The sequence below is a fragment of the Hermetia illucens genome, chromosome 2, assembly GCF_905115235.1.
Source record: "Hermetia illucens chromosome 2, iHerIll2.2.curated.20191125, whole genome shotgun sequence".
In the NCBI taxonomy this organism is placed as follows: Eukaryota; Metazoa; Arthropoda; class Insecta; order Diptera; family Stratiomyidae; genus Hermetia; species Hermetia illucens.
The window spans coordinates 190,342,493-190,486,671 of NC_051850.1; the positions used below are offsets into that span (position 1 = coordinate 190,342,493).

Genomic DNA, 144,179 nt, shown 5'->3' on the forward strand with positions numbered 1-144,179 from the left:
CCCACATTTCCCACCTATCCAGCAAATTTCAAAACTAAAACTGAATTCGGAAAGTACTTATTGAGATCTTCCAATTGATGCTACGCATAACTATATTCAGTGAAAAATTTTACACCCCCACTTTGCATATATGAGGACTCCCACCCCCTAATAAGCTTAGCGTAGAAAGATGTAGCTTTCTACATGTGTAGGCGTTCATAGTTTTCATCTTCTTACCTAACTTCGTGTCAATCGGTATAGCTGTTTCTGAGAAAAGTACGTGTGAGAGACAGACAAGCAGACACACAGGAATGTACACGACGCCATCTAAAATCAGCTGCGAGCCATGCGAGCCTCTTATAACAAAACTGGTGAGGAACTCGGCAATTGTTGCCTAACACTGCCAAAGAAGACGACGGTAGAGAAAGCATCTCAAACATCCCCAACGACGCCGTTCCGCCAAAAGTATCTGCCCGAAATCTGGCTTCGGAAGATTGCTTGACACCCGAGGCACAAAACACAAAAACAGGGAACCCGTCGACGATCCACCCGTACACCAACAGGTACAAAAGAAAAAAAGGAAGGATCCCCCGCCTTTTAATGGAGTAAAAGGAGCCAACAGCTAAAGGGATCCGAACACAAGTTGGACTTTGGTTAAATCAAGGAAGAAGTAAGATGAAGTAGGCAGAATGATTACGTAACGAAACCGCCAAGAAGCGCCCGTAATAACAGCAAAAGAGGGTATGTCCCACGTTGATATTTTACGAAGCTTAGCGACAATATAACGCGAATTAGACGGACAGAAAAAGGAGGGTTACTGTTCGAACTATCGAAGGGAAAGAAAGATCACAATGACCTACAAGAAATATCCAGGCTTCGCTCGGCGAGCAAGCGACCGTCCGCTTAAATCGTAAGATCTTAACGAGGTCACTACCGAGGAAGAAATTTGTGCAGCGCTCAAATACCAATTGAAACTGGAAGACGTGCAGGAAACCGACATCAGTAGCCTGAGGAAAGCGTACAGTCGAATGCAGACAGCGACCCTAACTATATCTGTGCCTTCAACTACAAAGGCACTGTCTGCGGGTATAGTCCGCATCGGTGCAGCTTACGCGAGCAAATTCCACTATAAAACTGTTTCAAATGTCTCTAATTCGGTGGCATCACCGATAGATCCAAACTTTGACGAAGATGTGGAGGGGGAAATCATTTGGTGAAGGGCTGCACTAAGAACCCTCACTGTCTATGTAGGGAAATCAAAGATCGCGATCGCAATCACATAACGAGTAGAACCGGGTGTTCAACCTATAGAATCGCTTCGGAGCGGAGCGTAAATGAGAGACATCCAGCTGAATCTAAATCACTGCCCAGCCGCCCAGGACCTGCTAGCATAGAAAGTGTATGAAAAGGAAATCGATGTTGCTATTGTTTGCGAACAAACAGAAGAGTCATCAAGGTGTTAGGGAAGCATTTATAAGTGGAAAGGCTGCGGTGTGGGCTTCCGGTAATCGAGCCTTGCAGCAAACAATGGGGCATCGTGAACATGATTTTATGAGTATGACAAAATCAGAGTTGCATTACGCTAGAGAGACTAGCGAGAGACGCCGAAAATCGCAACCGCAAAATTATTGCTGGAGACTTCAACATTACTGGGTAATGGAGTGAGAAAACCGAGAAACAAATGAAAGGGGAAGAATCCTCCTCGAGATTTTCTCCTGCTTAAACGTCACCGAAACAGCTCTCTACTGCCTAAGGCTAGCAAATCTCCATGTGAGCCAACCTCCTATAGACCTATTTGTCTTTTGGACACTCTGGGAAAAATGCTAGAGCGAGTAATCTATAATAGATTACTCCCGGTTGGGAGGCCTCTCAGATCGACATTATGTGTTACATAAAGCCGGATCAACCATTGATACCATCGAAATGGTTACTGACTTAGCCGAAGATGCAATCCACGGAAAGAGCCGTACTAGCAAATATAGCGTGGTAGTGACTCTGGATGTGAGAGTATAGGCAAAAGTACCTCGAATATAAATAGGCACGCAAAAAATGCGGTGAAGCGTACAATTCGGTTATGTCGGCAGTAAAATGCGAAAGTTTCTCTCCTATTATGTGCCCTAGATTATTCTGGGTGATAATTTAGACATTGTTTCTCTAACATCCGGAAACTACTTCCCAATGATACCAATGAACGCCGAAGACATACTTCCAGTAACCACACAAGTCCTGAACGCAGTGAAAAGGGTTCGGGATACCGTAGCCCTCCGTATTGATCGAATTCCAAACAAGGCGCTGAAACTGGTAATTAGAGTGGCACCAAGCATGTTCGCACAGGTATTTACAGACTTCCTAAAAGAAGGGTCCTTCCCCGCAGAGTGGAAAATATAAAAGATTGTATTGATCCCGATGACTGGTAAGCCGATAGGTGAACCAACATCGTATAGACCTATCTGTCTTCTGAATACAACTGGCAAGATTTTCGAGCGGGTAACCTACAACCGGCTTTATTCAATATTTGATACTGGCGGATATTTATCAAACAGGCAGTTTGGCTTCCGGGGGGCTCGGTGATACTACCAAACTGTTTTTTGAGCTAACCAGAAAAGCCTACGATGAAGGGAAATGCTGCGCACTGCAGCATGGGACGCGGTAGTTTATTTACTGACTTCCTCACTTAAAAATTATTTTGAAAACCGAGCAGAAATGTGTCCAGTTGTAAATATCCTGAAGTCGGAAAGAAATGTAATAGTTATTAAGTTGTGAAAATTTCTTTGCGAATTTTTATTAGTGATCTGTTCAATCCAGAGGCAGATCCATGATAATAGTACTTGGTTTTCAAGCGGAGAACAAATACAGGCGTTTTGGAAAATGTTAATGGATAATTATGGAATTTTCGGGGTTTTTCGTAATGAGATACGTTGAGAGATCGTGGGAGAGTGGGAAGCTGAAATCTCGGTAACATCGGCGTATAACATTATAAAACAGCGAAAAATTGTCATGAAAAAGTCAGTTAAAGGAAGTGGAGTGAGTTACATCGTTCAATAAGTCCCGGGACTAGCGTAGAAATGGCGCTAATAATGCCATTTGTATACCAAGGTTCAGAAGTACCAACCTTCAGATAAGATGTGTCAAAATTTGATGTAATTCGAAACATAACCAAGAAAGCTATAGTGGTTAAACTGACGCTACTTTTGCAATCGTGAAAAAATGGACCAAAACGAGTTTCGTGTGTTGATAAAACATTGTTTTCTAATGGGGAAAAAACACTGGTCAAGCTCAGCAATGGCTTGAAAAACGTTATCTGGACTCTACTCCGTCGAAAACAACCATTAATAGCGACTACTACATGGTGTTATTGGTTCGTTTGAAGGCCGAAATGCCACACATGAAGAAGAAGAAAGTCATCTTTCATCAAGACAACGCCCCGTGCCACAAGTCAATCAAAACGATGACCAAATTCAACGAATTAGACTTCCAACTGCGTCCTCATCCTCCGTACTCGCCGGATCTGGCCCCCAGCGACTGCTGGCTCTTTGCGGATCTCAAAAAGATGCTCCAGGGAAAAAGATTTGGCTCAAATGAGGAGATGATCGCTGCTACTGAGGCTCATTTTGAGTCAAAAGACCAATCGTTCTACAAACATGGCATTGAAAAGTTAGAGAAGCGTTGGAATGATTGTATAACCCTTGAAGGAGATTATGTTGATGAATAATAAAGAATTTTGCCGATAAAATGTTCTTTTCATAGTTAGTCCCGGGACTTATTGAACGATGTGTTAAAAAATTGTTTTTTTCATGCTCTTAACACACTTGGATCGAAGGAAATTCAGGTTTCCATCGAAATTGTGGATTCTAGCGAAGGGACTCACTTTACTTGTATGATGTATAAAGCTCGACATAACATTGTATCTTCTCATATATTTGCTTTCTGTTAATATAGAATTAGGCTCCAAATCTCCATGTGTTTACACCAAATTATATTTGGAATGTTTATGCACCACCCAACGGCTGTTATATAATGTTAATTTGACTGTTTAGTGAATCGAAAACCAACAACAAATCAAAGAGCTTTGACGAGACTAGACTAATCCAATCACTCTCCCGCAATTGATTGCCTAATACTTGTAAATTTAATCGGTTTAACAAAGTTTGTAGTCTGCATCACTATCATCGCGACATCGATTTGTGCGACAATTTCTTTGGTCATGACTCAAGCGTAGGTAAACAAATATAAACCCGAAGAATTTAGTTAAAATGCAGTAGGTGTTTTCCATTTCTTTTCCATTTCGCCGGTATATGTATGTTGGCCTGTGCGCATTTGACTTTAAACACATATTATCAACGACTTGTTAATTGATTGCACATATTTGAAATAGTTGAAGTTACAGCGGAGATTTCCCTTTAATGGATTTCACTCGAAACGACCATGCATTGCCATAGAAAGAAAAGATGATATCAGTTAAGCATGGCCGTTGAAGAACTGAAGAAATTTCAATATAGTACTTCTCGTGTTGATGCACCTGTGTTTATTTACTCAAATTGATCAATAACGTCTCATTATCAAACTCTTGGAGTTTCATACAACCAGGCCTTTAGCTATTCATGAAATCGCTGCAAACTTCCTTCTTTTGGAATTTTTGTCCTTCCCAAAGTTTATGCGATGTGTGTGGAGTTTAAGAATACAAGACCGAAATTTATGCGCAAGCAACCTAGAGATTCTCAAGCTCTACTGCTTCAGAAACGTCAACAATTGAGCCGTTTCTGACAGGATCTTGGCTGTAAAATTCCGTTCTAGGTTAAGGAGGATCACAATCTTCGGGCCCCGGCGGCATCTCTAACTTTGTCCTGTAGAAGTGTGCGCCTACCATCAGTGAACGTCCCGCCATCCTCTTCAACAACTGCCTGAACAACAGACACTTCCCGGTAAGAAGGGGTGCTCGGGCGATCTCAAAGATATGAGGCCTATCTCTCTTCTTTGCGATATTGAAAAAATCTTTGAACGTATCCTACTAAGTCACCTCAATAGACACTACTCCCCTATCATTCCACTTAATCAATTCGGCTTCGAAAACCTCAGATCCACTGAGCAGGCAATCCAGTGTCTTCAAGACCAAATCCTCAATCAGCTGAGAAATAGACATTGCACCGTAGCCTGCGCCTTAGACATAGAAAAGGCATTTGATTAAGTTTGAAAGGAGTGCTTGCTCTACAAGCTAATTCAGTCCAATTGCCCCCTCCATTTATTCAGAATCCTCGGAGACTTCATCTCCAACAGAACTTGCCACATGCGCTTCGATGGACTTCACTCCATCGACTTTCCGGGAATCTTAGGAGTTCCTCAGGGATTTATTCTAGGCCCCCAAACATTTTAACATCTTCGTCCACTATATACCCCTCCCTCTCGTAAATTTATCCGCCGTGCCAACTGGCGCACAGTGCCAGAAAGTAAAAACCTACATTTACGCATTGCCAATTATACGCTCAAGCTGAAACCAAACATTAAATACCTGGGAATCTCTCTCAACAACAAACTTAAATCCAACCCTCACGTCAGATCTGCTATTGCCAATGCTTCTAAGGCCTCGACTGCCTTAAAAACTTCCTCTCATGCTACCAAAACCCTTTTTTACAAAACTCTTATTCGTCCAATTATGACCTATGGTTTCCCAGCATGAGCTACCATATCACCGTATGTAGCAGAAGTTCTCCAACGCTTCGAAAGGACGATACTCAGGAAATGCACGGCCAAATACAGAACGCCAAACCTAAAATTTCACAAAGACTCTCTCCTGTATGACCTCTCCAGGCTTTGCCCCATAATTCCGCATATGATCAAGCTGTCGCGTGTCAGACTGAAAAGGTGGCTGCCGCACCCTAACCCGCTGATAAAAAATCTCGCTAAGAGCAATGCATTGTTACGCGAGCAGAGGTACTACGTGTCAGGGCTGGCTTTCCTCTCGGGCAGTAATTCTCCTTTAAACCATCGCGCCTCCCCTCCCTCCTTCATCCCCTCGTTTTATCAAAGCTCCTCCGGCTTTCACAGAAGCTAGCCGCGTAGGGCCTATGTTCCGGCAGTCAATCTCCGCGCCGGTGTGGATCACTTTTCATTATTTTTCTTTTCCTAGTCTAGATTAAGATAATCAACATTAATTAGCCTCTACAATACGTTATATCTGTAATCATTAACTTCTCCCCTAAATTAAGGTTCTCTTCCTCCTTCTACCCATTAGGCTCCACAATACATGCCTTGCAATCCCACAGTCCTCTTCATTCCTCCCGCCTTTGGTCACTGTCCTTGCACAGGTCCAAATCGAGTAAAAAGTAGCCCTTTCTCAGTTTACTGTCACCATAGAGAAAGGACTGCGCTTTACTCCAAATTCGTCGATCAATCCTGTCCACCGGTGCCTAAAACTCCCATTTTCTTGTTTTCCAGTACGGAGTATTATTTTGTGTTGTTTTGTGTTATGTTTGTTTAGTTGTAAGGTATAAATTATCCTTAGGTTTAAGCACGTGTTATGTCAAAAGAGCATTGACATGCACCATTTTTTCACTTTATACCATTTAATGGGCTAGGCCGGATATTTTCGTAGGTTAGCGTTACATACTTAATTAGTCATGTGTCAAGTGTTCGGATAGCTGAGTGGTTAGAGCACAAAGCGGAAGCTCGCGGTTCAAATCTCACTGGTAGCAGTGGAATCTGTATCGTGATTTGACTTCGGATACCCGTCGACTCAGCTGTGAATGAGTACCTGAGTCAAATCAGGATAATAATCTCGGGCGAGCGCAATGCTGACGACATTGCCTCCTATAGGGTACTGTGATCCTGTAGTGTACCGTTACGGTCTTGAATGAAGTGTTCTAACACACTTCAAGGCCATGATCCAATTGGATTGCTGCGCCAACGATTATTATTATTATATAATTACACGCAAAGAGATTTCCTAAAGATGACATTGTGATCTTGATGGGTGATCTGAATGCCAAGGTGGGCTCTGAAAACATCTTGCTCGGATATTTGATCAGGAAACACCGTCTTGGCAACTGTATTGACAATAAGGGAAGGTTGGTGTATTTTTACAACTTCCACCGCCGGAATGGTGGTGGTGCCATTACGGCAATTTGGTTTCAACTGGTTGACACAGGTCCAGCAATCAGATTGAAATCAGATTGACAACTTGGCGTCAGCAATAGATAGTAGTATAGCTGTTTTCTAATATTGGTCTCTAAAGGGATAGCCATCTAATGGTCGCTTACCTTTGCTTGCGACTTGCGTATGCCGCTTTACGCAGGATTGGGGAGCTGCGGCTCCCCAAGTTTAATATTGATCGCTGAGAGAGAGCCATCTTGCTGATCGCAGAACTGTATACCGCATTACGAAGGAACTACACTTTCTGCCGATCTACTAATTATACGGAAATCCTATAAATTCGAGACTTAAAAGTTTCAAAAAAAGGGTACCCGCTTTGAGTACGGCAACCGGTGAAAAATAATCCTGAAACGGATCAAGGAAAATCTCGAGATCTTGATCGGCAGAGAACAGGTTGGCTTCCACTCTGCACCGAGGTAAAATCTCAGAGAAGTTTGTGGTGCAAAGTGGAGTCCGTCAGGGATGGATCTTGTCACAGATATTATTTCTTCTTGTTATCGGTGGCGTTCTTCATGCTGCATTGTCCGGGCGACGTGAAGTTCATTCGACGATAGCATCTTTCCTCAAACACCTCGACTACGTTGATGATAATAGAGGAGAAGTATAAGCTTCTCGGGAAGTCCTGAAAGGAGTTGAAGTGCATTTCAATGAACAACTATGGGGTGAATGCCGACCATCAAGTATGATACATATGCCTGTTTACTCCTTGCTTGCAGTGAATTTGTTTAGCAGAGTGATTTGTTAGACAAGGGGTAGCTTCCTGCAAACTACAATTTTCAGTTTTAAGGGGATCATCCCGTGTGTCGGATTCGCGGAATCGAATTTATTTTTTTGGCATCAATTGTATCTAGATATAGTGTAGAATATATGAGCAAAATGATTTTTTTGACATTCGGAGTCGTTCGGAAATATAGTGTTAAACACGTGATAAGTCACATGCCAAATTTATGTCGATCGCCGTAATAAAGCTCGTATTTATCGGTCCGAATGACGTTCGAATGACTTCGCTAAAAGGACAAGAATTGAAGCCAAGGCCGTACATGTTTTTCTTGAAGAAAACTAAGTTTTATGGACTAGGTATAGAAGATTAATGGTCAGTTAAGGTTTTATGGCTAAAAATCACATTCTACTTTTCAAATGTGTTTTTCTCGAAACTGCATGTTCAAAATCGGCTGCCACCATAGCCCAAAATCTATCCAACAAAATTCTTTGAAATTTTCACGACTTATTCAGAACATATTTCTACGGTCCGCAAACTAGGATAATCGCGATTCGTTCAGTAGTTTTTTTTTTATTCATTGAAGAAGCCTTAAAAAAAACACCAAAATTCGCAAAAAAAAAGTTTAACACGGCACCAAAAATTTAGCTTTTAATATTTTTTAATAATCCTCGTTTGCGGACTGTACTTAAGTTTGTACGTTAAAATGTCGTTTATTTTTTTTTTTCTTTCTCTAGCGTGGCAGCAGGAAAACACCTTTTCTTGGAGATGGGTGAATAAATTGCCTTGTATTTCAATAATGAACTATGCGATCGGGGTGAAAAAATTACCATGCACGCTCAAGATATTAATAAATCTATGGTGAAAAATTCGTATTTGTATCTTTATTCAGTTCTTCACAAAAAATTTCTAAAAAATGCCAAAAAAAACGGCCTTCACACTGGATGACTCCTTTAAATGTGAATATATATTTCGGGGCGACTTACCCCCTTCATGAATACAAAGTTGCTTCCAAACAGCTTACCGCTCTCTGTCGATCAAGATCTGGAGATACTTCCAAGTAGCTTTGTATTGAAATTGTTCTTTCCTGTGTGTGAATTTACTGCATTTTAAGATATCACTAAGATAAGCAGTGATAGAAGTGAACATGAAATACAAAAATTAATGGCTTACATATGAAACGAGAGTACTCCTGATAGCTATAAACTATTGGATAATCTAAATCTGGAAAATCTAAAAAGTGAAACTCATTTGTTATAATTGTTATAATTGAGGAAAAATATTGTTGAAAATTATTAACTAGAACTAGAACGAACTAGATAATATTATTTTCATTTTTTTACTCCTCTAGTTAATTGTATGCGACGGTACACGCAGCTAGTTACAGACGGTTCTGAGACTGGAGGGATAAAAGGATCTGAGGGAACAGATGAGTCTGGAGAAGGTTATCTTCAACGATCTCGATCTGCATGGCATTGGTGACAAGAGGATTGGGATGGGTTTGGCACTTGGCCAGGAAGTAGAGGGCAAGACGAGCAAGGAAGGCGTCGATGCGTGGGGTTTGGCAGGATTCATAGAGGATCTGGTTGGAAATGTACTTGGAGCGGTCCTCGTTCTTAAAGATGTTGGCGCAGTGGCGAAAGATCCTGCGCTCTCTGAGGCGGAGTCGCTCCATTTGGGATGGGGAGCAATCGGACCAGAAAATGAAGCTGAAGATGAGGAGTGGGCGGATAAGCTGTTTATAGCAAAACAGCTTAACCTTTCTTGGAGTCGGGATGTTGTATTTAAGGATAGGATACAAGGACCGGAAGGCACGAGTTGCACGGCCTAGTGCCTTCGTTATGTGAGGTACGTGGGAGAGGCAGGAGTTCATTGTCACCCCGAGGTAGGTGACTTCTTTAACAGTGGAAATGGGCTGGTCGTGGATTGTGAGTGATAGTGATCTAGTGTCACTCCACATCTTCGGAGTCATCCTCATGTCTCCATGGAAGACGATGGTCTCACACTTGTCGGGATTTAGGGAAAGTTTCCAACGGGTGAAATAGTGGTAAAGTTCGTCCAAATAAGCATTCAGACGCGCTTCACCACGGGAGATGTCTTTGGTGGCCGTGTAGATGATTAGGTCATCCGCGTATTGGAGGTTTTGGATGGGACACGGGTATGGAGGTGGTTTGGGGATGTCTGCGGTGAACAGCGAGAAAAGGGTTGCAGACAGGACTAAACCCTGGGGAATGCCGGCTGGACAAGTATAGGACGAGGAAAGGTGCTGCTGGATGCTCACTAGGGCTTTCCGCCCATCTAGAAAGCTAAGTATTAGCTTACAGAGGTGCGGATGGAAATTGAGGATTTCGGATAGCTTGTACGTGAGTCCGTATTGCCATACGGAGTTGAAAGCTTTCCTTAGGTCAAGGAGACAGGCTATGGTGGGTGTCCTCCGATTGATACCCACGAGGATATCAGTCTTGAGGACAAGTAGCGCGTGCTCAACCGAGTGTTTAGTTCTGTTGGCGAATTGGAATTCTGGTAATGTGTTGTTGGAGGTGCAATGGTCGTCTATGAGGGATTTGATAATCCGCTCGAAGATTTTGGTGGAGGAAGAAAGGATAGAGATAGGCCTGTAGCTATCGGGATTGAGCGGATTAAGGTTCTTTTTTGGGATGGGAACTATGCGAGCATTTTTCCATTCGGTGAGGAAGTGAGCGTTAAGGATACAGTGGTTGATGATCGAGGAGAGTGTAGTGGAAATGTTGGGGGCGCACTTTTTCAAAACTATGGAGGGGATTTTGTCGAGACCCACTGATTTTTTGTTCTTGGAGGCTGCAATTGCGGCTTCCACTGAACTTGGGCTGACAAAGTGGATGGGAGAAACATTATCATGTTCATCGGGATGGATAAGGGGTTGAGTGAATAGGGTTAGGTTGGGACTGGGTTGGTAAAAAGTTGTAGTGGATTGTAGTTTTTCTATGGATTCGCTCACAACACTTTCGAAGTGTTGATCGCGAATGTGGAGGGTGCAATGGTGCGCTTGAAGGAAGTGGTCGGCTAGGATGTTCACCTTTTCGGGAGTTGAAATATTCTGTGGGAGGATGGTGGTTTGCTGGGAGGGCTTGCCTAGACGAGGGCAAGTTTTTTTTGAGTTCCCTGAAGGTATCAGGGTTCAGTTCGATGTTGGAGAGGCGTTTGTGGAGGTGGTTGGTATAAAGTGTTAAAATGCTATTGCGGATTGACCTGTCAAGGGAAAGGATTTCGTTACGGAGAGGCGAGGATTGCGGAGAGTATCTATTTCTAAATAGCCTCCGCCTTAGGGTACGCTTGTACTTGATATCCTCGAGGATATCGTCAGGGAGAGAAATAAGGTTGCGGTAGTTAAGGGACCGAGAAGGTATCAGTTCGTCACATACTTGCTGAATTGCTTCAGTGTACTGACGAACTGTCCAATATAGTGTCGTTGGAAACTGTTTCGTTGGTAGGGAGGAGGAGAGGTTCAAGTCTGCATTTAAGGGTGCGGTTGATGAGTTTCCAGTTCGCCTTCTGGAAGTCAGGGACTAAAGTGGGTGAGGACCTGGTGGCTCTGTCGAGGAGTGAAACCTCTAAGACCACGGCATCATGGTCACTGATACCGGGGGCTGTTTCTAGGAAGGGATAAGTATTTGGATTGGGTTTGATGGTAAGGTTGCTGCTGATTAGGAAGTGGTCAAGGTAGGAATGGTAGTAAATTTAATTAAATGAAGGGAGGGCAGGGCTGAAGTGGGAGAGGTTAATATTGATATTGGAGGTGGTTAGGAAACGGTGGAGAGTTTCCCCGTTCCGATTCGACCGTACATCGAACCATGACGGATGCCTGGCGTTGAGGTCTCCCCCTATAATTATGTACCAGGACTTGTTTGCTCTCGGTTGAGCGGCACAGTAGGATAGGATCGAACGGATGTCATGGGTATCAAAGGATTGGTCGGGACAGTAGACAGCAGCTACGAAGACCAGAGATGATTGGGTTTCAAAGGAAATAAGGGTAACCTCAATCGATTTGAAGCTATTGGGCGGCGGGAACAGTTGTTTGGTAAGGAATTTATCGGAAATAAGGATGGCCGTTCCACCACAGGTGTCTCGGCCTAGTGGATTGGACTGTGGACGGTCGGTTCTGTACAGGTTGAAATTTGGGGAAAATGGGTCTATGTCTATAGTGCAGCCTGGTTTCACACAGGAGCACTATGTGGGGTTTATGCTCGCCAAGAAATAGCTCGAGTTCGTGCCTGCGGGCACGGCCGATGATCGAGTTAATGTTCAACTCGATGATCTTAACATCCATTATTGGACGTTAAAATACCGACCATCGCGTTGAACATTTGCAGGAATTCCTGCGATTTCCTGGCGAACTCGAGGAAATCGGGGTTGGAAATGTTCGCGGGCTTTGGGTGTTGGGATGCTGACGTGGACGGGTTTCTGCTCCGCACGGTGTCTGCGAAGGACACAGATGGCCGTGTGAAGGCAGGGTTTTCAATTTTCCTAGGAGTCGGAATGGGACGGGTAGGTGGTGCTCGTTTTTGAGCATTTCTCCTCGCCACAACTCGGACGAACATTGGGCAGTTTCTATAGTTTGCGGGGTGGTCATTGCCCCCGCAGTTCACACACTTTGGTGCCTGCTCAGGTGTTTTTGAGCACTCGACCGGACCATACGTCAACCAGTGCTCCCGCGGCAATGATTGGCGCGTCTATTAGTAACATTGATCGACGTGCAATGGTCAACCACTTCGAAGGGAACTCGATTTCGACCCAACACAAGGAAACCATCGTGACAATACACGTTCCCGAGACAGATATCTCGAAAACCGGCCAAACTTCCGTTCAACAACCATGTCCGCTTAGCAGTTAAGGAATGAAATTATCACAGAGTGTTTTCGGATCAGCCTAAGTCCTAAGTTTTCGATGAGCTGCGTTGTCCATCTACTTGTATTCCCAAGCGAGTTAAGACTCACTCAATGTATCTATGTCACCGTTCCAAACAAGCAACTACCTCTTGTGAGTCCTCTTCCTTCTGATTGTAGATGGCTGTAAATACAGTGTAGTTAGGCATTGGCATAATCCACTCCCTCCTGACGCATATACTACCAAAAGGTAATGTACTTACCATATCATTTCCGCTAAAAGCTAACCTATCGAGCGGAGAAGATCCAAACACCTTAACAGATATGAGTGAAATCCACAAATAAGGAACATGCAATATTTTAAACACATTGAATTTGTATTTCCTGCAATTTTCCACATAAAAAGATAGCAATGATTTGATAAAAACAGAATATTCCGTACAGATGACTTATTCATAAAATTTGAGCAGCTTTATTCCGTAAACATGTAACACATTTAGAGAACTTTTAAATATTTTGCTTCATGCGCGCATAGTGTAAATAAATATTTTTCCAACGTAAATGTCAGTACACCAACTAAAGTATGTTGTATTTAAGAGACTAGTAGACGCCCTTTGCGAATTATTTAAACATACTTATACATTAATAGGTAGAAGAGGGCTACCTAAAATTAACGTTGAACAGTAAATACATATCTTTATAGGGGACTGATTATCTGAAGTACCATATTATGTTCGGTCTGAGTATCACTCTGAAATAGACTTTTTGTTTGCTTTAAGTTTAGATATTTAAAAAGTTTACATTCTTTAGCGCGATTTTTTCAAGCGCGGTTCCACGGAGCTACTAGAGGCTGGTTACATGCTGAGGTTGAATTTTCTTCATAATAGTAGTAACCATAGTCAAATCGTTGGTCAACTCTTCTGGACATTGAGGATACTAACTAAGCTTTGGATAAATTTGGGAATACGTAAGGGTAGCAAAGTGAAAATACTGTGAACCGACGTTTTATGGTATACATCAGTTTTTCGTACTTAAGTTTTTTCTGTCTTCGTTTTTATCCACATCCCTTCGAAATAGGGTTCGGCTTTTTCAAAGTTCGTTTAATGCATGCAAATTAAGCAGATTAACACATATATGTATATAACGATAAAATAATAGCACTTGTTGAAATATTATTCCATTGTAAATACAGAAAATAAACTTTGCTTGATAATAACATTCACATGTTTAAATATTCTTCAATATCCTAACTAGTTAATACATGTGTATTCATAGTACGGAATTAAATGTATTTGCGGGTTGTATTTTGGTTAGTTTTCTTCTTAATTTAAATACTATAGTTGACTATCTTGTTTTGATTTGGTTGCGGTTTGGGCTTAATATTCATTTAAGCGTTTTCAAAATGGCAAAAAGTTGGTTTGTTTATCAACTTCTTGTTGAAATATGAGTAAAAAGAAGGACATGCTGCATTTTCTCCTTTCGCTTTAAATGTGACATGCTGGTTCAACTGGAAGGTGGGGAGGTCACATATTAATCATTGATAAGTTTTAGTTATTCAGGAGTCATGTGTAAAAGGGAAACATGTTGTCATCGTGAATGACACCGTAAAATAAGTTGTTGGCCTTGTAGAAAGTAGCAACAATGAATTTTGGTTTGTTCATAAATTGACAAAAAGGTCGCAGAGCTGTGTGGCTTAAAAATGAAGGAAATTTGTCAAATTCAATGGTCGTGAAGTATTTGTCCACATGTGATTGTTGTCTAAGGAAGATCTTTATCCGTTTGAGAAATACCAAGCCAGTTAACAAAAGTGGAAGACCTAGGTGGCAATAGAAGGTAAAGTGTCCAATATAAATAGAAAACCGTTTTGAAGGTGATGGATTTCGAGATCTCAATCTTCTAAATAGAGCCTAATTATGCTTCTTTCTGCATATTTCAAGCGAATTGAGAATAGTTCACCCTCCTCTTTACTCAAATTTCAGCAATCGGTAGTTTTATAGTACAATCCTAATCTGTAGAATTACATATGCATATACTCGGTCCAGGATGCTTCCTAAGGGTGTCTACTTTATATTTTACCGTAGCTTATTTAATGTTATAAAAATTATTTTTTATTCTCCCTCAATCATTAATTTGTTTAGAGTCTAATTTCACATTTCATTCAGTTATAATAAAATATATATGCTTTCTTGTTGACTACAATTATATTGCCTTACACTGTAAACTTATGTTTCTTTTTCCACTAAATTAATATGCAATATTCCATCGACTATTTTTGGTAAAGTGATCAATGCAAGAGTTTGCCAATATAATGAGCGATTCCTAGATAGCTATGTAAATATATAATGATATTCTTGTTCACTAATTAGACTATTTAATTGGTTTTATCGTTAGGTAGGATTTTGAGATGCTGACATTGAAGCATTTGAGTTGCAGCGGCAGCAAATATGCGGAAAAGGCTTCCTTGAGAATTATACATTATTTAAGAGAAAGTTCTTTTTCAACCATTCCATTTATATTATATTTTTATGGGGCTTTGCTATATTTTATGGATTGTGCATTCGAAATTATTGTATTTTGAAGATTTCGTTCTATTTTGTGCATCTATTGTAAATAAATTTAGGTGATATGTTTGCACTAACAAATAAGAGGAGGAATATTTGGTAGAATAAGTTACAATAGTTTACATTGTTTGGTATTTATCTGCTTCTGTTCGAAAATATGTAAAGCCGGTGGGTGAATACATACACAGTTTCATTTCATTTCAGTTATTCAAATATAATTTGTGCTAAATATGTATATAGTTCCTTCATGATAAGTAATAACAAAGAATATTCTACAAACTTTCTGCTGTCTTCATAAATAAATGCCTTCCGAAACGTTCCGCAATCAATATGATAATAATGCTTTACTTGATATTATATAATACTGATATAGCTTATAGTACTACAATAAATTGATTGAAAGTCATCAACGAATTCGTTTTCAAAATTCAACATGACAAAATTATGAATGTGGAATTTGTTTAAAAATTAATCTCTTTTCTTGTGGAAGGGTATACTCGAACTCGAAGCGTATTACTCCACTATTATTTTCTTAACTTTTCTGCCCGATAAGAATATGGTTGTCTGCCGCCTCAGGATATCAATCTTCCTGAACCATATACTATCTAAAATATGTATTGGAGACTGCAGAAGACTAACCAGTTTGTTTATTTCATTTTAAGGGAGTGATAACCCTACACCCTTAGACAGGCGCGCTTATCGCAGATAGTCCGGTTAAAACAATTGTATCAATATACGCTCTTCAGAGGCATATTCATTGGTTTCCAATGAAAAGTATTATTAACACGAGTAATTGACCTAGAAATCATTTAAGTCATTTTCTGGCCCCTTTGCAATATTGGATTTGAAAGCATTGTGAGTATATGTGAGATGAAGTAGTCAATGGTCAACCATCTGACTTGGAGCATGTTATTCGCCTTTCTGAATATTTCGCTACTGTATACGTCCATGATATTCATTTTAATTATAATTAAGAATATGAAATAGTAAAAAGTAACAATAAGAAAATATAGACTATGATAGTAAAGACTGAAGAGCAGACATAATATATATATATATATATATTGGAAGTAAGCAAATGCTCTGAGCATTCAGAAGACCCCCGATTCGAGCTTTGCGATGAGATATAAATGAAAAATTCCAGTGGATAACTAAACTATTTTCACCCCTACTGCTAGAAGAACGAAATGCTGGAAACTCCACAACCAATTCTGATAAAGTTTCTATTTGGCTTTATAATATTACGCACTTTTACCACCATGTAGGTTCATACTGCAGTTCCATGGGTCTTCAATTCTGAAAAGGACTCCCTAGATGAGTTCACAAGAAAATGATAAAGTATACCCTGACTTGGCTGATATGTTCTCCTCTAGTCAATCAGATCTAAATTAGTCGGTGAGAAGCTGTTAAAATCAAGCAGATCCGTTAGTATTTAATCGTAAAGAATAGATATCATTAAACGAAGAGATAAGAATATGTACGCTCCGTGATAGACAGTAATAGTGACTAAATTTATTCCGAAAGCAAAATCACCTTCACAAAAGTGGAGACTGTTGACATATTTCTTTAAAAGTAGCTTTGAAGCTCTACTACTTTACAATAATAAATTAAAATTCGTCCGTTTCCATTGCTTATACTGTCCACATGAAGAACTTTACGAAAGCACGAGGGGTTACTTAAAAAGAAACAGAGTACCAAATATTTGATGGCTAATTTCTGCAGATTTAAAAGATGTGGCGTTACTAAAGGATTTAAAGCAAGGACAAAGGAAATGTTTCTGCTGTGAGATTGTTATGTTGTTAGGAACAGAAGAAATCATTATTTAAAAATAAAATTGGCAAAGAACGATCTTGGATCTCAGTAATCTCAAACTTGTAGTTAAAAATAGCATTTATGAACCCCTCGTCAATTAAAAGAAATCCTATTGCCTCCCCTTCTTATTAAGTTAGGATTGGATTGGTTAGGATGAAGAAAGATGATAATGGTTGTGCTTATTTAAAATAAAAATTCCTAGGAGAAATCAGCTTTTATCATTTGCATAACATAATTTTTACAAACTATTGATAGATATTTATTAGTAGTTTTCAATTAACTATGGATGTCCACGGTGTTTCTAGAGGTTAAATCAAGTTGAAACAATAAAGTCAATTTTTCTATTCATTAGCGAAAATTCGATCGATATTTGTGTGCAAAGCAATTAAAAGTAAAAATAAATAAAATGTTGAAAACATTTTATTCAATAACTTTACGCCCTGAAAAACAAATGGTATACTCCTAATCTTAAATTCCTGTTTGAATGAATAAGGATGGTCATTGTTATAGTCAACATCATCATTTTTATTGGATTTTAGAATAAATCTGGCTCAAGGGTACACAGTGGGAAAAGCACCTGACCTAAGAACGAATCGCTACTATCCCATTGGTTACTTTCATTACCAACATTTTATTTCAAACTATCAACGCAAGCTGATAAAACTGTTTCAGTTTTCATTGAACTGACTCGCCTCCAAAGAAGGTAGTGTCACAAACGAGCAATCGCGACAACGATGGGTAGCAAAGGAGTCGAGTTCGAGACGCCGACCGATATGGACCACAATATGTTCCGTGTTTAAAAACGTGAAATAAACAATTCTTGTAAACAGTTAAAGTCTTTGATTTCTGTCTCGGCCCCTGCGACAGATCAGAAGTGGGATTTTCCTTTTTGGTTTCGGTGAATGCAAAATGCCGCGACAAAAATTCCCAATCGCAGATTTAACGTGCCCGGTATTACGGAAGTTGCTGCGCGACCGGGAGTTGAGATCGGCCGGGCGAAAACCGGATTTAGTGAAGCGGTTGATCGACAGTGAAGGTAGCGATGAAATCGAATTGTCCGACAACGAAATCGAAGACAATGACAACGACCTTCCACAGACGGTTTCCGCTTTGGTGGAAAATGTGGCGTCAATAATGGCGGCCATTAAAAATGGCCAAGTCGGTGTACCACCCGTACCACCTGTTCCACCCGTTCCATCAGCTGTCCTACCCCAGGACGACGATGCTATTGCCGAAGCTCATCATCAACGCACACCATTCAATATTACCGCACCGACTCATTCAACGGCTTTCGGCGATATCGAGCCGACACTACGACGGCGCAACGAGACGATGACGTCAACTCGTCAACCGACCGCGGAATACGTATTTCAACCACAAGATGTTATCGGGATTCTACCAACATTTGACCCGCTCGACGATGTGTCCCCATCAGCCGAACAATTCATCGACCGAATTGAAAAATTGGCTCAGGTATATCACTGGGAGGAATACCTCGTTCTGTTTGCCGCTCAGGCTAAGTTGAAAGGCCCGGCGAAACGATGGATTGACGGATTGCAAACGACGTTTGCAACGTGGGAAGAATTCTCCAAAGCGCTAATTGCAGATTTCCCCAGTCGATTTACGACAGAAGATATGCGACAGCGGCTCGATAGCAGCCGTCGCGCACACAACGAAACAACCGAAGAATATTTTTTCCGCGTCTGCGCAATGGGACGACGGGCGAAGCTTGACGACGAAACGATCGTGTATTACATACGACGAGGGCTTTGTATGAAACCATTACAAACTGCCATAGCCACGATGCATTTCAACACGCCGAGCGAAATGCTAGTGGCCATACGACGATTTGTAGCGAACGATCCGGGAATGAACGATAGTTCCAATAGCGTTCGGGGTGAACGAACGAATATACTCCGATCGCCGCCGCTGCTGAATGCTGCAAACCAAACTCGAGGCTATGTTACAATTGTTTCGAAAGAGGGCATTTGCCGTTGAACTGTCCGAAGCCGCAACGAAGACCACGATGCGTGAAATGCAATAGAACTGGCCATGCGCAGAATGACTGCCCGACAGCCGCGCGAACAGAAGCCAACCGCCGAGAGACAATAAATCGTATAGCACAACACACAGACAACAAATTGCTAACGAAGACAGTGGAAATAGGCGACGATGAATTTGAGTGTATTGTGGACTCAGCAAGTAGCTGTTCTTTGATCAGACAGTCTGAGGCTCAACGAATTGGACAGATTAAACAAGTCGAGCCAGCACAACAACTTAAAGGGTTCGGTGGAGCTGTATACCTTTGCAATAAGAAAATAATTGCAACAATCAGAATTGACGACGTGATACTGGAGGGAGTTTTGTATATCGTGGACGACGAACAGATGGATAAGCCGATACTCATTGGAACCGATATTCTACTGCAAGAAGGTAGGTGCTGCACAATTCGTGGTCGTGAATTTAAAATGAAATCGGAATTCGAGAACATACGAACCGGACCAATATCATCAATCGATAAAGAACAACTGTCTGAAGTATTGGAAAAATGGCATAAGTGTTTTTCTACTAATTTATCAACGATCGGTCGTTCAAATTCCACCGAAATGGAAATCCGTGTTACAACCAGCAAACCAGTCAGTCGACAGCCTTACAAGGTTCCGTTCCCGAGGCGATTGAAAGTGGAAGAAATGATCGACGAGCTACTGAAAGCTGGAATAATTCGACCGAGCGAGTCGGAATATTCATCTCCGGTCATACTGGTCGCGAAATCAGATGGTACAGACCGACTTTGTATCGATTATCGAGCATTAAACGCGATTACAGTGAAGGAACCATTCCCAGTTCCCAGTGTGGAAGAGCAAGTGGCACAATTGGCCGGAAATTCCTTCTTTACTACGCTGGATTTCATTTCAGGATATTACCAAATCCCGATTGCCGAATCATCGAAAAAGTATACGGCTTTCGCCACTCATATAGGTCAATAGGAATTCAACGTAGCTCCATTTGCATTGACCAACGCTCCATTCAAATTCCAAAGAGAAATCCGAAAAATCACATCGAGAATGAAACGACGAGTAGTATCTTATGTTGACGAAATCATCATACCGAGCAAAAATATCAAAGAAGGCTTGGAAGCGTTGGATGAGTTCTTAGGAATATTAGCGGAAATCGGTATGACATTAAATATAAAGAAATGTACAGTTTTAGCGACCGAAGTATCCTTTTCGGGACATCGAATCACTAAGGAAGGTCTTCTACCCGGTGAAGTGAAAACCGATGCAATCCAGAAATTCCCAACACCTAGTAATCGAACCGAGGTTCGACGGTTTCTTGGAGTAACTAGTTTCTTTCGACGATTCGTTCAAGGATATGCTCAGATAGCTTTACCGTTAACTCGATTGCTGAAAACGAAGGATGCGGAACCATTTACATGGACATTTCTTGAACAGGAAGCATTCGATACCTTACGAAGAGCTCTTTATCATCCACCGATTTTAGAGATCTACGACGTCAAGCGACAGCACGAAGTCGTCACCCGTCACACGGACGCGAGTTCGAATGGAATTGCTGGAGTGTTACTTCAAGAGAGCGACAACGGGTTAAAACCTGTCATGTACTTCAGTCGGAAGTGCTCGGAGACGGAAGCGAAATATCACAGTCATGAGCTAGAGGTTCTAGCCATAGTCGACAGCCTGGAACGGTTCAGAATGTTTTTGATCGGAAAGAGGTTTCGTGTCATTACTGATTGTGCTGCAATAACATCTACGAAAAATAAAACGCCGTTACATCCTCACATTGCTAGATGGTGGCTACGTCTTCAGGAATTCGATTGTGAATACATCCATCGAAGTGCTGACCGCATGCGACATGTAGACGCTCTGAGCAGAGCACCCGTAGAGCCTCCAAACCCAACCAAGACAGTCGCCGACCTCGTCCTTAAGGTGGAACTCGATGAACACGATTTCTTGACGACCATCCAGCTGCAGGATATGAAGTTAGCAAATATTGTCAAAGTTCTTCAAGGAATGAGCTCTGAACAAGCGACACAGATTCGACGCGAATACGTTTACAAAAATAACCGTTTGTACCGCAAAGTTGACGATCAGTTGAGATTCGTTGTACCGACGGCAATGCGATGGAGAGTAGTGCGTACGTACCACGATGACATGGGACACTTTGCTGCGGAGAAAACTTTAGATCGATTGAGGAAAGATTTTTGGTTCCCGAAAATGAGAAAATATGTCAAATCATATATATCAGCATGCATGGAATGCGTGTACAATAAGACGGTGACAGGGAAGGCCGAAGGGCAGCTATACATCGACACTGTGAAACCTATTCCCTTCATGCGATTGCACCTGGATCATGTAGGACCACTGCCGAAGACGTCACGAGGAAATCAATATATCCTGGGGATCACCGATCCTTTTACTAAATTTACAGTCTTAAAAGCCGTCCGTAGCGTAAACACCCAGCCAGTAATACGAGCGTTGAATGAATTGACTTCGTATTTTGGGCTACCAGCTATTGTCGTCACCGATCGAGGCACGGCTTTCACTTCTCACAACTTTGCCGAATACTGTAAATTAAACGGGATCCAACACATTCAAACAGCTGTTCGAACACCTCGAGCCAACGGCTCAATTGAAAGAATTAATCAAATGGTTTGCAAATGTCTTCGAGCCAGCTGTGTAAGCGATTCAGATTGGAACACAGCTATCCGCGACATCCAGTGGACTTTGAACAGCAATACAAATGCAACGACCAAATATAGTCCGAACGATCTCATATTCGATTTTCGATTGCGGGACGTTGTTCATAACCGTCTCGTACAAGCCATCCACGATGAAGCGAACGATTCACAAGAAAGTATCGATATCCGACGGGAAAGGGCAACTAAAGCGATTGAAGCCGAGCAGGCAAAATGGAAGCAGCGATTCGATAGGCAGCGCAAGAAGCCTTCTCAATATCAGGAGGGTGATCTGGTCGTGATTACCAACGTTGCTCCTTCGACGGGGTTTTCTCGAAATCTGGAGCCGCGATATCGAGGGCCGTATGTAATTTCGAAAGTCTTAAGGTTCGACCGATACGTCGTTGAAGATATCGAAGGTCTCCAACGTCGACAAAGGCGCTTTAATTCGGTGTTCCACGCCGAACATCTTAAACCGTGGTGCACAGTTGCGCCTTTCCTCGACAACGATACCGATGGGAGTGACAACGAAGAAGACCCGGGGAACGTGCCCGGCCAGGAGTCCGATTTATCAGGAGTGGCCGAACTGTCACAAACGAGCAATCGCGACAACGATGGGTAGCAAAGGAGTCGAGTTCGAGACGCCGACCGATATGGACCACAATATGTTCCGTGTTTAAAAACGTGAAATAAACAATTCTTGTAAACAGTTAAAGTCTTTGATTTCTGTCTCGGCCCCTGTGACAGTAGTTACCTTTTCTTCTCGAGCATTTGGAAAATGGAGAATTTATCGAGAATTTTCTTACAGTCCCCAATAGTAATTTTGGGTATTCCTCAGAAAGAAAGACGTACAATTTCCCGTAAGTCATGCAGAAACATAGAGATTATCGATGAAGATGACAAGTGTCAATAGCGCACTCCATTTTGGACGCATTGCTCCCTATCTTAGGTTTTCGGGAGTCACAGTATTACTTCAAAGTGCCCAATAGCAAACCTTATTGGCTCATAGCTCTTTTATTGAGTACCATAATTTCAAACGCTTCGAGCGGATAAGAAGATATTTTTTTTCGGCCCAAAACTAAACTATTCCACACAACATACATACATATTGATAAACAACTATGATATAATAAAAGAAAGAAAACCAAAAATTTTATTTCAAAATTTTGAAATAATTGGAAAAAAATGAAATATATTATAAAAAGTTCTTCTTTTATAGAGCTTGAAGCTTAAACTCTCTTAGAGATTCAATATATCTAGATAAATAGTATATAGTTTAGTTTTTATAATACACAAGGGTGAAATTTAACAAAAAAGTTATTTACAAAAATTCTAATCGTCAATTTATTCAAGGATCTAAATATTAATTGAGCCCCATATGCTTCCACAGCAATACAAGTAAAAAGTACGGTCGACCTGAGTAAATTCTAACCAAATTATAAGTTTAACCTTAAACTCAAATAAAGTGTTTAGTTTACATTTCAATTTTATATGGCAGGAAAAAACAATTTGCGGTGCTTTTTGTTTTAAAAAAGAATAATGTTTTGATCCTTTTTTGGCTTCAGCTTATAAAATTCTAACATTTCTCAATAAAGTTGTTTCTGAGCAACATGGAATTTCCGCTCGTATTGCTGATCAAAGATGCGAAAGATAAAACTGCCATTTAAGATACGTACAAAGGGTAAGAGATTATCGTCTACGGCAATTGATTACACATATGCAAGTTGAATTACTCAATCTTTTGCTTCTTTTTCTTTTATAAAGTGGAGCGAAGAAGTTAAAAAAATTAAAGATTTGTTTCAGTTCTAAGTGGAAGCGGATGATTCTTAGTAGTTTCAAGCTGTTCGTTACTACTATTCGAATTGCAGCTGCCTGGAGAATTGTCGACAGATGCAATTTTCTCAGAGTTAGTCGTCGTGTTTGCAGTTTTCGTCGAATGCTCTGATTTACTAACATTGCGAATCGACCATTCGTTCTGTTTGAGCAAGAATTGCTTAACGTTATATTCCATTTGGGCTAAATCCGTAGATAGATGTTCATGTGAGTTGGCCTGGTTTGACCTGGATGGCATCTCGCTTTTGGCCAACACCAATGTAGTTCTATCAATTGAGTTAGGAGTGGAAGTGTTATTGCATTTGAGTCCCGTGTCCTGGTTCACAGAGAAATAATGTGTCTGAGCAATGATATCACCGCAAGTGTGACGGTTTTCAACTGGAATTTTATTATCCTTAGCATAAGAAGTTAACTGTTGTAATTGTTGCTGGTGCAGGTAGCTGTGACAATGGTAGAAGTTATTATTAAGCGTATTTTGGATGCCGTTCATGTGAATAGGATTGGTGGCTATTCGGTTTGTTGAATCTGAAACGGAAAACTTTTCAGTGGATTTAATGTTATTGCGTGGTTGAGAAGCTTGGGGTATTGTGCTGCAGTGATTGTGATTGCCACCCAAGAGCTGCACACTGTTGCAAAACTGACTAGCCGTAGTCACTTTGTGGTTCCGATGTTGTTGCTGAGAATTATTCTGTACCCACTCTGCCACCCGTGTTAACTGTTGACGTCGTAAAAGGGCACTTTCCTGAACATCGATATCTAGTCCACAGCTCGATATCGAACTCGATTGTGTTCCAGATTTACTAGTTGTATTTTTAAAACTCGAGTTCAGCGAATTTTCACCAGCTAACATGAAAATATCATAATGTTGTTTACTTTGCGGATTATTTTGTAGATCCATTATAAACCTATTCCAGTTCTGTTGTTGCTCTAAACAACTGCTGGCATGAATAGGAGGATTCCGAGTATTATCAAAAATTGCCACTGAATTTTTCCGGTCATTGTCTACCTCGTTATTTACGCCCTGGCTTACACTACCTAACGCTCCCTCAATAGCAAGGAGTTTACCTTGTATTACACCCTGTTTGCCCTGTTCCTGTTGAAACGATTGTTGGTTTTCTGGATTATCTGAATTTAGAGCTAGACTATCAGCGTTTTGCGCGCCATTCACAGCATCACAGTATTTATCAGTATTTTGGTTTATGTTCTTAGTGTTTTTATCACTAAGATCCACTATGATCGTGCTTTCAACATGGTTATCTGATTCGGTAGTGTTATTTCCCGACTCAGCGTTAAGTAAAAGTAAATTAGCGTTGGGTGTTGATAGTTTTATGCCAGTGGAAGAATTGATTTGCGAAGAAGTGGTTGGGGAATTTACACTCTGCTTGGACATTAACATTGAAATTTTCGACGTTATAATGTCCTTTGTATCATCCAGTTCTTCGTCGAGAAAGCGTGGTGGTCGAGTGTAAACTACTGGTGTAACTTCGGAATCTATGTTGTCGAGCAGAATATTATTCGATCCATTTTGGATACGAAGAGCACAAAGCCGGGGACCCCGATGTAATGGGTTTTCAGCCTGAAATGATGAATGGGTTTTAAAGAACAGATTTAAATACCTAACAGCGACTTACCTTTATAGTTTTAATAAGATTCCTATTGAAATTTTCGAAAATTTTCGCTCCTTCACTGCTACTAGTCTTGCTCCATAGACTGTTAGTACTCCCCATTATTGTATTTTTTGCATTATCTAAATTCTTATCATTACTACCATGAACACTATTAGTTTCTTGTTGCAATTTGTTCTCCGACTTTTTATCAGCGGTAATATCACTCTTATCACTCTTTTGACTAGTGCATGTACCTGATACCGGTTGCTGTAAATTGGCATTTCTGTTGCTTGCTTCCTTGTCATTATCTTCACTGTTATCACACAACAAAGTAGCAGAACCATTTTGTCTAAGCAGAGCACCATTCTCAAGTGGTTTAACTTCAACTTCGTTCTGCAACGTACGGCTAAACGAATTGCAGAGTTCGGCGCCCAAGCTTAAGTTTGGCGATTTATTATTAAATTTCCTCAAATCCGCTATCTCATTTTCCAGTTTTCTCGTTTCCACAATATATTTGGCAGTGTCGCATATTTGTTGCTGTTGTTGTTTGCTAACAGTACGATCACAGAGACGATGATGTCCCAGAATAGGGTTAACCATGAGGTCATCCTTCTTTGCTGGTGTAAAAAGTTTTTCATTGTCGAGGAGATCTGATACACTGCTTTTCGTCTCGGAGATAACTGAATCACTAGACTTAACTATCTTCATGATATACGGGCTGTTTGTCCGCGATGGTGAATTGAGATTACTATTGCAGCGCAGGCACAATGAGTTTCCACTTTCGCTTTGAACAAGGGTCTGCGTGCCTACGCTATATGTTCTGGGTTCGTCAATCAATACGGTCAAGTCCTTTGGAGAACAATTACATGTATCACAATGCTTAACTTCACTTGCTTTAAGCTCATCTTGAAGATATTTGGCCATTGCAGATGGCGAAATCATTTGATCCGCGTTGCTATTGCAGTCTGAGTTATTTCGCGCATCTGGGGAAAAAGGCAAAGGTTAGATTCAAATATCCTGGGAAACTGTATATGCTATCTATTCTAGGAATAGCTTATTTGAAAATCAATATTTTTTTTTACTTTGTCATCATAAACTGAGCGCCAATCTCTTATTGGCTTTAAACAAACTTATTTGGGAGTGCAAACAAAAGATTATTTTTTCATTCTAAATTGTGTTTATCCATCTATGTATAAAGGCCTACAAATAAGTTCTGTCGGTTTTCACAATATATGGCGTAGCTTGTTTTTTATTCCATTGATCCACATTTCCAAACATTCATCGGAAAGCTACTGTCAATAGGCACAAATGTCAGTATAAATTATTTAATTGAAGTGTAAACAACAATACTTTTTTCATCAACGAAAATGGCCAATTTTGTACCAAATAATGTGTTTTTGCGGGGAATTCTACTTCATCATTTCAATATGAAGAAAAAAGCAACCGAAAGTCATCGCATTTTGGTGGAAGTTTATGGTGACCATGCTCTATCTGAGCGAACGTATCAGAGGTGGTTTGGACGGTTTAAAGGTGGCAATTTTGACTTGGAAGACGAAGAGCGCGCCGGACGGCCAACAATTTTTGAAGATGAAGAATTAGAGGCATTGCTCGACCAAGATTCATCGCAAACGCAAGAGGAACTTGGAAAAACACTTGGAGTCACTCAGCAAGCCATTTCCCACCGTTTAAAAGCAATGGGAATGATCCGAAAGGTCGGAAATTGGGTTCCGTATGAACTGAAGCCAAGAGACGTCGAACGCCGTTTTTTCACGTGCGAACAACTGTTCCAACGACAAGAAAGGAAGGGTTTTCTGCATCGAATAGTTACTGGTGATGAAAAGTGGATCCATTACGATAATCCTAAGCGTCGGGCAACGTGGGGATACCCCGACCATGCCTCATCATCGACGGCCAAAGCGGAAATTAATGGTGAGAAGATCATGCTGTTTATATGGTGGGACCATCTGGGCGTGGTATACTATGAGCTGTTAAAACCGAATGAAACGGTCACGGATAAACTCTACCGACGTCAAATGATGCGTTTGAGCCGCGAACTCAAGAAAAAACGACTGCAATACCAGCAAAGGCATGATAAAGTTATTTTGCAACATGACAATGCTCATCCACATGTTGCACAGCCCGTTAAAACATATCTAGAAATATTGAAATGGGAAGTCCTACCCCACCCGCCGTACTCTCCAGACATTGCTCCTTCTGATTACTATTTGTTCCGGTCGATGCAGCATGGCCTGGCTGACCAGCACTTCTCCAATTACGACGAACTCAAAAAATGGCTCGATGAGTGGATAGCGGCCAAGCCGCCCAATTTTTGTCGCGATGGTATCTATGAATTGCTCGAAAGATGGAAGAAAGTTGTGGCTAGCGATGGGCAATACTTTGAACAATAAATGTATAACCAATTTTTCACAATAAAGCTTCAAATTTAAAAAAAAACAAGTCGGGGAATCGGAAGCTGGACGCTTCAGGTACGAAAGGTTTTGTGTATTTCTTAGTACGTAGCACGTAATATATCCATATATTATGTGAGAGTATCCATTTCCGGGTGATGTTGACATTCATAGTCTTCAATTTGGAAAGAAGCAACAACTTTGATGTACTATAACTTTGTTAGTAATAGTGCGATTTCTACCAAACTTGGTAAGATCAGACTCTATATTATAGCCTACATTAATGCAAAATTTCGTGGTGCTAACATGAACTTAAGAGGGGTTTTGCAGCGAATTACTAAAAATTATAGTTATATACTATTGTTAACTTTATTTGAACAGATATCGGTATGGAAGGTATTTCGGAACTAAGGCACCATATAGTGACAGCCTCCTAATTTTTTTCAAATTTTTCGGGTGGGTAGTTTCTGAGAATGGCCCCCTTAAAGAAATGATCACTTTCAAGCCCCGCACTCCCCACCTTTCCAACAAATGTCAAAACTAAGACCGGCTTTGAAAAGTACTAATCAAGACCTTCAATTTGATACCCCACATTACTATATTCGGTGAAAAAAAATTTTACACCCCTCTTTTGCATGTATGGGGACCCCCCTTTAAATTCGACGTAACATGATGTGACTCACTGTATGCATGAGCGTTCACAGTTCCCACCTTTATACCAAATTTGGTGCCAATCGCTATAGCCATCTCCGAGAAAAATGCGTGTAACCGACAGACAGACAGACAGGCAGGCAGCAAAAAAGGCGATAGCAGCAGGTAAACTTCGTATTGGATGGGTGGTTTGCCGGATACGAGAGCAAAGTCAGGTGCATAAATGTTTTAAGCACTGGCAGTTCGGCCACATTGCGAAAGCCTGTACCAGCTCACAAGACAGATCTAGTCTGTGCCGCAAGTGCGGAGAGCAAGGCCATTTTGCGAAGGATTGCAACGGAAAGCCCGAATGCGTGTTCTGTGTCGAAATGAAAAATAGCAACAGCGCCCACATTGCAGGAAGCAGTAATTGCCCAGTATTCAGAAAGGCGTTCATAAATAAGCATAAATGAAGTTTATGCAACTAAATTTGAACCACTGTCGAGCGGCCCAAGACCTGCTCTCCAAGAGCGTGTTTGAAAATAATGTCGACGTAGCTATTGTATGCGAATAATATGAAAATCTTCATAGCGGAGTATGGGTAGCTGACAAAAACAGCAAAGCCGCGATATGGAGCTGCGGAAGTTGTGCTATAGAAGATGTAAAAAAACATCCAGAGAACGGATTTACACGTGCCAAAATGGGAGGTATATACATCTATAGTTGTTACGCAGCCCCGAGCCTCACGCTGGAGGAATTCACCTTGTTGCTTGAGAAATTATCCTTTGATGCCAGGCGCTATAATCCCAAAATAATTGCCGGTGATTTCAACTCATGGGCAGAAGAATGAGGAAGCAGAAAAACAAATGCAAGGGGGCAAATACTGCTAGAGGCATGCTCGCGTCTAAATGTCGTACTTGCGAACTCTGGGGGAGTCAACACATACCGGAGGGGAGAATTACAATCGGTGGTAGACCTCACCTTCGTCAGTGATACCCTAATCAAAGACTTGCAGTGGCATGTTAGCGAAGAGTACACACACAGCGATCATCAGGCTATTGTCTTCCAAACCTCGCGTAGGAATTATATGAAGCCACCAAAAAGAATAACGATGAGTTGGGTAACTAACAAATTCGATGAAGAAATGTTCAAGGAGGTACTTCTAGATGACACATTAGTATCGGGAAGCGCACAAGAAAAAGCTTTACAAGCCGCGGAAAAATTGCAGCGGGCATGCGATGCCTCTATGCCACGGCGTAGCGCTTTCCGAAGACGAAATCCCAATTTCTGGTGGAATTCAGAAATTGAGGAATGTCGGAAAAACTGCCTCAGAGCTAGAAGATGCTCCCAGCGCAGAAGAAATCAACCTGAATTCGTTGAGCTGCACATGCAATACAAGAACGCGAGGAAAAAATTGCAAGTAGCTATCACGAAGAGCAAATCCGAACATTTCAAGCGGATATGTACCGAAGCTGATTCTGATCCATGGGGTGGCGCCTACAGGTCTGTAATATCATCACTGAAAGGCAAGCGCTCCCCACCGATTACCTGTCGAAAATTACTACAAAACATAGTGGACACCCTCTTCCCAGAGGATATAAACTACACAAATCTGCCTAAAGTTCATGTAAACCCCGACGAAATTCCTGAAGTGGTAGAAGAGGAAATTTTTGATGCAACAAGGAAATTCGCTGAAAATAAGACCCCAGGGCGAGATGGAATCCCGAATATCGCCCTGAAAGTGGCAGCCAGGTCAGCACCAGGTATGTTTGCCAAAGTTTTTACGGCATGCCTTAGAGAAGGAGAATTCCCCGAGCACTGGAAGCTGCAAAAGTTGATACTTATTCCGAAGCCAGGTAAACCATTGGGAGACCCCTCCTCATATCGACCGATATGTTTGGTCAATACCATTGGTAAACTATTTGAAGGAGTATTATACAACAGGCTGCTCGCTGTTGCGGAAAAGGAAGGAGGCCTATCCGACAAGCAATTCGGGGAGGTCAACCGTCGATGCAATCAACATGATGACTGGCCTGGCTTGCGCTGCAATACAAGATGACAAATGCTGTGCAGTGGTGACACTCGATGTAAAAAATGCATTCAACACTGCAAAGTGGACGAAAATCGTAGAGGCTCTAACCAAACTACAGGCTCCGAAGTACATTGTACGCATCGTTGTTGTATTATATTTCTTCTTAGAAGAAGATTATATTGCGACTCGGACGATGGACAGAAATTATTCGCAATGACGTGCGGCGTACCACATTACTGTGGAATTGTGTGTATTACTGTGGTTAATTATGTACAATGGAGTGCTGACGCTAGGCCTACCTAACCGCGTGAACACTATTGGCTTTGTGGACAATATCGGGGTAACAATAGTGGCAAAACGCTTAGACGAGATCGAAATCTATGCAAATGAAGCGATATGGGAGATCAATTCCTGGTTGAAAAAGTCCGGTCTATCACTTGCTGAACATAAAACGGAACTAGTGCTAATCAGCAAAAGAAGGAAAGACACGACCGTGAAAATTAAAGTTGGTGAAAAAACAATTTACTCCCAAGAGTCGCTTAAATATTTGGGAGCAATGATTGACAAAAGACTCAATTTTAAAAAACACATTGAGCCGCTGCAACTAAAGCATCTTCCATCGCTGTAACGATCTCGAGGATACTACCGAACATTGGTGGACCAAGACAAAGTCGACGTCGTCTTATTTCAAGGGTAGTTAGTTCCGTGCTACTCTACGCAGCTCCAGTTTCGGCAACCGTTCTGGAAAACAAATCAAACTGCGGAAAACTAGGAATGGCGTATCGACTAAGTGCACTCCGGGTATGCAGTGCTTATCGAACGACATCAGGAGAAGCAGCATATGAACTGGCAGGGACAATCCCCATAGACATCTTGGCGGATGAAGGTCGGCGTCTCTACGACAATATGTATGCAATCGGTGAGTCAATTGTACTTCGACGGCAACTAGCACGGCGAGAATCCATCGCAAAATGGCAAAAGAGATGGAACGAGGCACAAACTGGCCGTTGGACCTACCGTATCATTCCACACATTCGAAGATGGATTGAAAGGAATCAGGGGGAACTAAGCTACGAGCTAACACAGTTTTTAAGTGGACATGGAGGTTATCGGACTTATCTTTATCGATTTGGACACGACGAGTCACCATGGTGCCCAAGATGTGGTAACGTGGCTGAGAATGCGGAGCATGTTGTGTTTGAGTGCCCAAGGCTTACAGCACACCGAACTAGGCTGGAGGCGATCGCAGACAGGCGCTTAACACCTGGAAATATAGTGGAGTTTATGTTGGAATCAACGGAGGCTTGGAATCAAGTGGTAATTGAGCTGAAAATGATTCATGAACAGCTAAGGCATGAAGAACTGCGAAGAAAGCAAGAAAGGGAGCGAACAATAATGCGCCGCAGTTAAGAACTGATCCAGCCCCACGATGCAATGCTTATAGCAGTCCCGTGGGGAGAGTGGAAGAAGAAGGAGGTGGTTTTAGTGAGTAGAAGTCTCACATAACTGTATGGCAGGAGCCAGCAGTAGGTTTTGAACCTTTCCACCTTCCAACGATGAAAAAAAAGGAAAAAGACAGACAGGCAGACAGACAGACAGACGGTAAACCGATTTTAATAAGGTTTTGTGTTTACACAACTTAAGGGGGTTTTCCTGTCAATTACTAAAAATTATAGTAATACTATACTATTATTAACTTTATTTGAACAGGTATCGATATGGAAGGTATTTCGGAGCCTAGGCACCATATAGTGGCAGCCTCCTGATTTTTTCCAGATTTTTCGATTGGGTAGTTCCTGATAATGGGTTCGTTAAAAAAATGACCACTTTCAACCCCCCGCACTCCCCACCTTTTCAGCAAAAGTCAAAACTAATACCGGCTTCGAAAAGTACTAACCGAGACCTTTAATTTGATACCTCACGTGACTATATTTGATGAAAAAAAAATTTACACCCCCCTTTTGCATGTATGGACCCCCCCTTAAATTCGTCGTAAAAGGATGTAACTCACTATATGCATAAGCGTTCACAGTTCCCACCTTTCTACCAAATTTGGTGTCAATCGCTATAATCGTCTCCGAGAAAAATGCGTGTGACGGACAGACAGACAGACAGACAGTAAACCGATTTTAATAAGGTTTTGTTTTACAAACAAAGCCTTAAAAATCGACAGAACTTATTTGTAGGCCTTTAGGTTTACCTATAAGCCGACGATTCGGAGAAAAAACGTACAACAGATATACGCATGTATTGAATCTACAAAAAAATATTTCTATGTACAATCATTCATTTACAAAAGAAATAAAGAAGCTTTCTACAGAGGAAACAAACTTCTGGTAATAATTATATACACAGTCAGTCATATCTTCCTTACCTCACGTGTTATAAACATATGTTTGTATGTACATTTGCTAGACTTAAATTATAATAAACATACTAAACTTCCTAGAATCACATTAAAGAATAGCAACTATGGATTAACTCAATTTTTAGAGGAAGTGCATTGATTTCTTATTACGAGGAATTTTTTTGTGATTTTAATTTGAGGTTTTATAAAAAAATATCAGCAAGTTTGTTTGGACATATGTATATATATACATATATGATTGTTGAGTCCATTGCTTTGGATCCAAGAGGAGTGGGAAGCTGAAATTTGGTAACATCGGCGTATAACATTATAAATCAACGAAAAATTGTCATGAAAAAGTCACTTAAAAGAAGTGGAGTTAGTTAATTATAAAAATTGTAAAGAATTTGGCTTTCGCGAAGTTAAAGAATCATAACTAGACACCTAGAAAACATCTAGAATGTTTCCTTCGACCATACAGTGTAGAACCTTATAAAATGCTCTCGCGGAGTATGTGTTTTTTTAAGGTCGTATTTCCTAGAAATCGTAACAAAAAATTATGCACTCAATCGCATAGATCGGAGGCAGTTTCGGAACAAACCAATTAGAATTGTGAAAGTTAAATAATAAATATAACATTATACCATCCATTCATTCCACACTTATTGATAGTGTCGATGCAATCAAAGCGTGTGCAAGAAAGCTCTAGCTAAAATAGAAGGGTAAGCGGAAAAGCAAAGCAAAACTACTAACACTTACCAAGTCCCCTCATTGAGTATACCATTGCAGTGGGTGGGAAAGGACATAAGGGGGGAGGGGAATCTGATGCTGGAAGTACTTTATAAGATCCAGATGTAGCAAGTCCAACGCCGCTCGTACTACCTTCGGAATCTGAATGCGAATTCGTTTCGAGGCGCATATATGTCGAGACTTTCGATTGAATTTCAACTGGAAGCTGTAAAATAACAGGAAAATTCAAAAGTTAGTTATTGTATTCTTTCTATATTTTCTTATCCATGGAGTTTTAGTATGTTGGGAAGTTGCAAAATATTTACCGAGGGTCCAAAAACCCCTGGCCCTGGACGCGCTGCTGCAACTACTACCCCTCGTCTTTACAATAAAGTCAGAGGCGTAGGTTGTAGTATACGGATTTAAACTAAATAGCATGTGACCGCCTACCGCACACGAGCACGGGATACCGCAGACGTCGATGTTGTTTTCAAATTATTCAAAATAAAAAATCCCGATAATAGATTCGACTAGCCTAGGACGAGACTTCCGCTTCCGAACGGGACAAACGCGGAAGAAGAGAATAAATAAACAGGTTGCAAGTAATATAGGGTCAAAAAACACGATTCTACACAAGTTGAGTATCTATCCATCGATATTTCACTTATTCAAAAGTTTCGAATAGCACAATTGCAAAAGTCCAAATTCCAGTTAATACGAGGGTAGTTCAATAAGTCTTTAGAATAAAGTGTAAAAACATTTTTTTTGAGTAATCTCCTTGGAGCTCTATTCACTTGGTCAATCGTTTTTCTAGTTTTTTTTCAACTTTCCGAAAAGTGTGTTTTCGGAAGTCCCTAAAATAAGCACTTACAGAGGCAATGACGTCTTCGTTGTCCGTAAATCTCTGTCCACCGAGCCACTTTTTCAAGTTTGGAAATAAGAAAAAGTCACTGGGGGCTAAATATCGTGAATACGGTGGGTGTTCGACCAATTCAAAGTTTAATTCTTCAATTTTAGCCATTGAAACGAAGCACGTGTGAACTCGGGCGTTGTCGTGATGAAAAAGAATTTTTTTTTTCGCCAAATGTGGTGTTTTTTTTTTTAATTTCTTCTTTCAGCTGCCCTAATAATGATAGAGGAGAAGGTCTAAATTTGGCCCCTGCTGGTATTTTGACTCCCTACGATTCTACGCGACACAAAACAGCCACAGATAAAAACGCCACTGTGCAACAACCACAATCTTAACAGCTGTTTTTTCATGTATCCATATGTCATTTAAATGACAAATGGTAGAGACAAATTCTAGTTTCTGTTCTTTGTGTTCTTCTAACTTTCTTCCAAGAAGATATTTGTTGTCGGTATTCCTGTAAATGTGGCATGTTTAAATGGTGTTTTGTGCTAAAAAGTTTTTACAGGTTCAGCAGTATTACATATCAAGGTAATGCTGAAGCACGGCTTACTTTTCGTTTTATTTTTTGCTTTTTTTTTCTGTGATTGCATAAGTCTAATATGGTCCCCCGTTCGGTTTCGATTATGGCCTCCGCGGGCCATAATCGATGTTTGAAACACAAAAGTATTAAAGATTGCTGTATTGTTTCCTATAGATGCCCCGGAACAGCATTATGTTAACCGTAGCCAAAAAGAGGAAAACATGGGACCCGGAACAAATGAAAAAAGCTATAGATGCAGTCAGGAGTAAGACGATGGGTTACAAAAAAGCCGTAAAAATGTTTGGCGTACCGAGGACTACATTAAGAAGGTTGATGCACGATCTAGGAGAGTCTGAAAAAATTGTTGAAAAACCGCTAGGCAGGAAAACTGTACTTCCACCTAATATAGAAAAGAAACTCGTGGAGTATATTCTTCTAATGGAAGCGAAATACTATGGTCTAACACGAATAGATGTTCGGCGAATGGCCTATCAGTTAGCTTTGAAAAATAACATACCCAACAATTTTACAAAGGAAATAGCAGGGCGTTCGTGGTTAGACCTTTTTCTACGAAGACACAAACACGAACTTTCTTTAAGAAAACCATTAGGAACATCTTTTGCCCGTGTTCAAGGCTTTAACCGTGAGACAGTAAAGGAATTTTTTGAGATTTTGAAGGCGGAAATGGAAAAAATTCGATACCCTCCTGATCGCATTTTCAACGTTGACGAGACCGGGCTGACAATCGTTCAATCTAAAGTTCCTCAAATAATTGGGAAGAAAGGCAAAAAACAGATAGGTGCTTTAACTGCTGCGGAACGAGGATCATTGATGACCGTGGTTTGCTTTATGAATGTTTCCGGGTTTTTTATACCACCCATGATGATTTTCCCCAGAAAAAATTATTCCGATATACTTATGAAAGGAGCACCGCATGGTGCTATCGGCAAAGTCCACCCATCCGGCTGGATTCAAACGAATTTATTCACCGATTGGTTTCGTCATTTTCTTTCTAAAACAAATCCAACTAAGGAGTCGCCTGTACTGTTAATACTCGACGGGCATTACAGCCACACTCGTAACATTGAACTTCTGGAGTTAGCTCATGAGAACTATGTAACAATAGTTACTCTTCCACCTCACACCACGCATAAATTGCAGCCCCTGGATAAAACCTTTATGGGGGCACTAAAAACCTATTATAGTGAAAAAATCCGAAATTTCTTGTTGCATTCCGATCGGTTGCTTAAACCCTACGATATCGCCGAATTGTTTGGTCGAGCCTATCTACGAAGCTCAACAGGAGAAATCGCTGCAAATGAATTTCGCGTCACCGGAATCTACCCCTTTAATCCGCAGATTTTTTCTGACGCAGATTTTTTAGCAGAAGCTCAAGTTTATAACGATGAAAACACTTCCGAAAACCGCCCAGGGAGCAACACACAGGAAAATTTGACTGCATCGCAAAGGGATGAGTTGTTGCATCATCAGTTAAACATCATAGTTTCACCAGAAATTATTCAACCAATACCAAAACCTAAAAATAAAACTTCGAATCGAGGGCGAAAACGTACCACACCAAAAGTACTCACTTCTTCTGCATATAGAACACACCTGGCAGGTACATCAAGTGCTTCAGATGGAAATCAGAATCCTGACAATATCCAAAGTCGTAGCCGTGGAGGGAAAACCACTGTCTCAGATGAAAATCATTTAGACACACAATCCGACAGCTTCGACGAAGGACCTTCAAATGATAAAATACCAACGAGCTTAGATGCAGAATGCTTATTTTGTGATGCAAGGTATTCAAATGACCAACAAGGGGAGGAGTGGATTCAATGCCAGGGATGCAATTTATGGGCTCATTGCGTTTGTGCGGGAAACGAAGGAGATTATTATATTTGCGATTTTTGCCGATAACTTTATTTTATATGTATCTTGATTTCGTTTTTATTATGTTCATTATTATTTTTTTATTAATGGATTTACTTAATTTTAAGAAAAGAAGGTAATTTATTGTTTATTTTTTACTTAATTGTTAAGTTTTGGAGAATATTTTTTAAAGAATTTTTCATACTTCCAATATGGCCCCCTGGGTGCCATATTACCCACACTTTACATCAAAACCAAAATTTTGGATACGTCGAAATATACGATTTTGTTAAAAATATATGGAATTTTATCATGTTTTTTCCTTACGAATCAATGACCAGGAAAATATTGAAATGCATAGCACATGAAACTTGACATGCCGATCTTCATTTTTCTTTTCATGCTCGAAAAACAAAAGGGGGGGCCACATTTAGACCTTCTCCTCTACATAATACTCACCAGTAATTGTTTTACCCTTTTCCAAATAGTCAATAAGGATAATTCCACGGGCATCCCAAAAAACTGTAGCCATAACCTTACCAGCTGACTTTACGGTCTTCGTTTTCTTTGGAGCTGATTCACCCGTGCCGATCCACTGTTTTGACTGTTCCTTCGTCTCAGGAGTGTAGTGGTGTATCCACAGCCACAAACCGACGAAAAAATTCCTCAGGATTCCCACTTATGCGCGCCAAAAGAGCCTCAGAGGTGACCACTCTATTTCGTTTATTCTCAGCTGAGAGCAAACGCGGCACCCGTCTTGCTGATAGCTTTCTCATGCCTAATTTTTCATGTATAATTGAAAAAACTGTCCCTATTGATATCCCTGTGGCCACAGCTAACTCGCGCACTTTTAATCTTCTATCCTTCCACACCATATCGTGGATTTTATTGATGATTTCGGGAGTAGTCACTTTTACGGGCCTTCCTCAACGTGGTTCGTCACTTGTTGATTTACGACCACGCTTAAATTCATTTACCCAATTATAAAGCGTTGCTAAGGCGGGGGCAGATGTGCCATGAACCGAGTCTAATTCATTTTTTATCTCATATGGATTTAAGCCCTTTAAATGAAAATGTTTTATTACCGCTCTGAACTCGTTTTTTTTCCATTTTTTTTAACAAGCATTTTTTTTCAATTGATTATAAAAACACGTAAACTTAGAAGATGTGGACTGTGACTGCACTATATATGATATCTAGTCGGGAGTGGCGCTGACTAAAAACAGATGATTTAGGGCGATTCCCGCGCCATCCGTTGGTCATTCTAAGGACTTATTGAACTACCCTCGTAGAATGCATATTTATGATCATCTTTGAGATGATGCCACAACGATTTTCATCGCTGCAGCAGTCGCGGTAGTAACCGATGGGTTTAGAATAAAGCTAAAGGTTTTGTTTTCAACTTTTACGGTTTATTAAACATAAAATATATAAAAAAGTAGGTAGAAAAAGTTTCGGTTAATAAAATCAAATCTCAATATTACTCACCGATGAGACCTTTTGGGGCACAAAACTATCCGGTTTGCATTGTAATAGTTGTATTGCTAAATTTATGTCGGTTTTATAACGTTCCTGTAAGATAAAAATGCAATTTTGATAAAAATATTTTTTTTTAATCTTTAAATGGAATTCCTATAGATAATAGACTTCAAAAGCTTCCCTGTCTGAGGAATAGATAAGATAATTGTCGCTTAATTATTCAGTATCTGTTTGTTCAATACAGAATACAGTACATACAGGCAAAGTTTTGTTCTAAGCTTCTGAGTAAGGATTGTTTTTATCGCGATTATTAATGACTTTAGTGACTTCTAAAATCAAATTCCGTCTTACTCGTGTATAGGAAATTTTATAGAATTATAGTCCTTTTTTAATTCCGCACCATTAATGTGCAAACTTATCAATATTTAATTGTCAACAATTATTTGAAGACAAAGATGTTTTCATAACGATAATAGAATATTTATTTTTAAGATGCGAGTGCTCTTAATTTAATTAAAACAGTTCGGTTCCCATTTCCACTTGTTTTTTTTCTTTTTCTAAAAAGTAATTACGTTTTCGGTTTGATTCGCGATTTCAAAAACTAGCGAGAAACGCCTTTCCTTGGTATGTTAAAAGTACAAATCCCACTGACCTGCAAATGATATATTTTATACTAAAATACTAATTCTAATGAATTTAAGAAGAAGCTGTGGATTATTTGTTTTGAACCTGATTCTATCCACAACCAAATGGTCGTGATATTGCTAATAAATTTTTTCGTTATATAAGCCTTTAAATTTGAGCACTTATGTCATTCTCGAGGGTTCATTAGTTTTGGTTTACCTATTGCCAACCGAAGTCTCCAAGGAATATATGAAGACAGGCAGGATCATTGCCTTCCAGTGCCAGTGGAAGCTTTTTTCCTAAGGTGAGACATTCCGAGTTGAATAGTTTATAAGAAGAAATAGGCTTTGTGGTTGCCAACGACGGTGCACGGATTTTGTCATAGTGATTATCAGTTATTTATATCCACCCTAGATAGGAGAAATTTTGAACGGTTTCAAGGTTGTAGCTTCCAATCTTTATTGTTTGAAGTTGACGAGTAATATCGGATATCATTGTTTATGGTGTTTACACGACTTTCATTAACGCCAGTCCAAGATCTCACGCCGAATAAGCGATTTGTATGAAGGCAATTTGTAGATATCGAGTGGTTCCTCTCATTATGTCGATATCGTCAGCATAGGCCAGTAGTTGAGTGGACTTGACACTTGCCACTTATCTTACCATCGCAGATCACATTATCAAGGGCCAAGTCAAAGAAAATGCATGATAAAGTACCTCTTATCTTATGAAGATTTGTTGATGGTGAATGGTGTCTAGTGTCACCCTGCAAATTAATCAAGGTCGGCCTTGTTGTTTTACCCTGGCCATGCCTTGCCATGATAAGTGATTCCAATAGAGAAACACACATCTTTCTAGTAAGATATTCCCTATTTTGTTTTATCAAAAGCCATCATTTTTGTCGTTTACCATCGACCTCATGTTCAGACAAATTTTGGCAAGCGAATTCTCGTTGGCGCGAATTAGGTGACCATACCATCGAAGACGTCTCTCGAAATTTTTCCATGATCGGCGCAACCCCATATCCATTGCGGATATCCTCATTTTATTTATTTATTATTTATTTATTTATTTATTTATTTATTTAATGAGGACAATACACAGAAAGCAAATTTCTTATTACATATTGTCCTCAGAGGGAGGAGCAACTAAATGGCATATTTTGCGCTTAAAGCTAGAGAGGGACATAGAGTCAAAGGAACCAAGCTGCAGGACATTGTAGGACCGGCAAAACCTCGGAATCGGAGAGTGAAAGTAAATCTCGAGCTCGGCGAAGAGCACATCAAAAATGTCCGCATTACGTGTGTTATGAGACGAGGCGATACGGAGAGTAATATCCGAGTTGGCGGAGCAGTCCATCAGACCATTGCCGAGTTTTAAAAGAGTACACATATCAAGGAAGATACGGCGTTGCTGTAGGGAGGGAAGATTGAGGGTGCGGAGTCGTGACGGATAATCAACCCGTGGAAGGTTCTTTTTGTAAAAGAGGGTCCGGGTGAATTTGCGTTGTACAGCTTCAAGAGCGCGGCCGTCACGGATGCGGTAGGGGGACCAGACTACACAGCAATATTCAAGGATGTTTTTGACAAGGGAATTGAAAAGTGTTAAGGAGGGCTGGATTGAGGTAAAGTCGGACGAGGAACGTAGGATAAAACCAGACATTTTGGAAGCTCTATTGATGATGTCAACGAAGTGGGAATTGAAACGAAGTTTATCGTCGAATATTACACCCAGGTCTTTGAAGGAGGTCAGTAGTGAAAGGGGTTGACCACTGAGAGAATAGGAAAAGGGTGATGGGGAGGGTTTCAGGGAATAGCGCATCCAGTGGCATTTGTTGACATTCAGTGTTAGCTTGTTGACCGAACACCAACGAGCTAAATTATCAAGGTTGGATTGTAAGAGAGCACAGTCCAATGGAGACGAAACAGAGGCAAACAATTTAAGGTCGTCTGCGTAAAGCAAATACGGACAGGTGAGGATGGAGACGAGGTCATTGATAAAAAACAGGAAGAGTAGGGGGCCAAGTGTAGAGCCTTGGGGAACACCAGAGGAAGGAGAGAAGGAACGAGATGAGTGACCATGAAAAGAAACTTTGCAGGAACGGTATGAGAGATAGGAGGAAAGCCAAGAGATGACTGAGGGAGGGAAGTCTAGCGAAGAAAGTTTAGAGAGGAGAATGTTATGGTCAACGGTGTCAAAGGCTTTGGAGAAATCAGTATAAACAGCATGTACCTCCTGTCGTGAATTCAAGCGTTTAGCAACAAAGTTGGTAAAGACCAGAAGATTTGAAGCCGTTGATCTATGTTTCACGAAACCATGCTGCTCTTTGACAATGAGGTGACCGAAGTGCGCGGTCAACCAGTCGTTGACGTATCTTTCTAGGATTTTGGAGCAAGAGGAGAGAAGGGAAATGGGGCGGTAGTTCACAGCAAGGGAAGGGTCTCCGCTCTTGAGAATAGGAATGATAAGGGCCTCTTTCCAGAGACGGGGAAAGCAGCATTCGTCTAGACTTTTGTTGTAGATTATACACAGGGGGAGGGAAATATGTTTTCTACAGTTAAGAAGGAAGAGATTAGGAAGTCCATCGGGGCCAGGTTCGACATTGGGGTCAAGGTTACCAATGAGGAACTCAACCAAGGAAGGCGTAAGGAGAGGAATGGCTAGTGATTCGGAGGAGTCTGTGGTTATGAAAGGTGTAGAGGGTGAAGGGCTCGAAGGAGAAAACACTGAAGAGAAATAGGTGCAGAGAAGGTCGCAGGATTGTTGTGGGGAGTTGGCAGTGGAGTCAGCGAAGCTGTTAGAAGAAGGGACAGATTGAGTTGGATTACGAGAGTTGCGAGCGTGAGACCAAAAGGGTTTTAAGTTACCGCGGGCAAGGGCGGCTTCGACGCTCAATAGGTACCTTTTACGCGCTTTTCTGACCATTGACTTCACAGTAGATCGTATAGCTTTAAAGTGAGCAAGGTCGGCGTCATTTTTAGAAGCCTGAAACTTCTTCCTCAGTGTATGTTTCAAGCGAATGTTAATATGAAGTTCCGTTGTGAACCAAGTTGGGTAAGAACGTAGGCAGGGAGGTGAAGGAGGGACATAACAGGAGAGGAGATCAGAGAGGATATTGTAGAAGGTGTTAAGAGCTTGATATGATCAAAGCGTGTCACGCCACTAGTTCAACGTAACATCTTCGTCTTCATTACCACAAGACTCTGTTCATATAACGTCGGTATCAATTTAAAGTGAGAAGTCTGACTTGCTGAGGATCCAAAATCACATATATGTCGAAAGTATCCTGATCATCTGTAAATTGTTGCATAATAATTCCAAAGTTCCACTCCAATTAAATTCGTTTATTCTACAACATCGAAATCATTGGCTATAAACCATCATTAGATGAATTGGACAAATAGTCACAAAGGTCAAGCCTTGGAAATTGAATTAAATCAACTCTAGTAGGATGAATATCGTATTGTATAGATTTTGATCCTATTAACTTGATAAGATATGCACGAGCTCGCGTTCTTTGAAATTGCTTCACTGCATGCATTTGTCCGTCCAATTGCTAGTTTGTGATCAGGATCGTATGAAGGAGTAGCCGACCCCGGGGAGATAATCATGGAAATCAAGTGGGCTAATGAAAATTCACAATTGGGTTTGAAAAACTCTCTTGGCCTTTGTCTCAACAAAACCTTATTAAAATTGATTCAAGGTCTGTCTGTTCGCCTGTTGGCATGTTTATCTTGTCACAACAATTTTTAATATTGATTGAAAACTAGAGGAGTTAATAACCTCCACAGCTGCCATATTTTAAAAGTATTAAATCAAGAAAATCTTATGATGGGTAAAATCAATAATTAATAATAATAATAATAAATAAAACTCCGCCGAAGCCGGTTCCAAGCCCGGTTGTGAAAGGAGGAGGGATGGATAGCTTCAGTCTGAATGGCTGTACGCCACCGCAGCGTCTCAGGGGGTAGGTGAGGAAAGTGCAGGAACTTTGCAGTCTTGCAGATTACTCACTAAGGAAGCTATCTCAACACCTGGCAGCTAGGGATAAAATGCACCACCAACAATGAGAAGAAGGAGAAATTTGAGGTCCGGTACGGATAACCGGCGGGAGTCGTCTGACTTGGTGACTGGGTCGGGCTCTCGTAATGGACAGCACGGCGTCGAACCCGCTAGTCATGGGGCGGTTCGGCGTCTAGGCGCCACGACGACCAGGAGCACAGCTCCGCCTGCTGCAGCTGTTTCACCACAATCTGTGGCGACCACTTCAGCAGGTTCGCGTAGGAAGCGGATGAAATGGACTGAAGAAATGAACCTCTTCATCATCCGCTCCTACTACGAAATAACGGCGGGGGCGGGTACAACATCTTACCGCCCCTTGTTGCACCAGAGATTCGTCGAGCGTTTCCCGCAATTCGCGCACGTGACTGTGCAGCGAGTCGCAGACCAGTACCGCTTTATTACTCGCAGCGACACAATCCCGGCCACCATCAGGGAGCGTGTTCGACTTGAAGTCATCGGGGAAACTGGTGACCGAGAGTCGATGGGGGCAGAGGCGGCGGCATCAACAACACCACGCCGCACTGCAGGCAACAGGTTCAGTACTCGCCGAAGCACTCTTCTCCACCGTCCAGCTGAGGTTTCCGCTGAGGTTCGCGACGAATTCCAAAGAGCGTGTATGGAATTCTCGGATATGGATCCTTTGCATAGACCAGGTATTCCCAGGCTCTATGCATCTCCAGCAACTCCGGGAATTCTATCTCAAATCAATGATGAGATTGCATCTCGACTGTGTGCTGATATTTCGCTGCTGCAACTATGATACAATCACTTGTGTATTGTGGTGCAGTTGCGGCTATTAGATTGCACGGTCAGAAGATTCGCTTTCGCGTTATTGGTTTGAGTGACAAAAGAGATCCACCATGGAAAATTCGTCTGGAACGTCGGCGGGACTCACTAAGGCAGGACATTGCTAGACTGATTCAGATCAGCACTGGCAGTGCCAGCCGACGGGTGAGAAATAAAGCGCAGAGGGTTTACCGGAACTATGCCATCCCCTGTGAGATACCCATTGTTGAAATTCTGGACACACTAAAACAGAAACTTTCTGTCATATGCAGTCGGTTACGACGGTATGGCGAAAGTTATTCCAGACGTGTCCAGAATGCAACATACGCGAGGAACCAGCGGAGCTTTTTCAGATCTCTCAACGAATCCCAACAGAGCGCCCAGACAATACAGTTCTCGGTGACGGAAGCGAAAGAGTATTGGGGTGGACTTTGGGGGTTACCTGCCCAGCATGCTGAGCATGCTGAGTGGATCACCGCCGAAGGCACCCGCCATGCCAATACACCTGGCATGAATTTCGCGGATGTTACCGAAGAGGAAGTTCGACGAGCCATAAACAGCTCGAAGAACTGGAGGGGCCCAGGTCTGGATCGGGTGCAGAATTTCTGGTATAAGAAATTTACCAGCGTACACAGTCGGTTGGCACGCAGTATAAATGAGGTCATGAGTCAGCCGGAGGAATTTCCAACTTTCCTCACTGAGGGGATTACCTACCTTATCCCTAAGAAGGACATGGTGCAGGACCCCGCAGACACAAGACCGATCACTTGCTTACCAACCCTCTACAAATTCATCACGTCCATTATTAGTGGAAGGATTAATGCGCACCTCGAGACCAACAACATTCTGTCCCAGGAGCAGAAGGGCTGCCGAGTTGGGTCAAGGGGTTGCAAAGAGCAACTCATTATCGACTCGGTAGTTGTAGGACAAGCAACTAGAGGCCAGAGAAACCTCTTCAGTTGCTATATCGATTATGCCAAGGCTTTCGACAGCGTTCCGCATACCTGGCTGATCGACATCCTACATCTGTATCGCATTGATCCGAAACTAATAAAGTTTTTGGCGACAGTCATGGAAGGGTGGCATACCATCTTATCAGTCCGTACATCTGAGGGTGCTAATACCTGAGAGCCCATCCGTATACGGAGGGGCATCTTCCAGGGGGATTCATTGAGTCCCCTTTGGTTTTGTATGGCACTGAACCCCCTTTCATGACTACTGAATGATGCTAGAGGGCATGGTTTTGCAATAAAGTATGGCCTACGTGCTAAGTGCGAACTGACACACTTGATGTACTTAGATGACATCAAGCTGTATGCTGGTACTGATGACCATCTTAGAAGTCTGTTGCGAATGATAGACATGTTCAGCCGTGATATTCGGATGGAGTTTGGATTAGACAAATGTCGAATCCAAGCCATCCGCAAAGGTCATCACGAGCCACATGCCGGACATAGCATTGGTGACCTCCACATCGAAGCTATGACCGAGACAGACTTCTATAAGTACCTAGGAATTCTGCAAGGAACCCATGCTCGAGTTGGTGATCTGAAAGAAGCTCTGCTGTTCGAATTCCTGCGACGTGTAAAGCTGGTGCTGAAATCGCATATCTCTTGGGGAAGAATAAAATAAGCGCGTTGAATGTATTCGCCATCGCTTCACTGGCTTATGCATTCGGAATATTGCCGTGGACGAAGACCGATCTGGAAAACGTCCAGCGGCGGATACGGACAACTATGTCCAAATTCCGAATGCATCACCCAAAGTCTGCCGTGGAGCGGATGAACCTGCCTCGTGACATCGGAGGTAGAGGCGTGGTTGACGTGGCGGCACAACATCATCGCCAAGTCGACTCGCTGCGCGCTTATTTTTACAGTAAAGAGCAGGCGAGTCCCTTGCATGCGGCTGTCTGTAAGACAGACTGTGGACTGACTCCACTTAACTTGAAGGATCGATCCTTCAATCCTCTGAGTGCGGTGAAGTCGGACCAAGAGCGGATCGATGAATAGAAGTCGAAGGCAATGCACGGTAAACACGTGAATTGTCTTTGGCAGCCATTTGTCGATTTGCATCTGTCGAACAGATGGCTGTGTGCTGGGGAGCTCTTTGCTGAGACGGAGGGGTTTATGTGTGCCATTCAGGATGGCGTGGTTGCCACCCGAGCTTATAAAAAGCTCATCATGAAAGAACGGGTGGAGAACGACCAGTGCAGAATGTGTGGTTCGGCGTTAGAGACGTTGGACCATCTCATTTCTGGCTGTACTGTTATGGCACCGGTGCAGTACATCACCAGGCATAATGCTGTATGTAAGGTTATCCATCAAAACCTTGCATACAAGCATGGGCTGATCACGGGGACATGTCCGGTTTACCGATATGAGCCGCAAGCAGTACTTGATAGTTCTGCTTACAGCATGTATTGGGACCGGCAAGTTCTGACTGATCGCCATACCGCACACAATAAGCCTGACGTACTGTTAGTTGACAAGACAGGTCGCTCCGCGTATATTATTGATGTTGCTATCCCCCATAATAGCAACATTGAACGGAAATACGTGGAGAAGAAGGTAAACTATGAGCCATTGGCTCGGGAAGTCAAAGAAATTTGGCGTCTCGAGCGGGTGGTTGTAGTTCCCACAATATTGTCAGCTACAGGTATTGTACCTAAATCCCTGACGGCTTCCCTTGATGTCCTGGGACTTTCGCACAGTCTGGTTCAAACCATGCAGAAGTACACCATTCTGCATACGTGCTCGATGTTGCGGGGGGTACTCGACGGATTCTCCCACTGACCTACCACCGGCCACCACCACCAGTGCCCCTTTAGTTTTTAAGTAGGTAGGATCGTCCGAGCCTAAATGCTTGGCACTTAGTGCTAGTATTAGGTAAAATCCGGCATCTGCCGAGATTGTGATAACTCGGAAATAATTAATTTTTTTTCCTTTTACATTCCATGTTATCATTTTCTTACTATTTAATATATTTTTTTCAAACTGGACCTGGTGGATTTTTTCCAATATTTTTCAAATATAAAATGATCTACAATTTATAAAAAAATACATATTTTGGCGAAAGTATATTAAATATATGTGTCCGGATAGCTGAGTGGTTAGAGCACAAGGCTGTCGTACGGAAGGTCGCGGTTCAAATCTCGCTGGCGGCAGTGGGATTTGTATCGTGATTTGATGTCGGATACCAGTCGACTCAGCTGTGAATGAGTACCTGAGTCAAATCAGGGTAATAATCTCGGGCGAGCGCAATGCTGACCACATTGCCTCCTACAGTCTACTGTAGTGTACCGTTACGGTCTTGAATGAAGTGCTCTAACACACTTCAAGGCCCTGATCCAATATGGATTGTTGTGCCAACGATTATTATTATTATATATTAAACAAGTCGGGAAACCGGAAGCTTGGCGCTTCAGGTATGAAAGGTTTTGATTATTTCTTGTGTGAGCATATTTGAGTGCAGACCTATCCCATTTGTACCTAGCTCGTGATGTTTATGCATTTAGCATATCAAACTACTCAGTTTAGTGTGATATTGATATTCAGTACTTTGGATTGCAGTGAATTTACACGGTAAAGACAACTTTCAGCTACTGTAACTTTCTTATTAATTTATTAATAGTACGATTTTGATCAAACTTGGGGATAATATGCTTCAAAGCATAATCTATATTATTGCGTAACTTCACAACTCCAGAATAAACGTAGGGAGGGGGGGGGGGAGGTGGTTTCTAGTCGATTTCCCTAAAAATATAGTAATATGCCATTATTAACTTAATTTGAGCAGATATCGATATAGATTTGGAGTATTTTGAGGCCTGGACTCCGTATAGAGGCAGCTCCATGATTTTTTCAGTTGGATAGTTTCCGAGCATGAATCCGTTAAAGAAATTATCAATCTCGACCCCTGCACTTCCCTTCTTTGCAAGGAAAGTCGAAACTAAGGCTGGAATAGAAAAGTAGACGAGACATTTCATTTGGTACCCAACATGACTATATTCAGTGAAAAAAAATGTACATCCCTCTTTTGCATGTATATCTGGGCGATCGCAGTTCTCACATGTTCACCAAATTTCATTCCACTTATATAGTCGTTTCAGGGAAAAACGCGTGTGACTGACAGACAGACAAACGAAAATGCAGACATTGAATCAATTTTAATAAGGTTTCTTTTTACAAACAAAACCTTGAAAAGTATATATAGTGTAAATTAATGATATGTTCACTATTCATTTTATTTATCGTTTGTTAAGACATGATTAATTTCCTTCTGATGTTAATTAATGATGATACTAGGCATCATTCTTAATGCTTATATTCAATCAATGTTGAATGTGTAGCAACCAGATATAGAATCGATATAAATAGAACTTACTAAACTTTTGAAAAATCATGAAGACATGGTATCCTACTCAAGTCAACCACGCAATGGAATTTTCATTACCGAATTACAACCCTTTTCGCTTGATAGTTCCTGAGTCCTATTGATGGTACTTGCAGGTTTAGACGGGCAGCGTATTAGAATTTTTGTCAAGGAACCTTTGCGTCCTGAAATCATAAGCCAACATTACGAAGGCGGGAGTTGAAATTATATAATGCCCTTCAGACATAGCATCTAAATTAATTGATTTCCCACTTCCTATCCATTATAGTAATGAAATATTTGCGTCTCGCAGCAACTGTCGGTCAGTATTGCAGTCATGTTGCGCAAGCACTCATTTAAAGTGATGAAGTTACTGTCACTTTTCTATATTTGGATATTACAATTGGCATTCCACACTGTCTACTTGCTTGCGAAAATACTAGGACTTTTTCCATTCCAGTATAAACCAAGTACCGGAGTATTTGTTTCTTCGAAAACCGCTCATATATATAGCTTAGTTCTGTTTTTAGTGGAGGTTTCCACAAGCTGGAAACGGTTTACAGTCATAAAAAGAGAAGCTAATAACTGGACGATATTCAAATCTGACTTTATAAAATGTGTAGCAATAATGAGGTATATGTTATCATATGTTGCCGCCGAAGTTGTAGTTTTCGTTCCAGTTCTTTTTCATAAGCAATGCTTACGAGTTTTAAACAGGAAGTTGCACATTTTAACTTCTTTGCCGCGCCCAAAACAAAACATTATTTTTCGAGGACTTTTATTGAAAGCAATAAACAATTTGTTTGAAATTTTGAACATGGTTCCTAATCTCGTCAAATTTACTAATTCCAATAATAGATGGATTGTGGTTTTGTGGTTTTCCGATTTTGTAATTCATTTAACTATTATGGTGGCGCTAAATATATTTTTTACCTCTTTGAGGTTTTTGCTAGTGTCCTTGCGGCATGTGAATGCTGAAACCGCTGACATCGTTTCCATAGCCATTGAATGCAAACGAGACCCTTCAACAAACTTTCAGAAAATGATTCGATTTTGTAATTTGAGTGACAGAATTGAAAATATAGCGAAATTACATAAGGACATTCATGAACTCATAAAGTCACTGAACGTATTACTCGAGTGGCAATTAGTGTTAGTTATCTCGGCAGTATTCTTCGAAACTTTGACTCAATTGTTATTTGTCTATGGTATCATCATTGGCGTAGTTCCTGTGGGTTTCAAAATAAGTTCTTTCTACTATATATTCAACATGATTTATAACACATTGCAAGTCATCAATTCCACGGATCAGATAAAAGAAGAGTCAAGGCGTTTGGAAGTAATTTTGGAACGAGCAGTTTGTGTCGAAAATGCCGACCAGAGATTCGAGCGTAATGTAAGTGTGAATTCTAATTTATTTAAATTAGAATTCGGCAGCAAGGATAACGATAATATACTATGATAGGTTAGAAGCATTGGGATGTATGAAGTTCAGATAAAAGCTATTCCTTGTTGCTGAATACTGCGCAATTCTATTCACCAATTTATTTTGTTTCAGATTGAACTATTCTCCCTACAAATATCAGTCGAAAATTCGTCCCTTTCACTATGTGGATTACTAGATTTGGACAACACCTTGAGCTGTAAATTCATTACATCAATAATAGCGCAACTCGCCATTATGATTCAATTTGAAAGAATATTTCGTTTATAAGTTTTGTAGCGTGTTAACGTTAGATAAATGTAAAATTACGATTGTCTTGAAATAACTGGTTTCTGCTTCTTCGCAAGGGTTATTGAATAAAGTGAAAGTTACATATGGCAGATAGAAGAACAGGATAATCTTGGAATGATGGTAGATGCTAGGTTTAATTATTAGATCTGCATGTATCTGCAACATACTTGAATTCAATGCCAGCAAGGATGATGCCAAATATCAGAGTACCACGGGCCGCGAGTTCCATGCTACTACGCAGCGCCATTCTTAGCAATTACATTCCAGAAAGCTTACGATGAAATGACGTATTTCGATAATGGAGAGGAAGCGCTGGTAGGCGACGATAGGGAAGGTCATAAAAGAGTCACAGAATGATTCGTAATATTGAGGTTTGGTCAACTGCTCCATCTATGAGGGTGTCTTGGACGATCTGGGTCCTACATTTATAAATGAATGGAAAATCCTTGGTTGGACGGTAGCACCGGAAAATTTAGTTGGGGAAAGCCGTGCATGCTAAGAACACTGGAATGTAGTTGAACACATGGTAGATGGGATTTAAAGTCAGCTGAGACAAGTAGAAACAAGTCGGGAAACCGGAAGCTGGACGCTTCAGGTACGAAAGGTTTTGTGTATTTCTTAGTACGTAGCACGTAATATATCCATATATTATGTGATAGTATCCACTTTCGGGTGATATTGACATTCATAGTCTTCAATTTTCAAAGAAGCAACAAATTTGAGGTATTATAACTTTGTTAGTAATAGTGCGATTTCCACCAAACTTGGTAAGATCATGCTCTATATTATAGCCTATATCGCTGCACGGCTCACGGTACTAGGATGAACTTAACGGGGGTTTCTAACCAATTACAAAAAATTGTAGTAATATACTATTATTAACTTTATTTAAACAGATATCGGCATGGAAGGTATTTCGGAGCCCAGGCACCATATAGTGGCAGCCTCCTGATTTTTTTCAGATTTTTCGGTTTGGTAGTTTCTGAGAATGGCCCCCTTAAAGAAGTGATCATTTTCAACACCCCGCGCTCCCCACCCTTCCAACAAATGTCAAAACTAAGATCGGCTTTGAAAAGTACTAATCGAGACCTTTAATTTGATACCCCACATGACTATATTTGATGAAAAAGAAATTTACACCCCCCTTTTACATGTATGGGGACCCCCCCTTAAATTCGATGTAAAAGGATGTAATTCACTGTATGCGTGAGCGTTCACAGTTCCCACCTTTCTACCAAATTTGGTGTCAATCGCTATAACCGTCTCTGAGAAATATGCGTGTGACGGACAGACAGACAGACAGACTGACAGACAGACAGACGGACAGACAGACAGACAGACTTCACCAAGCGCGACGATAACAGAATTCGAAGGAATGCTAGGTATGCTAGTCTCGGATGCAAGAAGTCGAAACCCCAAGATCATAGCTGGTGATTTCAACGCGTGGGCCGTGGATTGGGGCAGTCGCACTACGAACACCAGGGGCCGTATCCTGCTCGAGGCTTTCGCGGAGCTAGATTTGGTGCTTGCCAACACGGGAAACGTTTCCACTTTTCGTGGGACAGGGTCGGGCTCAATAGTCGATCTGACATATGTGAGTACCACATTGGCGAGGAGAATGACATGGTTCGTCAGTGAGCATTATACTCACAGCGACCACCAGGCGATTTTCCTCCAGATCGAATATGGGCCATGCGTTGATACGTGTTCCCGTGAGGCTGGAAACCGGGGCTGGTCCGTGAAGGAGCTTGAGGAGGATGCATTCATAGAGATGCTATTGGGAAGCCAAAGTCCCGGTGGTGCGGCTACGGAAAAGGTAGAGCAAATGATGGGACGCATAACAAGAGCATGCGACGCTGCTATGCCGAGGCGACGAGTTCTCGCAAAAAGGCGCTCAAACTATTGGTGGAATGAAGAGATCGCGGTGCTACGGAATGCATGTTTTCGTGCTAGAAGGATCTGCCAACGAGCTAGAGCAAGACCAGACTTCGACGAGAAACGGCTAGCATATGTGAACCTTCGAGGTAGGCTTAAGCAGGCTATACGGACCAGCAAGCGAGAATGCTTCAAGGAGCTTTGCACAGAGGCAGACCAAAGCCCCTGGGGAACAGCGTACAGGATAGTTATGAAGAAGATGAGAGGGCGAACACCACAATTGACCTGTCCGCATCTTCTGCTCGATATCGTGACGGCGCTCTTCCCCCCGGATAAAGGGGAGCGCAAACAACACAAGCGAGCACTCGACGTCTACACCATACCTGCGGTAACTGAGGAGGAACTTATGCAAATTTGCAGGAGAATTGGTGATAACAAAGCACCCGGTCTGGATGCTGTTCCCAATAGAGCCCTTAAACTCGCTGTTAAGACCAGACCCGACTGGTTTATCAGCGTGTTTGAGACATGCATGATAGAAGGAATTTTCCCCGATCGGTGGAAGAGGCAAAAACTAGTTTTGCTCCCGAAGCCGAATAAACACCCAGGACACCCTTCATCATACCGACCGATTTGCCTTATCGACACGGCAGGAAAGATGCTCGAAAGGGTCATCTACAACAGACTGCTCCCTATCATCGAATACAAGGATGGACTATCGGAGCGACAATTTGGATTTCGTCAAGCCCACTCAACCATCGACGCCGTAGACGTTGTTTTGAAGCTGGCTCGAGACGCGATGTCGTCTAAAAAATGCTGTGCCGTAGTGACATTGGACATCAAAAATGCGTTCAATTCCGCAAGCTGGGAGTGGATAAAAAGTTCACTGGCTAACACGGGTGTCCCTAGTTACTTGACTAAGCTCCTCAACAGTTACCTTTCGGAGAGGACACTTTGGTACGACACGGATGAGGGATCCAAGCAGTGCACCGTCACCGCAGGAGTACCACAGGGCTCAGTGTTGGGTCCTCTCCTGTGGAACGTCATGTACAATGGGGTCCTTGTCCTTCCCGTGCCAAAGGAGGCCACGATAATCGGTTTCGCAGATGATCTAGCTGTGGTTGTCGTCGCGAAAGAACCTGAAGACGTCGAAATGTATGCTAACGAAACCATTAGCGCCATAAAAGCGTGGTTGGAGATGGTTCAGCTTGACCTTGCGGAACAAAAGACGGAGGCGGTCTTGATTACCAATCGTAAGAAGAGAAATACGATTAATATTCGCGTTGGTGGTCACGTCATCACTTCGAAGCCTGAATACCTGGGGGTGATGATTGACGCTAAGATCAATTTCAGGGGACATCTGGACTATGCCTGTGAGAAAGCGGCAAATACCAGCGTATCATTAGCGCGGATGATGCCTAACATTGGAGGTCCAAGGTATAGTCGCAGATTACTTGTGGCCGGAGTGGTTCGCTCCACACTATTATACGCGGCACCAGTTTGGGAGGAAGCATTAGTGGAATGATCCCGATAGACATTCTGGCAAATGAGACACGCTCCCTGTACGAGACAAGGAAAATGAATCCTCTTGAAAAGGATGCAGAACGCCGAAAGGCGGCAAGGCGAGAGTCGCTGGAAAAGTGGCAGAAACGGTGGGATGACTCGCAGAGGGGTCGCTGGACCCACACTTTGATTCCCCGTATTGAAGAGTGGATCCAGCGACGACAGGGTGAGATTAACTACCATCTGACGCAATTTCTGTCAGGACATGGCGGTTACAGGAAGTACCTGCACCAATTCAGGCTGGATGATTCTCCCTTGTGTCCTGAATGTGGTTGCACACCTGAGGACCCGGAGCATGTTATGTTCCACTGTCCACGATTTCTCTCAGAAAGGAGGAGTCTGGAAGACTCCCTGAAAACCACTCTAAGCCCGCAGAACATCGTCGGGGAAATGTTGAAATCGGAGGAAAACTGGTGTGCGGTGAACACCGCCATCAAACGAATACAAGAGGAACTGGCAAGAGCGGAGCGTGCAAGGAGGACGCGAAGAACGGAAGGCGTGGTCGCGTAAAGCACAGTCCACCCCGCGAAGTAATGCTTTGCGGCGGTCCCGCGGGGAAGGAAAAAGGAGAAAGTGGGGGTGGTTTTAGTGGGTGAGAATCCCACACGCTGCTGCAATCTGGCGCGGCAGTGTCTTTCTAAGATTTCCACCTCCATCCATAAAAAAAAAAAAAAAAAAAAAAAGACAGACAGACTTCCTCCAGGTGAACCATCGTCATACCGACCCATATGTCTTTTGGACACGGTGGGGAAAATGTTAGAGCAGGTAATCTATAATAGATTACTCCCGGTTGTTGAGGGCCAAGGCGGCCTTTCAGATCGGCAGTAAAGCCAGATCAACCATTGATGCCATCAAATTGGTTACTGGCTTGGCCGAAGATGCAATCCACGGAAAGGGTAGTACCAGCAAATATTGCGTGATAGTAACCCTGGACGTGAAAAATGCATTCAATTCGGCCAATTGGAATCTAATTCGCAAATCCCTAGCGAAGGTTGGTATTCCCGCCTATCTCGCTGCTATCGTCTATAGTTACTTAACTGAAAGGAGGCTATGGTATGACAGGGCTCCGTATTGGGCCCACTACTGTGGAACATCATGTACAACGATGTACTTAATCTTCCCCTTCCGGAGGAAGCCACAGTGGTGGGTTACGCTGACGACATAGCGCTGGTTGTTGTCGCAAAGCATCTCGAAGATGCTGAGTTATACTCAAGCGAGGCAATCAGTGCTGTCAAATGCTGGTTGGAGAGCTCTGGTTTGACGGTTGCGGAGGAAAAAACAGAAGCGGTCCTCATCACGAAGCGCCGGAAGAGAAATTACGCCTGTGTTAGAATCGGGAATCATATCATCACTTCCAAGCCGACCATCAAATACTTGGGGGTAGTGATAGACAGGAAGCTCAGCTATAAGCAACACTTACAGTATGTTTGTGATAAATCATCCGCTGCTAGTATGGCCTTGGCGAGGATGATGCCGAACGTGGGAGGGCCACGGCATACCTCTAGGTTGCTTATAGCCAGGGTGGTGACCTCGATCATGCTCTATGCGACCCCAGTTTGGAGGGAGGCGTTGTGGATGTCAGGGAATGCTACCAAACTGAGTTCAGTCTACAGGAGGACAAGCCCTGAGGGTATGCTCTGCCTTCAGGACTGTCTCAGATGATGCAGCATTCGTCATCTCTGGAATGATGCCCATTGACATCTTGGCAGATGAGATGGCGAATATATACAATGCAAAGCTAACCTCTTCCTCATCGCGGACGAAGAACACTGAGAGGGAGAGATCCATAAATAGATGGCAAGAGCGGTGGGAACGCTCGGGAAAGGGCCGGTGGACGCACAGGCTCATTCCTGCCATCAAGGAGTGGTTGGAGAGACGACACGGTGAGATTAATTATAATCTCACCCAGTTTCTCACGGGTCACGGCGGATATCTCCAATACCTTCACAGGTTTAAATTGGAGACCTCACCCGATTGTCCAAATTGCAATGGAGTCCCAGAGGACCCAGAGCATGTATTCTTCCACTGTCCGAGATTTGTGGAAGAAAGGAGGAATCTAGAGGAGACTCTAGGAGAGGTGCTGGTACCAGAAAATCTGGTACCGAAAATGCTAGCACATCAAGAGAATTGGGATGCGGTCAACTCCATGATCGCATCTATTCAAGATAAATTGCGAAAGGCAGAGGAAAGGAGAAAAGCGCGGTCACGTGCGCCGCGTATAGAAGAAAGGTGACAAAGCTAGAGTGAGCTGACTCCGCCCCGTGATGTAATACCTTATGGTGGTTCCGCGGGGCAGGGAGGGAGTCGGGGGTGCTTTTAGTGGGTAAAAATCCCACACGCTGGTGTGTCCAGACCAGCGTCTTTTTGAAGATTTCCACCTCCTCAACAACAACAAAAAAAAAAAAACAGACAGACAGACAGTAAACCGATTTTAATAAGGTTTTGTGTTTACACAAAACCTTAAAAATGGGACAAAAGTAATTTAGATTAAGGGGGGACGGGTGTTTAAAGTTTTTTTTTCTTTGCATTTCTTGTTTATTGTCAACATTTCAACTCGATCGGAGTAAAATTGACGAAGTTATGAGTATTTGAACGTCCGTTTCTCCAGGCCGGTTTCTTTGGGGTCCAAAATTTTAAATCGGTTTTTTTGAAACTTGCTACCATATTTTTGAAGTTCGTGTACGCCATACTGTACTGTACTCTACTATACCAATCGTTTTAAAATTTTGCACAGTAATTCTTCATATAATTTTCCAGGTATCCCTAGAAGTTTTTTGTTTTATAAAATATTTATTGATTGAAAAAAGAGAACTAGGTTTTTCAACTTATATACCAACTGTAAAAAAAAACATGGACCCTAATTTCAACTTATTTATTAATTTTAAATTTGTTTAAATTTTTGGTTTAAGTTTTGGCATCTAAGTGTTACGAAAATTTGAAAAATCAACAAAAAAAAGTCCATCTAGAGTTACCCCGAGAAACATCTCCTTTAACAAATACATTTTGATTTTTGTGTTTCAGATGACACTATTGTGAGATACCGTGTACACCACAAAACAACTATTGCCCGGAGTGCCTCTGGAGATTCACTGTCCCTCGTTCAATTTTAAATTTTTAAGTCCGTCCCGCGATGTAATACTATGCGGTAGTTCCTTGAAGAACATGATACGAATCAGAGGGAATTTTGAGAGGATAAATATCCCAACGCTGCGCTGATTGCTTATGTACAAAGGTTTTCCGAAACGAATCGTCCTTGCGTTCGTGTTTTAGCTCCTCTCAATGATTCCCCTGAAGTTTGCTCAAAATTCATAAGCATTATAACATAGGATGTTGATGTGATCAGTGCAGGAGGACGCTGAACGGAAACCATCCTGCTTTCTGTCAATCAGGTTTCCGAAGTATTTTTTGATACATTCCAGGACTATTTTAGCTATTATTTTTATGACGGCACGGAGGACTAATTGTGCCACTCAAGACGGATGCCCTCTTGAGGATTTTAATGAACATCCTTTTCTCCCACTTCCTCGGAAAGATCTTGCATAAAAGATTATTTCAAGGTAACTTTGAAGAAACTGCAGAAGCTGCGATCAACACCTGTCATGAAAGGATGATCAAGCTCATTGCTTTTATTCCGTTATTTCGCTTAAGTGCATTGATGGCCGAAATAGTTTCACATCTGATTGGAGGAACAGGCGGGATCCACAATTTTGGTTAATTTACCACTTCATCCGCAAATTCAGCAGTCAGCCAGATCGTGGTGGATAACTGGCTTACGCCAGAGAAAAGAGCACTGTTGATGGCGGTTATGAATATTCGTTGAGCTGCTATTCGACAAAGGCAATTCTCACATGGCTAAATGAAACCTGAAGCACCAAGGCGGACTGTGTTGAGCTAATGAGATTGGAAAACAACCAGGATTTAGGACCCAAAGCTAAAAAATGCAAATGAATAACTCGATATATGATAGCTTTTAACTCATACATTGGAAAAAGCTGAAAGAAAAGAGATGGCATAGTTCTAAGCTTGAGTTAGCGGGGTAAACTTGCATTCAATAATGGTTGAAAGTATACTTTAGTAATAATACGTTTTAATTACATTATTGAGATACATGACTGGAGTGGACAAATGTGATCAGGCTGTGGCAAATTTACGACCTCGGAGGCCGACAATGAACTGATGGACGATATGGATCATTGGCATTCCCTAACTAGTAAGGAGCAACGATGTGCTAATAAATGCGGAGGAAAAACAAACTATAATACAATGCAATAGTTCTTCATTCTAATAACATCGTGATTTAAAAGGTGAATCTGTTACTTCGACTTTTAACATACCTTAACTTTAACTACATCTACATACTTAGATTTTGTCATATATATCGATTTCACTTACTTCGAATAGGAAAGAGTGTGTTGTAGCCGCAGTGTACCCAATAAGAGATACGTATATAATTTTATACACTAATAGGTTAGTAGAAACGGGTTGTATGTAAAGACTATCTAATTCAGTTGTCATCCATTTTCCTAATTAGAATGATTATTAATTTAAAATTCAATGGCCATGCTCTGAGCAGAAGCGCTAAATTTTGTGATATTAGTGCCTCCTGTTTAGTCATATATCTCATGTTCGTCCTAAATGTGATAACCTACAATACTCAGGCCACCAATAAGTTCACATTGACTTTATGTAATCAATGACGCAGCAATTCCTTTAGGAAATAATCAAAAAATGAGGTTCGTTCATAATTAGAAAGTATCTTTCCTTCCAACGCTCGCGTCGTCAGTTGAGCGTTTCTTATCATGCAAGTAGCTCCACGTATCCTACGAAACATCATACAAACTTTGTACTATTCGTCTAAGATATTGTGTCTTACCACACTGCAATGTGATGGAAATAGTTTCAAAAAGAATCAAAGGGAGCTGATGCTAATAATCATTCATACAATTGTTTTTATCTACACTTTTACAATTGGGATCTTATACATTCCATTTTGTATTCAATTTATAAGAACTGACGATAAAATGTATCTGGTGCAAGTGATTTTTCTCATCTATTTCGTTGTTTCCTTTGTGGCGTTCATTTTCACTTTTTTAACACAATATTCTAGCCGGGCCGCAATTATTAAACCACTAAACGATTTTCTTGATCTATTTAATGCAGTCATATCTTTCAGCGAAAAGGATGTGTTATTCGATAATCAATTTCTGGTTCATTACTTGTGGAAATGTAGTAATTTATCCTTTCAAACATATGTAATGGTGTCCTCGTACCCTGGAGATGGTATATTTTTTGAGAAACTCGTCTATTTTCAATTTACGTACATATGTTATGTGTTGATTAATAATTCCTTTTTATTTTATTTCTGGTGTTGGACAGTTGTGAACATGTTTAAAATTCTCAATCGTAAAGTCTTTGTAGTGAGTGAAAAAATTTCTCTTTTGCATGCTGAGCAGGTGAAAGACTCTCAACGAAGCATTAAACTACCAATATTTTATGACGAGTTGGAGTATTATATGAAAATCCATTCGAAACTGTGTTGTGTATCAAATGAGATAGTGAGAATATTAGAGTTGCAGATATTGCTATCCTTCGCAAGCACATTCATCCATGTCTTAAGTGCCACGTTTATTCTATATAGCTTGAGGAAATTTGATTCAATTATTCTGGGTCCCTTATTCTTGCTTTCGAAATTCAATGATCGCATGTTAGTGTCAAATATATCTGAAGAGTTAAGAAGCCAGTCATGTCGAATTACCAAAATATTGAAGAGACGCCTGAAAGCAATACCACCAGATAGCCAATTAAATACAATGGTAACTACATTCAAATTCGGCATTGCTAATATCGGCATAAATGTTCAAATTGCAGGTTCAATCGATTGGTTTTGGTTTGATATTCAACAAAGTTGATATAAGTGTTTGTGGGATGTTTCACATTTCTAGAAAATTACTTTTTTCATATTTACTTCTTATATGTAATTTTATAATAATTTTGGTACAGTTCGGATGATAGCAGGGAATAAACATTTCTGAAAGCAAAAACTGTTTTAATGATTTTTAGACTGCCAGAAAATAATAGCTTCTCATTCAGTAACAAGTTAGACAAGTTCCTCGCCACTCAACTCCTCTCTCCCACCAATGCTCCCAAATCTCTCGAGGTAATCATTGCCTCAATAGAAATCATATCATCGTCTCCCCAACCAGGTATTAGAGCGTGGTCCCTAATCTGGTCCCTAAATTCACTCCTATGTAGCTACATCATAACACATCCTCCTCTGGCACGAAACATCTCCCATTTCAACCTGGCCTTTCCTACCTATGTAAAGGACTGCCGCTCGTATTTTGACGAAAACTCGATTAATAGAAACACCAGAACGGATTTGGACTCAAAGGCATCTCATTCCTTGAAAACTTCCCTGGTCAAATAGTGCTCCCACCGTCTCTAACTATTAACCTCCTGAAAACCACCGTCGGTTAAATGATACTACTGACAAATAGCACAATTCATCAGTACATTAAAGCAGTTCAGGAAGTATGTGATTAACTTTGTCGGTCTGTATTTTTAATTTCAGAAATCTCATCACACTACAGAGCTTTCGGCCAATCCGCCGCCACTTCTTTCAGCACTGATGAAGGGAACAAGTGGTTCCCGAAATATCGCTAGAATAAATACCCACACCAACGAAAAAGAAACAACAAGTTTTTATTACTTCATTTAATTAATCGTTCTTTCATGTTGCAAACACTAGAGCGCGTCCCAGACATTCACTTAAAGACGATCTTGGAGAGGCCGGTTCTCTTCGAATTCAACCACGCCAGGCAAATTTACAGAGACCGGGAACTGGGAACTAGCCACTTGACCAGAGCTACAGTGAGCGCAATTTCTATAGGTGCTGTGGCATTTTTAATAATTTTCAAGGAAGGCACAAAGAACGCTTGCTGTATCATGACCACTTGCATTAATATCTGTTCTCGGGTTTGCTGGGAAGGCGTTTTGACATTTGCAATGTGATCAGCTGATTAGTTGTGCTAATTTCTATGTTTTTATGGTGAAAATCCGTTTTCAACTGCGCAATTTCTATAAGTGCATACGAAAAAAAATTTATAGTGTGTTGTTTAGAGGGGGCTTTTCGTACAAAAAACGGTGTGTTATTAGTAATAGTATTGTTTAATGTTATATAGGTTAAAATCCATAGTCTTATATTATTGTTTTATATAGCAACAACAGTATGCCACGTGGAAAAGTATTAACTGAAACAGAACGAGTAAAAGCAGCCACTATGAAGAATCTGGGATGCAGTATGCGAGCTATAGCAAAGGAAATCGGCAGATCATTAAATGTTATCCGAAATTTTTTCAAATTAGGAGAAAAATACGCCGCCCGAAAGCACCCGAAAGGAAACAAAAAAGTTGGAAACAGGCTCATCACACAAATTAAGGATGAAGCGACGAAAAATAAATTAAGTCCGGTTGAAATTGTTTCCAAACTGAATCTTCCCATCAAAAAGAGGCGTGTTCAGCAAATTTTGCAGGCCGATATCAATTTAAAATACAAGAAACCCGCGAAAGCTCCGCACCTAACACAGTGCCATAAAACCGCCCGGTTGGATTTTGCACGGAAACATATGAAATGGGAAGATGAATGGAAAACAGTTATCTTTTCTGATGAAAAGAAATTCAATTTAGATGGCCCCGATGGGTTTAGTTGTTACTGGCACGACCTACGAAAAGATAACCCTCCACGTATGAGCAGAAACTTTGGTGGTGGAAGTTTAATGATTTGGGGTGCTTTCTCCTATCATGGAAAACTTCGTCTTGGGATAGTACCCACAAAAATGAACTCAGACATTTACACCGATTTGTTAGAGGTTATTCTTGTCCCATATTTAGACGAGAAAAATAACATAGATTTTATTTTCCAACAAGATAACGCCGCCGTCCATGCTTCCCGATTCACAAAATCTTACCTAGATTCTAAAAACATAAAAATAATGGAGTGGCCCTCCCGTAGTCCCGACATAAACCCAATCGAAAACCTTTGGGGAATATTATCCAAAAGGGTTTATGCAAATTGGCGGCAGTTTAGCTCAGTCGCTGAATTAAAAAAGAAAATATTAGAGTGCTGGGGGGAAATCGATGATAATGTACTAAAAACCCTTATTAATTCAATGCCAAACAGAATATTTCAAATAATAAGAAATAATGGTGCAAAAACAAAATACTAAAGTTTGATTGATGTCTTTTATTCGATTGGTAAAAGTGTTACAATGAAAGTGCACCTATGGAAATTGCGCACTGAAATGCTATTTTTTGTTAATTTTTTTAAGAATAATATTTATTTCGTTATTTTTTGTTTGTATTATAATTTAAAATAAATGTGTCCACTTTACTTTGAATATAATATTTTGTTAAGTTGATGCGGACTTAGGACCCCCTTCATTCTCAAAACGAATAATATTTTGTTTTAACATGAATTTCATCTCAAAATTGAAAAAAATTGGGTGTGCCTATAGAAATTGCGCTCACTGTATGACTAAAGGAGCGATTCAGAATGGCATCATTTCTTAGGAGCTCTGGTTGATAGTAATGAATGAATTTCAATGGATACTGGAGTGAATGTGTTCGCGTATTCCGACGGCTTGGCAATATTTGTGCCAGGGATGTTTCCTCCGTTATCTAGAAGATTTTGAAAAGCGCATTGGGAAAAGTGTACCTGTGGGGTACAAGACGCGGTCTCGGCATACATCCAACAAAAACCGAGCCATGCACAAGCAAAACTTCAAAGGGGATTTTGCGTTGGGATTTCCAACCAGGGCAGACCATTGATATGTCCCGGAGTATCGTTCACCGACGGATCAACGCCGGAGCAGAAGTATTCTCGAGTCGTACGTTCTTCCAAGGTACATATCAGTGTATTACAAGCGCAGACATTTGCAATACTGGAGGCCTGTCAATGGCTGGAGCATGATTCGAGCGCCAAGTGTAGTATAAGAAATTCTGACTGACAGGTATCATCATCATCATCAACGGCGCAATAACCGGTATCCGGTCTAGGCCTGCCTTAATAAGGAACTCCAGACATCCCGGTTTTGCGCCGAGGTCCACCAATTCGATATCCCTAAAAGCTGTCTGGCGTCCTGGCCCACGCCATCGCTCCATCTTAGGCAGGGTCTGCCTCGTCTTCCTTTCCTACCATAGATATTGCCCTTATAGACTTTCCGGGTGGGATCATCTTCATCCATACGGATTAAGTGACCCGCCCACCGTAACCTATTGAGCCGGATTTTATCCACAATCGGACGGTCATGGTATCGCTCATAGATTTCGTCATTGTGTAGGCTACGGAATCGTCCATCCTCATGTAGGGGGCCAAAAATTCTTCGGAGGATTCTTCTCTCGAACGCGGCCAAGAGTTCGCAATTTTTCTTGCTAAGAACCCAAGTTTCCGAGGAATACATGAGGACTGGCAAGATCATAGTCTTGTACAGTAAGAGCTTTGACCCTATGGTGAGACGTTTCGAGCGGAACAGTCTTTGTAAGCTGAAGTAGGCTCTGTTGGCTGACAACAACCGTGCGCGGATTTCATCATCGTAGTTGTTATCGGTTGTGATTTTCGACCCTAGATAGGAGAAATTGTCAACGGTCTCAAAGTTGTATTCCCCTATCCTTATTCTTGTTCGTGTTTGTGTTTGACCAGTGCGGTTTGATGTTGTTGGTTGATTCGTCTTCGGTGCTGACGTTGCCACCATGTATTTTGTCTTGCCTTCATTGATGTGCAGCCCAAGATCTCGCGCCGATTACCGCCTGGTCGATCTGGATGAAGCCAGTTTGAACGTCTCGAGTGGTTCTTCCCATGATGTCGATATCGTCAGCATAGGCCAGTAGTTGGGTGGACTTGAAGAGGATCGTACCTCTTGCATTCACCTCAGCATCACGGATCACCTTCTCGAGGGCCAGGTTAAAGAGGACGCATGATAGCGCATCCCCTTGTCGTAGACCGTTGTTGATGTCGAATGGTCTTGAGAGTGATCCTGCTGCTTTTATCTGGCCTCGCACATTGGTCAGGGTCAGCCTAGTCAGTCTTATTAATTTCGTCGGGATACCGAATTCCCTCATGGCCGTGTACAGTTTTACCCTGGCTATGCTATCATAGGCGGCTTTAAAGTCGATGAACAGATGGTGCAACTGTTGTCCATATTCCAACAGTTTTTCCATCGCCTGCCGCAGAGAAAAAATCTGATCTGTTGCTGATTTGCCTGGAGTGAAGCCTCTTTGGTATGGGCCAATGATGTTCTGGGCGTATGGGGCTATCCGGCCTAGCAAGATAGTGGAGAATATCTTATAGATGGTACTCAGCAACGTGATACCTCTATAATTGCTGCACTGTGTGATATCTCCCTTTTTATGTATGAGACAGATTATGCCTCGCTGCCAATCGTCAGGCATTGATTCGCTGTCCCATACCTTGAGCACAAGTTGATGAACCACTTGGTGTAACTGGTCGCCTCCATATTTAACCAATTCGGCTGTAATTCCATCGGCTCCTGGCGACTTATGATTTTTTAGCCGATGAATTGCACGGACTGTTTCTCCTAAACTTGGTGGTGGCAGTATTTGTCCGTCGTCTTCAGTTGGCGGGACCTCCAACTCGCCGATGTTCTGGTTGTTCAGTAGCTCATCAAAGTACTCAACCCATCGCTCTAATATGCCCATTCTGTCGGAAATCAGATTTCCCTCTTTATCTCGGCAGGATGAGCATCGAGGTGTATAAGGCTTCATCCTGCTGACTTGTTGGTAAAACTTCCGCGCCTGATGCGGTTGCTCCCTGTACTTTTCTAGTTCACAGACTTGTTGGTTCTCCCAGGCTTCCTTTTTCCGTCTGTGAAGTCGCTTCTCCGCTCGACGGAGTTCGTGATAAGTCTCTGCGCGTGCCCGCGTTCTTTGAGAATGCAACATTACTCGGTATGCGGCATTCTTCCGTTCCGTTGCTAGCTTACATTCATCGTCAAACCAGCCGTTCCGACTCCTTTTGCGGCTGGGGCCAAGTATATTTGTGGCCGTATCCATGATAACGTTCTTCAGGTGGTTGTGAAGATCATTAGTTGATGCTTCATCTCCAGGTCCTCTATTGACTGCGGTTATTGCGGCATCCATTTCCCTCTTATAGGTGTCGCGGAGGGTTGTGTTGTGGATGGCTTCAGTGTTCACTCTCACCTGATTGTCAGAGGGGATTCTAGGTGGTATTGTTATTCGAGCTCGGAGCACCATGCCAACGAGATAGTGATCCGAGTCTATATTGGCCCCCCTATATGTTCTGACATTCATCAAGGCTGAGAGGTGGCGGCGTTCGATCAACACGTGGTCAATTTGGTTGAAAGTGGTCCCGTCTGGAGAGGCCCACGTATGTTTGTGGACCGCTTTCCGCGCAAACCAGGTACTTCCAACAACCATTTCGTGTGACCCTGCTAATTGAATAGTCCGCAGTCCGTTATCATTTGTTTTTTCGTGTAAGCTATGGGAGCCAACGTATCGCCTGAATACGGGCTCCTTCCCTACTTGGCTGTTAAAATCCCCAAGTATGATTTTGATATGATATCTGGGACAGGCTTCGAGGGTTCTTTCTACTGCCTCGTAGAAGGTATCCTTCTCCGACTCTGCAGTCTCCTCTGTAGGGGCGTGAACGTTTATGAGGCTTATATTTCTAAATTTGCCTCGCAAGCGCAGAGTGCATAGCCGTTCGCTTATACTTTCAAAGCCGATAACAGCAGGTTTCATTTTTTGGCTGACTAAGAAACCTACTCCGAGCACATGGTTTACTGGATGGCCGCTATAATATATGGTGTAGTGGCTCTTCTCCAGGAAACCGGTCCCTGTCCATCGCATCTCTTGCAACGCTGTTACATCAGCCCTATATTGGGACAGGGTATCGGCTAGCTGCTTATCAGCTTCATCTCTGTACAGGGAGCGCACGTTCCATGAGAAAGTGCGCATCGTTGTTCCTTTGTCGTTGCCGGGTCCGTCGTTTTAATATCCGTCCTATCCGAGGCTCCTGTTGTGGCTTCGTAACGGTTGTTTTCCGTGTAGGGTTGTCAGCCCTACCCAACCCCCAACCTGGAGGACCAGTTGGTACAATTTGTCCCGTTTTTAGGCGCGGGAGACTCGGCTTCATCCTTCTCCGTCTGCAGCTTTTCGTCAAGAAAGAGCTCCCAGCGGTCACCACGTGGAGGTGGAGATAGGGTTTGGTAGTAGAGCTGTTGGTGTTGGTTCAGCAGGCATTTCCCAGGTTTTATGCTCCATCGTGGGTACCAATCCACGTTTCGCCCCGGGACCTATACTACCCTTTGACCACTGACAGGTATGCTGCCATTAAGGCTTTATACTCAGTGGCGGTATCCTTCGAGCTAGTGGGGTAGTTCAAAGACACACTGAATAGTGCGGGGTATATGCATGACCCTCCTCTATGTTCCTGGTCCTGGTGGGGGGTAGGTAATAAAGTCTTCATATCCAAAAGGGGATTTTTCAAACCTTTTTTTCTCAAACGATGTTTTTCACATTTGCGGGAATTCTAGCTCAAAAACTAATGAATCGATCATTATGAAATTTGGAGGTACGGAAAATCGCCTAGTATTTGTGGTCAAAAGCCGGCCGAAGCTGAAATATTTCTTGTTTGTAATGAATGGAGCCCTGAATCCGCCAGCAAGCCGATGGACTAGCCAGACTCAGTTTCATGCTTGATAGTCCCTCAATGGGCACAATGTATGTCCGGTTGACGATTGTGAAGGGTCAAATCTACTCGCAATACTTGACAGCCATTGGCTCCAAATGGGGAGAGCTCGCCGTCTGTGCTGAGTCAAGCAATATCTCAACTTGATCACGAGAGCATTTAAGCCACACGCGCGCAAATGCATAAATGCTAATGGCGACATGGAGCCCTGACCTATAGGAGACCATGTCGTCATGATTCACATTGTTGAAGTTGGGTAGATGAGGGAAAGATGCTCGGGCACTTTCTTTGCAATTGCCCAGCCCTAGCTACAACCAGGTTACGTACATAGGCAAACAATTCATTCACGACCTTGAGGAAGTTGCTATCTTTCCTTCCACAAAAATCATGCTCTTAGGAATTTGTGGCATCAAACGTCCACTCTAACTCCCGGATAACATCTTCCAAGACTTCCATTTCACGGAACGCCGGGGATAGTCGAATATCCCACCTACGGCGAGATAGTCGAATATCCCACCTCAAAAACCACAACTCCATTTGCTGGACCAAAGTTATGAACTCGAAGCCAATTCACACTGTCATATTCTTAAGCAAGCAGCCCGCCAATGATAATGAATATAATAAATATGTAAATTATTTTCTTCGATTTAGATGGATTTATTTTTATAATAACACATTGAACAATAGAATAACTAAGTTCCGAAATATTAATATGTACATGTCTAATAGAAAACTGGATCAGACTTTCGATTAAAAAAACAATAACAATATAATCTATTGTGACAATTGACACATATATTAACCAATGAAATCTTTGTAAGAGTTTTACCTTATATAGTACATTATTCATTATAAGGTTGTTACCTCTACTTCAGCTAATTACAAATTCCAATATAGTTCAACTTTTTACATTGACCAATGTACCTGTAGTAATGAGGAAATCATACTCCTGCATGCAAAACGTTTCTCTTACTTTTCAGAACTGCGGAAAGGGAATTATTCAATACATATAACTCTTAAATTAAACAAACTTACTCAAACTGGATAAGTACTATAATGTAATTCAAAGCAGCAGCTATAAAAGCCAAAAATAAATTTCGGCTTAAATAGAATAGACCACATATTTCCACTGATTTTATTCTGTTAGCCATATATAAAGAGACTCTGTCAATCTGCAAGAGCCGTAATAAATTTCTAATCAAGGTAATATGTTGTTGTTAAGCTGGAACTGATCCAATTTCGCTCAGTATCAAAAATAAATAAAAATTAAAATTGAACGTGACTACGAAAATCATAAATATTTATTAAAGCCCCGACAAAAGACCTGGGAAAGGAGCAATTCATCTGGATGTCACAAGGAGATAAAATACCCCCATGTATGTGATAGGTTCAAAGCAACCATGCTTTTGATATTCATTGACACGTTACTACTATATAACGGGTGTATCATGTATTTTGGCACTAACTTCAGGCGTTTATTTGATTGCATAAACAAACACACAAATGTAAACCAATGCACTCGTCACACTTAACTGTACTCCTACTGAACTGTCAAACTCGAATTGTGCAGTTAGATCCATTCAAAATGTCATACAAGCTCGATTTACGGAAATCTGTCGCTAACATGTTTGGCGGACTAAATTATAGTGAAATTCTTGAAATGTTCAAAGACAAGCCAATCTCTCGCAGAACAATTTTCCGTGTTCTGAAGGATTGTCGCGATGGTAAAGAGCCCGAAAACAAAAAGCAATGCGGTGGTCCATCCAAATTAGGTGCCAGAACAGTCATAAGTCTGCTATCAAGTGCGACAAAAAAAAGATTGGTCAATCAACACGCAAATTGGGACGAAAATTTGGTGTTTCGAAAGATACAGTCCATCGTATTTTGAAGAAAAACAACGTAATTTATCGTAAACGTCGACGAGCACCAAAATATACACAACAACAACTCGAAAAAATACCAAAATGCTGCCGTGCACTTCGTGACAAACACTTTGCGAATGGAAAATCCATAATTTTGGATGATGAATCGTACTTCACATTCTCGCATCATGAATTGAGTGGCAACGACGGCTTTTATACTGACAACATTGAAGCAACAGCAGATGATGTTAAATATGCCGGCAAATCAAAATTTGAATCAAAGGTGTTGGTGTGGCCAGCCATTTCATCGAAGGGTGTTTCAGAGCCTTTGATTCGATCAAACAAATCAGAAGCGATCAATGCTGACATTTATATCGGCCAATGCTTGCCGAAATTGAAGCAATTCATCGAAAAACATCATGGTCGTGACGAAATAATGTTTTGGCCGGACCTTGCAAGCTGTCATTATGCAAAAAAAAACATTGAATTGGCTGACTGAGCAAAATATACCATTTGTGCCGAAAAAGGACAATCCCCCAAACGTACCTCAGGCACGTCCAATCGAAAATTTTTGGGCAGTTCTCAAGCGTATGGTCTACCTCGGTGGCTGGGAGGCTCGAAACAAGCAACATTTGATTGGTCGAATCAAGAGAAAGTTGAAGGAAATCGATCCATCGGTCCGCCAAAACCTGATTCGGAACATTCGCTCCACACTACGAAAAATCGAGGACCATGGTCCGTTAAGTGTACTGTAAATGTATTTTTCGACGAATTATGAACAGAATAAAGTACGATTAAAAGGATTTTTCAAATCGATTGTTTGTTTTCGAATGACATGCTTTTGAAGTTAGTGCCAAAATACATGATACACCCGTTATGTCATTAAAACAAAAGGAGTTACTCTTTTCCACAAAATAATGACACAAAATAATGACCTTTTATCAAGACTGATGTAATATACATATTCAATAAGGTAATCCTGCATTACAAATTCAAATCTGGAGCTTTCAGCTTTCCAACAGAATTCTGCACAGCGAGATCAAGAGTATGCATGATCTCTTCAGGCAACAGGACAGTTTCGTGGTAAGAGACGTTATTTTATCGGTTCGGTAGTTGATTCCTTACATTCTTGAATGACCTCGTGTTAAATGGTACGTTCCACCTAACCTGTTCTACCGTGATCGTCGAACAATGCCTATGGATAAGCTTCAAATACTAGGGACCTAACAATTATAGATAAGCTAGGGCATACTATTTACTACTATTTCAGCTTACAAAAACTGTTCCGCTCGAAACGTCTCACCATACGGTCAAATCTCTTACTGTACAAGGCAATGATCTTGCCAGTCCTCATGTATTCTCCGGAGACTTGGCTTCTTAGCAAGAAGAATTGCGAACTCTTGGCCGCGTTCGAGAGAAGAATCCTCAGAAGAATTTTTGGCCCCCTACATGAGGATGGACGATTTCGTAGCCTACTTAACGACACTATGAGTGATACCATGTCCCGTCCGGTTGTGGGCTTAATAGGTTACGGTGGGCGGGTAACTTAATCCGTATGGATGAGGATGATCCAATCCGGAAAGTCTATAAGGGCAATATCTATGGTAGAAAAAGAAGACGAGGCAGACCCTGCCTAAGATGGATCGATGGCGCAGGTCAGGACGTCAGACAGCTTTTAGGGATATCGAATTGGTGGACCTCGGCGCAAAACCGGGATGTCTGGAGTTCCTTATTAAGACAGGCCTAGACCGGATACCGGTTGTTGCGCCGTTGACAATGATGATACTATTATATTTACTACTGATGAATTTGACAGGATAATCCAATCGGTGCCTAGCATACTAACTCCGTTTTTGTGCGTCAGCTGGGCGTTCTTGCAAGAAACAGCTTCGTAACCGAAAGTCGAGCGGAATTTTAAAAACATCAACAAATTGTTGAGGCTGAAGAAAATAATTGCGAGAAACAACGAGAATATCCGATTTTTAAAGAAATGCATCAAATCCCGCGTAATACCAAAGTCCCACCGCATTAAATTGAGATCGGGTCGCGATAATAAGCAACTAGTTCTGAAGTTAGAACTGCAACACGTTACGACAACTCTTAATTCTCTGTACGCGAAACAGAATAGCATCACATTACGGGCATACAGCACACACCTAAAAATGGCAAAAGAAGCCGCAGAATCGGGTCTGCCAATTGAACAACTAACCGCGAAACTACACCGGGCTTTTGAATGTGAAATTATAAGGAGACGCCGCGTTCTAAATAAAAAATTCGCCACCCTAAAAACCCAATCGAGTCCGCAGGTAAATACTAATAACGTCGCGCATATCGATAACTTTGTAATAAATAAAACGAATATTGAACTGACTGATAACGAAATTAAATTGTTAAACAACGGTCTTGCGTTCGCGATACCACCAACCAAGGTTGTCGACGAAACCGTGGTTAATATCGAGGCGGGTATAAAATTCTTGTATAACGAAACCAAGGATGAAATTCGTTCGGGTCTAACAAAAATCATTCGGAATAACGCGCCGTTAAAGATTTGTAAACGCGAATTAAAAATAATACGTGAACTTCGTGATAAGCCGCTATACTTTCTCAAGGCGGACAAGGGGAACAACGTCGTCGTCATGGAAAAAACTAAGTATGACCAGGCTGTTTTTCGAAAATTGGAGAGTGGAAATTTCTTCGAACTGAGGAACAACCCACTGCCCGAATCCATCAAAAGGGTTGATCGAGCATTGAAGGAAGCTAGTGCGGTATTCCCGAATATTGGGCGACTCCGAATGCCTAATCCTGCGCTTCCAAGAATCAGATGTCAGCCGAAGATCCACAAGGAACGAGATGAGATGCGAGAAATTATTGCTGACTCGAACTCACCGACGTACAACATAACCAAGTGGTTGATTAATGAGTGCCAGAACCTGGGGACGACGAATAGCAAGTACTCAGTTGCTAACTCCCATGAATTTATAGAGAAGCTGCAACGCATTGAGAGGATGGGTGATGACGAGGTGATGGTGTCGTTTGATGTAAAGGCATTGTTTCCCAACACACCAGTAAAAGAGTCAATTTTCGAACTCGAGAGATGGCTGAACCAGTTTGGATCTGGCCCGGAATGGAGAAGAAAAGTTCGTATCTATGCTAACCTTGCCAGGCTCTGCATGAACGAAAACTATTTTACATTTCGGGACAAATTCTACAAAACTACTTCGGGAATAGCGATGGGGAACCCCCTATCGCCATTACTCACTGAAAGGTTTATGTCATCAATCGAAGAAGAAATTGAATCGAGGGGAATAATGCCTAAAGTATGGTTTAGGTATGTGGATGACGTATTTGCGATCGTTAATAGGGACGACATAGACATGGTCATCTCCTCTATAAACAAGATTCATAATAAAATCGAGTTTACACTAGAGGTAGAAAAGGATGGGGTAACTCCGCCATGCTATTAACATAGTATGCTGGTCCCAAGCCCAGGTAAAGAAGGAGGGTTTAAGGCAACGTACTCTGTACTATCCTCAGTAAAACAAAAATAAAATGCTGAGATCAGGGAAAGAGATAAATAGAGTATAGTTGGAGTTATCCTACTATGCTAAATCCTACCTGATCTCTCTTGGTGACAGGCCCCGCGCAGGTCGACCAAGAAAATGCATAGAATGTCGTTACAAACATGATGATCTGATTAAGTCACAGGCCTCGGAGAAATTCTAGGGCGTCCACCTCAGTCGACGCGGCAGGACGGGCCCCGGTCCTGTCGAGAAATGGGCAAGGGTTCTTGACGCATGGACGGCGTCAGGACGTAAGCAAGTTAGTCCGCACACAACGAACAAAAGAAATACGTGTCTGCACGCTAAATGTTGGTACCCTAACTGGAAAGACCGAGGAACTCGCAAGAGCCCTTCGGAAAAGGTGCATTGACATCTGCGCTCTGCAAGAAACCCGATGGTCTGGTTCCAACATTGAACGCGAACGCGGTAAAAATGGCTATAAACTTCCCTATTTTGGTAACCCACACACTCAATATGGTGTTGGCATTGCCATCTCAGAGGGTTTCCGTGATGCCATTAAAGAAGTCGAACGATTTGATGATCGGCTGATGAAGCTCACCATTATATCAGCTGATCGCACTATTCACTTTTTCACCGCGTATGCACCACAGACAGTTCGACCTGATGCCGAGAAAGATGCCTTCTGGCAACTTCTTGATGAAAAGACTTGTCACGTGCCTGCTGACGATTACATAATCATTGCCGGCGACCTTAATGGTCATGTGGGTGAAAAGGCAGACGGTAACAGGTGCCATGGGGGAAAGGGGTTCGGAGCGCGCAATGAAGGTGGCGAGCGTATAATCGATTTTGCGGACACCCATGACCTTGTACTTATGAATACATGGTTCATCAAACGATTGTCTCACCTTCCCACATTTTATAGTGGGAACAATAAAACGCAAATCGACTATATTTTCATAAGACGCCAACATTTTACCACTGTCACTGATTGCAAAGTCGTTCCCTATGAGACCATCGCACCTCAACATCGGCCGTTGATTGCTGTCCTGCGAATCAAGCCACCGATAAAACGATTTGGTGAGAAGAAAGAAGAAGCGGTCTCACTCATACGATTGCCAACCATTACGAATGTGGAAGAATCGTGGAACCAAATGAAAGACACGATCCACAAAGCGGCCTCTGCAACCCTCGGGGTCACCAAGCCGGGTAAGCGGTACATCAACCGAGATACTTGGCTTTGGAATGATGATGCTGAAATGAAGGTCCGTGAAAAGAAACGCCTCTACCACAAATTTCTCGACGATAAAACGCCTGCTAATTGGCAAATTTATAGGAATGCCAACCGGGAAGCAAAGAGAGCGGTCGCTGTCACCCGAGCGAACCATTTCAAAAATCTTTACGATAAACTGGACACTCGGGATGGCGAGAGAGATCTGTATCGACATGCTAAAAGCCGTGATGAACGCACACAGGATATCGAACACTTCTGTTGTGTTAATGACAAGAACGGTACTTTGCTTACCAACCGTCGAGCCGCAACGGATAGATGGCGAGAATACTTCGAGCAGATTTCAACTGAGGAATTTGTTCATCCTCCACTTCCACAATCATTGCCGACATTTGGAGCAGTTCCACCAGTCAGCGCAACTGAAGTCGAGGAGGCAATAAAACAAATGAAATCGGGGAAAGCAACAGGACCTGACGACATCTTATCTGAGCTCTTGAAAGCGAAGAGCTGGGACCCAACACTGTGGCTCAGTGAATTCTTTAACCGGGTTATTCAGGAAGGAAGAACACCATCTGATTGGCAAGAAAGTACCACTGTTCCAATATGGAAAAAGAAAGGTAGCCCAGCAGAATGTTCAAATTACCGTCCGATCCGATTACTTTCCCATACCATGAAGATTTTTGAACGCATTCTTGACAACCGTATTCGCGAAATCGTTGAAATAACCGTGAATCAAGCCGGATTTGTCAAGAACTGCGCAACTACTGACGCAATACACGCTGCGCGGTTACTCATGGAGAAACACCGTGGGAAGCATCGCCCTCTTTACATTGCCTTTCTGGATCTAGAGAAAGCGTTTGACCGGGTACCACACAAACTCATCTGGTATGCTTTACGACAACACTTCGTGCCAGAAGAACTCGTGCGTTGGGTTCAATTGCTCTACCATGATCCGAAAAGTAAAGTTCGAAGTATGGTGGGTGTATCAAAACCGCTTCGTGTCTCTGTTGGAGTTCATCAAGGAAGTGCCCTCTCACCACTCCTCTTTGTCCTTGTTATGGACACCGTCACACGTCCGGCGCCCTACACACTGCTTTATGCAAATGATGTTTTCCTAACATCTGATAGCAAAAATGATCTCGAGCAACTTATTCAAAAATGGAATGATCGCCTCATGCAACACGGTCTCAGATTGAATTTAAACAAAACTGAATTTTTGACGACCGATCCCCATGAAACAGGCACAATCACTGTCAGCGGCCGTGATCTGCCCAGAACTGAGCGATTTAAATACCTCGGGTCAACGCTATCAACCAATGGAGAGCTGCGTTATGAAATTGCTTCACGCATTAACGCAACCTGGATGAAGTGGCGTTTCACAATTGGAGTTCTTTGTGATCGATGTATCAACGAACGTCTCAAATCTAAAATTTACCGCAATGTCGTCCGTCCAGTCGCTCTCTATGGTTCTGAGTGTTGGCCGACCATAAAAGATAATGGACGGCGTCTTGCGGTAATGGAGACGAAGATGCTACGTTGGACTAGTGGCGTCACACGTTTAGATCACATCCGAAATGAGGATATCCGCGATCGTTATGGGGTTGCACCGATCGTAGAAAAGTTGCGAGAGAGGCGTCTTCGATGGTATGGTCACGCAATTCGTGCAAACGAGAATTCACTTGCAAAGGTTGGTCTGAACATCGAAGTCGATGGTAAACGACCAAAAGGCAGACCTAAACAACGGTGGCTTGATACGCTAGATGGGGATTTGAAAGCCTCGAGATTGCACCCAGATCAGGCATTCGATAGAGCCAAATGGCGAAGCCGATCACGACGAGCCGACCCCGCTTGTGAACGGGACAAAGGCTGAAGAAAAAGAAGAGTAGAAAAGGATGGGGTTCTACCTTTCCTGGATCTAAATGTCGTCAACTCTAACGGAAATCTTAAGTTCGAGATATACCGTAAGCCTACAGCAACGCAGAGAACGATACCGGTAATTTCACATCACACGTTTTCCCAAAAAATGGCTACTTATAATTGCATGATTCACCGACTGATCACATACCCTCTTTCAATAAGCGGTTTCAATAAAGAACGACAGTACATTATTGACACCGCTGTTAAAAATGGGTATAATTCTCAGACCATTGAAAAATTGATTGGAAGTCAGGCAACACAATAGACATGCCTATACAACGCTATTTTCGCAGCAGAAGGAGGCAACCACCAGACGAATAAGTATCCCATACTCTTACTTATTCAACAACATCAGGAATTGGGCAAAAAAGTACCAACTGGAAATCGTAGGTTCGAGTCGATCATCCACCTTGCGGAGTTTACTGGGAAGCGTTAAGGATCCCTTGGGAGCGGACGAGAAAAGTGGGATTTACCGAATAACGTGCAGCGACTGCAATAAAATATACATAGGACAAACGAAACGCCTGATAACGACGAGATTTGACGAGCATATAAGGGAAGCGGTAAATTGTGTTCGGAAACAAAAATCGTCCATAAAGTCATCAGTGGCAGCGCACATAGTCGAAGAAGCCCATATCATTCAACGCGATAACCTTGAGCTCTTGAGGCATACAAATTGAACGACAACCTTGGACCCTTGGGAAAGTCTGGAAATTCTGAGAGAAGACGCGACGCGGTTATTAAATACAGATTCCGGTAATTGCCCCTCAAAACTAATAAGACTTGCCGCGGTAATTAATAGATAATTAAGTTAATAATTTAACGTTTTTTCTTTTCTTTTTTCTTTCTTGGTAAAAGTAATTTAGGTAATTAGTGTTTTTAGTATAAATAGAACCATAGAATCGTAATTGTTTTCATTAGCTTTGTACTGATGAAGGGAGTAAGTTGCTCCCGAAATATATATATATACATAATAAAATAAAATTGTAGTTGGGATTAAGCTAATGGTCTATTAATTTTAGACTTAACTACAAACAGAAGACGATATCGTATTCCGAAAACTAGCTACGATATCAGGCTGAAAAATTTATCACATATACTAGAGATATCAATAAATATATGGTGAAAAAATCACGTTTCTATCTTTATCGAGTCCTTCAAAATAATTTTTCAAAGAAAGGCAAAATAAAACGGCCTTCACACGGGATGACCCCCTTAATGAAACCAGGAACAGCGGATCATCAATGGTCGCCAATTCCAACATTAAAGTAATATATTCAAACATAAGTTTTTCTCTTCAATGTCAAATATTAAATATTTTCAAATAATTTACATGAACAAGTTTAGACCTATTCCAGCTCAACTAAAATTGATAAAGTTTTTGATACCATTCGTTCCAGCTTTTCTCCCCCTTCGTTGAATATCATGGCAGTCCGCAATGTTTCACGGAGAAGTGCAACCTTCTTCACCAGCACATCGGAAGCAACAGCTATAAGGAAGAAATCAACAAACTCAAGTGTTGATAAAAACAACAACGAATAGTGTAGATGGCAGGTTGAGTGTGGTGAGAAAACAGTGAAGCATTTCGTTACGGTCCCAACCATAAGATTGATAGTCGTTATCAGTATCTGCCATTGGAAAAAGATAACTAGTTGTTCTACCACTGAGTACAGGCGGAAATAAATTTCAATGAGGAACTCAATATCGTTTTTAATCCTCACACGCTTCCATTTCTGTCCTTCTACATGCGATTGATGGACTTGGATGTGCTCAAGTTCTTCGAATTTCACCACAAGCACTTCGTTCAGGACTTTGAACAAATTGGAAATAAATATTAGCCCTACGTGAACTGAACATATAAAAACTAATTGTAAATTGGAGTATGCAGATGAGGTTTCTGAGTCGAAATCGTCCAATGATTCATCCCCATTTTGACTTGTCGCCTGGAAATAAGATGTCACTAAGCGAAGGATAGTCACAACCACTTCCACTAAAATACTCAAGAAGAATGTCCTGTTGAATATACTTTCTCGGGTCTGCAAACTTTTCACGATATGAGCAATTGCGATCAGTTCATTGAGTAACCTCATTAACTTTTTTCGCTTCCAAAAGTGCAACTCCACTGTTATAAGATACGTCACATAAAAGGCCATTGCTCGCAGGACATAGATGAAGGTAAGTAAGAAATTTTCCTTGCGACTTGCTGCATTTTTCATTAAATTTTCAATGAATGGCGCCATTCCCAAGGGAGAAAATAAGGCCACAAATCCACAATAGTATTTCGCCCATCTCGATTCCACTAATTCTGAACGCTTTGTACTATACTGAAAAGTCACCGCGCCCAAAAGTTGCAATCCATAACCAACAATTTTTGAGAAAAAAATAAGTACTTTTCGAATGCTTTCCATTCTGAATTTATTAATCAATTGCTGGGAGTCCAACTATGCACAGGTCGTCTAATGGAAGTTCAATTACTGCGATGAGAAGATTTATATTATTCATGGCATGCGCAACCCTTTGTGTACATACCATTCATATGAAATTAAATTGTCTAAATACTTTAGCATATGGATTTCAATTAAGCGTAATTACATACGCCCCAACAAAAACGGATAAGGATCAACTCCGCTTCTGATATCCTAAGTTGTTTCAATTATGATTCACTACTTGTTCAGCTCGCAGCCTCACTAGTTGAAGGAATATTAAGCATGGGCGTTCCCCACTTCAACTTTTCCAATTTGAGCCGAAGTAGTTGGTCTGATGTGGAAAATTTCCAGCAAGTATAGCCTGAAAATGACTAAGTTGAATTTTTTGCAAGTGTAACTTTCAGGTTACAAGTTCTAAATAGATGCCTAGAGATTGCGGTTGAATATTTTTAAATTCGCACAGTATCTTGTGGAGATTTGAGATTTATCGCAAGGGTTCAGTTGATTATGCGGCATAAACCAAAATCAATTGCTTCTCTATTTAATAATTTTTACAATCTGATGCATGATTGTTCTAATTGCCGTTGGAGTTTCTTTGCCAGTAAATAATTAGAAGTTTGCGAGAAATCATCACCCAAACATATTATACATATATCGATCAATTAACAGTTTTGTAAGTTTATATATTAGACTTAAAGTAAGCATTTCACTTGGAATTATGGGTCCAAAACGAAAATGTTAGTATATTGCCAAAAGGCAGATGCTCGCTAGTTACATATACCAACAACACGAATAAACACGCGAAAATACTTCAAGATGTAAAACTATACCTAGACCAAACATCTTTTTCATTTGTTTCCGGTAAATCACTTAATCAGCAGAATTGCAGTTTCCATAAATGTGGTATACATGTAGCTTCCCGCGCCCAGTTGTTCTATATTCGCCACCGATGCGGTAACGCTGCCCGTTGAAGTATTTATCAGTAAAGTTAAGTTACATATATGTCCTAAGTTCTGTTGTGTGTAATAAAGTTCGATTTGAAAGTGAACCTTTTGTGCTTTATTTTTTTAATACTCCCCTCCGCTCAACACCAAAACTGGCGCAGTCGGTAAACTTCACGTAACGCCGCGAAGGAAAAACGTGAATATAAAAAAATTAAACTATTAATCGCGAAGGTTAATGGTAATTAAACCAAAGTTAATAAATCGTATTCGGGACGCCGCGAAGGATTACCGAAATCCTTTTTTAACTCAAATTATAAATTTTGGGAGAACGAAAGTAAGGCCTTAAGTTCTTCAAATGACTGGTGAGGCTGCCAGAAACCGAAAATATTAAAAAAAAAAAAATAATAATAAATCAATAAACAAACAAAAGTGAGTGACTCAAACAATAAACGTTTAAGTAAAAGTGAATAGAAGCTGAAAATGAATCGAATTAAAAGCAGCAGAAAAAAAAAAGGGGTAAGCTGAATAGAAATAAAATTTTTTGCTGAAAACTTACTAGACGTGGAGCAACTACGAAGGAAATTACAAAGGAGGAGTGTCCATAACGAAAGGCGAATAGAATCAGAAAATATGGACCAACAAATCGCGGTATTACAGCAGCAACTGCAACAGAAAGATGAACAGATAGAGCAGTTAGCAGCAGCGTTTGAGCAGTTACGCCAACAACAGAATGCACAAAATCAAGCACAGATTTATAATGGACGGACAAAAGTTCTAAAAGAATTAAAATATATGTCCAATTTTTTGGGGAACGGCGAAATCAAAATAAATGCATTCATCAATACCACCTAAACGGAATCTCTGACTTTGAAACCCGTAGAACCGCAATAAGGACAATTTTCTTCGAGAAAATAACTGGCGAAGCAAAAGAATCCATCATCAATATTAGAGAGACAGACGATTGGGACCTCATCAAGGACAAACTAAAACTTCGATTCCCACCTGAAATGGAACCGGCAGAAATATTTCGAAGGATCCACACAATAAGAGCAAACACCGTAGGCGAACTTATTTTGGAAATTCAGAAATTAAAAATCAAAGGAGACGAATTATTAACGTACTATTCAGGAGAAAATCATATAGATTTAAGCACATTTGAAATTATATTAGCTAACAAAGTGAAAGAAATTACACAGGGTGTACTTCTCGATAAAATTTTACACAAGCGATATAGATGAAATTATCAAAATAATGCAAAGTAGAAACTTTGAAGATTTGTGTATTAGGAAAGAATTAAAAAAATTTGACAAAGTTAATAAATATAATGCAAAATCAAATAGAAAACAAAGTGGTTATCAGAAAAATGAACGAAATTATACAACAAACCAACAGACAAATGACACAGACAATACAGAACAATACAGAAGACATTCTGATAATAATCATATGACGAGACGAAACTCTTACACATTTAATACAAATTCTAACCAATCTGGCCAATCGAATAATCAGAATAATAATTTTCGAAATAATAATTCCACACAATCTAGAAGGAGAAATTTCTCATCGAGACAAACTAGACAAAATTCAGATTCTAGGAGACAACGAGAAGAACCAATGGAAGTTGACAATATTCAGAGCCAAACCAATAATAATGAGGTTTCGCACGAACATCAACAAAATTTCGTAACCCGAACTCAATCCACTAATACTGGTCAAAATAATAATATCGATAACAATAACTCCAAATTTTTTATAAACTAGCCTCGGACGATCTTCCAACTATACTTATTACAATCAACAATACCAAATACACAGCACTAATAGATACCGGGTCGTCATTTAGCATTATAAATGAAAATCTTACTTCCTTTCAGAAAATTTCCAATTAAACCTTTAAGTTTTAGCACAATTACAGGTGAAGATTTCATAAAGTATGAAGTACATACATTAGCTCCAGAGGAACTGAAGCTACCAAAAGGAGCCTTGATCCGCTGGAAAGCTCAAAGACTCAATAAAAGAAATTATGAATTCATCATAGGTATAGATCTGCTCACTAATCTAGACGCTCTAATAGACCTAGAAGCGGAAACAATTAGGCTTAACAATCAAGTGATAAAATTTGCAAGGAATCCCTATTCCGCTAACCAAATCTGTACCCTCGAAAAAGTTGAAAAAAATTACTTAGACCACTTACACCTCAATCATCTTAATGAAGAAGAATATAATGGAATAACCAAAATAATTAAGAAATTCGAAAATATTTTTTTCAAAGAAGGAGATATTTTAACAAGCACTCCAAAGATAAAACACGAAATAGTAACAACAACCGATAGGCAAATCAATTCGAAACTCTACAGATACCCTCCGAAACACGAGGAAGAAGTTAGAAGACAGATAAAGGAAATGGAGGAACAGGGCATAATCCAGAAAAGTTTCTCTAGATATTCCAGTCCTCTAATAGTTGTTCCTAAAAAGAAGGACAATTCTGGTCAACAGAAATTTCGAATAGTCATTGATTATAGAAAACTCAATGAGGTGACGGTAGACGATAAGTTTCCGTTACCAAACATTGATTCTATTATATCTTAGACAAATTGGGAAGGGCACAATATTTTTCCACCCTCGATTTAGCCAAAGGTTATCATCAAATCCTTATCAAGGAGCAAGACCGAGAGAAAACGGCTTTTGTAACTCCACACGGTTTATACGAGTTTATAAGGATGCCTTTTGGACTGAAAAATGCTCCGGCAACTTTCCAGAGGCTAATGAACGACATCGTCAGGGACTACATTAACAAAACATGCGTAGTCTATTTGGATGATATCCTCATATTCAGCACTTCTCTGCACTTTGGAATGTTAATGTTGAACCTTTGTTTGGTCTAGGTATAGTTTTACATCTTGAAGTATTTTCGCGTGTTTATTCGTGTTGTTGGTATATGTAACTCGCTTTCTTTCTTCTAGAAAGATTGTCAGGGAAAGCGTTGTGCAGTGAAGAGGGATATTAGAGATCATAGTATAGTATCATATAATGACAGGTATATCAGCCTTAAGGGGGGGGGTAAGGTATCTAATTTTTTTTTTTTTCATTTTTTTTTTATTTTCGAAATTCAATCCGTAATATCTGAAGAATATTGTGTTAAATTTTCAAGTCAATTGGAGCAAAATTGACGAAGTTATGAGTTTTTTATACCTGCCGGATTTTTGTACCTATACCCGAACCAACCTCAACGCCCCGACGATTAAAACTTTAAAGCGTTTTTCCCACAAGTCACGTTTTCAAAGTCGGTGCCCCTGATAACTCCAAAACTACTGCACCGATCCTTTTCAAATTTTAAACACTATTTCTGTACATCATTTACGAGGTAAGGCTGTCGAGTTTTTTTTTTTTTATCCATAATTTTGATTTTGCAATAACAAATTAGCCGATTTTTTTCCACAAAATTGTGTTTTTCACTTTAAAGTGTTCGAAAAAATGAAAAAAATTTGGGAAAAAAAAACTCGACAGCGTTACCTGGGGAAAACTATTATCTAACGAATGAACTTTGATTTTTTGATTTCGGATGATCCAGCACCAAGTTATGAGGGGCACCGCAATTCAACTTTTTTTCGAGACACGTCCGAAGAATTGCTGCCATTGCCGTATTTTTTAATATTTCTTTGTAAAAATTTGATGAAACATTCTTCGAATGTCATACTTTAATGTACCATTGGTTGAGTAAATAAATTTTAACTGTGTCGTTAGAAAAAAAACACAAAAACATGGCTTTTTTTGTACGATTTGACCTTACCCCCCCCCCCCCCCCCCCTCCCTTAAATATCGAACAACAAAACAAACACCGGGGGCTTGTGTGCACAACCAATACGATAGTGGCAATCTCTGATGTCTAGTAACTACGGCTTTGTCCTATAATAACATTGTAGGATTTGCTAGTGTTATGACCTTTATTTGGTCTTGAATGTAGTGCTCTAACACATTTCAAGGCCCTAATCCAAAATGTATTGTGCGACAACGATTATTGTGATTATTATGATCTTTATTTTGAATTCAATTAATGCAAAACTTTTTACTCGTGTTGTGAACTTAAAGAGATTTTCTAGTAAATTTCCAAAATGCTTCAAAATGTTATTATTAAATTTATTTGAAAATATATCGTATATGAAGCTCTAGATTTTACGTAGACGAATCATCGTTACTCAAATATTTCAGTTAATTAATTGATGAGAATAAGTACTGTTTCATTTTCGGTCTGTACTTTTTGACCCTTCACTCGACATTACTAATCAACAAAAAAGATATATATCCTCCCCCGCTTTGCAGCAGAAACAACAGAAAATTAAGCGATACTTCCTCAAGATATTAAAATCGTAAAACCGGAAAATATAAATAAGGCAAGGTAGAGGTTAAATAAATCAACACTTGGAATATCATTAAGCCTCATAGCGGGAAAACCTTTCTGTCAGCATTGAAGCTGAGAAGTGAGCAGACGAAAACATTCGGGAAAGTTTATTACATATCGACTGTGGTCTCTCGGCCCTGGAAGCAGTTGAATGCAGCGATGGTAAGTTGGTAGATCATCATCATCAACGGCGCAACAACCGGTATCCGGTCTAGGCCTGCCTTAATAAGAAACTCCAAACATCCCGGTTTTGCGCCGAGGTCCACCAATTCGATATCACTAAAAGCTTTCTGGCGTCCTGACCTACGCCATCGCTCCATCTTAGGCAGGGTCTGCCTCGTCTTCTTTTTCTACCATAGGTATTGCCCTTATAGACTTTCCGGGTTGGATCATCCTCATCCATACGGATTAAGTGACCCGCCCACCGCAACCTGTTGAACCGGATTTTATCCACAACCGGATGGTCATGGTATCGCTCATAGATTTCGTAGGCTGGGTAGGCTACGGTATCATCCATCCTCATGTAGGGGGCCAAAAATTCTTCGGAGGATTCTTCTCTCGAACGCAGCCAAGAGTTTGCAATTTTTCTTGCTAAGAACCCAAGTTTCCGAGGAATACATGAGGACTGGCAAGATCATAGTCTTGCACAGTAAGAGCTTTGACCCTATGGTGAGACGTTTCGAGCGGAACAGTCTTTGCAAGCTGAAATAGGCTCTGTTGGCTGACAACAACCGTGCGCGGATTTCATCATCTTAGTTGTTATCGGTTGTGATTTTCGACCCTAGATAGGAGAAATTGTCAACGGTCTCAAAGTTGTATTCTCCTATCCTTATTCTTTTTCGTGTTTGACCAGTGCGTTGGTAGATCAATGTAACTAAAAGTAACTAAAAATAAGAAAAGTGGTAGAAAGGAGTTTATCCGATAATGGAGATCTCGCCGTCCTGCTCCATTGTTTTACGCTACGTAGTTCTAGGGCGACCCAGTCGTTGACGATCTTAGGATAGTGGGTTCCACTTCGTGGAATTGCCCGCACTAGAGTTATCATAATAATAATAATAATCGTTGGCGCAACAATCCAATTGGATCATGGCCTTGAAGTGTGTTAGAGCACTTCATTCAAGACCATAACGGTACACTATAGGATTATAGTATCCTATAGGAGGCAATGTAGTCAGGGTGATAAGCTCGCCCGAGATTTGACTCAGGTATTTCATTCACAGCTGAGTCGACTGGTATCCGATGTCAAATTGAGATACAAATTCCACTTTTACCAATGATATTTGAATCGCGACCTTCCGTACGGCAGCCTTGCATGCGCTCCTTTTTAATGATTTGTCCACAGAAAATATTATTTTCTTGAAAAATCACATTGGTATGTGTAACACTTCATACCTTGGAACTGCAATCACGATCCTTTTAGAAAGTGACTCCGGATCAAGGGATCGCACCATGCGGTAGTCATTAGCAATACCCCAAAACTGAATCCGTATCTACTACTCCTAGGTTTTCCAGAGTACGAAAGCACAGTGTCATAAGTGTGGCAAGGGGGAGAGGAATTCTCCCCGGAATCCCACCATCTCAAAATGTCCAGTTTATGGTATATTGCCGAAATTGTTTCTCAAATGGGAGAAAGCTAGTATTCGAGGACCTCCGCTACCTTGCTGAGGAGCGTGTACACATTCCAAAAGCCAACCATAAACCCTTTTCGATGATTAAAAGTCGTAGCCATGAGGTCAGCTCCTATCCGAGGCGTTGTTGATGTTTCGATAGCAAGGTAATTTGCAGGTCGCTACTCCATAAATTTATTTTAGTCGCCTATTACGACGAACCGGAAATACTTTCAGTGATCAGAGTGAAATTATGCGGTGTTTCCAACGATTAATTAATTGAAGTAATAAAAACTTGTTGTTTCTTTTCCGTTGGTGTGGGTATTTTATTCTTGCAAATTCCGATATTTCGGGAACCACTTGTTCCCTTCATCAGAGCAAACAAGTTTGCTCATCTGTAGACATTAAGGTTCTATTTATACTATTCTAAATCTATGATATTATAATTATGACTAAAAACTTATATCTAAGTCCTGAAAAAGAAAATAAATATTTAATTAACTTCCTAATAGCTAATTTACCTATTCTAAAACTAGACGAGATTATTTTACTTTAAGAGTTTTCTAAACAATGGGGAATAGCAGTTACCCAAATCTGAGTTCAACCTAGTGTCAACCGGTTGTTTGTTAATGAACCAGCTTTCGTAAGCATCCAGCTGGTTAGTCTTTCTTACCTGCTTTAGGACTTTCAAGTCCTCAGCGCTTACTTTATGACCGCATTCGACCATATGTTTTGCCACCATAGATTTAGTGGGTTTTCGGGAGTGCTTTACAGCCAGCTCTGCCTCCTTCATGTGCTCCCTAAATCTGGTGGTCGCCAATCTTTTTGTTTGCCCGATATATACCTTCGGGCAATCTGAGCAGGCGATTTTATAAATGCCGCTCATCTCTTCTACCGTTTTTCGATCTTTTTCCCCCGCCAGCTGGGTTTTTAGCTGGTAGATACGGCTTGATTCTACCAGCTGTATGTCAAACCTTTTCAATGTCCTTTGTATGTGTTTGGACAGATTTGAGAAGGTGACACTTGATCTTTTTTGAGCAGTTAAGGTTAATTGTTGGCTATAGAGTGTAGTAAGATTACTACGTTCTAACCTTCGGGTGTGTTTCTTAATCATTGTTTCTATGGTGGCGCTGGGGTACCCGTTCTTCATAGCCGTGTCCAAGATATAGAGTTTTTCGCTCCGGTAGTCTTCCTCAGTGAGCGGAATTGTTAGGAGGCGGTGGATCATGGTGCCATAAGCAGCCATTTTGTGTTGGTAGCTGTGGAACGAAGTGGCCGGAATTGTACGCTGGGTGCTGGTCGGTTTCCTGAAAATAGAAAAGGTAACTTGTCCATTTTGACGTTTGATTGTCAAATCTAGGAAAGCCAATTGATTATTCGCTTCAATCTCGTGAGTGAAGGTTATTTTAGGGTGCAGCATGTTGATTTTATCCAGCATATTTTGGATATTTGTGTCCGAGATCACTGCCAAAATGTCGTCCACGTACCTGAACCATTTATTTGGCAATAATCCATCCTCCTCCATTTTTTCCTCCAGTGATGTCATGAAAATTTCACTTAGGAGTGGGGAGAGGGGATTGCCCATCGCTACACCTGAGGTCGTTTTGAAATATTTTCCCCTGAATGTGAAATAGTTCTCACTCATGCAGAGGGAAGCCAACCTCGCATATTGTTTAGCCTTTTTCCTCCATTCTGGAGTCGAACCAAAACGTAGTAGCCACTCTTCAAATTTTGTTATCGTTTTGAAATATTTTCCCTTGAATGTGAAATAGTTCTCACTCATGCAGAGGGAAGCCAACCTCGCATATTGTTTAGCCTTTTTCCTCCATTCTGGAGTCGAACCGAAACGTAGTAGCCACTCTTCAAATTTTGTTATGGCTTCTTTTACAGCCGTGCTTGGGAATAGAGCTTTGACGTCAAATGACACTAGTCGTTCATTATCCGCCAAAGCCCCCACTGCACTCAATCTATCAATCAATTCTTTCGAGTTTTTTACGGATTGGTTTCCGTTAATGGATCCCAATTTTTGGCATTCATCGACCAACCATTTAGCAATGTTGTACGTAGGGGAGTTAGAATCTGCAATGTTCTCCCTCATCTCATTGCCTGGTTTATGAATTTTTTTTTTTATGAATTTTTTTTTTTATGAATTTTTTTTTTTTGTTTTAAAAATTTTTGGTTTGCATCTAATTCTAGGTAACGAAGGGTTTGGCATCCGCAGCCTGGTGGGGTTGCCAACCACTAGAGAGCATTCTTTGACGGCCTTCTCTACTCTTTTTATAGCAAACTTGTTTGCACTGATGAAGGGAACAAGTGGTTCCCGAAATATCGGTATTTGCAAGAATAAAATACCCACACCTACGGAAAAGAAACAACAAGTTTTTATTACTTCAATTACTTTCAGTGTATTCTTAAACCGCAACTCACGGGGAACAATATGACAGAAAAAAGTTAAGAAGCTATATGCAAGCATATAAATTGATAGCGTTAATTTTTTAAACTGGTTGTCACAATCAAGATGAAGATAGAGTGGATCTCCCGCAGATTGAAAGAACAAGTGCTTTTAAAAAGAGGGTTTAAATGCCTTCAATTGACTGTAAAGCATATCCTTCAAATTTGGAGAAAACGATGAAAAAACGATTTAAGTTAAGAGAGCGAGGATATTCCGTGCATCTGGAGTTATGTGAAGTAACCACAATCTCAAAATCCAGAAAAAAATATATGTAGCTACTGCAAATACAGTCCCTTGTGTATTGTGGTGCAGTTGTGGCTACAGGCTACATGGTCGCAAAGTTCACTTCCGTGTTATTGGTTTGAATAATGGAAGAGATTCATCATGGAAACTTCCTTTGGAACGTTGGCTAGATTTATTAAGGCAGAATATTACTAGGGTAACTCAAATTAACACTATCAATGGCAGCAAGTAAAAGTAAACTGCAAAAGATTTACCGGAACTATACCATCCCCAGTGAAACATCTACAGTTGAAATTCTGGGCATACTCAAGCAGAAAATTTTCTGTGGTATGCGGTCGGTTGCGAGGTACGGCAAAAATTATTCCAAGTGGGTTCAGGATGCAAAGTACGCGAGGAATAAGCGGAGATTCTTCAGATCACTTACAAATCACAACGGAAGCAAAAGAATTTTGGAGTAGCTTTGGGGGTCTGGTGTCCTGGAACGCTCACATAATCTGGTCTAAACTATACAAGGGGGTTCTCGACGAATTTTCCCATTAACCAACCAACACCAACAAAGCACTTATATATTTTTAAGTAGATAGGGTTGTCTGAGCCTAACTGCTGTATTAGGTAAAATCCGGCTTGTGCCAAAATTGTGACAACTCGAAAAAGAGTTAAACTTTCATATTTAGATCACGTTTTCTCCCATTTGACGCGTAATACTCCTAAATTTTTCTTGATAAAGACCATCATTTTCACATGTCATTTGAAGGGGAATCAAGGAATCCTGACAATTGCTTTGGTGAGAGGAGAGACATTACGGCATAAGAAAATGGAGAGGCGAAAAAGATTCGCGGTCTCACAAATCAGGGGACATTAATGTTTCTAGGCCAGAAAAATAATTTGCAAACGCTTCATATAACTAGCTTAGGTCACAGCCTCATTGAAAATTATTTGGAACCATCAAATACATGAGAGCTCATGAGAGGTAAAGTATTGAATTCTTAGGACCCTATTAACAATTCACATGGAAGTTAATCGTGGCCGGTTTCGTGGACCAGCTTTTTGTTGGTCTGGGGTAGAGTTGTTATCTACAACAGGGATATTTATCATAATATCAGGTGAGGCATACTAAATATAATAGACTAAAATTATTTTCCTTCCAATTTCAACAGTAAATTAATGTTGAGCTTGCAATTAAGTGTTTACTGGAATTTGAATCTTAAATTTTTTTTTCTCTATTAATATCTAGTATTAAACTCGATCTGTTATTCGAAATGAAAGGAGCTTACCATGTAGAATTTTCGACAAAGAAACTGTTTTGTTTAAACCATCCCAAATAAAGACTTATTTTGCGTTTCACACCAGAAAATTGATAACATAAGTAATCAAATAAAATCAAATGATAAGCTAATCTCGAGAATATTTTCTAAAGTAACTGTCATAACATCTTATTTATCATCTAAAATGCAAAGAAAACTCCATTGCGTTATGCATTTGATAGATGTAGTTAATACTGTGAAGATGATAAACAATTTACAATATTATTGCTTGTATGGAAGAGGCTCTAAGACTATCTTGCGAAATTATTTTTTTGAGACGCAATGACTTGAAAAATACATCCTCATTTGGAAAGTTAGCTAAGTTGCTCAACGACTTTACCCGTTTTCTTATTCCTAAGTTCCCGACTCCCTCCCATATAATCAGCGGTCCTGGAAACTAGTTATATAAATTGGTTAGCACTTGCAATTTTAACATCATTCCGGATTAATCTTTCTGGTTTTTATCAAATTACAGCGTAGCGAAACAATGACTGACCTGAATATTATCACTGGTTCGAATCTTTTTTTCGATAGTGCGAGAAAGAAAGTGGACACCACTAGTATTGTACCTCGATTTCAAGGTCAGCTTATAACTTACTACTTATACAAACTAACCAGTACTGTAGAGGGAAAATTCGGACCCAGGGTGAAAATTGTACGGAAAAACTGAATCCCAGGTGAAAATTTCTTTAATTGAAATTTATAATGTAGGAAACTCTGGTCCATGAAACACTCCCCCTTTCTAACTCCATCTCATCAGGCCTTTAGATCAAATTATAACTTATGTTTCATACCAACAAACTTTTGATCTTTTTGAAATACAAATCCAATTCAGACCAATGATAGTACAAATTTCTGAATAGTTCTTTGCAATTGTACTGCAGAACAGCAGTGATGTGGCAGGGATCCTCCTCGAGTGCATTACAAAAGCGTCTATCAAAGACAAAATTTTCTGAGATATTATATAATATAAACATGCAATAGACACATATCTGAGATATCCGAACATGATCAACAACTTTATTTCCATTATTACCTATGTAAAATTTAGCCCAATATTCGCACAGCGAAATCACACAAGAATATGAGGTCAGTATGATGCAGCAATACATTGGTGAATTCAGATCACCGACAATATCCAAAGTAAAATAAAGTATTATCTTGCATTCCAGATAGAAAGATAATGACAAACATGATAATCAGACAGTATCAAATGATAAGCTAATCTCTGGAATATATATTTCCTAAAGTGACGCAGAATCAGAACCTGTTTACTACCCAAAATTATAAAGAATGCAAAGTAAATTTTGAAAATTGTTCCCACTTTCTTTCAAAGGACACAACACATCAGTATTAATCTATACATAATTTGTCTTTTTCGAACAGAACAACAACTGAAATTAGCGAGCTACATTATGATAATATTATAACTGCCGGCTTCCAACAAAGCGGAAATCACCGTAGGAAGGTCCGTTTAAATAATCGACGAATGAGACTTTTGGATTCAAAGGATGCCAAATGGGAGATATGTGCACTATCGGACAAAATCAGTACGATTTTTATGAATGATAACTTACCAACGTTACGTTTTAATAAAATGGGGATTCCTCTAAAAGAGAATTGGTATATAAAATTTCAAATTGTGGACTTCTTAGTAGGTTAAAACCGGAACAAACTTATAGTTCCACATTCACATTCGGACAAAGTAACCTATGCCTATGTCAAGATTGGGATTAAATATATTTATAAGATTAAGCTCCATAAAATTAAATTCGGGATCTTTGGGCTTTTGGTTTTCGCAACAAAGCTATTGTCGAAGGAAGCGAAAGATTTGTTAGTAAATGATCGTGCCATTTCTGGAGCAAGAAAAATAGTGGAAAAATATAAATTATGCAGAACAACTGAAAGTTTTAAGACATTGTGTGGTCGAAAGCGGAAGATTACTGCGGTGGATGACCGAAAAATTTTGATAGAAGCTAAAAGAAGGTCAAAAGATTCCTCAAGGGAAATAAAAGAAGCCACCCATTTGAACATTTTATCACATACAGTGCAAAGAAGGCTAGTTGAAACAGGAATGATGAGTTATTATCGCAAAAAGAAGCCTCTAGTGCATGCAGCCCACATTAGGAAACGACTTTCATTTGCAAAAAAAAAAAATATTAAAATGCTCGAATCGTTTTGGCACAGAATAACCTGATCGGACAATTCAAAATTTGAGATGCAAATTTAAAAAAAAAAACGTAACCGAGTTTGGTGTGCGCCTTCCCAGAGACAAAAACCAAAATTATTAAAGCCACGGTTAAACACGGAGCCGCTGGAGTCGGACATCTGGTGGAAATTAATTAAAAAATACATGGAGTGCATTATGTAAATATTTTAAATAGCTTTTTATCGAAAGCGGCATTGAGCAATTAGAGTGGCCGGCTCAATCGTCAGATTTGAATCCAAGAGGTTCTAGTGAATCTGGACTCTTTCTGGAGAAGCATACAAGAAGAGTGGAAATTTAGTTAGCAGTGCTCCAAAAAGATATACCAGATATTAAATATGACACTTTTTGACACTTTTTTTTATTTGAAGTAATCATTGAACTTATTTCTTATTTTGTTCACCTTGAAATACAGGCTCCACACCGTTTATTGGTTTTTTTATAAAACTTTGAAGATTGAATAATATAGTTTTTGTTAATTATATACTATTATGAAATAAAGAAAAAAATGTAGTTCTATTTTAAAAACAAAATGCTTCCGTTTTTGAGTTTGCCTGGCGAGAATACTTCATGGTTTGCATTTTATTTTGTCCTATAGTTCAGCTAGAGCAAACTTAATTGAGGGGCATTATGATCATGCTATCTAGCATTGAATGAGTCGCCATGATCATATCAACCAAAGATCACATTCAAATGTTTAATTTTAATCTTACAGATTATAGATCGATAATTACTTCCATCATCAAAAAAAGTTTCAAAATAATTTTGAACGTTCCACAAACGCAGTAACTTATCGCTTTCACAACAGTGTAATGATAATTAAACTGAGGCACAGTCCCTAAATTTAAGTGACTCCTTTCTACCCCTTCCAATCTTCCCTACTTTCGCTGGTCATTACTTATTTTCGTACGCATGTAAAGATATTTTCGGAATACACTTAGTTGGATACTAATCGAGGCCATTCGTTTGACACTCCAAGTGGTTATATTTGGTAAAAAATACTTTCACCCCTCAAACTGAACGTGGAACAATGTCGTTCACTGGATACTTGTGAGTGACACCCAATTTCGTCAGAAGGTGTCACTATTTCTGGAAAAGTTTGCGTGACAGGCAGGCGAACAGACAATGAACCGATTTCGATAAATTTTTGTTTTGCACAAATCCTTAAAAATGAGGAAAGCCGAAATAACAACAAAGAATATGTCTGGGTGCTCCACAAAGGAGTGAACAGGAGACAATTAAATTGATTTCGTCGTCAGTGGAATCATTTGAAGATAGATTAGGGCAAAGACCTAGGCTACCGTGTCTGCAAGTATCTATGGTAATGTTGGCAAGGTTTTCTATATGCATTTATTGTACTTTTTAACGATAACCCCCAACCCCATCTTTATTCTAATGAATAAGTAAAAGTGGAAAATTTCCATATATGTACAAGAAGTTCCTCGCACGAATGCTATCAGCATCTTAGCGATATGGTCGTCTAAGAAATTTGTAGTTTTTCTGACTATCTATGACTACTATGACTATGACTACTCTCAGTTTTCAAGCAGATGTCAGCTTTCCAACAACCAATTCAAAAAATACTGCAATAATCATTTTTCATTATACTAAACGTTGAATAGTCGAATTGATTGAATATATTACCAATCATAGAAACCAAAAAGATATAAACAGCAGAAGATCCAATTACTATTGATTAAGTAACCATATCATGACAAATTATGTGACACAGACGGAAAATTCTCTTTAAATATTTGCATTCATCATCGTTATCCAAAAGCGGAAGAAGACTTGGGAGTTCACTGATAAGGATGCGATTAGTTTCCAATCAAACTGGACGTTAGCACCAAGAAAGTCAAAAATAAAGGGGCTCGTGGTCAAAGTGATAATGCATTGTTGAATAAACAAATTTGTAATTTCTAATCGTAACGCCAGGCAGTATAGATAAGACGTCCAACAATATTTTTTGAAATATAGGAAAAAATCGTGATGGCATGGGAAGACCCTGAGGAGCTATTGCGAACTGTTCTAGTGAAAATACTCTACAATGCAATTATTAAATTAAATATTAATATTTTGTTTTTGATCTATGTGTACGCAATATAATCTGAGAGAAGCCAAATTACTGTTATGGTGAATCAAATGAGTGAATCAGCACTAGCAATTACTAATGGGATACTTCTGTTAATTTTTTTCGAAACCCTCTAAAAATTTTGGCACAATGTCTATTACTGGTCAGAAATCTCGATGGGGATACCATATTTCTGTCCGCTTTAATTACGTAGAAGCAGTGGATCCAAACAATAGCTGACAGCAAAGGGCAACTTTCGGAATAGCTGAAATAGCTTTTTTTCTTCCCTATATACCCACCTCCTTTACGTGATTACCGTTCAATGGTCCACGAGGAAATAGTTGCCGCCCGATCCAATTATTGGGCTTAATATCTACTCGATTTTCTCATTATATCAAAGAGAGAAAGAAAATGAGAAAGGCAAAAACTACAAGCTTTCAAGACAGAAGATTGAAGTAATAACCTCGGGCTAGCGCAAAGCCCACCACCTCTCGGTGAACCGTTACAGTTTAGAATTAGAGTCCTCTAAAACATTTCAATACCCAGGTGCCAATTGGACAGTTGCCAAATCAATTATTGCAAAGTTGAAATGATCTTCGCATAGTTTACTGTGATACGAATTGAGCGAGGAATAGGTCGTCGATATATTCAACCATTGATTTTAGGCAAAATATCTGCCATAATTGGTAACAATTGATACCCCATTGGAAGTCTATATACGTTCCTAAATATACAGGGTGCGGCAGCATAACTTCCTTTTTTAAAATGCGCGCTACACAGTTAGTTGATGTCATAGCGGAGCGCTAGTGGTCTCGTTCAAGAGGGGATACTGTAAAGTTTTGTCCCGACACGGTTCAGTCGCCATCATGCGTTGGAATAGTGAGGAGCGTGCCTTTGCCGTTGAGGTTTACTTTTCAAGCGGATGTTCGGTTATTGCAACACAGCGTGCATTTCGGAATCGCTTTAATTTAGCCCCGTTGGCTCCCGTCCCAGACCGCAAATCAATTGTTACATGGGTCACTACATTCAGACAAACTGCAAGTGCGACAAAAGGAAGAACTGGAGTCCCTCGGCCCGTTAGATCACCTGAGAACATTGAAGCAGTGAGAGCGTCAATGTTGCGATCGCCACGGCGTTCTGCGCGCAAACACGCATCTGCCCTTGGACTATCCGATCGTTCTGTGAGAAGAATTCTTCGTGATGATCTTCATTTTCATCCCTATAAGATGACGATAGTGCAGGAACTTTCAGAACGTGACTTCAATTCTCGGATGAACGCGTGTGAGCTTCTTCTTGATGTCGTTCCCGAAGGTGCTATTCATTGATTTTATGGGGTTTTTTGAAATCCCATGTTTATGTGAACCGTCCAAGAAGCCTACAAGATTTGAAGACTAACATCCAAGAAGAAATTGCCAACATAACACGTGCTATGCTAACAAGAGTCATGACAAACGCCATAAATCGGTTTACGCAATGTATGGAGAATAGGGGACGTCACCTAACAGATTTGATCTTCAAAACAATGTAAATAAAAACTTTAGACATGTACCTACATTATAAAAAATAAATAAATATTTTCCGATACATACAATAGTTTTTATTGAGTTTTGAAAAAAGGAAGTTATGCTGCCGCATCCTGTATTATTGCTAAAGCTAAAATTGATGTCTACCATGTAAACTCTTAGTTTGGTATAGTTTCTAATTATTTGAATGTGTTGATGGTCAAATTGTTAATCTTTGCTCGAAATTGAAGTCCACGACAAGTGGTTACACAGCGCTAACTCTACTGAATAAAATTGGCCTTATGAGAGGGTCTAGTCTACGCATCCTCGGAAGCCCATTAATACTGGCTTCATCCTTATCCAGTGGTAAAAGGTTGGTATAAAACTTTATAGGAAAATATTGAAAAAGTTCTGAATTGGAAAAAGAAACTCTGATTTTCGAATGGAAAATTGTTAATCAGACTTACAAAACCCACCAAGTATTCACCTCATAGGGGTCGGGTAGGGCACAGTATTTTGCAACCGTTAAACTAATATAACGTGCAAAATAACTGAGCATGAGCAACAAGTTGGTAACCTATTCACGTAGAAAAAAACTTGCCTCGAATCACAACAGTGAGTCTCAGAACAAAAAAAAATTTTTGAAAAAATGTCATCGAATAGTCTCGGTTACAAGGAGAAGACTATTGGAAGGCACCCCCAGTGACAGTATTGACTGAAGAAAATATCCAAAAAGTCGAGAATAATGAAATTGTGTCAGATAGCAGAACTACAGATAAGCAAAAAACAAATTGGGGAAATTTTAAATGAACATTTCATTATCATCAACGGCGCAACAACCAGTATCCGGTCTAGGCCTGCCTCACTAAGGATCTCCAAGCATGCTGGTTTTGCGCCGGAGTCCACCATTGCTCCATATGAAGCAGAGTTTGTCTCGCTTCCTTCTTCTTTCTCAACAGATAGAGATCTTCGATAGATATTGCACTTATAGACTTTCCGGGCTGTATAATTCTCACCAATATGGATTAAGTGACCCGCTAATCGCAACCTATTGAGATCCTAACAACCAGTTTAGTTTAGTTCACTAGGGGAGCCGCAGCTCCGAGCACTCAGGCCATTGTTAGGCCCATTGTACTATCCCCGTAAATTGCGTATTCAATGGCTTCCCGCTTACGATATTCGCAAGCTTTAGCGAATCTGAGAACATTCTCCAGAGGTAGAGAGTGTGCAGATTCTTCATTGAAGAAAACCTTGCCAAGGTGTCTTCGTCTGAGATCTGAGGATGCCGGGCAGCTACATAAAAAGTGCAGGGCCGTTTCCTACTCCTCACATTGGCTGCACATAGCCGAAACCACTACCCCAATCTTTTCCATATGGTAGTTTAAGGAGCAGTGTCCCGTTAAAAGCCCTACTAGGGTTTAATGTCCCACTTCTTAAGGGACAACAAAAATGCCGCTCTAGTGGCCCTAGACTCTTTCACAAGGATTTTCGCTTGCCGCAAGAGTCCAAATTTCTCCACTCGGTTGCGTGAACTCTTGCAATTTCACCCTTCAGAGTAGACTTGACAGTAGATGGTCGGATTCCAAGAGTTGGCTCTGGCCCCACCATTGTGGATCCAGACCCTCGGCGAGCCAGTCTGTCAGCCTCCTCATTACCGACGATGTTAGAGTGTTCCGGCACCCACATCAAGAATATTTCGTTCAGTCGGCCAAGTTTCAGCAGGACCTGGTGACAACTCCACACCAACTGGCTTGATATGTCTTTGCCATTTAGTGCTGACAATGCCGCCCGACTGTCGGAACAGATTCGAATGGTGCGACCCCTCCACTTTTGTCGCAGACATTCTTCTGCTGCCAATGAAATGGCATATATCTCCGCCTGGAATATGGTCGTAATTTTTCCGAGGGGTCGGGCCAGTTCTATAATCGGATTCTCCGAGAACACCCCTGCGCCCGATCCATTCTCCATGAAGATTAATAGGTCTGTAATCTGAAGACTCATGGCCATTTGTTGACCATTCTTCCTTTTCGGTGATTACGACAGTGTATGTCTTTTGAAAGACGAATCTGGAAACTATATAATCGATCGGCATCAGGGCTACCGGATGTTTTTCGAGGAATTTCCAGATAGACGCATGACCGTGTGATTGGCCGGCTTTCCACGCCCCAATGGTATCGGGCCTATATGCGTCGTTGGCTGCTTTCCGTTTCACCTCCAAGTGAATGGGGGCTTTTTTGTTTTTTTTTTTTGGTTTGGGGGCGACTTTTTTCCCAATCTATACTGGGCTTCGTCTCATGGCCGCACTCGCTGGTCAGTGAATTTGGCTGAAGTTTCAATTTATTTGGATGAGAGGTTGCTGTGTCAGCAAAGGGTTGTAGATGTCGGAGGCTAGGAGCTTTTATGAGCAAAGTGCCATCTTAGGGCTATGTTTCTTGGGGTTTTTGTCTAGCCTATATGTATATTCTTGGGCGTATGGACAAGTTTGAGATCAGATGAAAAATATGTGTTTACAAGTCATGAGCGTCGATGGCTGGAGTAAGATAGGGTGATCATGACTTATGTATAGTTGCTCTGGAGTTTGTGGTAATTGAGAGGCAAATGGTGATTTGCAATTTGGCCGTGTAGGCTGTTGTTGGGGTAGGCTGGATAAGGTTTTAGACCTTAATTTCCCAGTACAGCGTTCCTTTCCTAACGGAATTCTGTATACACTTTAACTAGTCCTTTAAGGACCTCATCAAGCGTTCCTAAAGGGGTGTGTGTCGCAATTTGCTGAATAATATAGATCGAGCAATGATGGGAGATAAAGGCAAGGCATCGGGTATGTGCCTGATTTTGTTTATTAGGGTAGTTTGCTATATTATCAGTATTTATGTAAAAGGAGAGATTTTTATTCAATATTGAATAAGGAATAATCTTTGGGCTGAGACTCATTTACTCTGTTGTTCTTCCAGTCTATGAAGGACAGGGAGAGGATGTGAGTTCATCACAGAATATTTTGGGTTTTCTGTTTGTAAATGAATGATTTTGGGTTGAAGATGTGTTTTGTTGCTTTGTAATACGTACAGTATTATGGGGTGAACATTTTGTTCAAGATTTGTTGAAGGTCCTGGTTTTTCCAGAGTGTGTCTGGTGGGTTTTGTATGATGGGTTTTTTATATGATCAGAGGCAGGTAGCTGTTTTTGTTTACGTGGTGATAACTTGGCGTCTGTTGTGGAATTTCAGACGATTAATGATTGATGTATGTCGCGACGGTATCATTAAGACGGTATATTGTGTTGAAGCGTTTACCGGGGTTTTTCTTTTCGGGAATAATAGATTATGTGGATCGATTGAATATCTATGTTTCTGGGATTTTTGCGTTTTGTGTGTGTCATCCTCAGTATTAGATGAGGGGTGAAGTGTATTTGCGGTACAAATGTTTTGTACATGTAGTGTTAGTTTTGGGGTGTTTTCCAGTGTTATTATCAACGTAGAGATGATAATGGGGGACACTGTAGAAGGAGAATATGTGATATAATCCATGCTGATGGATATTTGAAAATTAATGAAGTCCTAACATTTTACTCAATCGCTGTGTTTTTGTGGTTGAGAGATGTATGGGAGCCTGTTTGGCCATTGGAAATTGTTGATTTGGCCAAGGCACTTGTAATGTGCTGAGGGCCTACTCTCATGAGAAGAAGCGATATAGACGAGTAACTCAAATATGGAAGTCTAAAATCGAAAAACGACAAAAAGAGGACGCCTAGATACGTATTTCGACCCCGTCCTAGAATGTCTCATCAGTAGGCTTGAATACTCAATTAAAAAGATTTTGAAACATTTAGCATTCCCTACGTAACCATCAACTGTTTGTGGTTCCTATTATATGAAAACATGTATGATGACATGTGAAATCAGTATGTATGTGAACCTTTGGAGGCCCCTTTTGTGATCTTTTGTTTAGTGGGGAAGCATGATCCCGATAGCATTGAGCGAAAAGCAAAGAAAACAGGAGAGGACACGCTGGGTGGTGTGATTTTTGTGTGAATATCCGTCTTATGGAAGGGACGGTGGTGTTCTTTGAGGTAATGTTTTATATGAACAGTTTGCAGATGACGACAATTCGTGAAGTGGGAGAAAAGGATATGTGTCGTGACGAATATGGTGAGACGGTTCGAGCGGAATAGTTTTTTTTAAGTCGAAATAAGATCTGTTGACTGCCAACAACCGTGCGCGGATTTCATCTTCATAGCTGTTATCGGTTGTAATTTTGAATATTTGCACATGAAAAAATTATTTCCCATTGGGTACCGTGAATGCTCACATAGAGATTTTTTTTAAGTTGCGTCAGACTGATTTGGAGAATGTTTGCAACCGCAGCGTGACCATTGATGGAGCTTGGGTTCGCCAATATGATCCGGAGTTCAAATAATAGTCAATGCAATAGGTAAAAGGCGGAAAAAGCCACCACAGAAATTTCGAAGTAAAAAAGTCAACGCCAATAATTATGGCTACCATTTTCTGGTATAGCGAAAGTATTTAATTGATTGATTGCTTGCCTTTTTGGCCCTCTACATGAGGATGGACGATTCCGTAGCCTACACAATGACGAAATCCATGAGCGATACCGTGACCGTCCGGTTGTTGAAATATTATCTTTTACATTTCATACAAAAACTAATTCTTTTCTCCTTTTATTACTGTACCCTAATAAACCTTTTTCTTAGAAAAGAGATAAAGTCCGGAACTCATTCTTTTACTGTTTATACAAGTGTGCATGTAAAATGAGTTAGATAAATGCTTGTGGTACATATAGTTATATATCTGCTAGTTTTGTTCAATAAGTACAGTCTTCGATAGACCTTTTTCAAGTTAGTTAGTCACTCCTTCATCATCAACGGCGCAACAACCGGTATCCGGTCTAGGCCTGCCTTAATAAGGAACTCCAGACATCCCGGTTTTGCGCCGAGGTCCACCAATTCGATATCCCTAAAAGCTGTCTGGCGTCCTGGCCCACGCCATCGCTCCATCTTAGGCAGGGTCTGCCTCGTCTTCTTTTCCTACCATAGATATTGCCCTTATAGACTTTCCGGGTGGGATCATCTTCATCCATACGGATTAAGTGACCCGCCCACCGTAACCTATTGAGCCGGATTTTATCCACAACCGGACGGTCATGGTATCGCTCATAGATTTCGTCATTGTGTAGGCTACGGAATCGTCCATCCTCATGTAGGGGGCCAAAAATTCTTCGGAGGATTCTTCTCTCGAACGCGGCCAAGAGTTCGCAATTTTTCTTGCTAAGAACCCAAGTTTCCGAGGAATACATGAGGACTGGCAAGATCATAGTCTTGTACAGTAAGAGCTTTGACCCTATGGTGAGACGTTTCGAGCGGAACAGTCTTTGTAAGCTGAAGTAGGCTCTGTTGGCTGACAACAACCGTGCGCGGATTTCATCATCGTAGTTGTTATCGGTTGTGATTTTCGACCCTAGATAGGAGAAATTGTCAACGGTCTCAAAGTTGTATTCCCCTATCCTTATTCTTGTTCGTGCTTGTGTTTGACCAGTGCGGTTTGATGTTGTTGGTTGATTCGTCTTCGGTGCTGACGTTGCCACCATGTATTTTGTCTTGCCTTCATTGATGTGCAGCCCAAGATCTCGCGCCGCCTGCTCGATCTGGATGAAGGCAGTTTGAACGTCTCGGGTGGTTCTTCCCATGATGTCGATATCGTCAGCATAGGCCAGTAGTTGGGTGGACTTCAAGAGGATCGTACCTCTTGCATTCACCTCAGCATCACGGATCACCTTCTCGAGGGCCAGGTTAAAGAGGACGCATGATAGCGCATCCCCTTGTCGTAGACCGTTGTTGATGTCAAATGGTCTTGAGAGTGATCCTGCTGCTTTTATCTGGCCTCGCACATTGGTCAGGGTCAGCCTAGTCAGTCTTATTAATTTCGTCGGGATACCGAATTCCCTCATGGCCGTGTACAGTTTTACCCTGGCTATGCTATCATAGGCGGCTTTAAAGTCGATGAACAGATGGTGCAACTGTTGTCCATATTCCAACAGTTTTTCCATCGCCTGCCGCAGAGAGAAAATCTGATCTGTTGCTGATTTGCCTGGAGTGAAGCCTCTTTGGTATGGGCCAATGATGTTCTGGGCGTATGGGGCTATCCGGCCTAGCAAGATAGTGGAGAATATCTTATAGATGGTACTCAGCAACGTGATACCTCTATAATTGCTGCACTGTGTGATATCTCCCTTTTTATGTATGAGACAAATTATGCCTCGCTGCCAATCGTCAGGCATTGATTCGCTGTCCCATACCTTGAGCACAAGTTGATGAACCACTTGGTGTAACTGGTCGCCTCCATATTTAACCAATTCGGCTGTAATTCCATCGGCTCCTGGCGACTTATGATTTTTTAGCCGATGAATTGCACGGACTGTTTCTCCTAAACTTGGTGGTGGCAGTATTTGTCCGTCGTCTTCAGTTGGCGGGACCTCCAACTCGCCGATGTTCTGGTTGTTCAGTAGCTCATCAAAGTACTCAACCCATCGCTCTAATATGCCCGTTCTATCGGAAATCAGATTTCCCTCTTTGTCTCGGCAGGATGAGCATCGAGGTGTATAAGGCTTCATCCTGCTGACTTGTTGGTAAAACTTCCGCGCCTGGTGCGGTTGCTCCCTGTACTTTTCTAGTTCACAGACTTGTTGGTTCTCCCAGGCCTCCTTTTTCCGTCTGTGAAGTCGCTTCTCCGCTCGACGGAGTTCGTGATAAGTCTCTGCGCGTGCCCGCGTTCTTTGAGAATGCAACATTACTCGGTATGCGGCATTCTTACGTTCCGTTGCTAGCTTACATTCATCGTCAAACCAGCCGTTCCGACTCCTTTTGCGGCTGGGGCCAAGTATATTTGTGGCCGTATCCATGATAACATTCTTCAGGTGGTTGTGAAGATCATTAGTTGATGCTTCATCTCCAGGTCCTCTATTTACTGCGGTTATTGCGGCATCCATTTCCCTCTTATAGGTGTCGCGGAGGGTTGTGTTGTGGATGGCTTCAGTGTTCACTCTCACCTGATTGTCAGAGGGGATTCTAGGTGGTATTGTTATTCGAGCTCGGAGCACCATGCCAACGAGATAGTGATCCGAGTCTATATTGGCCCCCCTATATGTTCTGACATTCATCAAGGCTGAGAGGTGGCGGCGTTCGATCAACACGTGGTCAATTTGGTTGAAAGTGGTCCCGTCTGGAGAGGCCCACGTATGTTTGTGGACCGCTTTCCGCGCAAACCAGGTACTTCCAACAACCATTTCGTGTGATCCTGCTAATTGAATAGTCCGCAGTCCGTTATCATTTGTTTTTTCGTGTAAGCTATGGGAGCCAACGTATCGCCTGAATACGGGCTCCTTCCCTACTTGGCTGTTAAAATCCCCAAGTATGATTTTGATATCATATTTGGGACAGGCTTCGAGGGTTCTTTCTACTGCCTCGTAGAAGGTATCCTTCTCCGACTCTGCAGTCTCCTCTGTAGGGGCGTGAACGTTTATGAGGCTTATATTTCTAAACTTGCCTCGCAAGCGCAGAGTGCATAGCCGTTCGCTTATACTTTCAAAGCCGATAACAGCAGGTTTCATTTTTTGGCTGACTAAGAAACCTACTCCGAGCACATGGTTTACTGGATGACCGCTATAATATATGGTGTAGTGGCTCTTCTCCAGGAAACCGGTCCCTGTCCATCGCATCTCTTGCAACGCTGTTACATCAGCCCTATATTGGGACAGGGTATCGGCTAGCTGCTTATCAGCTTCATCTCTGTACAGGGAGCGCACGTTCCATGAGAAAATGCGCAAATCGTTGTTCCTTTGTCGTTGCCGGGTCCGTCGTTTTAATATCCATCCTATCCGAGGCTCCTGTTGTGGCTTCGTAACGGTTGTTTTCCATGTAGGGTTGTCAGCCCTACTCAACCCCCAACCTGGAGGACCAGTTGGTACAATTTGTCCCGTTTTTAAGATATAATAGAAAAGAATAAATAAAATTAATAATAGAAAAGAACAATTGTGCTTTCATTTAAATAGATTCTGTGCCAATATTTCAATAGGTTATGGGCCCAGTACACGTTGTGAATTAGTTTTGGTTTTGAAAAGTAATTTTGAACAATACAAAGAATAGTGGATTCTGTGAAAATTGAAAAACAATAAAATATAGGTAGTTATGGATCGTGTTAGTGCGAAAAGAAACATTAAACCCTTTGACGGTGAAAAATATAGTGTCTGGAAATTTCGAATTCGCGCCTTATTAACCGAATTAAATGTTGTGCAAGTTGTAGACAGTGAAGTTCCAGATGAAATAACCGAAGAGTGGAAAATTGCAGAAAGGACTGCAAAAAGTGTAATAGTAGAATATTTAAGTGATTCCTTTTTGAGTTTTGCAAAGGAAGAAAATACGACAAAAGAAATAATAAGTGACTGGGATGCAATATACGAACGAAAAAGTGTCGCAACCCAATTGGCTTTAAGAAAGAAGTTACTCTCTTTAAAGTTGCAAGGTGATACAAAACTGATAAAACATTTCACTAATTTCGACGACATTATTCGCGGCATGTTGGCGGCTGGCGCAAAATTAGATGAAACTGATAAAGTTGCACATTTGCTGTTGTCATTACCGAATTCGTATGATGGTATGATAACTGCAATAGAGACATTATCAGATGATAGCTTAAGTCTAGCTTTCGTTAAAACACGACTGTTGGACCATGAAGTTAAATTAACAAATGAGGGACGAAACTTATGTGAACAAGTGCTCCATGTTGAAAATGTGTCATACAATAAAAAGAAATTTAAGCAAAAAGGTGCTATGAATAAAAGCGACTTTAACAGACATAATAATAAAATTAATAAATTAAAATTCCCTAAAAATACAAGAAAATTTGAATGTCACCATTGTGGAAGGAAAGGGCACATCAAAAAGGACTGCTATTATTATAAAAACTCTAAATCGAAGTTCGATAAAAAGAATGAAACTATGGATAAGAAAAGTGAATCATCAGCAAAGAATGCTTACGCTTCGGGATTCGCATTTATGATTGGTGATAATTATGAGAGTGACCACGTGAAGAATGAAATAGAATTTGTCATCGATTCTGGTGCATCCGACCACATAATAAATAGAGAAGATTTAGCAAAAGACTTTGAGCATCTTCAACATCCGTTGAAATTATCTGTGGCAAAGACTGGATCATTTATAACAGCAACTAAGAGAGGCAAACTGAACGTAATCAGCAAAATAGGGATACAAGGAGAATTAAAGGATGTTTTGTACTGCCCGGAAGTTCCATACAATCTATTATCTGTAACAAAAATGCAAGCAGCTGGAATGACGATAATTTTTAATGAACGTGGTGTCGTTGTTCAAAAAGGTGGTAAGACCTTGATGACAGGTGAGCATTTTAACAGTATTTTGAAGTTGAATTTTAAAGTTGGAATTTGTAAGACAGAAAATATTGATCGCGCTTTCAATGTTACAAAAGTCAATTATAGCCTGTGGCATCAACGATTAGGACATATAGGCAAACAAAAGTTTATAGAATTGAAAAATAAACAAATGATTTATGATTTAGATCAAATTTGTAACATAAATCCTAGTGATGACTTGTGTGAAGCTTGCATTAAAGGTAAGCAAGCCAAGCTACCATTTAATAAAGAAAAGGATAAAAGTCATGTAAAAAGACCATTGTTTATTATTCATTCTGATGTTTGCGGTCCAATATCTCCTACGGCTATAAACAACAAAAATTATTTTGTGTTATTTGTTGATGCATATACACATTATTGTGTGTCATACACGATTGCACATAAATCCGACGTTTTCCTGGTTTTTAAAGACTTTGTGGCAAAAAGTGAAGCACATTTTGATTTAAAAGTAGTAAATTTATATAGTGATAAGGGAGGAGAATATCTATCAAATGAAATAAAGGACTATTGTTGTGAAAAAGGTATTACTTATCATTTGACAGTTCCGCGAACGCCACAGTTGAATGGTGTTTCGGAACGAATGGTAAGAACGATAACCGAAAAGGCTCGATCCATGATAATTAGTGCTTGTATGGATAAAATTTTCTGGGGTGATGCAGTTCTCACTGCTACCTATTTAATAAATATCACTCCAACTAGAGCCCTAAAACAAACCAAGACACCATATGAAATGTGGCATGGTAAAAAGCCACAAATAAAATATTTGAAGATATTTGGTTCTACTGTTTTTGTACATAACAAAAACAGTAGAACAAAGTTTGATGATAAGTCTTGGAAGGGAATATTAGTTGGATACGAGCCAAATGGTTACAAAGTATGGGATGTTGAAAGAGAAAAGTATGCAATAGTAAGAGATGTAATTGTTGATGAACTTGATTTTATAAGATCAAGACCTATTGCGAAATGTGAAGGAGTTAATAAAAGAAACTTTGAAGATAAAACTGATGTTTCTGACAAAAAATCAAAATCAGTAGAAGGTCAAGTATCTGAAAATATATCAGATAAAAATAATGTGCAAGTAGAAACTGATTCCGCTGGTATTCAGTCAAAATCAGTAGTTGACCGTGAAAAATCTGATAATAGTAAATCAGATGTGACAGATCCCATGAGTGAAAAAAATGAAAATGAAACTTCTGTAAAAGAGAATAATAGTCCGAATTCATCTGATAGTGATAAAAAAATTCCTAATGAACCAAGGAAAAGTGATCGAATTAAGTGTAAGCCATTGGTAAATTATAATGAAGATAATATAAATGATGATCACATTTTATGCGCTCAATTAATAATTTGCAAAAAGAAGAAGAGATCAAATTAAAGATAGTGATGATAAAGATAAATGGGAAGAAGCAATAAGGGAAGAATTAAATTCTCTTTCAATTAATAAAACTTTGACTTTAGTACCAAGACCAGAAAATAAAAATATTGTTGATTGTAAATGGGTTTTTACAATAAAAAATGACGAATTTGGAAATCCATTAAAATATAAAGCACGCCTTGTTGCAAAAGGTTTTAGTCAACAATACTTGGTAGATTATAATGAAACCTTCGCACCTGTTGCAAGAATTTCTAGTTTCCGACTCATGATTGCATTCGCCAATCAATTTAATCTACTAATTCATCATATGGATGTAAAGACAGCCTTCTTAAATGGCAAATTAAAAGAATAATTTTATATGAAAGTTCCGCAAGGAATATCATGTAAAGAGAATTTAGTTTGTAAACTGAATAAATCCCTATACGGTTTGAAACAAGCAGCAAGAAGCTGGTTTGAAGAGTTCGATCTTGCTTTAAAAGAAAGAGGTTTTCGTAGTTCACCTGTTGATAGGTGTATTTATATTTTAGACAGAAAAGATATTTCGAAAAATATATATGTAGTACTTTATGTTGACGATCTTGTGATTGTGACTACTGATATTGATACATTAAATAATTTTAAAACTTATTTGATGAATAGATTCTCAATGGTTGAGTTGAAAGAAATAAAGTTATTTTTGGGAATAAAAGTTACTAGGAATGGTGAAGAAATTACTTTAGATCAGAGTGCATATATAGAAACAATTCTGAAGAAATTTAATATGCAAGATTGTAAAGCGGTTTCCACTCCACTCGAAAGTAAATTAAACTATGAAGCTCTTAGTTTAGAAGAGAACTACAATGCACCTTCTGGAAATCTAATTGGATGCTTAATGTATGTAATGGTATGTACACGACCTGATTTGAGTGTAGCTGTTAATATTTTGAGCAGATACATGAATAACAATAATCAAGAGTTGTGGAAATATTTGAAGAGGATATTAAGATATTTAAGAGGGTCCACTAACATTAAATTAACATATACAAGAAACAATTATACTAATATATTAATAGGGTTTGTAGATTCTGATTGGGGTGGAGATGCTAATACAGATAGAAAAAGTACCACTGGATATCTATTCCAATTATTTGAAAATTGTACAATAGCGTGGAATACTAGAAGACAAAAATCAGTAGCAGCTTCTTCTACAGAAGCAGAGTATATGGATTTATTCGAAGCAGTTAGAGAAGCATTATGGTTGAAATCTTTATCAGAAAGTATCAATCTCCATATCCCAGAACCAATTATAATATATGAAGATAATGTTAATTGTATCAGCATAGCAAATAATCCGACCAATCACAAGAGATCGAAACACATTGATATTAAGTATCATTTTTCTAGGGAACAAATAGAAAGAAAAATAATCAAAGTTAGTTATATTTCAACAGATAATCAGCAGGCAGATATTCTAACGAAGCCCGTATCAGCAATCAAGTTTAAGGAGCTCAGAACCGCGATCGGCTTGGAGTAATATAAGGTACTTTAAGTGAGTGGTCTGATTAGGTTTTGACTGGGTTTTCCTAATCCTTGCAACAAATGTTGGACTACAGGTATTTTGTAATTTTCCCAGAAAGAACATACAAAGGAGTGACTCTAGCATTTTTGATATGATAAATTCTTAGAATTTAAAACATTACATTTCACACGATTAGTTTTTGAGGGGCAGTGTTGAAATATTATCTTTTACATTTCATACAAAAACTAATTCTTTTCTCCTTTTATTACTGTACCCTAATAAACCTTTTTCTTAGAAAAGAGATAAAGTCCGGAACTCATTCTTTTACTGTTTATACAAGTGTGCATGTAAAATGAGTTAGATAAATGCTTGTGGTACATATAGTTATATATCTGCTAGTTTTGTTCAATAAGTACAGTCTTCGATAGACCTTTTTCAAGATAGTTAGTCACTCCTTGCTTAATAGAAAAGAATAAATAAAATTAATAATAGAAAAGAACAATTGTGCTTTCATTTAAATAGATTCTGTGCCAATATTTCAATACCGGTTGTGGATAAAATCCGGCTTAATAGGTTACGGTAGGCGGGTCACTTAATCCGTATGGATAAGGATGATCCCACCCGGAAAGTCTACAAGGGCAATATCTATGGTAGAAAAAGAAGACGAGGCAGACCCTGCCTAAGATGGAGCGATGGCGTAGGCCAGGACGCCAGACAGCTTTTAGGGATATCGAATTGGTGGACCTCGGCGCAAAACCGGGATGTCTGGAGTTCCTTATTAAGGCAGGGCTAGACCGGATACCGGTTGTTGCGCCGTTGATGATGATGGTGATTGCTTACCTAAACGGACTACAACTAAATGCCAGTACTACGTTAATTTCCTGTCAATCGTGCAGAAAAAAACGTGGCCATTGAGCGCGGAGTGCTTTTTCTGCATGACAAGGCGCCCGTCACCCGCTCGGGTTTGCGTTAAAAGCAACAGGATTCTCAGGATCTGGCCACCAACTTTTAGATTAACTGTAACAAGTGCACTTACCATGCAAGTATCCATTTGTAATCCTTGAGTAGGTCATAGAATGCCGCAAGAATATGATATAAAGACGCGCTCCATTTTTTAAATAACAAGCTTACACTGCAATTTATTATCATTTACAACCAATCTCCGGCGACATATTGAAGACTTGAAGTCCATCAGCGAAGAAATAACACAATTGGTGAGGACCTAAATATACTCAGTGTGTGTGGTTTGAAAAGGACAACTATTCTATTGGCTTTCGCCATCGTTAGGTGCCACTGATATTAACGTCCAATTAACGGAAAGGGTTATCGTCAATGCGAATTTTGGCAGAGTTGAGATTAAATGGTCTACATTAGTATTCACTATTGATTTACTTTGAATGCATTTAAAGCTGAAAGTAGGAGTATCACGGTGCTTTGCCCCGTACAAGGTTTTTGCCTTCCTGCTCTTTACTCTTCGGCGTTTCTGCACGCTATGTACATACTAACAGTAAGTTCTATGAAGAGTACTTTTTATTTGCGTTGGACCCAGTGTCTAATCAAATAATTGATAAATTTCAAACGATAACAGAAATGAATTATTGATAACGTGCTGATGTGGACCACCCCCTTCCGCGACCTATTTCTACCTGAGTTACAATTAGACCGAACGAGGTGGAATCATGCAAACTCAAATTAGGTACTTACGATTTCGTGCTGAAGCTTGGCTATATTGTAGTTGGCCTGGGCCAGGCGGACGCTTAGTGTGGCCACGTCGCTCGTCAGTTGGGCCCGCTCGCCGGAGTTTCTATCCACGAGTTTGAGGAGCTTGTCCTCGAGCGTTTGGTTGACTTTCTGCACTCGTTTGTGAGATTCGTATAGGCGGTCGTACTTATCCTGCCATGCGATGATACTGTCTTCGAGCTCCACCTGGCGATCCGACTCCCGCAAACAAGCCGTTTCCATGGCGATCAGTTGGCTCTGTTTGTCCACCAGCGCCTGTTTTAAAACTTCGATTTCCGCATGCAAGTGCACATCGCAGTTGGCACTGCCACCCTGTTGCACAACAATGAGCCGCCCGGCGAACGAAGGGTTGGTTGTCAGCCCCAAAAGCAGCACAAGGAGAGAACAAAGAAGGCAAACGTAAATTGAGTGGTACAGACGGCACCGGGTTGATGACCTGAATCGCGGAATACCCCGATAAGCGGAGCGACAAAAGCGAAATCCTCGCTAAAGACCGGCTGGAAAATTACTGATTGAACGCTAGCGCAAAGCCTGCTGGCCGAGTCCCCCGACTTTTCCCATTGTAGACTGATAACGCCTGTTAGTGATAAGTGGCCGTCCATCAGTCAACGAAGGGTGACCCCGGCGAAGCGGCACAGTTCCGGGCACCACACAACTGATAAGCAAAGCAAACAGAAATGACAACACATAAACCATACTTAAACCTACAAAAAAAGAGTAATTCACAGAAATAAACACTTTTAATCATAAAAATTGGACAATGAACCAAATGACAAATCATAGACTAATTAATCCGAAATGCAACAGAAAAACCATTGTGGGCCTGTGTCCACGGAATCCTTAGCCCATTCGGACCTCCCAATAAACACTATAATGTGCGATGGTAGCCCAACCGTGCAACTTTTATCCGCCGCATCTAAATGAGAATCGCTGTCCTGTCGTCAGCTCCCAGATTTCTGCTAGCCTGCATCCTGTCATCCCGACATTTTTCATCCGAATTCGTCACACTTGCTCACCTGCTGCTCGGTCGTTTCGGACATTTTTCCGCCTCCTGTGAAATTTCCTAGCAATTCATGCGGCTAACGCGACCGTGTTTAGTCATAAATTCAGCGGAAAACCGATCAACGTTCGCGATTATCACTGCAGGACGAAATATTTTGCTGCGACGTCCCGACGTCGTCGCTTCTTCGCGTTTTCCTTTGTGCCTTCGATGGTTTTTTGACAGTTTTGATGGCAATACCCGTAAAGTTGGATTACTTTCAATTTCTAGCCGCGACACGAATCCAGACTGTAGAGGTTTGAGAAAATGCTCTGCTGGTTTGAACATTTAATATTAAGCTTGTTTCATAAATACCAAAAGATGTATTCACAGTTTGAATTGTGAATTAAAATAGCACCAGCCGTTAAACTTAGCCCTGCCCTATTTTGGATCAATTTATTAACCAGCAGTAAAAGAAATACTGGTTAACCAAAGCATAGGAGGTAAATTTGTTATAAATTAGGTGCAATAATTTCATAACTAATCATTTGCATTATGCATCAGCGATCAGCAAAGAAGAGCAACAGCCCAGACATAAAGTCCGTGGTACCCAAACGAAAATTTAAATTTGCAAAAAAAAACCAACCGGAGCTAATAAATTCTCAGTATGAAAGTTTGATTTTTTTAGGGCATTAGATTTAGTTTAGGTCCTTTTACTACAACTTCTATTATGTGATTCCCAATGTCTGGTGATTATTATTATTCTGTTAAGGGAAAGTCACACCGCGTCCTTAAAGAACTATTGTGCCCATTTTACTGGTTATAGTGTACCTATTGATCATAGTATCTCAAGCAAGCCTATAACCGTCAGGAACTTTAGTATGTTCCCTACTTCCAGATCTTTCAACTTTGCATCTGGTATTAAGTGTTCCCCCAAATGCCTCGACCTACTCTGCACAAATGCCGGACACTAATCCAGGACGTGTATAGAGGTATCCTCACACCCCTCACAAAACTTGCAGACAGTTTCCGTAGATATCCCTAGCTTCCCTAGGTGATAGTTCAGCCGACAGAGACTAGTGAGAATTCCCACTAGGATTCGGAGGTTCTTTTTGGTGAGGTTTAAGCAATCCTTTGTGCACATGGGTTCGTATCCCCCAATAAACACCCTGGACTGCTCCATCCCTGGTAGGCCCGGTCAGTATAGTTCCCTCATTCTTCCCTCCTCTTCATTTCTTAGATTCATAGCCATGAAACCGATTCCACAGAAGGGTTCTGGCACGTGTAAAGGCGTCCCTGCTCCCTTCTTGGCTAGTTCGTCCGCTGCCTCGTTGCTTTCCAACCCAGCATGGCCTGAAACCCAAAGTATCCAGACCTTGTTGCACAAGCCGAGTGTATTCAGTCGCTCATGACGTTTCCATACCAGTTTAGAGTTCACCTGGTTGGACCCAAGTGCCTTGATCGCTACTTGGATATCGGTGAGAATAGCAATGTCCTGCCCCCTGTAGTTCCTTTGCAGATTAAAGGAGGCACATCTGTCTATGGCGTTTATTTCCGCCTGGAACATGCTAGTGTATCTGCTCATTGGCTCGAAGTACATTTTCTTTGGACCAATGACACACGCACCCGCTCCCTCTGCTGTGAGGGATTCGTCAGTGTACCAAGTAATCAGTTGCTGGTTTAAGCCGTATGTGCCAGTCACGCTCTCGCAGTTTGCTTTGTTACTTCAACGTGTTTCAAACTTCTTATCGAACTGAAACCTCGTTGTCATGTTATCCCTTGGTGTCAGTAATTCGGGATACCGCCTAGAAAGAATATCCATCTTCCTTCGATTTAGGCAGCTCCCCGCCTCACTGATACTCCTGGCCATCCTGAATATTGCCCTCTTTGCTTGCATCTGTATGTGCAGATGGAGAGGGGTTAATCCCAGAAGGACCACTAGGAATGCCGTTGGGCATGTCCTCATTGCCCCACTGATACATACGCAAGCCAGTCTTTGGAACTTGTGTAATTACCTGGATTATGTGTTGAGTTGGGTTCTTTCTGCCCAGATTACCGCTCCATAGGTAATCATTGGCCTTACTAATGCAGTATAACTAAAATTAATAACACTGGAGGTTATTAAAAAAAATATATTTTATTGATCTTTATGATCCTAATACTAGTACAGTTCCAGCTAGACTGATTATTTCTAATACTTAATGCTATCTTAACACCTACGATGCTCGCTCCATCGCTCTATTGTTTTGTGCATCTGTTATGCAGATGCACCTGCAATATTGTTATGCTGTTAAATTCAATAATGTTTATGATTCTATTAAAATGATTCATGTTCACAATGTTTGGCTTAATAATTCTCATGGGAATTAACTGTGAATGGAAGATAAGCTTGGCGACCCAAGCGGATATTTAACCTCTCCCCTATTTAACTTAAAATTCTCCGGAATTTTACTGGATTGCGAGCTTTTTACAACAATTTTCAATTTTTTGTGTCCATGATATAGGTTAAGTATTATGATAAATAGTATTAACAGAAATGCGATTACAATTGAACCAGATAGGTAATTTATATTTTTATGAAATTTTAAAATATTGATATGTTCCAAGTTTCTCTTATTTTCTAAAACTATCTCTTTGAAATCAATGTTTTTGGTGAAATTATAATCCGTATTTTCATTATAAAAGAACCTGTCAATAAATTTTACATTTGTGTTACCAAAGGTTTGATTTAGTATCTGGATTGTACAGTTATTGATGTTGATTAAATAGTTACCATTTAGGTGTATGTCTCTGTCGTCACAATAATTAACAATATTAGTTTGTTTAAGGTTCTTAATGATTATAGTGTTATCATCAACCTTCACAATTTCTGTTCCAGCATTTTCTACAAGTACGCAATTATTTCTTGTAATACAATTACTCAAAAGTTTCAACTCCCTTTCATAATTCAAGTTTTCATCATAAACATATTTTGTTCCATTTATTTCTATAAAATACTGATCTTCTAACATTGCTTGTGAATTATTCGTAGTGGGTAACGATGTAATTAGTTTGTACTCTTCAATTTTGTAAGAATTTGGAATTTTAAGGGCCAAAATTATTGTGTTTTCCTTATACTTCAGTAGTCCGGTTCGTACGTTTTTGAGTTTATAAAAGTCCAGTTTAGTCGTCAAAATTTCGGTTGCTGTTAGCATACTAGGGTGAATCAATCCATGTTTCATCATTGCTATGTTGTCAATAATCTGATTTAACTTCTCTTCCAAAATTCGGAGTTTTAAAATTTGGTCTGTTTTCAGTTGGTTTTTTACTAATAATTTTTCGTTTTCTGTGAGTTGTTGAAAGGTTTTACTAATTGCGTTTCGGTCTGACTCTATCAAATTTTTAAGGTATTTAATCGAGTTATTAAAATGAGAATTGAGTTCAATTTGTTTATTAAGGCTTTGAATTGCGTTTTCAGAATTCTCTTCTATTAGCTGGATATGTTCTGCTATTTCCTGTCTATCGTCATCATTCATGGTCCCAAAAAGCCATTTGTAAACGGTGCCTACCGCATTAAATAACCCTCGTTTCATCCTTTGATTTACTCTATATCAAACTGATACTCTTGTAGTTTCAGTAACCACCGTTGATTACGTTGACTAAATTCTTTCCCTTTATACTTCTTTGTCATATACTTTACTGGTAAGTGGTCTGTTATAAGTTTGAATCGATTACCCCACAAGTAGGGACGGAAATATGTTATAGCCCAGACAACTGCTAAAAATTCTTTATCGGTAACAGAGTAATTTTTCTCATGATCATTTAGCGATCAAGAGGCATAACACACAGGTTGATTATTCTGTGTTACCACGGCCCCTATCGCATAATTGCTCGCGTCGGTAGTGAGTGTAAAAGGTTTATCGAACTCGGGAAATTTTAAAATCGGTTATTTAGTCAAGACTAATTTTAGTTGTTCGAATGCTTGAATATATTCTGGATCTCTAACATTAATTTTTTTGTCCTTTTTCTGGTATTTGATCATCGGGTGTGCAATTTTTGCATAGTCTTTTACAAATTTTCTATAATAGCCTGTAGCACCTAAAAATCCCCTTAACTGTTTAATTGTTGACGGTAGTGGATACTCTTGTATACACTTTACCTTATTTGGGTTAGGCTGCATACGCTCAGCTGTAAGGATATGTCCAAGAAATTCGGTGTGTTTTTGCATGAAAGAACATTTGTCAAAACGAATTTTTAAATTATGGTCAGATAAAATTTGGAATATTTTTCTTAATGCCTTAATATGCTCTTTTAAGCTAGTGGAGAATATGAGAATATCGTCTAAGTAGACGATGCAGATTACGCCTACGCAGTCTCGAAGTATATAGTTCATAAATCGTTGGAAGGTCCTTGGGGCATTCTTTAGCCCAAAGGGCATTCTAAGGAATTCGTATAGGCCGTCGGGTGTAACGAAGGCAGTTTTGTGGATATCCCTCGGATGTAGTTTTATTTGATGATATCCATGAACCAAGTCCACGGCTGAAAAATATTGTGCTCGTCCGAGCTTATCTAATAGACTCTCTATGTTAGGTAGAGGGAATTGATCATCCTCTGTGATTTCGTTTAACGCCCTGTAATCTACGCACATGCGAAATTTTTGTTTACCTGATTTATCTAATTTTTTTGGTACGATTACAATAGGTGAGGCATATCGGCTGTGTGATTTCCGAATTATCCCCAGTTCCTCAAGCTCCCTCACTTGCCGGCGGACTTCCTCCTCGTGTTTTGGAGGAAGACGGTATAGCCTCGAATGGATTGATTGATCCGTTTTTGTTTTTATTTCGTGCATAATTGTGTCGGTGTTAGTTAAAGGATCCCCTTCCTTGTAAATTAACCCACTAAATTCCTTCAATAATTTTTCCATTTCACTTTTTTTTTCTTTATTTAAATGACTTAAGTCAACTTCCCCTTGTTCGGCATTAAGTTCAAAGCACTTGAGATTTTCTTCATTTTCTGAAGAATCTATAGATATTTTACTACCATTATTTAGGATGAGACATTTATTCTCAAAATCGAAGATTTTCACAATTTTGGATATGTCCATTCCGATTAAAAAGTCATACGACTTCCCTAATAAATCCCTCTTATACCATTTGATTCTACCTTTTGGATCAAAGTTAAATTCTGTTGGAATATTTGTAATTACTCGTTCAACGCTTTCCGTGGTTGTATGATTTATAGTCTGCAAACGGATGTTAGTCTTATCGAAGATTTTAAACTTGCTACAATCTACTCTAGCAGAGTTCACAATGCTCATTGTTGGACCTGTATCTATCAAGCACTTGTACAATTTATTATCAATGGTAAGATTAGCAAAGATTTTGTTTCCGAGGCCTAATTCAGAAAAAACTCTGGTTCAATATTTACTGAATTAGACCCGGGTGATGGGTCATTTCTATTTTGGTTTGATCTTCTATGGATCACGGTACCTATCTCCATAGGTTCAGGTGGTGGTCGCCTAACCTGGTCAGAACGATTCCAGGAATGTTGTCTATGTTGAGTAGAATTATTATTACTTCTAAGCCCAGAATCTCGGAAGTTATTTAGTCGAGAATTTTGTCGATCTTGCCAAAAATGTCCCGAGCTACGTCTGTATTGATTTGATTCTACCCTATTTGGTCTACCAAGATTTGAATTGTATTGTCCATGATTACCGGATTGTTTCTGTCTATTGTCCTGTTTGTTATGGTGTTTTCTATAGTCCTGACTGTTATAATTCTTTCTTTCCTGATATAGTGTTTCTCGGTCTAAATTATCTTGATCATAGCCCACGTACGAGTATAAGATTTCTTTTACTTCATGTAAATCAAACAAATTTTTTATATCACGTGACAAATTACCACTAACTATTTGCTTAATTCTATTCACTAATAACGCGTAGAAAGTTTGGCGAGTTTCCGCTGTATTCGATTCATAAGTGGCGAATGTATTGATTTCTTCTATAATATATTCAATTTTAGAGTTAAGATCGGAGATAGAACATACTTTGAGTTGCGTTATTCTTCTCGAAAGATCCTTGTAGTTCGTAGATGGTCGAAAAGGTTGTTTGAGTAAATTTCTAGCCGACTCCCAGTTTTCCGGACGATTATTTAACAAAAGTTCCTTTGCCGCTCCTGTAATTTTTATGTTATAAATTGCCTGCCAGGCTTCTTCCCGTGATTCCTCATCGATAGCGCTAAGATGACCACCAACGGTTGTTAAAAACTGCGTTAGCTGCTTCCTGTCTCCCGAAAACTCTTTTATGTAGGCAATTTGTTTTATTATTGTTTCTGTTCGATTTGGCCGTTGCAGATTAGCTAAATTCTCCAAAGCTGCTATCAATCGTTGCGCTAATACGTTATCCATTTCGGCTTGAAGGATGCGTCGATGGTAAATAGCTAGTCTGTCTCTACGTTGAGTTTTGAGGTGAGTCTATTTCCCTGTACTTTTATATTAGATTTTTTTTTTTTTTTTTATTTTATTGCTAGGATTCCAAACCAGCCTCAGAATGTGTTTTAAGACGGATTTATGCTTGTTACTCCGCCTCCTAGCTTTGTATTTATTTTAGTTAATAAATTTTTTTTTTAATTGATTAAACGAATCGCGACGCTCGACTTTTTTAGTTAAAACAACTTTGTTTCTAAAAAATTGCGCCGGTTCTTGAACGAATTTAAAGCACGTAACTTCGCGTATCACTGGATCCTGCTCGATGCATGGATCCTACCGACTGCGCCACTAAAATTAATAACACTGGAGGTTATTAAAAAAAATATATTTTATTGATCTTTATGATCCTAATACTAGTACAGTTCCAGCTAGACTGATTATTTCTAATACTTAATGCTATCTTAACACCTACGATGCTCGCTCCATCGCTCTATTGTTTTGTGCATCTGTTATGCAGATGCACCTGCAATATTGTTATGCTGTTAAATTCAATAATGTTTATGATTCTATTAAAATGATTCATGTTCACAATGTTTGGCTTAATAATTCTCATGGGAATTAACTGTGAATGGAAGATAAGCTTGGCGACCCAAGCGGATATTTAACCTATATATCCAAAGTAGTATCTTCGGGCTGCAACCCCATTTTTTTCCTGCTATGGATCTACAAGTCATCAGAGCCCTCGTGGCTTTCCGACAAGTGTTTCCGACATGTGTCTTCAAATATTTGACCTCTCTTTCTCGTTTCACCTCCATATCATGTAATCTTATGGCTCTTAGGTGATCAACCTTACGCCTGCTGGTGAATGGTACTATGGTGGTTTTGGCTGAATTGATCCGCAGTTCCACCTTCCTGCACCAGGCACTAGTAACCCTTAGTTCAGTTTGGATTCTATCACATAGGGTATCTTCATATGTGCCCCTACAGATTAAAACAATGTCGACCACGTAACCCTGGACTTGTATTTCAATATTTGTTAGCACGTCCAGGAGTTCGTCCACTACCATACTCCACATCAGCGGCGATAGTACCCCGTCCTGTGGACAACCTTGAGTAGTGTTCATGACAATAGAATCTGTACCTGTCGGTACTTCTATTTGCCTGCTTTCTAGCATTTTGCCCATCCATGCCATCCCACTCCCTTGCTGCTCAGGGCATCTTGTATCTCCGTGTGCGATGTGTTGTCGAATGCTCCTTCGATATCTAAAAACACACACAGTGCTATTTCTTTTGTTTCTATGGCATCCCGTAGTACATCTGTCAGGTGATACAGAGCAGTTTTAGTTGACCGTCCTGCCCAGTAAACGTGTTGACACTGATGTAGGGGATTACGATTAAGAACGTTAGTTCTAATATAGTTGTCTATGACCTTCTCCACGGTTTTGAATACGAACAATGTTAGGCAAATTGGTCTGAAAGATTTAAGGTGAAAATAATCCTTTTTACCCGCTTTCGGAATAAAGACCACTTTTACCCGTCTCCATGCCCTTGGTATGTATCCCAGTGCAATGCTCCCCCGTATCACCCTCAGAAGAGACTCTAAGGTAATTCAGGCCTCGATTAGTGCTGGGAAAATGCCATCTACTCCGAGAGATTTCAGTGGTTTAATAGTTCCCACTGCCTAGCCTAGCTTCTGAGCATACCTCTTTTGCTAGTTTCCAGTTCTCCTTTTATTCGTTGTTGGGGTGTCAGGCATGTCTGGTGATACACTACTCTGGTGATACAACAATCGCCATTTCATAGGCTAAGGTGGAGGTAGAACGGCTATGTAAGCAAATCTGCTAGATTGTGATACCCTCGCATTGATGTTGGATTCTCGCGAGGTGAAGCTTTTTTTTATTAACCAGTCTTCTGCTGGGGAGATATGGCTTGAGGATTATGTAGATGGATATCCGCAGGCAGCATATCCAGCATGCCGCTCAGCATACTCAGCGTGCTGGACGGGTACCCCCAAAAGTCCACTCTTATTAAGGTTTTGTGTAAACACAAAATCTTATTAAAATCGGTTTACTATCTGTCTGTCTGTCCGTCACACGCATTTTTCTCGGAGACGGTTATAGCGTGGGGTCCCCATACATGCAAAAGGGGAGTGTAAATTTTTTTTCATCAAATATAGTCATCTGGGGTATGAAATTAAAAGTCTCGGTTAGTACTTTTCGAAACCGGTCTTAGTTTTGACATATGTTGAAAAGGTGGGGAGCGCGGGGGGTGAAACTACAAAATCTAAAAATCTGAAAGCGCTGAAAATATTTTTTTTTAGAATTGTGGGGTCCTAAGTCTGCATCAACTTAATGCCGGACCGGCTCTGGCCAAGCTCTGGTCAATAAGGCGGATTTGCGCTCAATATATAATAATTCGTAGGCATGTCCTATTCTGCGAATTATATAAAGGAGCATTTACCATCTGCGAGCCGCTTCGGTCACGCTGCTCCCAGGGCAGAGGTGAGGCAGCGTCTGACGATTTGCCTCTGCCCTGGTAAGAAACCGTAAAGCCGTCATCGCCTGACATTTTTGTAGTGTTGAGTAGTTTTCGAATTGACAGCGGTGCCTTTATTGAATCAATGGAAGTGAAGATATACGTTTTTGTGTGGTTGATGATCTGTTATCGCAGCCTTTTGGATCACGTTCGTTTGCTACTAAGGAATTAAATATTTTTTCAAATGTCGGTATTAATTAAGAAATCTCGCCTTCTTGATTTTTTACTAGATTGTATAATTTTGTGGATTGATTCACCAACTGCGACGTTAAAAACGAATTCTTTTGTAGGGCATGTCTGCTATTTTCTCTCGAAAATAACGCGTAGGGAACAGAAAGATCCGACGATTTAAATAATTTTCCTAAAACTGATGAAAGGCACCGCAAAAACATCTGAATATTTGAGATTGGTTTTAGCTTTATCGAAATTGAGTCTGAAGTCTTTATTGAAATCGAACGGTCTGAGAATCTAAGGTATGATTGATACTCAGTCGACCCCGTTTGTGAACCGGACAAGGCTGAAGAAAAAGAAGAAGCCTCCCCTCATTCTCAGCCCTTGCCACGCCACTGGTCTGGAGTAACTTCAGCCGTATCGTCGCTGCATACGACACAAAGTTTCTGCTTGGGCGTATCCAAAATTTAAACTTCAGGTGTCTAATTGAGACGGCAAAGTTCCAGTAACCCCTTTGCACTTTTTTCCTCGCTAGTCTGTTGATTTGATTTGAATCAGTCTAACAATGTCCTGCCTTAATAAATCGCGGTGGATCTCTTCGGTGGATCTCACTGGTCACTCAAACCAACAACACAAAATAGAGAAATAACATCGGTGACAAAATGCAACCCTGGTGGAGTCCACTTCCGACTTCAAACTAATCAGAGTACCTCGGTGCAGCCCGTGATATTTTGCGGCATCATATGTCACTCTGATAATAGGTACTAGTTTCTTCGGAATGCCCTTCTGCGTAGAGTACTCCAGATACCCTCCCTGTTCACACCATCGAAAGCTTTCTCGAATTCGATGAAGAGCAGATAATGCGAAGATGTAAACTACGCGCACGGTTCCAAAATCCGTAGGGTGTTGATATGGTCAATGCAGGCGTATCCGGAACGGAAACCAGCATGTTCTTTGTCGATTAGACTTTGTTCTTTGATTCGTTCCAGGATTATTAGTATCCAATTGTAACACTCAAAACGGGTGCTTTTCTTTGAAATTTGAACGAGCATCCCCGTCTTCCAGTTTCTGGGAAAGGTTTCGGATCCCCAAGATTTCTATATGAAGTAGTAGCCTAGCGGCTTAAGTGAGTTTCAGTGCAATGATGACCGAAATGATTTCGGTTAAGAACCGTGGTGAAGTATTTTTTCCATCTATTCTGTTGCTCGTCATCGTGGATTAGGAGTGGAACTTGGGGGGTTGAAGTTCTCCAAACGTGTGAGAAATGGCGGATGTAATACGAAAGCGGACGTAGACGACCATCAGATGGCAATCCTTCAGCGTCAGCACCTCTCCTGTTACGCACATTCATGTTGCTCTTAAAGTGGTCAACTTGAGTGCTCGTGGGGGCTTGGTAAATTTAAACCCACCTGCCTTTGTGGCAGGCTCTGTGCTCAAACAATGTATCACCAATTACAAAGCGGTGGAAGCTGCAGAAATTCACAAACCTACCGCCATTATCATTAAGGTCGTCAAAAACGTGCTTCCCCGCCAAATGTCTGAGCAAGGTGTTGTCAGAGTCTATCTTCGCATTCAGATTACCCATCATTATCACAATATCACCTTCAGGAAGCGTCCCGTGAATTGCGTGTAATTGCTCGGAGAAGGTCCCCTTCTCTTCTATACAGGAAGTCTCCGTTGGTGCATAGCACAATGCAATTGTGATTCTCCTAGACCTGGACCGCCATTTTGCAGTGAGAAGTATGGGATCGTGCCTTGCGGTAGCCGTCAGAAACGGAGCATAAAAGCAAATTGCCGCAAAAGGGAGAGGAATATTCTCCAGAATCCACCTTATATCGAGTTGGAGAAATCGAACATTCTGAGGATTCTCGCTACCATTGTCGAAGATTGCGGTCAAAGGGTAGTATAGGTCCCAGGGCGAAACGTGGATTGGTACCCACGATGGAGCATAAAACCTGGGAAATGCCTGCTGAACCAACACCAACAGCTTTACTACCAAACCCTATCTCCACCTCCACGTGGTGACCGCTGGGAGCCCTTTCTTAACGAAAAGCTGCAGACGGAGAAAGATGAAGGCGAGTCTCCCGCGTCTAAAAACGGGACAAATTGTACCAACTGCTCCTCCAGGTTGGGGGTTGGGTAGGGCTGACAACCCTACACGGAAAACAACTTGTTACGAAGCCACAACAGGAGCCTCGGACAGGACGGATTTTAAAACGACGGACCCAGCAACGAACACGGAATAACGATTTGCGCATTTTCTCATGGAACGTGCGCTCCTTGTACAGAGATGAAGCTGATGAGCAGCTAGCCGATACCCTGTACCAATATAGGGCTGATATAACAGCGTTGCATGAGATGCGATGGACAGGGACCGGTTTCCTGGAGAAGAGCCGCTACACCATATATTATAGCGGTCATCCAGTAAACCATGTGCTCGGAGTGGGTTTCTTAGCCAGCCAAAAATTGAAACCTGCTGTTATCGGCTTTGAAAACATAAGCGAACGGCTATGCACTCTGCGCTTGCGAGGCAAGTTTAGAAATATAAGCCTCATTAACGTTCACTCCCCTACAGAGGAGACTGCAGAGTAGATCGCAGATATGATATTAAAATCATACTTGGGGATTTTAACAGCCAAGTAAGGAAGGAGCCCGTATTCAGGCGATACGTTGGCTCCCATAGCTTCCACGAAAAAACAAATGATAACGGACTGCGGATTATTCAATTAGCAAGGTCACACGAAATGGTTGTTTGAAGTACCTGGTTTGCGCGGAAAGCGGTCCACAAACATACGTGGGCCTCTCCAGACGGGACCACTTTCAACCAAATTGACCACGTGTTGATCGAACGCCGCCACCTCTCAGCCTTGATGAATGTCAGAACATATAGGGGGGCCAATATAGACTCGGATCACAATCTCGTTGGCATGGTGTTCCGAGCTCGAATAACAATACCACCTAGAATCCCCTCTGACAATCAGGTGAGAGTGAACACTGAAGCCATCCACAACACAACCCTCCGCGACACCTATAAGAGGGAAATGGATGCCGCAATAACCGCAGTCAACAGAGGACCTGGAGATGAAGCATCAACAAATGATCTTCACAATCACTTGATGAACGTTATCATGGATACGGCCACAAACATACTTGGCCCCAGCCGCAAAAGGAGTCGGAACGGCTGGTTTGACGATGAATGCAAGCTAGCAACGGAACGGAAGAATGCCGCATACCGAGTAATGTTGTATTCTCAAAGAACGAGGGCACGCGCAGAGACTTATCACGAAGTCCGTCGAGCGGAGAAGCGACTTCACAGACGGCAAAAGGAAGTCTGGGAGAACCAATAAGTCTGTGAACTAGAAAAGTACAGGGAGCAACCGCACCAGGCGCGCAAGTTTTACCAACAAGTCAGCAGGATGAAGCCTTATACACCTCGATGCTCATTCTGCCGAGACAAAGAGGGAAATCTGATTTCTGACAGAATGGGCATATTAGAGCGATGGGTTGAGTACTTAGATGAGCTACTGAACAACCAGAACATCGGCGAGTTGGAGGTCCCGCCAACTGAAGACGACGGACGAATACTGCCACCACCAAGTTTAGGAGAAACAGTCCATGCAATTCATCGGCTAAAAAATCATAAGTCGCCAGAAGCCGATGGAATTACAGCCGAATTCGTTAAATATGGAGGCGACCAGTTACACCAAGTGGTTCATCAACTTGTGCTCAAGGTATGGGACAGCGAATCAATGCCTGACGATTGGCAACGAGGCATTATCTGTCTCATACATAAAAAGGGAGATATCACACAGTGCAGCAATTATAGAGGTATCACGTTGCTGAGTACCATCTATAAGATATTCTCCACTATCTTGCTATGCCCGATAGCCCCATACGCCCAGAACATCATTGGCCCATACGAAAGAGGTTTCACTCCAGGCAAATCAGCAACAAATCAGATTTTCTCTCTGTGGCAAGCGATGGGAAAACTGTTGGAATACGGACAACAGTTGCACCAATCTATTCATCGTATTTAAAGCCGCCTATGATAGCATAGCCAGGGTAAAACTGATGGTGGTACTAGCATGTGCCGACACTTGTCGATGGTGCTTACGACCCATTACCAGATCACCTTTTTCGGGAGGCTGATCTAGACCCTAATCTAGTCTTACTTCCTGAACTTTCTAATTTAGAAGCAGTTGCTGTTGGCGCTGCCATCATACTCTGCACCCAATCCACTAGGATGAATGTATCCCGCAACTCCTCGCCAACGACGGTCGTGCATGGACCTCATGGATTTCGCCGGCGCTGGTGGCCAACATATCCATAGATTCCGAATCCACACATGCTAAGATGAGGTGACTGCTCTCCGAAAGACTCTGCAGTTACCAGACTATTGCAGCTCAGTACCGACTTTGCCATCACTCAACTGTTTCATTTGACACGTTTCGCAGTTCTAATCTTTCTACCAATAGGTGTCACCGTTTCTGAGAAAAGTGTGTGTGGCAAGCGGACAGATATTGAACCGATTTTAATAAAATTTTGTTTTCAACAAAACCATAAACATAGGCTACCTGATCGGTGTTGCTTCCAAAAATAGTAAGTAATCCGCGCCCTTGTTTTTCCGAGTTTTTTTAAACCTTGTTTTCAAGATTTTTTTAAGATTGATTCAGATTGCCTTTTCATTCTGACGTCATTGCCGATGTCTTGTGTTTAACTTACTGTTGCCAACACAGTAAATACTATTAATTCGGTCCTAATGAATTTGGATAATGACTTCCTCTGAGTTGGCTTACTTAGTTTTCAGGAAGAACTTTTTTATGTGATGACTTGGTAAAGTTTTTGATTGACAGGAATCCAAGTTGAATTTTGCAAGTTTCAGTAATAATCACAGCCCAAGTTTCCAATTAGTGATTTGTAAGAGATATTGAGATACGAGTATCTGAGTAGGTGATCCTTCTGAAACCAGATATTCTTTTCAGAATCAATTTCTGCAATAACAACTGAATAAACCAAAAAGGATATTCATATCATATTCGCATTCATACGAAAGCATTCCCATTATCAGCCCTGCATTTTGACATGAATAATGTTAGTCCTTGTTGGACTTGGTAATCAGAAAGGACTTTGAAACGAACACTTCCATCTCAATAGCATGAAACCTATTGTACCTATCGTACCATCACGTGCCAGCTAATAGCCGAACCTTTCACGTTTGCCTTCTAGAATTTGTTATTTTCTCTTTTCCAGTGAAGAATAAAATTTTCCCAATCATCGGAATCGGAAATTCAATTTTTTGTTCATTCTGGAAGGCAGAAGAGCAGAAGGAACCCTTTAGTTTCTTGCCAAGTCAGAAACAATTCCTTCGTGTCTCAGTGGAATATCACAATATCTGGCTGAGAGGGAGTCATTGATTTTGGAATTACTGCCACGGCCATGAGAGAATTCGGTATCCCGACGAAATTGATAAGACTGACTAGGCTGACCCTGACCAATGTGCGAGGCCAGATAAAAGCAGCAGGATCACTCTCAAGACCATTCGACATCAACAACGGTCTACGACAAGGGGATGCGCTATCATGCGTCCTCTTTAAACTGGCCCTCGAGAAAGTGATCCGTGATGCTGAGGTAAATGCAAGAGTTACGATCCTCTTCAAGTCCACCCAACTACTGGCCTATGCTGACGATATCGACATCATGGGAAGAACCACCCGAGACGTATAAACTGCCTTCATCCAGATCGAGCAGGCGGCAATCGGGGCGAGATCTTGGGCTGCACATCAATGAAGGCAAGACAAAATATATGGTGGCAACGTCAGCACCGAAGACGAATCAACCAACAACATCAAACCGCACTGATCAAACACGCAGAAGAATAAGGATAGGAGAATACAACTTTGAGACCGTTGACAATTTTTCCTATCTAGGGTCGAAAATCGCAACCGATAACAGCTACGATGATGAAATCCGCGCACGGTTGCTGTCAGCCAACAGAGCCTATTTCAGCTCGCAAAAACGATACGTCTCACCATAGGGTCAAAGCTCTTACTGTACAAGACTATGATCTTGCCAGTCCTCATGTATTCCTCGGAAACTTGGGTTTTTAGCAAAGAAAAATTGCGAACTCTTGGCCGCGTTCGAGAGAAGAATCCTCCGAAGAATTTTTGGCCCCCTACATGAGAATGGACGATTCCGTAGCCTACTTAACGACGAAATCTATGAGCGATACCATGACCCGTCCGGTTGTGGATAAAATCCGGCTTAATAGGTTACGGTGGGCGGGTCACTTAATCCGTATGGATGAGAATGATCCCACCCGGAAAGTCTATAAGGGCAATAAGAAGACGAGGCAGACCCTGCCTAAGATGGAGCGATGGCGCAGGTCAGGACGTCAGACAGCTTTTAGGGATATCGAATTGGTGGACCTCGGCGCAAAACCGGGATGTCTGGAGTTCCTTATTAAGGTAGCCCTAGACCGGATACCGGTTTTTGCGCCGTTGATAATGATGAAGATAAATTTTTAAACTAAAGATCTGTAGAAATTCTGACAAGATTGTGTGATTGATAATAGAACTTCAGGAGAGTAAGTTTCCATTACTGAAACCTAAGATCACCCCTAATTGATCGCTTACTAAATCGCTTACAGATATTAATTAATACACGAAGTTCTGGTGAAGCTACTTACTATATTAAATCAGATTTGCTTCAAATCCAAATCGATCATCGATTTTAAGACTACTCTCCTATTTATGTGATTTAAAGTAAGTTAAGTCGTAAAAATTAATAGGGTTCATTAAAAGAATTCAACTCGAAAGAGGATGTAATTATTTAAATGCAAACAAACAGAGAAGTTAAAAAGAATTGTTGCGTCCAATTTATTCCCAAACCCCATGGCCATTGTAAAACGAAAAAAGATCTGCATATGGTCCTCAGCCTCGAAATGGAGTCTTTCCTGAAATTTTATTGAACGTCGTCGTGTTATTTTATTTTGATTGGAACTTTCAATAAATTAAAATATGCATAAAATTAAGACAAGCCAGGTTGACTAAACTTTTGTATTGGAGCATTTATGAGGGCTTTGACCAAAAAGATGATATGCTTGCAGAGCAAATGTTAGTCATCCTCCGTGATTTTGACCTTCGTTGACGTCATTCGATATTCATTTTTCGAAAATATTAAATTGCAGAAGAAAAGGTAGATTGGCAGACAATTCGTTGCAAGCATTTATACCAATAAAAAGGAGAAAAGATGTCGATAGCATTGAGTGAAACCGATCTTTTAACATATTGAGGAGATTAAGAGGAAATCTCCAGTGATCCTCTTCCTCTATGTATGGAGTCTGAACCATTTTTCACCCGAAAGTAGCTTTTAACATACATAAATAGGGAAAGAACACTCAAATTGAAAAGAGATGAAGAAATTTCTACTGTTTATATAGAGGCATAAATATTATAACACATGCAGACTTTTTGGTTCATAAGAAGATTCACGAATGGTAGCTTACTGGGGAAAGTAGTTTGTGTTATTACAATCTTATTGGATATACGTACAGTTCAATGGCCGCATCCGAACCCCGGCTCGTCTCAAATCTAGAGTGGAATTAAATGAAATGTAGATTACATGCAACCGATGAAGCGTCCCAGTAAAATATGTTAAGCCACCGTAAGTTCGTTCCATCTTGATAAATTCTGTATAAATTAAAAGCTGGTTCTCGGACAAAATTAATGTGAATTCATTAACTATTGGATAAAGGGAATTGAAAAGCTTCTTCAGTTTGTTGCCCCTTTTTCTGAAAGGGCTTATATCGGATAGTCATTTGCGTAAAAAAAGCTACAAATTTTCCTATTCAAATGTTTGTCAGTACATAGTGTATGAGGACCTCCATCGACCAGTCGAGAGTTTCAAGCAGATTTCAATGAGAATATTAGTTAACCGATTTTGCAATTTGGAAACGGTTTCAGGCTCTAGCCTCTCTACAACCTGTACCCAGTAATGACATCCCTCTATTATTTTCACAGCAAATTTTTCGTTTTTTATGAAGTCGGTTTTTATAGTCCGTTATCTTCTGTAATATGTAATGTCCGTTATCTTCTGTAACAGTCGAGGAACCTCCTTAGCGAAAGGGTCTAGTGCATGGTCTTTTGAAGTAGGGTGTGTGTGTATGATGGGGGAGAAGCTACAGCTTCTGAGCACTCAGGCCGTGTTGGCCCATTGTACTCGCCTCCCCCGTCTAACTGAATATTCCGGATTCGTTAACGTAACGTAGGATTTCCGTTAGTGGATGTGATGCTACCCGTCGCAATTGGAGAACGTCGGCACCAAAGATCTGATGCCTGATGCGTCCATAGGCGGGGCATTCACATAAGAAATGCTCCGTGGATTCCGCTTCCTCATTATAGGAGGGACACGTATCATCTTCGGTAATTCCTATTCTGAACATATGCCCAGCTAGTGAATTATGGCCTGTCAGAATGCCCACAATACAACTGCAGGTCCTCCTGCTTTTCGACAGGATAAACTTTGCGGTACATATGTTCGGCTTTGCCAGGAAAAGTTTGGTGTGTCGAGCAGCATTTAGGCTCCTGTCCACCTGTCATTACAGGAAGCCTGTTCCCAGTTTTTGAAAACAGACTTAGCCAATGCCACCGATACTCCAATTGCTGGCTCCGGTCCCGGCATAGGGGAGATTGACCCCTCTTTCGCTAAAGCGTCCGATGATTTCATTTCCCTCTACGTCACAGAGACCAGGTACTCAGAGTAGTTCCACCGTGTTGAATCTAGACATAGAGTTCAAACGGTTTCTGCATTCCTGAACCATTTTCGAGGTGATCAAAGGACTGGTCAATGCCCTCAATGCAGCTTGGCTGCACTGAAGATTGCGATGCGCCTGCCCTTCAACCGCTCGTCAATCACCCAGTTTGCCACCCTTAGGATCGCATAAACTTAGGCTTGAAAAACCGTTGCATATTGTCCCAACGGAAAAGCTCACTTTTCGTTTTTATTCGAGAGGTAGACTCCGGCTTCAGAACCCTCTTCTGTTTTTGAGCCATCGGTATAGAAGACTTCCGTATATCCCGCCACGCATTCCTCTGGGTCTTCCCAGTCCTCTCTACCCTTCAGGGTAACTTCATATCTTCTACCAAACAGATGTATGGGGGGACACGAGAAGCGGAAGGCATTGTAAGAACTGGATTTAGTCCTCCCAGTAACTCTTCCAATGCTCTGTGCCCCCCACATCCGTTGTTTTCCCATAGATCTAATCGAATTAGCCTATGAGCTGCTCTCATTGCAGTGCTTTGAATAAATATATCCAGAGGTTGCAAATTAAGTAGTGCATTCAGAGCTGTGCCGGATGTCGTGCTCATGGCACCAATGATACCCAGACAAACAGTTCTTTGCAGTGCGTCTAGTTTACGGTGAAAACCTTTTTGTCTCACCTTAACCCACCACACTACGGATGCATATACGAACATCGGCCTAATGATGGCAACATATATCCACATTACCACATGAGGCCTGAGTCCCCATGTCGAGGCAAAGATCCGTCTGCACAGCCCATAAGCTGTGAGAGCTCGTTTCATCTTTACCTCTACATGTTTGTTCCAAAGAAGTTTTTTTATCTAGAGTGGCCCCCAGATATTTCACTTCTTCGGAGAGTTGAAGGGTAGCACCCCTCATCTCAGGGAGACAAAGTCCATCCAGTTTTCTCCTTTTTGTGAATAAAACCATTGTGGTTTTATTTGGATTAACTGACAAACCATGTCTAAGGCACCAGCTGTCTATCAAATCAACGGTACGCTGTATATTCCTACACACCGTTCCAAGATCCCGATCAACAGCAAGTACAGCCACACACACACAGTTCGCATAGCAGTGAGTCGATCAGCATACTCCACAGAAGCTGCGAAAGCACACCTCCTTGGGGGCAGCCCTTCGTCGTTTCTGTAGTCAGGTAGCGATCGACACCTACCTCAGCGCACAACAATCTTTGCGTTAGCATAGAATGGATCCACTTAATTAAAGCATCATCAACACCATGCGCTCTGGCGGCATCACAAAGTTTTTGAAAAGGCGCACAGTCAAAAGCCCCTTCAATGTCCACGAACACCCCCATCGCGTACTCACCAATCAAAGTTGCATCCTCTATCTTTGTGACCAAAGAATGAAAAGCAGACTCACAGGACTTTCCACGTTGGTAAGCATGTTGGTTTTCACTAAGTGGGTGTGACCTAAGTGCGTTTCCACGAATGTGACGCTCCATCAGTCTCTCCAAACCTTTCAGCAAGAATGAAGTCAAGCTGATCTGTCTGAAGTTCTTTGGATTAGAATAGTCATCTTTCCCAGGTTTCGGTATGAAAACTACCTTAACCTGTTGCCAAGAAGAAGGCACGTAGCCCAGAGCAAGGCATCCTCAAAAAATATTTGTTAGACGTCGCTCTAAATGCTCCATACCCTCCTTTAGCATTGCCGGATAGATGCCATCCATGCCAGGTGCTTTGAAATGTTCAAAGGACAGTATGGCAGCTCTCACCTTTTCATGGGTAACAACCGCTTTCACAGTGTTCCAGTTCCCCTTGCAACGCTTGCGTGTTGAAGGGGTTGCAAGAACCGTCAACTCTCCCCCTACCACTTCTCTCACCCGTTCTCCCGGGTGGTGTACTTTCAGGAGGGTCTGTACTGAGTCCAGTCTGGAGCTCGTGAAAGTACCGTCGGGTTTTCTAAGAGAATCCAACTTGGCCGACTCATCCCTTTTGAGGACTCTGCACAGTCTTGAAGTCTCCCTTTCGCCTTCCAGTTCCTCACAGTACGCTGTAAAGGAGTCTCGTTTCGAGCACCTCACGAGCCTCTTATATTCACGTTGTGAGTTCCTGAAATTTAACCAGTCTTTTGCAAGCACGATTTAGAAGTCGCCTGGTTGATTTCCTGAGTTTTTGCAGTTCTCGGTTCCACCAAGAAGCCGTTTTACCGCTTTGGCGTCGGGGAAATAGGAAAAGCCTCTTCATAGCACTCTAAAAGTGTGCCGTTCAGAGTTTTCAATTCATCTTCCAGCACCAAAGGAGTCCTTAGTCGCCTAGGGAACTGTACTTTATTGCCAAGAAGTTCATTGAACTTTGCCCAATCCGTTTTCCTAGGGTTCCGTCTTTGTACTGCAGACTGTTCGCCCGCAATAGTCAGATTGAATTCTAGATATCGGTGATCTGACAGTGAGACCTCGTCTAGCACTCGCCAGTGTGTAATCAACTCTAACAATTTTGGGGTACAGATTGTTAGGTCAATTACTTCGCTTCTTCTCGGTCCCACGAACGTAGGGGCGCACCCTACGTTTGCAGTCATAAGACCAGCTGAAGTGATGAAATCAAATAGCTTCTCTCCTTTTGGATTGCATTTGCTACTGCCCCAACAAATATGTTGAGCATTCGCATGGCAACCTATTAAGAGTTCGAGACCACTTGATTCTGCATACGCTACCAGATCCCTAAGTTTTTGCGTCGGTGGAGGATACAAAGAATCATAGGGTAAATAAGCGGAGGCAACTATGATGTTTTTCCTCTCGCCATTTATTTAGTATTGTATGATGATCGTAGCTAAGTCCTGGGAACAATATTGTCTCAACATAGTTGCCTCTAACCATCTTGACATCAGGACGCAAGCTCTCGGTCTTATGGATCTTTCGTCGTAGAAGATCCCAGCCCCCTTTACTGATCCAATGCCACAGATTCTGTTAAATCGAAGCCACGGTTCTTGCACCAGAAAGATATAGGGGAAATCCTGCAGCTTTGTCATTCTCGCTGCCAACAGGTAGGAGGGAGCTTTGGCACGCTGCAGGTTGATTTGGCCAATCTTTATGTTTTTCGACATAAACTTAGTCTATTGTCGCTGACAGAAAGTCTGGTGCGTTAAGTATGGATCTTACCGGGGTTTCCAGTTTATCCCCACCTTCCGCCGGAGATTCCGCTTCCTTATGTCCGATTTCTCTGGGCGTTACCGCGCCTAGTGGTACAGCCACGTCCATGTCGTCATTCCCAAGGTGCTTCATCTTCCTTCGCAGTGCTCTCTTCAGCCTTCGGCTTCGGGCCTTTCCAGGTTCACGGTGTCCGGACCGCTTGGATCCATTTCCACACACCGGCGTTAAACCAGTAGCGTCCACGTCACCAGCTTCCCGTTCTTCCGCTCTTCCTGGTAAGGATGAAGGAGAAGGTTCTGACAGGCAGAATTCAGCCGTAGTCGGATTTCCAGTTTCTCACAATTTGAAAGTTTCCGTACTTTCCTTTCTGGCTAACTTCGCCGTAGGCACCAAGTGCAAAGTTTCCACTGAGTCGGAAAGCATGCCTTCTACAGATTGATCTGTAGGCGAGTATGAATGTGGTGAGGCCTCCAAAATCCGCGTCTCGGCCGCGACATGATTGCTCACGGTCGGGGGTGGATTCGAAGTCTGTGACTTCTTACCACTTGGAGAGTTTAAATCCATCGTTTCCTTATTCATATTTTTGGACACCCTTAGTGTAGTAGTAAACTACTACAGGCTCCCCCACCACGACAAGGTGGTGTCCGAGGGGGAAACATATAAGGGCAATCTTAACGAAGTGGAGCTTCACAACTGCCATTCCATCCAGTTTCATTCGCTCTGTCGCTTATTGTGTTTCTGAACGCTGACCGCCCACCAAAGATAATTAGGGCCTTGCGGTAGTGGTGACGAAAATTTTGCATTGGATCAGTCGCATAATACGCTATGATCAGATCCGATGGGAAACAATGATGATTTGATATGCTAGATGGTAACTTGAGAGAATTTCAACTCTACCCAAATTAAGCCTATGACCGAGAAAAGAATGAAAAGAGCCAACTCACCCTTAAGAGCGGTACAACGTCTAAGGAAGAGGAGGTATTATCCTCGGTAAAATAAAAACCAAATACGGAGATTAGACAAATTATCAAAAATACGTTGGTTCTAAAACCATTTTTTTTTTGTTTTTTGTTTTTTGTTTTTTATCTTCAAAGGGCAATCTGCATTTAGTGATAACCGGTGTTCTTTGTGACGACTTAAATCTAAAATTTACCGCAATGCCGTACGTCATGTCACCCTCTATGGCTCTCATTGTTGGCCAACTATAAAAGGCAATGAACGATGTCTCGCGATAAAGGAGACGAAGATGTTACAATCGTGGAAAAATTGCGAGGGATGCGTCTTCGATGGTATGGTCATGTAATTCGCACCGATGAGGATTCACTTGCCAAGATTGGTTTGAACATCGAGTCGATGGTAAGTGATCAAAAGGCCGTCCGACACAACGGTGGCTTGACAGGCTGGAGGGGATTTAAAAACTGTGCGACTACATCCAGGTAGATGACAGAACAAAATGACGCAACCGCTCACGCCGAGCCGAAACCGTTTATGAACGGGGCAAAGGCTGAAGAAAAAGAATAAGAAACCTGATGCAAAAAACTTACGCTAATTCAAGCAAGAATAAAAACTATGTATATTGATAAATTTGAGAAATATTTGAAGTTTTGAACCAATTAAACTCTCTAGGGCAGGCCTGTCGATAAAGAGGAGTAGGGGCAAAATTGGGGATTCTCCTCGGTCCCAAAACTTACTTCAAAGCCTAAAATATTATTATTATTATTCTGTTAAGGGAAAGTCGCACCGCGTCCATGAAGAACTATTGTGCCCCTTTTACTGGTTATAGTGTACCTGTTGATCATAGTATCTCAAGCAGGCCTGTAACCGTTAGGAACTTTAGTATGTTCCCCACTTCCAGAAGTTTTAGCTTTGCATCTGGAATTAAGTGTTCTCCTAGATGTATCGACCTACTTTGCACAAATGCCGGACACTGTTCCAGGACGTGAATAGAGGTTTCGTCCTCCCCCTCACAGAACCTGCAGGCAGTGTCCGTAGATATCCCTAGCTTCCCTAGGTGATAGTTCAGCCGACAATGACCAGTGAGAATTCCCACTATGATTCGGAGGTTCTTTTTGGTGAGGTCTAAGCAATCCTTTGTACGCATGGGTTCGTATCCCCAAGCCTAAAATAGAAAAAGATAAAGTTTTAGATTAATTATTTGGAAGAAGGAGAGAAGAGTACTTTCTCCTAAAGCGGTCAAGTTTCTGTTGTCTCATGAGAGAATGAGTTTTCACATCTGCCATGATAAAAACGAAATACAGAAATCGATTGAACGCTAAATTTGAATTAAGATTGAAATTGAGGAAATATGACCCTATAATTGAGAAAAACCACCCACCACATTAATTATCAGCACATTGCTCCTTTCATTTAAGGGGTTCGTCGTTTTTCCGAAACCCTAAAAAGAACACATGGAGCTATAAGTTGGAGAAGCCCTACTCTCGTGCAATGCATTAATTCCCAAGAATTCGGGAATACAAGAAGCTTTTGTGCACCCCTAATTGCCTGAGTTGTTTGCAAAGATCTTCATCAAGTCACTGTGAGATTGATGACGACTGCTTTTCTTAGTTTCAGTGGGAAAAAAGAATCCTCAATCACGATCGTCGGCGGATGCCAAGGAAGGGTGGGAATAAGCAAAATGAGCTGGTTGGACTCAGCAGAAGTACTTCTCCTCTTAGAGTACTGTACCACACGTCAACAGAGATTTCCAACATTGAGGAGAAGGACGCATTCTAGGGCAGACATCTTAAAGGTGATATTGTGATGACGATAGGTGTTCTGAAAACCAGGATGGGATTTAACAACACCTTGCTCGGACGTGTGATAGGATTGTATGGTCTTGGTAAACGTAACAACAGCAATGACCATTTTATAGATTTATACAATTTTCATCGCACAATGTTCCAGTATTGAGACTACCAAAAGTCAATGTGATTTCTACTGATCGGCAACGAATATCGAATCTGATCAATCATATCGTGATCAACAGTAGATTTAGGAGTTGACTTCTGAATGCGCATAACAACAGAGGTACTGCCAGCGGCTTGGAAAAAGACAATCATTTGAGGGCCTGTTTGTTAATATGTCGTTTCTGTGACTGCTCGTAGTGGAACGGATCATCGGTAGTTCGCGATCCGATTGTGATCCAGCCGTGGGAAAACTTTTTACTTCGCTAACTGTCCCGATGATATCGGTGAGCACTGGGCCTCCATCAAAAGTGTCTCTTCCTTTGGTGCGAATGAAATTTTCTGTCGCACCACAAAAGAACGCCACAAGACCTTGTTAACTGGTTAACATGGGGTGGGATAGATGAATAATGAGCGTAGGGAGCTGGGAATCCTATTGATAGCTGCGAGAAGAAGTGAACACAACGCACCGCTGGCTCTAACACTTTTTCTCCCTAGCTTTTTTGTGCCGCTCCTGACGCACTCATAAATCTTAGGAATCTAAGAGGTACCCGTCTTAAGTATGACAATAGCTGCGTTCCATATGGCACCCGTGAGCTTCGCGGAGTGTACAGACGACGAACGCGAATTAATTCCTGGTTTGACATTTACTTCCAATGTTTTTGAACTAATGACCAACCAACGGACATGGGTCGTCGCGAGCGAAAACCGGCAAACAGTAAGCTTCGTGAGGCTTGCGAGCGTTGTAAACTCCAAACGCAACTCAGATAATGTAAAAAGAATCCGCGTCCTTCCTTTTATTGCGAATTTTATTAGCTAAAATCTCCGGATAGCTTAGTGGTTAGAGCACAAGGCTACGAAAGATCGCGGTTCAAATCTCACGGGTGGCAGTGAGATTTGTATCGTGATCTGACGTCGGATGCCAGTCGACTCAGCTATGATTGAGTACCTGAGTCAAATCAGGATAATAATCCCGGGCGAGCGCAATGGTGACCACATTGCCTCCTGTAGGGTACTGTAATCGTGTAGTGTACCGTTACTGTATGAATGAATGAAGTGCTCTAACACACTTCAAACCTCTGATCCAGTTGGATTGTTGCGCCAACGGTTATTATTATTATGCCTTACAGACTATGTAAGGCAGCCCTTCTGAAAGCAGTTGGGCACCTGAACTCTTAAGATTTTCCAAAATCTTATTCAGATGACGTCTGTGGATCCTCTTGGAATCTCCTTCAACCTTTTTAAATGTTCAAGGGACTTCTTTGATTTTTCCTTCTTATGTTGTTTGTTGGTTTTGGTAACTCTATTTAATCCTTTAACATCGGGCTCCCTCTAGTGAGATGCAGCTGTTCCTCAACACAGGACTCTCTTACTATGTCCAGATGAGAGGGGCGTTTGCTCCCATGCGTAGTAGTCTCAGTCACCTACTGTGCAATTACACTCTACAATATGAATATCTGGTAGTAATATGGTAAACCAGATACGCATTAAAAATTGCTACACCAGCCTTACGGCAGATAAGGATAGCAACAAATGATAGAATGAGCCTGTAGCCAGAACGCAACTGAAACGTGCTTGCAGACGACAAGGACCTGTACTGTGAGTGGGAGGAACTTTTAAGAGAGTGGCAGCAGTTGGAGTTTCGTGGATATCTCTTCACGAGAACTGATATAATAGTTCACAAAATGGTCATAGGTCGATAGTCGTCGGGTCAAGCCAGCTTGCAATGTAGAATGTAAGTTTTCGACCACACAAACCAAAACGACTTTCCCATATATTTCGCAGCAGCAGTTTGCGTTAATTTGGGTCCTTTTTCATGCAAACATAGAAAAATTGCCTCAAAGCGAGAGGCGTAAACAGCACTCATTTCGAAAAACCACTCAATTGAAGACTAAATTTGACAGAGAGCTGACTTTTTACAAAAAGCATGAAGGACTGAGGTGCCCTCTATGTCATAGAAAAAGAAACAGGACGCTCTGATTTTTTATCTACGTGTAACAGTGACCACGCTCTTATGTAACAGATATTAGCTAAAATAATCTTGAAACGCATCTACACAGTGGACAGATAATCGACAGGGAGCAGGCCACATCACAGGGTTTAGATCACCGCGCCAGCTTACCAGTTTTCGATAGCATGTACAGGGAATGTATCTATAATGCCTGTCTACCGACCCGAACGGAAGATTAAATTTTCGTCTGGAACATAAGATTCCCCTCTATAAAGCGATATTTAATCTCACCGTTATATTCTGTGAACTAGCAATTCTAAAAACCTACTTATGTAGTGTTGGAAGATTTTATAACTTATTGGTGACTTTGCCAGTCTTTCAAAATTTTTTGAAAGTATCAGATCATTTCATAATAATCTTCTCGTGAACCAATTGGTTGAGTTGTTTACTGATGTTTACCGCAGGTAAAACCAGGTGCCAGTCAACTTAGGTTTTACACTCAACAGACATCTTCTGGTTAACAAACTCTTAGTTTCATTTTAAAGCAATCTAGTCGAATTTTATTACAATTTTCACTCGACAAAGTTCAAGCAACGACGTAGATGATAATCTCGAAGTTCGTATTGTTAATACAAGAAATTTTCGTAGCTGCAGTCATCAACTTTCCCATTATCATATATGAATAATTAACGTAGAATCCGGTCAAACCGACACACATAATATGATATCATTATTGTATTCTTGTTTGGCGATATCGAGGTCAAGTCTCTACCCGAGCTCTTCTGATAAAAGACAGTTAACTGTATGACGACCAAATACAGCTTGAGGAAAGCATTCTTTGCCTCGAATTGGCGTTATATTTTGGAAGATAGTCTTTAGATTGGCTATTCCGAAGAAATGAATCAAAATTGCTAAATTCATTTCAACCTAGTTAGAGCAGATTATAGAGAAGATGAGGAACGGCTACCCGGCGTGAGGAACACCGAAGAACAAGCATTTCTTATAATGCCGGTAGAATACGCAATTAATCGTGGCAGTTGTTTCTTCCATTACCTTCTCAGTTTCTGATGCATCATAACTAAATTGAATGTTTTGCTCGTGTCGCAACTTTTTTTGTCAGATGATATGAATTTGAATAGTTAATAAATGATTTATAGAACCTATCGCATTCGGATAGAAGTGATATTGAAGTTCATATCCAGATAATATGCATATTTTGGCTTTTGTTTAAACATTATTTAATACAAACCCATCTGCAACACCAACTCTTACTCACTAAAATTGCTTTCCCCTGCTTCAAATCTCCCCTCGGGGCTGCTCGAATATATTGAGTACTGAATTGGATCCCCACTACTTTTTAAAAATCGTTTTTGTTTGTTTTGCAATGCATGCATAATAGAGTGTACCTTCTGATTTCAAAAGATTAGTTTTTGTCTACTTTAGTCTTCCACGTTGAATTTGTTTCTTTTGAGTAGTCAAACACAAGTAGCTCGCTAGAGAGGGAGCACGGAACAGATCGATATTATCATTATTCTGTTAAGGGAAAGTCGCACCGCGTCCTTGAAGAACTATTGTGCCCCTTTTACTGGTTACAGTATACCTGTTGATCATAGTATCTCAAGCAGGCCTGTAACCATTAGGAACTTTAGTATGCTCCCCACTTCTAGATGCTTCAGCTTTGCATCTGGTATTAAGTGTTCTCCCAGATGTATCGACCTACTTTGCACAAGTGCCGGACACTGTCCCAGGACGTGCATAGAGGTTTCGTCCTCCTCATCACAAAACCTGCAGGTAGTGTCCGTAGATATCCCTAGCTTCCCTAGGTGATAGTTCAGCCGACAATCACCAGTGAGAATTCCCACTATGATTCGGAGGTTCTTTTTGGTGAGGTTTAAGCAATCCTTTGTACGCATGGGTTCGTATCTCCCAATAAGCACCCTGGACTGCTCCATCCCTGGTAGGCCCGTCCAATATAGTTTCCTCAACCGTTTCTCTTCGTTTCTTAGATTCATAGCCATGAAACCGTTTCCGATTCCACAGAAGGGTTCTGCCCGTGTAAAGGCATCCCTGCTCCCTTCTTGGCTAGTTCGTCCGCTGCCTCGTTGCCTTCCAACCCAGCATGGCCTGGAACCCAAAGTATCCAGACCTTGTTGGACGAGCCGAGTGTATTCAGTCTCTCAAGGCATTCCCATACCAGTTTAGAGTTCACCTGGTTGGACCTAAGTGCCTTGATCGCTGCTTGGCTATCGGTGAGAATAGCTATGTTCTGCCCCCTGTAGTTCCTTTGCAGATTAAAGGAGGCACATTTGTGTATGGCGTAAATTTCCGCCAGGAATATTCTAGTGTACCTGCCCATTGGCTCAAAGTACATTTTCCTTGGACCAATGATACCGGCACCCGCTCCCTCTGCTGTGAGGGATCCGTCAGTGTACCAAGTAATCAGTTGCTGGTTTAAGCCGTATGTTGCAGCCACGCTCTCCCAGTTTGCCTTGTTACTCCAACGTGTTTCAAACTTCTTATCGAAGTGAAACCTTGTTGTCATGTTGTCCCTCGGTATCAGTAATTCGGGATACCGCCTAGAAAGGATATCAATCTTCCTTCGATATAGGCAGCTCCCCGCCTCACTCATACTATCGGCCATCCTGAATATTGATCTCCTTGCCTGCATCTGTGTGTGCAGATGGAAAGGAGTTAATCCCAGAACGACCTCCAGGGATGCCGTTGGGCATGTCCTCATTGCCCCACTGATACACACGCAAGCCAGCCTTTGGAGCTTATGTAATTCCCTGGCTTGTGTGCTGAGTTGGGTTCTTTCTGCCCAGATTACCGCTCCATAGGTAATCATTGGTCTTACTATTGCAGTATATATCCAAAGTAGTATCTTTGGGCTGCAACCCCATTTTTTTCTTGCTATGGATCTGCAAGTCATCAGAGCCCTCGTGGCTTTCCGACATGTGTCTTCCAGAATAAATTTGGTCTAGCGTGATTCCCAAATATTTGACCTCTGTTTCTCGTTTCACCTCCATATCATGTAATGTTATGGCTTTCAGGTGATCCAGCTTATGCCTCCTAGTGAATGGTACTATGGTGGTTTTGGTTGGGTTGATCCGCAGTCCCACCTTCCTGCACCAGGCACTAGTAACCCTTAATCCAGTTTGGATTCTATCACATAGGGTATCTTCATATTTGCCCCTACAGATTAGAACAATGTCGTCCGCGTAGCCCTGGACTTGTATTCCAGTATTAGTTAACACGTCCAGGAGTTCATCCACTGCCATACTCCACATCAGCGGCGATAGTACTCCACCCTGTGGACAGCCTTGAGTGGTGTTCATGATAATAGAATTTGTACCTGTTTGTACCTCTATTTGTGTGCTTTCTAGCATTTTGCCCACCTCGAGTGCCAGGGTGTTTCCCACTCCTTTGCGGCTCAGGGCATCCTGTATCTCTGTGTGCGATGTGTTGTCGAATGCTCCTTCGATATCCAAAAACGCGCACAGTGCAATTTCTTTTGTTTCTATGGCGTCCCGTAGTACCTCTGTCAGGTGATACAGAGCAGTTTCAGTTGACCGTCCTGCCCGGTAAGCGTGTTGACAGTGATGTAGGGGATTACGCTTTAGAACATTATGTATGACCTTCTCCACGGTTTTGAGTACGAACGATGTTAGGCAGATTGGTCTGAAAGATTTAGGGTGAAAAGGATCCTTTTTACCCGCTTTCGGAAGGAAGACCACTTTTGCCCGTCTCCATGCCCTTGGTATGTAACCCAGTGCTATGCTCCCCCTTACCACCCTCAGAAGAGCCTCTAAGATAATTCCTAGGCCTCTCTCGATAAGTGCTGGGAAAATGCCATCTACTCCGGGAGATTTCATTGGTTTAAAAGTTCCCACTGCCCATCTTAGCCTAGCTTCTGAGCACATCTCTTTTGCTAGTTTTTAGCTCTCTTTCCTTCCCCTATTATTCGTTGTTGGGGTGTCAGGCAGATTGTTGTCGCCTGCCGTCGAGGGGTAGGACCCCGGGAAATGAGTTCTGAGAAGCAGGTGTACCCTGTCCTCCTCATTCTCGGTGAATGTTCAATCTTCCTTTTTCAAGCAGACAGAGGATATTCCGCCGTCTTTGGCTACAGCCTGGTTGCTTCTGTGATCTTTTCAATCCCTTCACAGAATTCCCTAAAGCTGTTCCGCTTCGCTTACCTGATCGCATTGCTATACGCAGTCAGTGCATTTTTATACCTCCGCCAGTCCCCGGTTTGTTTTGCCCGGTTAAAGAGTTTTCGTACCTCCGTTATCATTCTGGCTAGGTTCTTGTTCCACCATGGTACATCCCTTGATGATTTGACTGTTTTGGCCAGACAGCTGGTCTCATATGCGTCAATGACGATTGTGTTGAGATTTTCCACCACCGTTTCTAATTCCAGTTCGCTCCTGATGTCACCGCTCCCTTGAAGGTGGGCAATGTTGTTGCTCAGGTGCGTTGTGTAGGATTCCCAATCGGTTCTCTTGGGATTCCTTATTATTCTTTTTATTTCAGAGTTACCCTCAATGTCGAATCTGATTGTCATGTGATCAGACATTGAGGGTTCATCCGACACCCTCCAATTCCTGACCATCCCGTTCATTAGGGTATTTCCTAGAGTTATATCTAGTACCTCTTGTCTGGTGCTGGTCACAAATGTTGGTGTTCCCTACGTTGTATATTTCTAACTTATTGCTAAGAATAAATTCGAGAAGATACTCACCTCTACGATTAGTGTCGCTGCTTCCTCAGACTTCGTGGTGGGCGTTGGCATCGCAGCCGAGAAGAAGTGGTAACGCCCTCTCCTCGCAATACTTCGTCAGCTTTGTGACTTGTTCCGGTAGAGCCCGGCTCTCGTCTCCTGGGAAGTATCCCGATGCTACAACTGCCTCTCGAGTGCTCCTCCCGGCTTCCAATGAGACTTGGATAGCCACAAGTTGCCCGGTTAAGAACTTTGAAAGAAATATGTATTTTAAATTACGTTTGAGAATTATGCAAGCTCTTGGTTTTTCACAAGAGGAGTCCCAAATTATCTGCATGTCTCCTCCTTGCAGATCGCGAATCTGCCCCCGGTATACCCAGGGCTCCTGAGCCAGCACTATTCCAATCTTCTCCTTGGAATTTGCCCTTTCAATCACTGCAGATGCAGCTCTCGCATGGTGGAGGTTTATCTGGGCTATCTTAGTGCTAGCCATTGGCTCCGTTATTGTTTGGAGCTCTTCTCCACTGTCGGAGTGTCACCCTCCTCCTCCGACATGGCGCTTTCCTGCGCGTCGTTGTCCACCCCGAGCCCTAGGAGTCCTAGGTCTAGGTCGTCCAGCTTCTGCTCTTCACTGGGCAGCACGTCTATTTCCCTGGTTGATCCAGTTGAGGAGTTTACCCTTGCCCTCCACCTTGCTTCTGAAGACTTTCCATAGTCGAGTATCTAGATCTTCATTCTGAGCAATTAGGAGTCTCATAAGGTCTTCCGTTTCTATTGCCGCGGCCTTTGGCAGAAAAACTGTCACCATGTGGGCTCCTGGTATATCATCCCCAGCACATGTTGACAATTCTACCCCTTCCCAGCCTGGCAATCTAGGAACTATGGTTCTAACCCATTCTGCGGTGCCTTCCATCGCGCAGTCCACCAGTATAAGGCCTGGTCGAAAGCGTATCCCGGTGAACACCAGTTTCGACGTCCAACCCTTGATCATCTGCTTGACGACAAGGTCCTCAATGATTTCCTGTGCCTCCCGAGTGAGTATTTGCTCGGGAAACCTTTTTGGCAGTATGGCCAGTCGAATGCCCTTGACTGCACTAGCATAGCTAATGCCGGGCTTCCTGGGTCCTGCCTTCACTCGTGACCTGCCCGGGTTTTCTCCTCCCTTGGGTTCAGGTCTGGATTTTTTGGGAGCATTCCCTTCATGCGGGCTGATCTCTGCTGCTCCCCGCTTTCTCGGCTCCGGTAGACATGGCTTAGGTCTGTCCTGAGCCTTCTTAAGGGCCTCTTCTGACTTCAGGCCTTCCTTCAGATAGCGCAGGTACCATTTAACCCCGGCGCCACTGAGACCTGTCTCCCTGACGTCTGTTATATTTATCTCAGACGTGCTTTTGCTGGTCCCTGCTCTTTGAACAGATCGATATAATTATACAAGTATTTTTCAGTCCTTCAAGAAATTTTAAGACAATACTAACAAATTCCAGCATTTTCAAAAAATGAGAAGAAAACATTTTTAAAAAGTGCTAGGGAGGGAAAACTCTTCGCCCTTCTTCTTCTCATCTGAACTCTTTGTGCCTTGATTCGCAACGACTTTTCGATTTGATTTCAAGGCTCCTTTGCCTCTAGTAAGAACTCCATAATATTTTCAGGTGTTAAGCGTCTTTTAATGACAATCTTTAATCTTTTGGGATAAGCGCTAAATTTCGAGCAGAGGACGTTAACCACGTTAACGCATCTCAGGGAGTATGGTTAGCTGTCCCGACCAAAGCAGTGTATGTATGCACGATAACCACTCAAGAATTGAACCATTTCGGAATTCACTTAGCCATGGCTCCGTCCAATCTACCTTCGAGTCTTTACAATGGTATGGTATATCCAATAACCAGTTAGACTATGATTTCATCTTTTTTGTCATTATGCCGTAGATTTCTTCGTAACTAAGGGGATGTCAGACGAATATATTCATGTTGTCAATAATGAAAACACAATGTCCGATCGCTCGCCTACTATGATCTTGATCAGCGAAAAAGTAAGGAGAAAAGACCATCCTCCCTGGCGCACTAATAGACAGACAAAGTGGGCATATTTAGTATCCAAGGAAACGTTTACATAAATCAACTCGAGGAGAAGATCGATCTGCTAATGATGAAGATACAAGAGGCCCCTTGGAAATTCACTCCTGCTCATTAATAACCGAATAAAAAATACACTAACTGTCCTGCTGAGGTTAACGAACTAATTGCAGAGAAACGTAGAGCTCTAAAACTATGGCAAAAACCCGTACAACGGAAATGAAAGAACCCTAAACTTTCCAACAAACAAGCTAAAGGCTTTAATTAACAAATATTAAAACGAACACTTCATTAGATATATCTCAAATCTGAAAGTGCAAAAAGGCACTGGGTACTCACTGGGAGGGGCTACCAGATCTCTAGTAGCCAATAAAAACACCTATTGAACAGAAAAACGGAAAATGGGTTCGTTCTGCAGAGGATATGCAGATCTACCACCTAGTGCCTACCAGCGTCTAGATACGCATAGGTCTACATGCTTAATCCTAGTCAGAAAAGTAGATCATTACTCAATATGCCATGTAAAACTAAATGAGATAAGGACAGAAATTAAAATAAATGGGCCTCCTAATAATGAACCAGAAAAGGATCTAACCAAATTATTACAAATTAATGCAGCTTTCAGATTAAAAAACGTTCCTCGACAATGGTAAGTGGTCGAAGTTATAATGGTCCCCAAAACCACGGCAAAAGCCAAGTGGTATCGATCAATATCGCTACTCCCTACTAAAGCCAAACTATTTGAAAGGACTCCCTTTAAGAGATTGAACCAAATTATTGTAGATCGAAACCTAATACCACCTCACAAATGGAAAAAAAGCATGTGTACTCAAACATTTTCCTCAATGTCGGTGTCAAAGTCTGTTTTTTTTTTATAAAATACATACGGACCTCCCAGAAGAATTTTTCAATATCTTAAAATCATATATATCAGAACGTCTATTTAGAGTGAAATAAGAAGGAGTCTACTCTGAATTGAAAAAAATTGCAAATGGTGTACCGCAGGGCAGTGTATTGGGCCCAACACTGTTTCTTTTGTATACCAATGATATACCTTGCTCTGAAGAAACCAAAATAGTGACATTTGCGAACGACACTGTTAGCCTGATTCAAGCTAAAGTCATCATAAACAGACAAAATTTGCCCACAGGCGAGTGAGATCAAATATTTAGGTATGACATTCGATGCTAAGATAGGCTAGGAAAGACACATCCTAAGAAAGAAGGACGAACTAAATGCCAGATACAAACCGGTACTGACTGTTTTGGTCTAATACTCAGTTGACCGTCGACATCAAGTTGCTAATTTATAAGCAGATGCTAAGGCTTATATGGAAGTACGGCATGCAGCTCTGGGGCTGTGTCAAAGATTCAAACCTGAAGGTCATAGCAACGTTTCAGCATAAAGTACTTTGAAGCGTAATAAGCGCTCCCTGGTTCATTCGTAATGGGAATCTGCATAGGGACCTGAAATTACAGTTGGTTAGGGAAGTCATCAGGATCACAGGAAAATAACAAAGACCAAAAATTGGTTGATATCTCTAATATAATGAGACGACTGATGGTAAATCCAAATGGCTTGCTAACATAAAATATGCTTAATGATATAAGCTACTCAAGAACAGGCAGCTCCTCAGCGAACCAACAAAAGGGATTGACCACAGGGTCTTCTCCCAATAAAAACGAAGCTTAAATATGCAAAGAAAGCTGTTGGATTCAGGAAGAAAGCTGCTCAGTCGTAACTTGACAAGGGGTGGTTTTAGTGAGTAAAAATCCCAAACTCCCAAGGATCGTGAACCCTGAAGTTAGTCTTTTGAAGATTTACAACTCTTAAAAAAATTTGCGATAAATGCCCACCATGGCAACTGCTGCCGAAATGTGTTTGACCCTCTAGTTGTATATAAATGCACGTGATCGTAGAGCCTTTCATTCACCGGGATGTTTGGGATGTCTATGGGGAGATTCTTGTTAAAATATAGCATCTGCTAAATTTACAGAATATTCTTCCTGTTTTATGTACTAAGTGAATTTATTCGATAAATATTCTATCTTGGGAATGCTCTTTTCTTTGGTGTTATTCTTTCAATGCAAATAAGGCGCTTCTCCCGTTATTTTCCGACTTTTTAGTTGCTGTACACAAGATGTGATTCTTGGATCCAGCCTTTTGTCGATCATTATTCCCAAGTATTTAGCCATGGATTGCGAGTGAATTATTTGTTTGCTAAGTTTCGGTCTCACTATTGTCTCCTTTGTTCTCTTGCTCATCAGTACTGATCTGTAGGTCTCGTCGAAGCGTTTCGCTATCATTTCTATCCTAGCATCATCTGCGAAGTTTTAGTTCGAATAAAGCTTCGATGAATACAAAGTCAATCTACAGAAGTTGTTTCTTTTTATTGCAGCCGTTGCTAGACAAGTCACTGCGTCGAAAGCTGTCTTATCGAAATGACCTTTCCTTTTCCGCGATACATACATTACCCACTCGAATAATTTTCCACAGGCGTTTACCAGATATACGGGTCTGATTTACTTGTGGTCGAGATGAGGATCAGCTGGTGTGGCTTCCAATATGTGGGAAATGCTATCGCCGTAAAAGCTGCACATTGATGAAGGCAAGATGTAAATGGTGGAAATGTCAAAACCAAAAAACAAAGAACGAACAACATCGAATCGCATTGGTCAAACGAAAACAATAAAGGGTCGAAAATTACAACCGAGAATAGCTATGACGATGAAATCCACGCACGGTTGTTGGCTGTTAACAGAGCCTATTTCAACTTGCAAAAACTGTTTCGCTCGAAACGTCTCACCATAGGGTCAACTTACTACTATAATTGTGTTAATAATAGTATGATTTCCATAAAACTTTCCGGTATGATGGTTGGTCTGATCACAACCGATAACAGCTATGGCGATGA

At 41.2% G+C, this 144,179-nt stretch overlaps 3 protein-coding genes across 4 annotated transcripts; 1 reads left to right on the forward strand and 2 right to left on the reverse strand.

The window, feature by feature from the left end:
• The first annotated feature begins 17,987 nt into the window (after positions 1–17,987).
• On the forward strand, positions 17,988–20,065 carry LOC119648635. Its single transcript, XM_038050405.1, has 2 exons — positions 17,988–19,040; positions 19,088–20,065. Exons 1-2 carry the CDS (start codon positions 17,988–17,990, stop codon positions 20,063–20,065), a joined length of 2,031 nt encoding a protein of 676 aa, XP_037906333.1.
• Positions 20,066–22,898: 2,833 nt separating this feature from the next.
• Positions 22,899–33,470, reverse strand: LOC119649117 (dual specificity protein kinase splB-like). 2 transcript variants are annotated; one of them, XM_038051119.1, is made up of 4 exons: positions 33,388–33,470; positions 32,482–32,537; positions 25,236–26,194; positions 22,899–25,180 (listed from the first exon to the last, which is right to left on the reverse strand). In XM_038051119.1, exons 3-4 carry the CDS (start codon positions 26,151–26,153, stop codon positions 23,558–23,560), a joined length of 2,541 nt encoding a protein of 846 aa, XP_037907047.1. In that variant the 5' UTR covers positions 26,154–26,194; positions 32,482–32,537; positions 33,388–33,470; the 3' UTR covers positions 22,899–23,557. The 2 variants fall into 2 exon arrangements, with proteins under 2 accessions (XP_037907047.1, XP_037907046.1); XM_038051118.1 differs by lacking the exons at positions 32,482–32,537; positions 33,388–33,470 and adding an exon at positions 33,273–33,294.
• On the reverse strand, positions 33,377–108,190 carry LOC119649119 (tight junction-associated protein 1). Its single transcript, XM_038051120.1, has 3 exons — positions 107,595–108,190; positions 38,151–38,234; positions 33,377–33,583 (listed from the first exon to the last, which is right to left on the reverse strand). The coding sequence occupies exons 1-3, from the start codon at positions 107,850–107,852 to the stop codon at positions 33,377–33,379; spliced, it is 549 nt and encodes a 182-aa protein (XP_037907048.1). The 5' UTR covers positions 107,853–108,190.
• Between the last annotated feature and the right edge of the window lie 35,989 nt (positions 108,191–144,179).

Bases quoted from the DNA above. Each gene is read 5' to 3' on its own strand.
- LOC119649119 (XM_038051120.1), bottom strand. From the start codon at position 107,852: ATGGAAACGGCTTGTTTGCGGGAGTCGGATCGCCAGGTGGAGCTCGAA. The intron at 38,235-107,594 runs GTAAGTACCTAA...TTTATCTTACAG, and splicing joins CCAAGCTTCAGCACGAAATC to GAACGTTATAAAACCGACAT. The intron at 33,584-38,150 runs GTGAGTAATATT...GTTATTTTACAG, and splicing joins TGCCCCAAAAGGTCTCATCG to CTTCCAGTTGAAATTCAATC.
- LOC119648635 (XM_038050405.1), top strand. From the start codon at position 17,988: ATGCCGCGACAAAAATTCCCAATCGCAGATTTAACGTGCCCGGTATTA. The intron at 19,041-19,087 runs GTTACAATTGTT...AACTGTCCGAAG, and splicing joins CAAACCAAACTCGAGGCTAT to CCGCAACGAAGACCACGATG.
- LOC119649117 (XM_038051118.1), bottom strand. The intron at 25,181-25,235 runs GTAAGTCGCTGT...TCATCATTTCAG, and splicing joins ATCTTATTAAAACTATAAAG to GCTGAAAACCCATTACATCG.